We start from the raw sequence: 129,518 nt of genomic DNA on the forward strand, positions 1-129,518 counted from the left end.
CTCTCTCAAAACTAAATAAACATTTAAAAAAAATTTTTTTTAATAATTTAATATATAAATGGGGAGAAGGGAAACTCTTTTATTTAAAAAAATTTTTTTTAATGTTTATTTTTGACAGAGTGACACAGAGCATAAGCAGGGGCGGGGCAGAGAGAGAGGGAGACACAGAATCTGAAGCAGGCTCCAGGCTCTGAGCTGTCAGCCCAGGGCCTGATGCGGGGCTCGAACTCACAGACCATGAGATCATGACCTGAGCCGAAGTCTGATGCTCAACTGAGTGAGCCACCCAGGTGCCCTGGAACAACTCTTTATTACAAAAAGATTCCAGTTAAATGTAGAAGGAAAAAGGGAAATAAATCACCATAGTAAGAACTACTGTAGACCAGAAACACCAATAGATGCTAAGATTGGTGAACAAAAGTTTAAGCAGAAGTAGGATATTTGCACAGTCTCAAAGTATCTCCCAAAAAGTAATTCATTACAAAAAGGAAACTAGTTGCCTTAACCAATCAAAGTTAATAACATCACGAATGGTAGGCAGACTCTAAGATGGTCCCTAATGATCCTCTTGTCCCAGTATTCACATCTTTGTGTAACCCTTTCCTCTTGAGCATAGACCAGCCCTAGCTTCTGACAAATAGAACATGGCAAAAGTGATGGGATATCACTTCTGAGATTAAGTTGCAAAGAGACTGTGGTTTCTGTTTTGCCTGCTCTCTTGCTTTCTCACTTGCTCATTGATGAAAGCCAGCTGCCTTATGGAGAGGCCCTCAGCCAATAGCTAGTGAGGAACTCTTCTTCAGTCTGTCATCCCCTCAGTAACTAAATCCTCAGGCAACCACATGAAGGAGCTTGGGAGTAGATCCTGCTGCAGTCAAGCCTTCAGATGAGACCACAGCCTTTTCTGCTGACACCAGCTAAACTGTGCCTGGATTCCTGACCCATAGAAACTGAAATAATATTAGTGTGAATCCACTAAATTGTGGGATAATTTGTTTTGCAGCAAAAGATGCCTTAATGCAACTAGTAATACATTGCAACATCATTGATCACCTGGTATGATGCACTGAGAAGGGCACATTGTCTCTGGATATCCTTCCCAATAACACATAGCCTCAATCAGATCATGAGAAAAATATCAGACCAACCCTATTACAACAAAATATCAGAATGGGGGACATTCTGCTTTTTGAAAGTATCAAAGGTCATGAAAGACAAGAAAAGACCTACATGTTATGTACTGGAGGAAACTAAGGAGACATGACAATGTGGATCCTGGGAAAGCTGGGGAAATTCTTTTCTAGAGTTTAGTTTAATTAATGGTATTGTACTAATGTTGATTTCCAATTGTATTTACAAATGTTTGATCATTATTCTAAGGCAGGGTTTCTCAGCTTTGGCACAGTTGACATTGGGGCTGGATAATTCTTTGTTGAGGATGCTGTGCCTTGTAGAATGTTAAACAACATCCTTGGCTTCTACCTACGAAATGCCAGTAGCATCTCCCTCCCTACTATTTGTGACAACCCCAAATGTCTTAAGACCTTGTCAAATGTCCCCTGGGGAACAAAATCACCCCTGGTGATCTCTGTTTCATTATTTACTTTTTTAAAGATTTTATTTTTAAGCAAACTCTACACACAATGTGGGGTTTGAATTCATGACCCCAAGAGCAAGAGTCACATGCTCCATCGACTAAGCCAGTCAGGTGCCCTACCTCTGTTCTATTATTATGTAAGATGTTAATATAAGAGATGGCTGGGTAAAGAGTATATGAAAAATCTACACTATTTTTGCAACTCCGCACTAAGTTGAAAATCATCTCTTTTTTTGAGAGAGACAGATTTTTAGGTAGACTCCATGCTCATTGTAGAGCCAGACGTGGGGTTCAATTCCATGAGCCATGAGATCATGACCTGAGCCAAAATCAAGTTGGATGCTTAACCGACTGAACCGCCCAGGCACCCCTCATAAATATTATTTCTTATCCTCATTTGCATATGGAGAAGCTGAAGCACAGAGGTTAAGTAAATTGTTCAAGGTCATAGCAAACGGAGGGCTGGGCTTTGAACCAAAGTAATCTGGCTCCTTAATGCTCTTAACCTACCACATCCTGTCTCAGATTCCTTGTAGACATATTTCCCTGTATTTCATATCACTGCGCCCCATTCTTTTTAATGGTCACATGGGTCTAGTTCCAGATGAACTATCATCGTACTCTTCCCTGTTGGTGTCTGTGCCTCTCATATCTGTCTCCAGCCCGTCCTCAGGCACCTCCTCAGTGTCCCACAGGTGCACACTCAACTTTAAATGGATTCAAACCGAGCTCACCATCCTCCTATCGGCGGGTCCTCCTGTGTCCCTAGCTAAGTGGTAATGCCAACACCCACCAGTCACCCAGGACAGAGGCAAGAGCCAGACTGAGAGGCAAGGACCTAAGTAAAGTAGGTTCCAAAGGAAGTAGATGTTTGGGTCAGTGGCATCGGACAGGGTTAGCCTTGCCCCCCCCCCCCCCAAAAAAAAAAAAGAGAGAGAGAGAGAGGTGGGAAGATAGCTTTGGACATCTGGAGAAAGCAGGTGGGTAGAGGGAGGATGGAGGAGCCAAATTTAGGCTTCTGGGTTCTTCGCGGCTCATCACCAAGGCGACTACGTCGCTATGGCAACAACTAAGGCAGCACCAACTCTTTCAAATACCTCGTGGGCTGCCGTCACCCCCAAACCACCCAGGCACTTCCGCATGGGGGGTTGCGGGAACGGTTTAGGAAGGCGGGATACTGACGCAGGGACCAATCGGATGGGGCCTGTGGCGAAGGACGCAAAAGATGGGGTCGGGACTTCTTTGTAGCTCGCCAAAGGGCGTTGAGAAGGACGGGCTCCTTTCCCTTCTCTACCAGTTAGGGGCCGAGTGAGGAAGGGGGCGGGACCGGGGTGAGGCCGTACGGGGGCGGGACCCAGGTAAAACGAGGGGAGGATCCGCCCAGTCTTGGTGCTACCCAATAGGAGGCCAGAACACCTCTCCGGACTGTTGGGGTGCCCAATGAACATCGTCGCCAGGCCCCGATGCGAGGAGCTCCGAGCCAATCGGCGGCGGCGGTGGGTGGGCGCGGGCGGCATAGGCGGTGCGGCGGAGGCGGAGCGGGCGCTGCGGCAGGAGGGAAGATGGCGGACGAAGAGAAGCTGCCGCCCGGCTGGGAGAAGCGCATGAGCCGCAGCTCAGGTGCCGCGGGGGTCGGGGCTGGGGCGGGGCCGCGCGGGCCCGCGGAAGCAGGGCTCGAGCTCGCCCCTCGGGCGCAGCGCCGCCGCCCGATTCCCGTGGGGTCTTGGCTTCTCCGCGTCTTCCCAGGGTAACGGCCCGGGCCCGCCCCGTGGGGGCTGCGAACCTCTGGAGCGGGGATGCCGGAGGAAACTGAGGCAAGGGGCGGGCCCGGAGAGACCCTGCGCGCTGCCGGGGCGGGGGTAAAGGGCCCGTGATTCCGCAGCAGTCCCCCGGGTGATGGCCCTAGCCCTGCCCATCCGGCTGACACCTTTTGGCCTAATGCACCTGACGTCCCCGGGGAACGCCTGTGCACCCCGCTGGGCCCGGGGGACACTCCTGGGGAAGGACACCCCAACCCCATGCTCAGGGCGTGGCTCCAGGGTGGTGCTCGGCCTCGGGTGCACAGCCTATTCCTGCCATCCCCACCTAATGCTGAGTCTGCGATAGCCTCTCGGTGGTGTTCTGCCTCAGGATGGTCCCTGTGCTGGGAGCCCGATTTCAGGCTTATCCACAATAATAATATCAATAACAGGGCGCGTTCATCTCACCGTCCAGCATTGTGCCAGGTGTTTTAAGTGTGTTCTCTCTCTCGCTCTCTGAATGACCACAACTGTAGGAGGTAGGTAGTTACTATCCCCATTTTGCAGGTGAGGAAACTGAGGTCGGGAAACTTAAGGAACTCACCCAAGGTCATTCATTCCAGGGGGGCAGGGGCTAGATTAGAACCCAATCCGTCTGACTGCAGAGCCCCCTGCCCTTGTCACCGCAAACTCCTGAGGATCAGGCCCAGCATTTCACTGCACCGCCTCCATAACCCATAAAAATTGCAGTCACAGTTATTTCTGTTAATTGAATGCCAGGCACTCTGGTGACCGCTTCACATGTATCATCACTATTCTCCACATTAACCCCATGAAGTTATGTCCTTATTCTTTCGCTTCACTCCCTCTTTTCAGATGAGAAAACCAAGGTTCGGGGGGATAGAGGCCGTTGCCAAGGTTTTAGAGTCGGTCAGTGGCTCAGCTCTCACCCAGCCTGCTCCAGCCCCGCTCTGTGGCTGCAACCTCGTGATGAATCTGATGCTCGGCCCAGTTCTGGGCCCCCTCTCTTGCCTTTTCTGCCTGCCCCCTCCCTCCCTGATGGTCTTCCTCAGGGGTGACATTCAGCTCTTCCTGGTGCAGGGTGCAAGTTGTCCACGCAGCCCAGGCAAAATGTCAGCCCCCGGAATGGTGCCTGGGCTCTACTGGGTCCTACTTCAGTCTTCTTCTTTGCAGCCTTCACTCCTTCATGCTCCTCAGGCCCTGGGTAATGTCTGGCCCCCAGCCGTGCCGGTCCCTAGTTGTGCAGCACTGTGCACCGAGTACGGATTAAGAAGAGAGCTTTTGTGTTTGACACCCTGGGTGTAATTCCTGCCTCCAACCCGGTGTTCCTGGAGCAGAGTTTATACTCAGGAAGCGTTACCAAAGATGGGGAAAGGGAGGCCTCGTTTTTGTCGTCTCTAAAATGGAGGTTATAGCTATCACACTCTTCAGGTGTACCGGCCACTGTCCTGAGCATGTTACAGATGCGAACTCATTCCCTTCGAACAGCCCGACAGGCGGGTACCGGTGTCTCCATTTTATGCGTTGAGAACGTGGAGGCCCGGGGAGGGGAGTTCATCCACCGAGTGACAGAGCCAGATTTGGACAGGCAGTCTGGCTGCCGAGTACGTGCTCCGATCCGCTCCGTGTCCCCCTGGCTTCCTCTCTTCTGTCACCCTGGGTTATTTTCCCCCTTGAAGTTACCAATAACTAAAGTTGTGATGTTGTCTTATTTGCTTGTCTGGTGCCTCTCTGCCCCCACCTAGAATGTTAGCTCCCTGAGGGGCCAGTGGCACGTGGTGTAGGACACAGTGGATTTGCTGCATGAAGGCATCCCGTCGGCCAGTCCCTCATCTTGGCCTCAGGGTGGCGTCCTGTGAGCAGGTCCCAGCTGAATTCCTCCCCCCCCCCCCCCAACTCCAGGCAGGGTGTACTACTTTAATCACATCACTAACGCCAGCCAGTGGGAGCGGCCGAGTGGCAACAGCAGCAGCGGCGGCAAAAATGGACAGGGCGAGCCCACCAGGGTCCGATGCTCACACCTGCTCGTCAAGCACAGCCAGTCACGGCGGCCCTCGTCCTGGCGGCAGGAGAAGATCACCAGGACCAAGGAGGAGGCCCTGGAGCTGATTAATGGTGAGCAGGGCTGGAAACGGGTTGTGGGGGGGGGGGGTGTGGAGGGGTCTCCGCTCCTTGGGGGCCAGAGCTGGCCTTGTGGAAATCACCCCAGCTAATTCAGCCGTCAGCATTGGCTGACACAGAAGTGCCTGTACCCGACCTGAGCCTCGCCCACCCATCTGTCTCTCCTTTTTCTTTCTCTCTGGCATTGGGAGGGTGAGCCAGGTTAGGAAGGGAGGGCCCAGCCTTGGGGGCTGGCAGACCCGGGTTCAGATGGTAGCCATGCCCCATAAGCTCTGTGACCTTGGGGGACTTGTGCAACCTCCTTTGAGACTCAGTTTTCACCTCTGTAAAATGGGCACCGTCACACACTTGCCTCTGAGGCCCATGGTGAGGATTCAGTGAGGTGAGAGTGTTTGGTGCACGGTGGGCCCTTGGCCAGTGGGAGTTATTGTTGCTGGTAATGTCATCGATCAGGGTTCTGGGGCACATATGTGGGTGGGTCAGGAGAGAGGTTGGAAAGGTAGCAGCTTAGAACTTGCTAGCAGACTTCGGTTAATTAATTCTGCCCTGAGAGAAGAGGCTGTTCCTGTCTCTGTTCCGTGGTTCCTCCGTGGTCTAAGCAGTAGTGAGCAGACAGACTTTCTCTTAAAAGGTCAGGTAATAAATAGTTTAGGTTTTGCAGGCATACGGCTCTGCTTTGTAACTGATAGCAGCTTGAGATAATATGTAAACAAACGGCTGTGTATGTGCCAATAAAACTTTATTTACAAAAGCAGAACTTAGCTCATTAGGGGCCATAAGTTGTAAACCCTGGTGTAGAGCTGCTGGGTATGGCCGCCATTCCCCACACAAGGCTGTTTTCACTTAAATTAATTAAAACTAATACTAGAGACTATTCCTCACACTGGCTGCACTTCAGGTGTTCAGTAGCCACATGTGGCCAGCGGCTGCCATCTTAGCGCAGATAGAAAACATTTCTATCCTTACGGCAAGTTCTTTTGGGTGGTGCCGGTCTGGATCTCGCGTGTGGTTTTATCATCCGTTCAGGCTCTGCCACCGCAGACCCCAGACCCCTCCTGGGCTGCTCTTACCCCATATAACCAGTGCCTTACCCAGACCCAGACAGCCCCGGGTTCCCATCTGGCTCTGCCCCAGCCCTGTCTGTGTGACTTTGAGAAAGTTACTTAACATCTCTGAACCTGTCTTTTGACTTGTAAAATGAGTATTTTGACCATTGAACCTATCTCCTAGGGTAGTTGTGAGCACTCTGACCTAATGCAGTAAAGCCTAAATAACCGTTCCTGGTGTCCAGGAAATGTTCTCTAGTTGCTGGCGGTCATTAGGGTGGTTGTTATTAGCCCAGGCCTGGCCAAGTGCACACTTCGTCAGTATTGGCTGTTTTACTATCCCATCCCAGTATTTGGCCTATAGGATATTACTTACCCAAACCCACGCACCCCCCCCCCCCACCCACGGTGTCTAGCATGATCCATGCATGGCCCCTGTGAGCCTCCTACCTCAGCATTATAGAGAGGAGCAGAGTTCATGCACAGAATCTGGACTGAGCTCCGTGAAGGCAGGGGCTGGCTTTCTTCCCACCATATTCCCAGCGTTCAACACACAGCCTGGCCTACAGTCCCTGCTCACAGCATTGTTTCAGGAAGCAGCGGGAAGCGAGAAGGATTCCTAGCAGAGGAAATGGCAGAAGTAAAGGCCTAGGGCAAGGCTGTAGCCAGGACTCTGGGGAAAGACCCTTCAAGGGCATGTCCCAGCCAGGTTGAGGAAGGCTCTGAATGAGTTGAAGAGTTTGGGTCCTTTCTGGAGACGGCAGGAAACACACAGCTCCATGTGCCTGGGGGCTGGGCCTGTGATGCTTTGCTTTCAGGAGAGAGCTGTGTGGCTGGAGGGTGAAGGGCCGGGGAGGCCGGGGGTGCCCGGAGCCCAGCTGGTTGGGTCTAGCAGTGAGCGATGAGGGGGGGTCTGCCCGCCTCAGGGGAAGCAGAGGAAGTAGGTGGGGAAAGCCCAGAGAATCACGAGGGGACTTCTCGAGTCCTCCTAGCTCAAATGGTCCCCGTCCTGAGGCTTTTGGAGCCACGAGAGTGGGCAAGAGGTAATAGGCATTTGGAGATCGAGTGACAGGAGGTGCCACCACTGGCGGAGGGGACTCGGGAAGGGGCGCAGTCCGGGGAGGGACTCCTGAAATCTGAGGAGCCCGAGGAAGAGCTGTTGGGGGCCACTGCGAGAGGGTCCAGGTTCAGCAGAGCACCCAGGCCAGAGAGGGAGACCCTTGGAACGATCCTGGCGAGAGATGGCAGGAGGCTGAGGCAGGTGGGCACGGGGAGATCTGAGCGCAGCTTGGAAGGAAGGCTGTCACACCCTGGGGACTGCCTGGGAGGGGCAGGTGAGGGTGCCTCCCCGTCTCCAGGAGGGACGAGTGTGTGCCTGGTGGGCTGATACTGTGGTGGGGGGGGGGGGGGAGTGCTGAGGTCAGCTTAGGCCTTGGCGAAGGGGTAACTGGGCGGCGCTCCCAGGAAGCAGCCGGGCTCTGGGGCCTAACCTTAAGTTGGTGCAGACTCGGGCGTGTTAGCAGGCGCTGGCTGCACGTACCTGCGCGGGTGGCCTGGGGGCCCTGCAGCTCCAAGCAGTGTGACCTGCTGGGCCAGGGAGCGGTGAGGGGAGCAGATTCTGGAGAGTTGAGAAGGCAGAATCAGGAGGACTGGGTAACGGATTAGTTGGGTGGGAGTAGGGTAAGGTCAGAAGCAGTGTGGCCCGTCCCGGAGTCGCACGGAGATGGAGCCTGGGTCCAGCTGTGAGGCCTTGAGCAAGTGTCTTTATTCTCTGAGCCTCAGCTGCGTCATCTGTAGAATGGAGACAGGATGGCCTGAGATCAGGGGCCGGCAGCTGACTGCCCAGCAGAGCACTGGGCTCAGTGCCCGGCGCTTGCTGTCCCCACACGACCCCCGTCGCTCGGGCACGCGTGGCCGGGCGCGGAGGTCTAGGCAGGGGCTCGGGAGCCTGGTGCGCTCAGCGTGCAGACCCTCCGGTGACCCTGGCCTGCTGACTCGGCGTCTTGGAGCGGGGCTGGGACAGGCTCCCGGGGGGTCGTTAGGAGAGCGCGGTGAGATGGCCCAGGCCGCGGTGCGCTTCGTAACCAGACGCTCGGGTGTGCCGTGCCAGCAAGCTTGGGGTGTCGGGGCCCGGTTTCCTCTTCGTGAAGGTGGATGTTCCCTGCGTCCTGGGCTCGGTCCGGGTGATCAGGAGATCAGGATTTGGGGTTGACTCTCACCAGTACCCGTTTAGATCCGGCGCTCCCCCACTGCCCCGAGGGGACGGGCTGCCCGCAGTAAAACCAGTGTCCGCATTTTCTGCTGAGGCACCTTTTCCCAGTGTCGGCTCCACTGAAGCTGCTGGGCTACGGCCAGGCCCTGTCAGGGATCTGAGGGCCAGCTGCCTGTCATTGCCAGTGTCCTTGTGTAAGGAGGCCGGGCTGTGGAGATGCCCTCTCCACCTGCTCCCCGTCCTTGAGGGTCCCAGGGAGGCCCCGGTGTGAGCAGCAGTCCCCCCAAACATACTCACACCTGGGGTCCGAGGGTCAGTGAGCACCTTTGACCTAGTGTCCCCACACAAGGTCAGTGACTCAGGAGTATTGCAGGGGCTGGCTGCATGTACCTGCATGGATGGCCTGGGGGCCCTGCAGCTCTGAGCGGTGTGACCTCACGGGCCAGGGAGGGGTGAGGGGAGCAGATTCCGGAGAGTTGAGAAGGCAGAATCAGGAGGACTGGGTAATGGATTAGTTAGGTGTGGGGTGGGGGCTGGCTTCAGGCTGGGTCTCTGGCCTCTCTGGGCTCCTTCTTCTGGATCTTGGGTCTTTTGGGACAGCAGACCTAATCCTGTCACCTTTTTCTCTGTCCAGGCCCCTTCCCTAGTTTGCCCCTGAACCTTTTTAGAGTCAGAGGCCACCCCATTATTCACTCACTTTCACCTAAATGATTATGGTGTATTAGCTCGGGGTGTTCTAACAGAATACCACAGACTAGGTATTTATTTGCCATAGTTCTGGGGCTGGAAGTCTGGGACGAAGGTTCTTTTTTTTTCTCTTTTTTTTTAATGTTTGTTTATTTTTTTTAATTAAAAAATTTTTTTTTAACATTTATTCATTTTTGAGACCGAGAGAGACAGAGCATGAACAGAAGACAGAGGGAGACACAGAATCCAAAACAGGCTCCAGGCTCTGAGCTGTCAGCACAGAGCCCGACGCGGGGCTCAAACTCACGGACTGCGAGATCATGACCTGAGCCGAAGTCGGACGCCCAACCGACTGAGCCACCCAGGCGCCCCAATGTTTGTTTATTTTTGAGAAAGAGCGTTAGCAGAGAGAGAGGGAGACACAGAATTTGAAGCAGGCTCCGGGCTCTAAGCTGTCAGCACAGAGCCCAATGCGGGGCTTGAACCCACAAACTGTGAGATCATGACCTGAGCTGAAATCAGACACTCAACTGACTGAGCCGCCCAGGCACCCCTGAGATGAAGGTTCTGACCAATCCAGTTTCTGGCAAAGACTCTTCCTGGCTTGGAGACAACTGCCTTCTCGCCGCGCGCTCATGTGGCCTTTCCTTGGCGTGTGCACGTGTGGAGAGAGAGCCGGAGCTCTCTGGTGTCTCTTCTTATAAGGACACTAATCCTATGGGATCGGGGCCTCCCCTGTGACTTCATTTAACCTTAATGACTTGCATGAAGGCCCATCTCCAAATACAGTCACGTTGGGGGTTGAAGCTTCAACATATGAATTTGGGGGGACACAATTCAGTCCCTGACATATGGACTGACAAGTAGTAACTGTCAGGTTTGTTTCACCCCAGCCACTGTTCCAGCAGTAACTACCCCTCCTGGTAGCCCTTCTGGTGGGAGCTGCTATAATCAGCCCATTTTACAGGCCAGGCAAGTAAGGCTCCGAGAGGCAGTCACCCCCACAGAGGGTCACAGAGCTCAGGATGGGAAGAGCTGAGGTCTGAATGCAACAGTTGGGGTCCAGAGTTTACCCTCCTTAGCCTCAGAGACGCACTGAGCCGGCCAGCCCGTGATCTGTCAGCAGCGACAGGTGCCCTGCTGTCGTGCACACAGTTTCCGGGGCTCCTGATCTGCCCTTCCTGAAGCAGGTGGAAGTTCCCCACTCCAGACTGGGAGGTCCTTGAGAGGCTGCCCCTGGGTCTGCCTCGCTCTCAACTGGAGCCCCTTTGGATGGGTGCCGTCTTGGTGAGGGGTGTTGATGTGGGCAGGTTAGGCCAGGGCATTGCCAGGCGGGCAGGGGAGGGTTTCCTTTTCACCCTCTCTTGAGCATTTGGATCTGAGATGCACAAAAAAAGACACGAGGTTCCAGCATTTCTGCCTGAAATGCTGAGGGGGATCCCTCTCCCTCCTTCCCCGTGGCCTGTTTCTGTCTCATTTATTCATGAATTTCTTCAGCATTAGCACCTGTTCTGTGCACAGAGCTGGGAACTGGGAACCCAGCAGTGAGCAAGGCCAACCCAGCCCTGCCCTCTCAGTATGAGGTGACTGACAGACCACAGACAGGACATTGGTAAATGCACGGAGGCTTCCTCATGCAGTGGGGGTCTTAGGAAAGGCTCCTCAGTGAGGCCAGAGGACAGCAGACAGGAGGAGACCATTAAGCAAAGGCCTTGAGGTGCTGGGGGCAGGGCAGGACTGGGAGGGGCGTCATGGGGGATGGGGTAATACTGAGCTGAGGGGATGCACAGGGTTCTGAGGGTTCCCTCGCATCTTGGCTTGTGGGCCAGACTCCTGAAGGTCAGCTTCTAGAAAGGGGAGATTGGAAAGGAGTGTTTTGTTTTTAACTTTTTTGTTTAACATTTACTTATTGTTGAAAGACAGAGCACGAGCAGGGGAGGAGCAGAGACAGAGAGGGAGACACAGAATCCGAAGCAGGCTCCAGGCTCCGAGCTGTCAGCACAGAGCCCGACGCGGGGCTCGAACTCACGGACCGTGAGATCATGACCTGAGCTGAAGTCGGACACTTAACCGACAGAGCCACCCAGGCTCCCCTGTTTTGTTTTGTTTTGTTTTGTTTTGTTTTGTTTTGTTTTGTTTTGTTTTGTTTTTAAGTCACTTAAGGCTCCTGTCCAAGCAGAATGTTTTCTGAGAGTTGGCTGGCCAGGGAAAGATTTGGGTGCTGTGAATGGTGGCGGGTAAAAGCTTGGCTTTTATTAGATTTTTAGGCTGCTTTCAGTGTGTGTGTACCTTGGCCAGGCCGTCTAGTCTCAGGGATCCCTGCTGACTCACGGCCCCAGCTGCTGGAGGATGTGGCAAGGAGGGGCTCGCCCTGGGCTGGGGGGCTGGGCCTGGCTCTGCAGGTGCGGGGCCCGTGCGGACATTTATGCTTCCCGGAGGCAGGCAGGTACAGCGGGGAGCACCGCGCTCAGGATTCTCCAGCCAGCATATTGGGGTCCACACAGAAAGGAAAGGAGGCAGAATCTTGAGGCTGCCCAGGTGAGGACAAGGAACGATAAGCAGAAGTCCAGGGAATGGAGAAGGAGGCCTGTGTTCGTGATGTCCGGTTCAGCTTGGATCACGGATGGACGCAGCTGGCACAGGGGGGCCCCTAGCCACCCCAGGGACGTGTTCGACCACACCAGGGCGGTACAGGCAGAGGCCACCACGGCCTACAGGGGGTGGGGCTTGTGTGACATCGGCGAGCCTTTCTGACCAGGCAGCGTACCGCACTGACAGCCGGACCAGACTGAGACGTGCGGGCGAGGGAGACCAGGGATGGGCAGATCAGACAGAAATAGGGGTAGCGTCCTCACTGGGATGCACAGCCCTCACAGAAGGGAGAATTGTGACAGCAAGTGACATTTGTCAAGGTCCCCGTGCCGGGCACCATGCTGTGTGTCGCTGTGGCCTGCTGGAAAGTGGCTAATGGTTCAGAGGCAAAGGGATGGTCAGGACATGACAAGAGTGACAGGAACACGGGACAGGCAGGGTGGTGGGGACAGCCGTGGAAGCAGCCAGGCAGATCAGGTTCCAGGACATCGGTTGCTGCCTTGACGTGCAGCAAGATGGAATGATAGGCGTGTGGTCATGGTTGTGTATTTTGGTCGTGGTCCTCGCAAAGTCTGCGCTAGCTCAGCGTCAGGCAGATGGCCCTGCCTGGGTCTCTGGGCTTCAGTGCACGAGAGAGAGATTAATCAGCAGTGTCTCTGGCGCTCAGACAGGATCAGTGGAGGGAGTGTCACGGTGGTGTTCAGAAACGCACTGGCAGGTAGGACAGGTGATCCTCACCTGCGGTGTGGGCTGGGTGGGTGTGTGGAATGTCCCCAGGAGAGTAGCTGTCAGGGAAGCCACGTGGGAGCAGCTCAAGGTGAAGGGCCATTCTGGTGGTCTGGGGCTGGATGTCCTGGGGGCCCCGCCCAGTGGCTGCACCCGCGGTGGGGTGGGGGGTGGTGGTGATGCAGGGACCAGACTAGCAGGAACACTCACTCATGTGCCGGCCAGCTGGTTGGAGCAGGAGGGAGGCATTTAGGGGAGGAAGGGATGGCTTCTGGCTGCAGGAGCTCCTGCCTGGACTCCAGAGCGACTGGGGGCTCCTCCCCACGGTGCACACACAGTCCTCCCGCGCGCTCTGCGCCCCACACGTGAGTCACCCAGGTGCGCTGTGCTGCCCCCGGCCTCCCTCTCCCCGCAGGGAGAATCGGCGCCCAGTGGGGACAGTTCGCACCCCACAGAGGGTAAATCCAATGCCTGGTACCAACACATCCTTTAGGGGCAGCTGGGGGAACTGTGTCAGCCACCTCTGGGGCCACAGTCGACGTGAACAACACGTGTCCCACCTAAGCTGCCTTGTGGTCTCTTCACAATGCCCCAGTGAGCAGCCCGGACCTTCATCCCGCTTTCTATACATTGGACAACTGAGGCCCAGGGGCTGAGGATTTAGCCGGCTCCTGTGGCAGAGCCGGCCTGGTCCCCCGGCCTCCTCCCTTTCTCCTAAAAGTCTCTAGAAAGTTTCCGCATCCCTGCCTCCGGGGGATCTTGGACTGGGTGGGAGGGGGAGCCTGGGTCCCAGCATCTCTCTTCGATGTCAGCCCCGCCTTCTGCTGTCCTCCCCGATGTATGTGTGCAGGGTAGGAAGAGGTCATGGCTGTGTTCATGTCCCGCTTGTGGGGGGAGGCGGTGGAAGTGACAGCGGGGGTGGAAGAATGGGGGGCGAGCCCAGCATGACTGTCGAGGCCACTGCGGGGCCAGGGTGTGCACACATGTGGAAGGCACCGTTTCTTAGTGTGACTGCACACACGTCGGGGGTGGGGAGGCGTTCGTGGATGTGTGTGAGGCCAGTGTTCACATGTGCATGTGTGCAAGGTAGGGCAGGGGTTGCATGCCGCCCTCCATCTGGAGCCCTCCGTCTCGTCCCGGCCTGCCTTTGACGCGCCGTCTCCCTGTGTGTCCCCGTTTCGTGTATGTCTACAGGCTACATCCAGAAGATCAAGTCAGGAGAGGAAGACTTTGAATCTCTGGCCTCACAGTTCAGCGACTGCAGCTCGGCCAAGGCCAGGGGAGACCTGGGTGCCTTCAGCAGAGGTGCGCAAGGAATGGGCACTGCCGAGCTCTGGGGGGCTTCTGTCCCATCAGTGGGGGTCCCCTAGCCAGGTAGAGGTTGGGAGGGGCGGTCCCTGCTGCAGAAGCCTTGAGGCTCCACCAGGTGGCAGCACAATCCCTCAAGCTTCAGTGGTTGCCCTGCTTGGGGGTGGCTGGGCCACAGAGCCTCCTGCCTGATGTCCTTCAGTCCTGGGGTGGGGGGGGGGGTCGGTCTGCGTGTCTCTGTGCAGTTGTCCCCATCAGGGACCCAGTAAGGTAGGTACTCTCCTCCTGTTGGGGGTATAAGGCTGAGTCCCCTGAGCGCCCCAGGGCCTGTCCCCTAGAATGCCCCTCCCAACACCACCTTCAGGAGTGGGGACAGCAGGAGAGAAGGGAGGAGGGTGAGGGGAGGGTAGCAGCCCTGGCTTTAGGCCTGTCTGGCTCAGGCAGTGCAACGGGAGGAACAGAGGAGATCAGCCACCACCCCCTCCTGTTCCTCCTCTCCCCCTCCGTACTGGGGTCTGCAGAGCATCAGGGCCGGGCCAGAGATGGGGTGAGGCGGGAGGGGGGCGGTGTCGGCAAGGGGCTGTGAGCCGAGGCAGGTAGGACAGATGATGTGGCGGGGGCTGGGATCGGGGGGCCCAGGGAGGTGAGTTCATCACTGAAATGTGTCTCTAAGTGCACAGCAACACCTCTGCCTGCCATCCTTCATGCTGTCCTCAGGCTTCCCGGGGCTTCTTAATGGCCCTGCCGCCCCACAGTGACAGGGCCGTAAACCGCGTGATGGATGAGCAGGAGGCTCGGCGCAGGTGGGAGCCCCATCTGCCCGCCCTGCCCGGTCGTGGCCCGCGGCCATGTCTTGACCCCCACGCCCCATCCCTCACGCTTCCCCAGGTCAGATGCAGAAGCCGTTTGAAGACGCCTCCTTTGCACTGCGGACGGGGGAGATGAGCGGGCCCGTGTTCACGGATTCCGGCATCCACATCATCCTGCGCACGGAGTGAGGGGTGTGGGTGGCCCAGGCCCGGCCTGCAGGGTAGGGCGGGGCTAGACGGGTGGCTGGGCCCACGGACCCTGCTGCTCCCTGCTGGCCACCGGGTGCCCCTCCCTGCTAATGTCACAGTATTTATTGTTCCCAAAATGGCCGGGGGTGGGGGAGCTCTTCACCACTGGGGGCTCCCTCTCTGCCCCCAGTTGGGGCTGTCCCTGCCAGACTCCTCTCCCCTTTAGGAATTGACTTCAGAAGGGCGGCTGCGTGGGGAGGCTCCCAGACAGAAGGGGTGGGGGTGACCCGTCCCAAAGAGAAGGCCTAGTCAGCTGAGCTGCCCCCTGCGTCCCCCGACCCAAGTCCAGGATGGGGGCAGGAGGCCCCCGGTTGTTTCTGGTTATGCTATGTTCCTCTGTTCAGTTGCAAAAAGCACATGCTCCACTTGGGGCCCGGGCCGCCCAGCCGCCTTGGGGCCTCGCTGAGCATCAGTGCAGCACCCCCTTGCCCTCCATTAAACTTGGAACCACTGCTCTGCTGTCCTGTGTCTCGTTCCCTCCCCGCTGAGGCGAGGGGGCAGCTGTCGGAGTGGCAGTCCTGTTCCGCCGTCCCTAGTGTCCAAGCTGCATTTCCTCCCTGAGAAGCTCCTCTTCATCCTGGGCCCCGGGGGCTCCTAGCGGGGAAGACCCCAGTCAGCGCCAGTGGTCCTCGAACTCGGGTGTTCAAGAATGTTCTAGAAGGCAAGAGCAGTGCACTGGCCCCACATCTCTGCATGCGGCAGACCCAGGTGGAGCTGGGGATCTGCAGGGGATCCTTGGAGAGCCAGACTGAAGCCTCCCGCCCCCGCTGCGCCGGGTGCCCTCCACACACACACACACACACACACACCCATACCCTCCACAGGCCGCTCCTAAATAGAACAGATTACATCCAGCACCCTGATGCCTGCTTCCCTGTTACCACAAATGCTTCTAGCAGGTTGTTCCTGGGTCCTGCCTCCTCCTCAGATGTTGTTACCTTAGCAACACGGAACCGGCGGGAAGGGAGAAGGGCCACTGCCAGGCACCTCTGAGAGCGGGCGTCCCGCCCGGCCCTCTGGAGGAGGGCGTCCCTGGACTGGACCGTGGGTAAAAGGCTGTCTTGGGAGCAGAGGGGATCCCTGTGGCACATCAGGTGGACGCACCTGCCCGGTGGCCTGCGGGTGTGGCCCCCTGGTTTCCATCACCTCACAGCTGCCCCTGTGCCAGGGCCTAGGCTGGGGGCCCAGTTCATTCAGGGGGTTTGTGGGTTTCACCCACTCTGCCCCCTCAGTTAATGGGAACCAGTCCGGATCGGGGGGGTGGGGGATGGCAGGCTAGCAGGGCTCGGGGACCTGAGCAAAATAAAGGCCTGCCCAGCCCTACTGACCCCAAGGGAGGCCCCCGAGACTGTGTCTCATAAACAGTCACCTGGGCCAACTCCCATCTGGCTGGTTTCTGGAGCGATCGCTCTCTGCTCACTGCCTGCCAGGGTGTCATTAGGAAGGTTTAATGGGTTTCCTCTCAGCTCTGGCAGGCTGTGGGGGGAGCCGGCGGGCCGGCTGCACCTCCAAGCAGAATCTTAACATCGCCTGCGGGGGCCACGAGGCAGGCAGCAGCCCGTCCCTCGTTTGCACCAACAATTCTCTGGGGTCCCGGAGGGCTCACCCCCCCCACCCCCACCCCACTGAGACAGCAGAGCCTCTGGGAAGGGGCAGGAAAGAGGGCGGGGCGGGGGGGAGGGTGTGGAGAGGGGGTTGAGACACCGCTGGGGAGTGTGATGTGTTTTCCCGGGTGGGGTTGGCAGGGAAATGGTCTTTGTGGCATTCTCTGTCACTTTGGGCGCGCGCGTGTGTGTGTGTGTGTGTGTGTGTGTGTGTGGCCATGTGACTCTAGTTATCCCTAGGTGTGTGTCCTGGGTGACACTGGGAGTCCCCCCGACTGGATGTGACCACTCCCCTCCGTGGACCTCCTCCTCCCTTTGTCCAAACAAAAGAATATGGCTGTTAAGTAAACGTGCCCAGAGTCGGCTCAGTGTCAGGCTGTGGCTCCCCTCACCTGCTGCACATTCCCACCCGCTGCCTCCTGCCTGGAGGTGGGGCTGTAAATCCCAGGCCTTCTGGGGACGACGAAGGTGCCTTCGTCCCTCCTGGCCCTTTAGTCGGGCATTTCCCCGCCCCAAATGCCCTGGGGACCGGGGTGGTTTCCACTCTCCTGCCGCAGGCACCAGCTCGGGCTTCTGTGGCCACGCGGCAGGGCCGGAGTAGGTCACCTCAACTCGGGGTGACGCGGGCTCTGCCGCGAGATGGGCTGCGAAGCTTCTCCAGGGTGGCCAGGCACACGTCCGGAGAGGGAAAGCCAGAGTTGGCAGCAGCAGCCTAAGGCACGCAGATCCTGGCCTGGTCTGGGGAGGAGGGGTATTCCTCTCCTGCCCTACCTTGGTCGGCACAAAAGCTACAAACAAGCGTCAGGAGTGCTGGGGCCTGCCTCTGTGTGTGACGGGGGGAGAGGGCGCTTAGGGCGCCAGGCGCTCTGGGCATCACTCGGAGGACAGGCGTAGGACGGGACAGACACCCACGGCCCGCCCGGTACTCTGTGCCCGGTTCCAGGTTTGTGTGTGTGTGGGACAGAGACTCAGCAGCCCTCAATCCCAACCTTACTTTGGGAGTTGGAGAGACCAGTTAACTTCTGCCTGCCCCCACTGTGAGCTATCTGGGGGATCTGCCTCCAAATCAATGTATGCGGGCGGGGGCTCAGGGGACCTAAGTGTCCCAGCCCTGTGGTTTTTTTTTTTTTTTTTTTTTTAAGCAGGTACAAAGTGCCTCTCCGTGGGCTTATCTGGGAATCAGTTCTTTTTCAATGTCAAACTTGTCAATTTAAATGGAAATTAATTGCTTTTCTTGAAGATTTCTTTAAAAATTGGTTTTAAATGAGTGCATTAGGCAGTCCCATTTATTATTCATTGGTTTCATTCGCAGCATGGCCCTGTGTCCCGAGTTCCCGGAGATGGCAGCATGGAGCGGAGATGATTTAATCAGAGGTCATTAATTAGAGATGGGGGTGGGGGGTAGCTCCCAGAAGAGCGGTTTCACCTCCTCCGTGGTCCCGGTGGGCTGGGATCTAGGCCTGTGGGGGCTCTTTGCGTAATATTCCTCCCTGGCTTCAGTGGGGGCCGTGTGGTGGGGGCGAACGTGGGGTGGTGGTCAGCACGACCTTTGTTCCCCGATCACCCGCCCCAGAGGTGACTCTACCCTCTCCTGCAGTCTGTCTCACCTCGGCCACCAGGGATCTGGCTAAAATAAAGCCCTCATCTGTTCTTTCCCTTCTGTGCACGCCACCCCCCCCAACACCCCCCCCAGCACCCCCTCCCCCTTAGTCACATTACCAAGGCTCCTAAGGAATGGGCCTCTGCTTCTCCGACCTCTTCAACTCCCTCTCATGCCCCTTCCTGCCTCCCATACTTCCTAGCTTTTCCCATCCTTCCCTCCAGGAGCTCTAGGCCCATCGCTACCCCAGCCCCCTCCAGGTAAATGGGCTCCAGGTGTAGGGTGTGGGTGTGTCGGCTGAAGGTACCCAGTGCGCCTTCAGGCTGTTTCTTTTTTTCAGTGAACTAGGAACAGGTGCAACTCATGTAAAATGATTTTGAAATCACAAAGCAAAAAGAGAAAAGGAAAAATACTATTGTGTTGCGCTCTCTCATACCCAAATTCTTAAAAGCAGCCAAATTGTTAAAAAAAAAAAGTATCTCTCTCTCTCTCTCTCTCACACACACACACACACACACACACACACATTTAAAAAGTTGCCAGATGGCTCAGTGATGCAAAACCAGTGATGGAGAATATTCATCTGAGGCCTGTTTTCATCTTTGTGATAGAAGTCTCGGTTGTTTGAATCAAATTGCTTTGAAACAAATTGTTTTTGAACAAAGCAACTTTGGATGGGGGTCTCTTCGCCCGTCTTCCCAAAGGGCTCGCCCAGCCGTGCCCCCCTCCTGCCGCACCCCGAGGCTGGGCTTGGGACAGCTTGTGGCATGGGACACAGGGGGGCCCAGCTGGGATGGGTCTCCAGGCTCGGGCTGAGCCTCCCTCCACCTGGCCTCCTCTGCCCCGTCTGGACACACAGAGCAACGAAAGCATCAAATGTCAAAGGTCCCGTTTATTCCAGCAACCCGGAAAGAACGAGTGTAAATAAAAAAAGAAACCGATCCATGCACTCAACTCTTAGTGGGGGGCAGGGAGGCGGGGCATGGAGTGAGGGAGTGGGGAAGGAGTGGGAAACAAGGAGGGAGGGGAAGAAGGAAGAGAGAGACAGAGAGGCAGACAGGGAAAGAACTGGAGAGTCAGATCAATGAAAAGAGACGGACACTAATAAAGAGGCAGAAAGAGTGAAGGATCAAAATTCGAGACCAACAAAGGAGAAAAGACACAGACAGAATGCACTAAGAGAAACGGGGAGGCAGAGAACGAAAGCCCGGCCAAATGGGAGGGAGAGGAAAAAAACGTACGGGACAGGGGAGAGCGAGGGCAGGACGGAGACAAAGAGTAAGGGACACGGGTGGGGTAGAAGGGCCCCGGCCCTCGTGTGGCAGCCTGAGCCGCCGCGGCCCCTAGGGGTCCCCGGCGGTGCTGATGACGTGGAAGAGGGTGACGTTGTAGAGCACCTGGTGGCCGTTGTTCCAGGTGTAGAGGGCCCGCTCCCGGGGGTTGTAATCCAGCATGGAGATGTGGGAGTACTGGTTGTGGAAGGGCACGTCCGTGTACTCGTAACTGGACGTGTTGGTGAAGTAGGCGAAGTAGACCTTGGCCCCGGCCAGGTGGGAGTTGGTCACGTAGAGCACGCCACAGATCATGAAGGCCTCGCCAGCGCTGCGCTTGGGGTAGCCGGTGTCCCAGGACCGCACGACCTCGAGGGTGTGCGGGTCCAGCCGGCTGACCACGATGTTGCCCGCGTTCTGGTTGGTGGTGTAGACGGCCCAGAGCCCGCTCTCGTCCACCATGAAGTCCATGTCCGAGAAGCCGCCCCAGGAGTAGGGGAAGGTGTTGTTGTAGCCGGCCCCCGGGAGGCTCCTCTGCACCAGCACGGAGCGCGAGCGGAAGTGGTACTTGACCACCACGTTGCTCTGGTACTTGTTGTAGAACAGGGAGCCGTTGTATACCACGTGGCCCGTGCCCGCCCACGGCTGGGGCAGCAGGTGCTGGATAAAGTTCTGGCCTTTGATGAAGTCTCCCAGAGTGCGGAACTCCAGGACCCGCCGGCCCTTGTAGTAGCCATCCATGTACCAGACCTACGAGAGAGCCGCTGGTCGCTGCGGGACCACCGCCAGGGACCCGAAGGCCCCAGCAACCACACGGGAACCACCCACGGTCATTAGGGATCAGCAGTCGCTGAGTGGCCATCAGTCAGCCGTGGGATGTCCGGTGACCCTTCATGACCCCTCAGAGCCCCAGTAGCGGGATCGTTCGGTCGGGACCCGCCACCGGTCTTAAGACAGACACCGAGTGGATGGTGTTTGCTACCTAAGGATCAGGGGAAGTTGCAGCCCCTGGTGACTCTCGGGGCCCAGGAATTCACCGGTCATCGGAGACGGGACGGTGAGCGGTTACCAGACAGCCCTCGGGTGATGAGGTCAGTTGCGCTCACTGGCGGTGGGCAACCCCTGTAGCCACGAGATGGCCCTCCCTGGGGCAGACTGCTGGGCTAATAAGCACTTTAAAACCCTTAATGCCAACGGCATCACGACCATTTTGAAGATAAGGAAATCGAGGCTCAGAGACCTTAAGGAACCTGCCCAAGGCTCTCTAAGAATTGGTGGCAGCGGGATGCACATCCAAGTGTGATTCCCCATCCCAACCTCCTAACCCCTCGGTTGGACCTCCATAATCCCTGGGAGGCCAGTGATCATCGTGAGGCACTGGCTGTTCACCACCTCTCATCCGGGACACTCAGTGGCCACCTCGTGACCAGTATCAGTCACTAGGGCAGTTAATGGATGGTTCCGGTTAATGGGTCAGAGGTGATGGGCAGTCGTGACCACGGGGGCCACCAGAAGTCCAAAGGTCAACAGACTTGGCGATTTTCAGGGCTGGAAGGCCCTTGGTCACCTGGTGGTTACGAGACAGTCAACGGGAGGGTCAAGGGCCCCGGAGAGCTTACGACACTTGAGGCTACAAGAGAAGAATTGGTGTGGAATTGCTGGGCACCTGTTGGTGGTCACAGGCTGTCTCCCCAGGCTCTGACCCCTGGGGCGGGCACAGTCACTCACCCGGCTGTCCGCACTGGGGGCCATCGTGTCGGTCATCCAGGAGCCGAAGCGGGATCCCATGGCCCGGACGGTGATAGGGTTACTGACCCCAGTCAGCTTCCCACAGCCTGGGAGGCAGGAACAGGGCCGATGAGGGTGGAGAATGGGAAGAGGCAGGGCAAGGACGGTGCGGTTCGATCAAACCGGGAAGAGCTGGGACCAGGGCTGAGGGAGGATCCAGAAATCTGGTCCCAAGATGGAGTCAGGTTGAAGGTTAGAGACTGGAGGTCAAGAGTCAGGGCCATTTCCAGTTTCTGGGTCTATTTTGGGCCTTGGGTAGGGAAGTCAAAGGTCAAAGTTCAGAAGTTGGAGGTCAAAACCGTGTCCAGCTTCTGGGCGCACGGGTGGCATTAGGGTTGGGCGTGCAAGTCAGGGGTCAAAGTCAAGGGTCAAGGCATACCCAGCTTCTGGGCGCAGGCATGGAGCCTGGCCTCCAGGGCCATCACCCGCCGCTGCAAGTCCTCGTAGCCGTAGGCGCCCATCTCCTCCTGGATGGCAGCAAGGCTGCTGGAGAGATTCCGCACTTCCTCCCGCAGGCGCACGATGGTCCGCGTGTCCGCCTTGTACTGCTCCAGGACTGAGCTCAGGGGCAGCAGCTCCGACATCCTGTCCTTCAGTTCCTGCCCGCCAACATGGAACCCTCACTGATCCTAGCCCCTGACCTTTGACCCAGGCCCGACCCCAACCTTTGACCCATAGCTTCACGCCTTATTTTATTTATTTATTTATTTTTTTGAGAGAGAGAGAGAGAGAGAGAGAGAGAGAGAGCTCACATGCATGAGCAGGGGAGCGACAGAGAGGAAAAGAGAGAGAATCCCAAGAAGGCTCCACGCCATCAGCACAGAGCCCGATGCGGGGCTCGAACTCACAAAACGAGATCACGTCCTGAGCCGAGAGTCGGACACTTAACCGACTGAGCCACCCAGGCGCCCCCTCACCCCTTATCTTTGATGCACCCCTGGCTCTTGACATTTGGTCCCTACTAGACCCTAGATCCCAGCCTACCCTTGGTCCTCCTCAGACATGACTACTCTCAGAAGTAATGGGCGCTGATCCCAATTCTTTCCTCGGCTCCTGAGCTGACCCAGAAGGACCCACCTGGAAGCTCTTGGCCGAGAGGGACCCATCGGCCGCCCGGAGTCGTGCGTCCAGGCTTCGCATGAGGGTCTCCATGCTGCGCACGTACTGGAGGTCACGGTACGTCCGCAGCTCAAGGACCTCCATGGACTGGGAGACGTTCTGGACCTAGGAGCTTGGGAGGGTTAGGGAGAGCCAGACTCCTGCCCTCCCCGCCCCCCTGAGATGCCACAGACCGGGCCTGACGGAGCCAGAGGCCAAACACCCAGCCAACCGCCTCCCCTGCTCTTACCGGCAACCTCCCAATGACACGCCCAGGCGATCCGTCAGCTCCCACCTCTCTCCCCTGCCTCCCTGCCTCCCCAGCTCCCTGCTTGCGCTGTGGCCCCCAGCAGTCAGTTCTTCACACGGCAGCCAGAGGGAGCTTTGCGAAAGGAACACGGGATCACCCTCCCCCGCAGGCCCTGCGGGCCGGTCCCCCCTCCTCACCTGCCTCCTCGTCATGTCCTCCCACTGCGGCCACCAGCCCCCTTTCCTCTCACAGACTCGAAGCTCCAGCCCTCTGCCTCCTTCAGGTGGGGTCCTCACAGGCAGGCCCCGCGTCTAGCTTGTCCACAGCTAAATCAGCGGGGCCCGGCGCTGGCCTAAGCTAGACGCTCAGCAAGTACTTTCCAGCTTCCCCTGCCCCAGCCTCTCCTAACCCAGAGTGAGGACCCCCAGCTCCCACTTCTCCCTGCCTAAGGTGAACTCAGAGACGATCCTGGCTGCTTGTCACAACACACAGACTGTCCTGAACCCCTTGTTCACATGACACTCGGAAGGTCTCAGAAACCTAACGGCCTGACGCCCACCCCGACGCCACAGAACGTTTTTAGAGCCATTGTCAACAATCAGGGGATACCACACGGATGTCCCAAACTGGCGGGGAGGGCAGTTCCGGTGTCGCGGGCAGGGCCAGGATCCTGCAGGGTTAGTGGCCGGGAGACTCCAGTGCTGACCGGGGTCTCTTCCGTTCTCTACGAAACCCTCAGCTTCCTCGTCTATAGGGTGATGACGAGAGGTAGCTGGTCCCTTTCAACACTGACATCGGAGCTGACTAGTGAGCAGTTCAGCTGGACACTATCAAGGGACAGCAGTCAGTCCCTGAAGGGCATCAGAGCATCCTGGGGGTGGGGAGGTTGAATGGGGACTGTTTTACATCAGCCCCAATCACAAGGGGATGGAATCTTACATAAACCTCTTGGGGTTGGAGGGTGAGACCCCTCCCCAAGGGACACACAAGACACTTCTTTAGCAGGCGAGTCTGGTGACTCGGATGCTGCCTCCCCACACAACGCTCAGCTTCGCCTCCAAAGAAGAGAATATCCACCTGGAGGGCAGCCGGGTTATCCACCAGCTCTGAACAATCTCGATGGCTGGATCTGGCCCCGGCTGACCCGGACGGGGGCCGAGGGCAGGGTGGGACCCGAGCGCTTTTCACGGTCTGCTCTTACCTTCCCCATCAGCTGCCGCAGCTCCCGGCTCCGGCCATCGCGGGAGCAGGTGCTCTGCGCGGGGATCACAGCCGTGCAGATGCATTTCCCGTCGGGCGCCTGGGCCGAGGTGTAGAGCTGCCAGCCCTCCTCGGGGCTCTGGAAGAGGGTCTGCAGGGAAGTCGGGGGGTCAGAGAGCAGGAGCCCGATAGGGGACTCCCCCGGCCCATGCTGGGGGAGAAAGGGGACCCAGGGAAACGACAGATGCCCTGGAATGTGCTGGACCACGTGCTGAGCGCCTGGTGCATGTGATCTCAATCCCTCCTCAAGGAAACCCATTTGCCAGATGATGAGACAGGTATGGGGGGGGGCGGTTCAGGAACGCGGCAAGGAGTTGTGGGATTCGAGCCCTTCCACAAGACAGGAATTCATCCTCGCACACGTGTTCGCACACACACAGCACTGCCTCCATAACCGTCAGTGGGACGCAGACCCACTTGTACTGATCCCCAAACCTGGAGCTCCCTCTCTGCTTTCCCAGCCCACTGTGACACACGGACTCTGGATATACTGTTGTCATCCCCACCCTCCACCCCTGCTCCTGAGAAGCCCAGATAAGGTAATGGCGAGAGGGCGACAGAATCCTCACAGAGACTTCCAAGCCCTTGAATAGAAGGCATCACTTCAGACTCCTAAATTAAACTTCAGGTCGGGGCGCCTGGGTGGCTCAGTCGGCTAAGCGTCTGACTTCAAGCTCAGGTCGTGATCTCGCAGTTTCTGAGTTCAAGCCCCACGTCGGGTTCTGTGCTGACAGCTCAGAGCCTGGAGCCTGCTTCGGATTTGGTGTTCCCTCTCTCTCTTGCCCCTCCCCCGCTCCTGCTCTGTCTCTCTCTCTCTCTCTCTCTCTCTGTGTCTCAAAAACAAAATAAAAAAACGTTCAAAAAAATTTTTTTTTAAAACGGAAAAAAAAAATAAATTTCAGGTCAATTTATGATGCTCATATAATTCAGGGATCAGGCACGGCTGTGTTTCCTGAGCCATGCTCCTTCAGAACACTAGCAATCTTTCCAGGCGTGCTCAGTGATCAAATAAATTTGTGCGTTGCTCCGTGAAAGGTGTTCCTTTGGTGCAGGACTTATCAGAGCCTTTGAAATGCTAATGTGCTTCAGGGAACTACAAAATGTTCTACACTTATTAGAAAATACCTAGTGAGTGCCTATTTTATGCCTGGCATAGGGTCTGGGATAGGGCTAGGAAAAGAGGGGTAAAGAAAACATATCTGGCCCATTGTCCATGGATGGAGGAAACAGACATCAAACGTGAAAATCCACGGATACTTCTGGAACCATTCACTGCAGTCAATGCTCCAAAGAAAGTGCAGGGAGTAACGGGGGTCTTTGTCAGGCTGGGATTTCAGAGGAGGTACCTCAGAGAAGGGACATTCAGAGTGAGCCAGGGGAAAACGAAAGGACAGGGGACACTTTTGACACCACAAATTCAAATCAATATCCGGACGTGTTTGAGCAACAGCGTTCGAAAAGAAGTGAGTGATCACAGGATGGAACATGGTGGCCCCCAGATCAGGCCCCCTGGAGTTTCACCAGAACATACCAGACTTAGTCACAAGCCCCAATCTTTTTGTTTTCATCAGGGAAGTACGGTCTCCTTTGTTCGACCAAACACTTGTTAAGCTCCTACTGTGTGTCAGGCTCCATTCTAGATACTGAAAACACAGCAGTAAACAAAATGCCCAAACACAAAAGCTCTTCTAGGAGCTTACATTAGACAAAGACAGAAATAGGCAAGTAAATGCCAAATATTTAAAGGGTGATGAGTGCCATACAGGGAATCTGCAACGTCAGGGTGGCTCCAACAACGTGTCATTTGAGTCAAGACCTGAAGCCGGTGGGGGATGAGCTATGCAGATATCTCAGGAAGGAGGTTCCAGGCAGAAATAAGAACAAGTGCAAAGGCCCTGAGGCACGGCCACGCCTGGTATGTTCGGGGCACACGGAAAAGGCTGGCGTGGCTGAAGCAGAGTGCGAAAGGTGGTGAGTAGGGGGGTGAGAGCAGGGAGGGGGCAGGACCGCATCTTCAGGACCTGTGGGTTGGCGGGGAAGACTTTGGTTTTTCCTCTGAGTGAGGTGGGAGCCACAGAGGGTTCTGAACGAGGAGGGATGTCACCTGACTCAGGTGTTCACAGACACAGGTGGTTGGGGGGGGGCGGTTGCTGGGGACAGACGGGGGGCCAGGGCAGCAGACCAGGGCAAATGACACTGCATCGGTCCCGGCGAACAAGGATGGGTGGTAGCCGGAGAGGTGGGAAATGAAAGACTGTGGTCCTATCCAGGATGCGTTCCTACATACCCGGAAAAAGTCCTCATAAAACCCCAGTGTTTTACAGAGAAACAAAGCCTCACAATATTGTTCATTTGGACAGCGGTTAACTGATCGCCCCACAGAAGCTGTTCCCACGAGCCGTAGCAGAGATAAGACAGACCGGGAGTTACGAGCAATCTTGGAGACACCAGCTAATAGCCCACCTTTTTCTCTCCCACTCAGTGAAGTCTTTTTTTTTCTTTAAAGCTTATTGTAAAGTGAGCGACTGATGTAATTGTACAGATGAGCCTGACTCCCCCACTAATTTATAAGAAAAGTAAGCCATTCATAAACGCCATCTGAAATGATTGTAATTAGATATTCTTTGTGCCTTATTTATGTACACGCTTTTTGAAGTTGGGGGGGGGTCCCCCTTTTTGAATGTTTATTTAGTTTTAAATTTTTTAAATGTTAATTTATTTTTTAAGAGAGAGACAGAGAGCAGGCAGGGGAGGGGCAGAGAGAGAGGGAGACACAGAATCCGAAGCGGGCTCCGGGCTCCGAGCTGTCAGCACAGAGCCCGACGCGGGGCTCGAACCCATGAACTTTGAGATCATGACCTGAGCCAAAGTCAGATGCTTAAGCGACTGAGCCACCCAGGCGCCCCTGGGGGGAGTCCCCCTTTTTAACAGTCCACGCCTCCCCCATGGAGCAGTGAAGTCACCCAGCCTTCCTTGCATGCAGGTATGATTGCGGGGGGTGGGGGCGGGAAGCCAACCCTCAAGCCTCCCAGGCCTTAACTACAGAAACACCAGAATCCCCCACTGCAAAGGCTTCCTCTGTATGTAAGTCCCAGCCTGCTCTGCCTTTGCACTGGGCAAGCCCCTCCCACCCAGCAGTCCCCAACGAGGCCACACATAGGAGCCAGTGGTAGAGACCAGTAGCCCTCTGGCCTGTCCCGTAGGAGAGCTCTGAGATGCATGCCGCAGGCAACTTTCCAGGGCTGTGTCCCAGGTGCCCACGGGGACACCCTGTTCCTTAGCTCACCCTGCACGGGAGTCCTTCACTTCCCGGCTCACTTCTCCTACTGGTTCCTCCCGGTATCACCCCCCAGGTGGCTACTTAACGCTCAACTCCTCCCCACCAGCTCTGCTTCTGCAGGGAGCCTGACCTAGGACCGGAAGGGCGGTCCAAGAACACCTTGTCCCTTGGTTCCAGGAGAATGTGAAACTAGCCTTGTCTCCTTTCATGACAAGTCTAGTTCTTTGCAATGAAACAAGAAAAGGAAGGAAGGAAGGAAGGAAGGAAGGAAGGAAGGAAGGAAGGACTTGAGACTAAGCACCCCCATCCATGTTCCCCTGGCTCTGATCCCCAAGCCATTTGGACAACACCCCCCTCCTAAGATTCTCATTTGTGCAGAGACAAAGCAGCCGGTTCAACATAATTAACATCTCCTTTCTGCAATTCCTAGTGTGTCCTTTGAAGCAAACAAGCCATTTTCTCTCAACATATGAAATATTGAATTCTAAAAGAGAAGCAAGATTTAAGTGGCAAGGAGGGAAGGCCTCCACGGCTTTCCTAAAATAATTGTCTGCGCTGGACGCACCTCGCTGAAATGTTCTCTGCAGCAATGTAATTAAATGCCTGAGGCTCGGCTGCCAAATCTCCGCACAGCAGAGACCCGGACTTTTGCCTGGCGGGTTCAAGTTCAAATACGCAGTCAAGTTCATGTCCCCGGGACCCACTGGAGTCCTGGAAGGCTCCTTGTTTGAGAGTCCGCATGCCAGCTCTCTCAGACTGGGTTTAGCTCAGAACCTCGGTCATGAACTTGTGGAGGGCACAGTCGTAGGGGTAGAGAAGGGCCTGCCCTAAGAAAAATGCTTATAACAGCAGGTGTGCGAGCCCAGGAACCGTCCAGGTACAGAAACCCCCAGTCAGGCGGCCTGTCTCACCACTGCGGGGGCAAATGTACTGGAGAAGCCAGCTGCTCTCTTGGCCGAGCTGCTGGTGCTGAGTTTAATATTCCTGCTAATGGGCTCTAAGCGGGTAAGCTATGCGCTCAAGTAGCTGCTTCTCAAATCGTCTTTTCTGGCTGCGATTTTTTCAAATACTTTCACCAAGGATGCTGCGCCCCAATTAAAGCAGCAGTCCCCCGTGACAGGTCCAGGATTGACACGCAGGAAAAAATTCCTCTCACTGTCACACCCTGGCTCATCATCGCGGCCTACGGCTCTGCCACTTACGTCCTGGTTCAAAAACAATTCCTGGCTCTTCCAGGGGCAGAAGGATCGCTTGCAGGATCCCGGGCCAGCCATCCGTGGAGCACTGGCTACCGGGGTTTACCCAACAGGAACAGAGCTAGCGGCTGCCTCTTAATAAGACAAGGATATTATTGCATTTGAGGCCGGGTAATTTAATCAGGAGGCAGAAGTGGCTTGGGGCACATATATTTATTTGTACCCTGCCTTGTTCCAGAGAGGGACTGCAAGTGGTTTACGACGGTACGTAAACCACCACACGATAGCTCCAATTAGATAGGAGAGTAGGAATTAGATGTTTCTGGAGGGCCGTCTGCCAACCCAGAGCGACAGCCTCCAGGTTTCTCCTTGTGTATTTAACCCAGCCAATCCGAGTCTAAGAATTGGGCCCAGGGAAACCGTGTGGACAAGCACATGACTGCTGCAACGATGCTCATTAAAGCGCTGTTTAAAACTGGACACCTAGAATTTTCTCCCTGCAGTTCTTTGACGGCAGGGGGCTTGATTTCAAAACGTAAGGTGTATGCGCAGGAGGGAATACTATGCAGCCATGAAAAGAGGAGATCAGCGGGGATTTTTATCGTCATCTTCAGATTGACTTTATCTTCTAAGTTTCCTACAGTGAGCACATATTGGTTTTGGAAAGATTTTTCAACCTCCTCCCCCCCCCACCCCCCCTTTTTTTTTTTTGCAACGGAGACGAGGAAGAAAGAGAAAAGTGGGGAGGTAGACAGAGCCAAAAATTAGGCTAAGAAAAACTCATCCCTTTAAAACCCGAACAGCCAGCATATGGTCAAGCCATAAATTTGGCTCTAGGTTCCTTAGCAGCCAGCTCAAAAAGGAAAAGCTGGTCATTTATGCGGTTCCCAGTGTCCTGAAACAAAAGCACACCAGCTGCTTAGCAGCGAGCTTAACTATTTTCGGTCCCAAGAACAGGCAAGGATCTCTCCCACGATCCTCCCAAAAAGGAGTCCCTGTGATGGCACCAGGATCTTTCCAGACAACATTCTTACACTGGGGAGGAGCGGGGGGGGGGGGGGGGGGAAGGGGGGGTGGGCAAAATAGGTGAAGGGATTAAGAGGCACAAACTTGCAGTTTTAAAATAAATAAGTCACAGGGATGAAAAGTACAGCACAGGGAATGTAGTCAATATATTGTAACAACGTTGGACGGGGACAGATGGGGACTACACTTCTCGGGGTGAGCATTGCATAATGTATAGAATCATCAGATCGCTTTGTTGCGCACCTGAAACTAATATCACACTGCATATTTTTCCAGTTAAAAAACCTCACAACAGGGGCGCCCGGCTGGCTCAGTCCATGGAGCATGCAACTTTTGATCTCGGGGTTGTGAGTTCGAGCCCCGTGTTGGGTGTAGAGATTAAAAAAATACAAAATCTTAAAAAAACAAAACAAAACAAAACTTATCCAGAAACAACTCATTTCCTTTGGCTGTTTCTGATTCCCACTCGGATGGTAGAGAAGAGCCCGGTGGTTGACCGCAGAGTCCGGGGGTCAGGCTGCCTGGGTCTACGTCCTGACTTGGCCACTCGCTTGTTGTCTGGCCTGGGCAAGTCATTTAACCTCTGTTAAAGGCACAGCCCCTGCTTCCTCATCTGGAAAATGGACACGGTAATTGTACCTACCTCATAGGGCTCGTGGGAAGCGTGAATGGATTAATGCTTTTTGTGCGAGCAACTGGTAACAGTCATCGGCACGTAGTAAGTGCTATGTGTTTGCCCTTATTATTATTACCCTCATGACTCTAAAGCCAATTTGCTAGCTTCCTGAAGTCAAAATGGTCTGACCTTGATGCAGGCACTGAACCGAGATGATCCGGAAGAACCCGGGAGAGTCCCGTGGAGCTGGGGCGGAGGCTGCAGGATGGTGAAGAGTTGAAAGGCCGATGTTGGAGAGGAGTGAGCCCCATGGAAGATGGGCAGAGACACTTGCCCCGTCCTCGTCCCCATGTGGCTCAGTCGGCCCCCTGTCCTGGAGCATCTCCTACGCCAGCAAGCAACAAGGTGACACGGCCGTTGTCTCTGGCCCGTCCTCTGGTCTTGCCCGAACACCCTGCTTTTCCCGCCTCCAGGCCTTCGCCCTGGCGGGACCCTCTGCCATCAACACTCTTGCCCCATCTCACAGCCGGGCTAACTCTTCCCGTTCCTGGGGCTGTCGCATAAATGTCTCTTCCAAAAGCAGTCTCGCTGTCCCTGCCCCATGTCACCCACCTCTCAAGGCATCCTGGGCTGGCTTTCCCTAACATTTCTGCTTCTTGCTCTATGTCAAGCATCGTTCTAAGGACTTTGTAAGTAGGTGACCAGCAGGCACTGCCGTTCTCTGCCTTTGGTAAGGGGAAGAAACTGGGGCAGAGGGTTCAAATCTCTTCCCCAGAGCGTCACAGTCTCTTGTACCGTCCTGGGCTTCAAACGCAGGCCATCTGACTCCACGGTCTATACCTCCACGTCGCACCTTCTCAGTCCTCCTTCAGGGCCGGAGCCCGATGGCCATTAGGACCTCACGGGCGTGACCACTAGCCCAAAGCCTGCCTCTGCCCCTGCACGGGAACCAGCATGGGGGTGGGGAATTCTGTCTGCTTTGTCATCAACTGCATCCCCCGGGCCTGCCACACTGAATGTTCATTGGATAATCGGACAGTGGTTGGCCAGCGGGACAGAGAGCAAACTTCTTGATAGGTCCACCATCCATTCCCCCTTCTGCCACCAAACTAGCTTCCGTCTGTCCTAGGGAGGGATCAGGGATCTTGTGATGTCAGGCTGGAGAGAGACACCGGGCAGGCTCAGAAGCAGGCATGGCTTCTCCCTGACGGCCGCGATGGCAGAAGGGCCGTGATGAATAACCAGGGACATGCCTGTCTGCCACGTCTGAGCCATGACAGGGGCCACGTCCCTTTGGAGGGCTTGAGATAATAGCAGACTGCTCCTGTCAGACCCCGAGGTATTGGGCAAATGCCCCCCCTGAGTGATAAGCGTGACAGGTGTTAAGGACATTATCAGCTCACCTATGCCAACTGGGTCTCCGCAGCCTAAGCAGCTGGGGCTTTGCCGGTGACAGCCTGTGGCTGGTGGTGACTATGAGCTCATTCATTCATTCACTCACTCTCAATGCAGTTAACCCACCTTGTCCTGAGAGGCTATCCAAGCCGGCAGCACAGCACAACCTCTTACCCTCGGAAGGCCCCCAAGCCTTGGCAGGAGGCCCTCAGCACCCCTGGAGCCCCTGTCAAGCCAGGACTTATGTTCCAGGACGTCTTGGGCTCTGCCATCACAGTGCCAGTGTGGACCAATAATCAATGGCATAGACTTTCTTGGGAAATACAGGAAGAGACACAGGTCTCTCCGTTCGACTGACCTCCCCCACTCAAGTCCAAGGAAGGCTTGCGTTGTGCAAGTATTTACAAACTCAGCCCCTTCCCTCCGAGTGTGGCCCAGACTGTGCTGGAACCACCATGAATCCCTGCAGACAGTCCTAAAAGTAGGGCTTATGGACAGAGGTTTGCATCAAGGCTACAAGTTCTCATACAAGGGTCATGCCGGTCATCAGAGAAGCTTGCTTTGAGAAACTGTAAGTCCCTTCCACCCCACCCCAACACTCAAGAACACCCTAGTTGAAGAGAGCTTTCTGGGAGGGAACCAACTCCCTCCTAAGCCTGCTGAGTTTCACAGGCCTCCTTTCAGATCCTCAATGACTCCTGAGTCTTTATCACCCCAGGGCCTTTGAACTTGCTGCCCACTGCACAGTCGTTCAGGTGAGCCATGATGAGAGCTTTCCCCAGGGTAGATGTCATGGGGACAGACAAGTCAGAGCTCACAGGATTTGCTGAGGGTGGAAGGAAAATGGGGGAGCCGAACAACAGGGTGGGTGGTGGGGGTGTCATTTACTGAGATGGAGAAGGCTGGAGAAGGGGGTCTGTGGCAGGGGGACGGGCGGATGGGGGGGTGGCAATCAAGAGTCTGGTCTGAGATGTGCATTTGGATGCTGGCTGTAGAGAGAGGGGATTTAAATCGTGGAATGGATGAAGGAGAGGAGCAGCCACTGAGGTTTCATAGTTTATGTAACTCTTGTAGAGCGTGCCCTTTGCTATGGGCTGAACGTCTCTCTGTCTCCCCAAAATTCATATGTTGAAACCCAACCCCCAGTGTGAAGGTATTTGAAGGTGAGCCCTATGGGAGGGAGATCGGTGCCCTGATAAGAGACCCCAGAGAGTTCCCTTATCCCTCCCACCACGTGAAGATGCTGTCTATGAGCCAGGAATCTGGCTCTCATCAGACACCGAATCCGCCGGCACCTTGATGGACTTCCCAGCCTCCAGAGCTGGGACAAGTAACTGTTGGTTGCTTAAGCCCCGCATCTATACTACCTGTGTTGTACAGCCCGGACAGACTAAGACATTCGTCTAAGCTGCTTTACAAAAATGAAGTCCTTATAGCCTCCCCTCATGCAATGAGGTAGGCACCAACACCAGATCCATTTTACAGATGGAACAACTGAGGCACAGAGAGGAAAGTCAGATGTCCAAACTCACAGGGCTGGTAAGTATCCAAGGTCGCATCTGGATGCTGGCCTCTCAGACTCTCAAATACTTGCTTAGTCGCTATGCTCAGGGAAGAAAAGTCTCTCCCTCCATAGAAGCTTGGCCTCAAGACTTATACCTCTGATCCATTCTCCCCAGAGAAGCCAGAGCTGGCTTTCAACAGGTCACCTCCACATTGAACCCTGCATAGCTCCAGGTGCCCTCCATATAAAGCTAGTCACTAGTCCTGCCCCGTCAAGCCTGGATGAATTCTCAGCCTCCCCTGAGTTTTTGTGAGTTCTTAAGCAGATCACTTGGCCTCTGTCATTTGTAAAATGGAGATTAAAAATGTCCTCTGACCCTTGAGTGCACGCACGTGCGCGCACACACACACACGCACACACACAAACACACTTAAGCGTAAGCTGCTTGATGACTGCCCCCGCTCTGTATGGTTGGGAACTACATTTCCCACACTGCCTTGCCCTCTGGCTTCCAGGAAGATGCAGCCAATGGAAGGAATTCACGGATGATCTGAGGGCGGGACAAAGGGATAAGCAGGGGTATTTTCCCCCTTGCTGCCTCCTGTGTTATAGCCATAGCTACATCTCCTCTGTGGCTTAAGCTTCCGCCAACAGTTCCACTCCCAAGCTCTGTTTGTATCACCTTTTCTACTTGACGTCAAGTCCTAGGGGATAGAGGCTGTCTGCTGTTGTTAATCTCTGGGTTTCATCTCCATCCCTTGTTTAGTTTCGTATCTCTTGCACCATGTTTGTAAACAATTCCCCACATTAAAATCCATAAAATCCCTCAAAGATTTGTTTCTTTAGTCAGACACTGAAGAGAATAATAGCTGCTCAGTTAATACATGTAATACAGTTAGTACATGTTAATACAGGCAGCCATAGAGTTTTACAACACAGGCTGCTTCAGTCCAAATTCTGATCTGTTCCTTTTTGTGTGGCTTGGGGCAAGTAGCCCAATCCTTCTGTGCCTTCCTTAACCTCTCTGCTTTCTCATCTAAACACTGTGATCATAAAAGCCAGGCCTCACACAGTTGTCATCAGGACAAGGAGTTAGTACATGTCAAGAGTCAACCACAGTGCCTGGCATATAGTGTGTGCCCAGTCGGTAGGACCTTTTATATCAACCCACAGAACCAGCAATGTTCTAGAATAGTTCCATGTCCCCTGCTGACTTATTTTTAATTTTTTTTTTATTTTGGAATAATGTTAGATTGACAGCAAAGTTGTGAAGATAGGACAGACAGCTTCCATATGCCCGCCACCCACCCAATTCCCTCCGATGCTAACCTTTTACATACCCACGGTACACCTATCACAACGAAGGAAACAACCCTGGTGCGTCACTACAACTAAACTCCAGGCTTTATCGGATTTCCCTAGTTTTTCCACTCATGTCCTTTTTCTGGCCCAGAGTCTCACGTTGTATTTAGTTATCACAGCTCCTTCATCTCCTCCGTTCTGTGATAGTTTCTCGGTCTTTCCCTGTTTCTCAGGACCTTGCCAGTTTTGAGGACTAGTGGTCAAGGACTTTGCACATGCCCCTGTGCTTTGAAGGGCAGAAACCGGGTCCTGATTTCTCCCTGTGGTTTCCTGGCACACAGCCCGATGCCTGGCACACAGTAGCTGCTTCACAGACACTTCCTAAATGAATGAATACATGAATGGCAATCATTTCTTTATTCTCCCACACCCCGTGTTCTGTAGGCATCCCTGCCAGAGGCTAGATGTAGAAAAGTTCAGAGCGAAATAAAAGCTCTTCTCTCTTCAGAAGGGTTCCTTTTTGATCCTTTCTTTGTAGACATCAAGGATCTATTTCTTTAATATTTAGGGGGTTTTGTACCAAATAGAAGCGGCTACATTTGCATCAGATGTCTCGTTTTTCAAGGCAAGTGAGAGAGATCTTTATAGCAGGATGGGTTTCTTCCTTCCCAGATCTGTCACTCGATTTCTCTGCTTCTCCCTCCCTGGCTTTTGGGTCTCTGGCAGGGGCACGGTGGGGGGTTGGGGCGAATCATCCACACTTTGATGTCCTCTCGGTCCCAGGCCCAGGAAGCTTAATTAGAATCTCACAGGTGGCTAGGTGGCTCAGTCAGTTAAGCGGCTGACTTCAGCTCAGATCATGATCTCACGGTTCCGTGAGTTCGAGCTTTACGTCGGGCTCTGTGCTGACAGTTCGGAGCCTGGAGCCTGCTTTAGGTTCTGTGTCTTCCTTTCTCTCTGTATCCCTCCCCCTCTCACGCCCTGTCTCTCTCTCTCTCAAAAGTAAATGGAGAAACATTAAAAAAAAAAAAAAAAAAACAGCTCACAAAGTTGCCGAGACTGAGCCAGCCTCAGGAGCTGGTGCAGGAGGCTGGCTGGTGATGGAGACGAATTAGAAGCTTTCTTTCCCATCCCTCTGAACGGTTCAATATTTGCCATGGGGACCCAGGGGCCTGCCTTCGGGTACACAGAGCATGCCCCTCTTCTAACATTAGCAGGGCAGAGATGGGAATTCCCTTTAACCGCCCAGGCCTGGGGGTCTGACTGCTTTTTATTCCTCAGCCCTGGCAGGCCAAGCTGAAAGCAGGGATGGGAGAAAAATGCCCCCATCGAGGTCATTTCCCCGCCACCACAGCCCCTGCTGCTGGAAGACACTGGCTGGGGTTTAATCTCTCGCCTGAAGTTTGTCAGAAGTAAAAATGAGCCTGGGTGAGCTTTTCCGACACTTCCCTCGACTTACAGGAATTCAATTTCTGGACTGGGCATAAATTTGCAGCCACCAGCGCCCGCGGCGGGGGCTGGGGCTCGGCATATTGGCCGGGGATGGATTTCTGAAATCAATCCGTCGGCGCGTGGAAAAGGTCGTCGTGGGGGAAATTTATCTTCCGTGGCTGGCTGAGACATTTCATGCCACCGCCAGGGACGCCCCTGCACAAAATGGAGGTGTTTGCTGCGAGGCTCCCAGGTGGGGGCTGGAGGGAGGAAACCTTGAAGGCTGGAGAGCGTGGCCGGGAGGTGACAAGGGACCAACCTGCCAGCTAATAACTCACAGGGGCAGCCAAGTGCCGGGACCGCCTGAAAACCCAGTTCCACGGGCTCCGTGTATGTCCCTGCAGGCGGCAAGTTAATGCGGGGTTCAGACCCTTTGTCATTTGGTTGCATCTCTGACACACATTCCGGGGTTTCAAAGAAGTGAGTCGCAAAGGCATTCGATTCCTCCAGCCAAAGTGAGGCCACAGAACACAGTCGTTGAAGGCTCTGACTCTGGAGCCGGTCACTTGAGTAGAAGTTCCAGCTTTGTTGCGTGACCTTGGGCACGTGACTCAACCACCCCGAGCTTCCATTTCCCCATCTGTAACATGGGGTTAAGAACAGCAGTGATGTGGGCGCCTGGGCGTCTCAGTCGGTTAAGCATCTGACTCTTGGTTTGGGCTCAGGTCATGATCTCACGGCTCGTGAGTTCAAGCCCCTCATCAGGCTCTGTGCTGGCAGTGTGGAGCCTGCTTGGGATTCTCTCCCTCTCTCTCTGCCCCTCCCCTGCCTGCTCTCTCTCTCTCTCTCTCTCTCTCTCCAAATAAACTTAAAAGAAAAGAATGGTAGTGATGTTATTGAGATTGTTGTTAATATATTCGAATGGCTTAACACAGGCAATGTAATACACGAGTGCAATAAAATTGATCATAGAATAAAAATAAGCGAATAGGTGCTGACAGGGAACACAAAAAGGCAGCTCAGCATCTGGGGACCAGAGAGTCTGCATTTAAATCCTGGCCCTGTGTTACCTTGGGCAAGTTACTTACCCCCTCTGAGCCTCAGTCTGTCTATCTCTCAAAGGGGAGGGAGGTGATGACAATGTTGGTGTTTTGAGGGGTAAGTGAGCTAAAATATGTGAGAGACAAGTGAAGGGGCGATTATAAAACAGTTTGGCGAGTGCCATGCTGGGGGCAGTACAGGGTGCTGTAGGCAGAGGCTGGTTGGCTATGGAGCCCGGTTTGAGGGTTCAGGGACAGCCTTCCGGAAGAAGCCAAAGCTAAATAGTATGAATGGGCAGGATTCCGCAGGGTGAGTGAGGGGGTTCCAGGCAGAGGGAACAGTGTGGGCAAAGACCCGGAGGGGAGAGAGCAACTGTGCATCCCACCAGTATTTACTGAGCACCTGCTATGTGCTGAGCACGCTGTAGGCACTGGAGACACAGCAGCAAATGGGACAAAGATCCCCACCCTCGTGTCAGTTCCACTCTGGTAGGAAGACGCGCGGCACACTTGAAGCTTGTTCAGTGAGGTGCCGAAGCTCAAGTTGGGAGGCGGGAGGTGAGCTGGGTGTTCTGCTGGTCTCTCCGGATCCGCTCGCCCCACTCCTCCTTCCTCTCTGTGCTCTGGGAGGCTAACCTCTCCAGCCCTCACCTCCCAGAATCCCCTGCCCTCCAGCATTCAATGGAGCCTGGCCAATGACGGCAGCCACAGGAGACAGGGGGGCAGAGGAGAGAGAGTCTGGGGGGAGGAACACGGTTCAGCCCATAACCATGTGTGAGTAGGGAAAGGATCTGGTCAGGAACATCATGGAGGATGGACTGGCCAGAGCAACACAGAGAGGCAGAGAAATCCACCAGATGAGCACCTCGGAAGGCTGATGTGGCCCATCGTTGTGAGTTTTCCAGGGCTTTCAAAGAAATGAATCTCAAAGACAGAAAACAGCTCTAGCCGGGAGACACGTCCCCCTCTCAGAGGGGAGGGGGCAGCGACAGCCACCGGGGTCACCGGAGCCCTTTGTTAGCGAGAATGGGCCACTTGAAGGGAAATCGATCCCAGCTAAGCGTCGAGCAGCTGCTCCCAGCCAAAGCTGCCGGAGAGAGGCCCTTTGCCCCTTCTCTTCCAGGTCTGGGACGAGAGCCAGCAGGATCCTGAAGACTGTTCTGCCAGGTGGCCAGTCCCAGAAGAGCCTTCAATCAGCACGCATTGTGGTGTCCATCCCAGGTGGCATTCCAGCATCACCTCCAGCCTCGGTACTAACCAGAGACCAGCTCCACATGTAATGATTATTATTGTCATCAGCCTTGCCAGGCACTGCCTGTGTGCCAAGCACTCTACATGCATAATGCTTGCATGAGGGACCCCCCTCGTGCCACTTCCTAGCCATGTGACCCTGAGCAAGTGACTTGAACCTCACTGTGCCTCAGTTTCCCCATCTGTAAAACAGGGCTAACAGTAGCACCCACCTCATCGGATTGTTGACGTAAATGAGTGCCCGTGTGCACAGCTTCAAACCCTACACAGTGGGGACCGTGTAGGCTCAGCTACTGAGAGTATTGTCCCCATTCATCTCACAACCGCTGTGTGGTGTCAGGCTGTTATAAACTGAAGGTTGGGGAGGAAGAGTCAAGTGGCAGAGACTGCTGTGGAACAGAGGGGGAACAGAGGCCACGCTAGATGGTTCCACGGAAGGAATACGATAGGGCAAGTGTGATACAGAGGAGCCAGAAAGGCCGAAAGAGGAAGTGGGGAAAGCGAAATGATATAAAAAAGAGTAAATGCAAGAAACTTCAGGGTTAGCAAGGGCAAAAGGAGGAGGGGTGTTACCAGAGCCCAGGAGCAGGGACCACCAAGCAGGAATTGTGGTTGCCTGAGTGGATGGCAGCCGGGAGCTGGACCCAGGGACGAGACAAAGCCACCACCTGAAGCAAAGAAACAGGGGGAGAAATCCTCTGGCTTCTCTCTTCCTCCCACCTCCAACTGCCACCACAACCTCCCATTGGCTGAACCCAACAGGAAGCCAGTGAGCAAGGGAACTTGGGAGATGTAGTTTTCAGGGGTCAACTGTCCCGCAATACAGAGAACAAAGGAAGGGCAAGGAGCAGATCCAAGGGACACCAGGTAAATAACAAGCCCACAGGACTATGGCCCCATGCTGCCTCTCCCTAAAGTTGTCTTAACTACCAAGCTACAAACTTACAGAGCACTTGCCTAAGTCAACTGTCCCATTTCATGCCCCACAGTAAGTCTGAAGGAACAGTGATAATGCTGAATCCTCCCTGTCCATAGTTAAGAGCCAAGTTTAAAAGTCACCACCTCAGGGAAGCACTCCCTGATTACCTCCTTAAAGAAGCCCTTTTCGGTCCTCATCTCCCTGTCTGGCACTTCTCATGGCAGACACCATGCTATATATAATTTGTTGGCTGGTATGGCTCCTTTCCACAAGGAAGCAAACATACAAGTACAAACGCCTCGTATCTTGGTCACTACCATGTCCCCGGTGCCTAGAACAGCACTTGGCACAGAGTAAGTGCTCAATAAATATTTCTACAATTTCTTTTGTTTTGGACAATGCTGCGTCTTTATGTATTAGGTGGTGGAGCTAGAACCGCAAACCCAGGTCTGTGGGGTTATACAGATGCTGGTGTTTCTACTCTGTTACTCTCCAACAGGTGACCCTACGACTCTCCAAACTCTGTGCATCTTTCAAGGCTGAGAGCAAACATCACCACCTCCGGGAAGCTTCTCTGTCCCTGAAGACAGATCAGGGACCCCTCCTGTGTGTGCCTCCATCGTTCCCTACCCCTTCCCTCTCAAAAGGTTCCTATACTTTATACCTTTCCTTGCCCGGGTGGGTGTGTCTGTGTCCTATTAGGCGGTGCGCTCCGTAAGGGCAGGGCTGGTCTACTTTCCTGCTGTGGCCCCAATACCAGCACAAGCTGAACAGAGTAGGCAGGCCTCATCAGGAGGTGAATGAATGAATGAATGAACGAACGAACGGACGAACAAATGCCTCCTGCATACTCCGAGTCTCCCATGGGACCTCTTTCTCCTCCACTCCGCTCACACCTTCCATTCCATTCTCTCGGGCTCACCTCCCTTCTCCTCCTTCCTTCCCAGGATGGATACGAGGGCTCTGGGTTTTGAAGGAGTCACGGGGCCTAAGGCAGTTGAGTGTAGCTTGGAAGCACACAAACCTCAGAGCCTAAAAGCCTGAGTTCAAATCCTGGCTCCTCCCCTGCTAGCTGTGAGGCCTTGGGCAAGTGACTTAACTTCTCTGCGCATCCGCTTCCACATCTGCAAAGTGGGTACAATAGCAGCGTCTTTCGAGAGGACTGTGGGGGGAATTAAACGAGCTATTCCGACCTGTTTCGGGGCAGCGTCTCTTCTTCTCAGTTCCCTTCTGCAATTCCCAGGCAAGTCCGGGAAGCAGAAGGCTGAGTCTCCAGCAGTTCATGAATCCAGAAAGGATCTCAGCTGTATCAGGGGAGCCCCAGTGCCAAGTTGGCCTGATTTTCATCCTGAGAGAGCTGAGAACAGACATCCGCACTATGATTGGCATAAATGGCTGGTGCTCCTGTGACCCTGTTCGTTGGAGCCTTGGGGGTACAGGAGATGTTCTTGGGCCTCTGCCCAGATCTCCTCACTGGGCACACCCACCCTGCATATGCTGAGTGGGAGCTCCCAGCTAGCACCTGTGACCTTTTCTGGAGACCTGCCCTTGGCTTTTGGGAGTCACCACACCCTGGAGAGGCATGGGAGGGGTTCCCTACCCCCAGGAGCAGCCAAAACGGAACTGATACAGTGGTCCAATTTATATTCCAGAGGGACCTCCGCCCCCATGGAGCAGGCCGAGCCTGGAAGGTACCTGAGACCCCCATCCCCTGCCCGCTCCTGCTTTCCTCACCCTCCACTCACAATTAATCATATGCTCCAAACTCCCGTCTCAGGTTCTGCTTCTCAGGAACCCAACCTAAGACGGGGCAAACAATGAGCATTCAACGTAAGAGGGCATTTACGTGGGTGTCCCTTGCAAGCTCATATTCACACCCAGGCACTAAGTTCTGTCATTGCCACCTACACATGCAATCCGCCTGCCAATCCTGAGAGCGGCTCTCGCTTCGAAATGCATCCCGAATCCTGCCCAGTACAGCCAATCTCCATGTGCAGCCCCCATCGCTCTGCAAGGCTCGCTCTGCTACAATTTGCACATAAAATGTACTACCCCTTGATCCTACATTAAAATGTATCTTGTTTCTTGCGTGTCTCCCCCAAGATACCGTCAGTTCCCCAAGGGCAGGGATGTTTATCGCTGTGTTCTCCAACCAGAACAGTGCCTGAGACATAGTACGTGCCCAATAAACATTTCTGGAATTAAAGAACAAATTATTGAATGCATTCACTTAGAGACAGCTTTAATTACCTCTTTCTCTTACAGCTTTACAGTCAGAATCTACTCCCTTCTCCCTTCTCCCCATCTCATCTCCCCAGGGCAGTCGCCTCTGCCTTGGTCCCCCTGCGGCCACCCTCGCTCCACAGCAGCCAGAGGGTGTCTGTGAGCAGCTGAGTCAGGCCATATGCTTCCTCTGTTCAGAACCCTCCATGGCTCCCACCTCCCCTGAGTAAAAGCCCAAATCCTCACCACTGTCCACAGGGCCCGTCCCCTCCCTGCCCTGTCCCCCTACCCCTCTCTCCCCCTCCCTCCCTCTGCTCCAGTCACAGGAGTCTCCTCCCTGTTCCTGCGACACCTCAAGCCCGCTTCTTCTATCTCAAGTCTCAAGACTGGCTATTCCTTTGGAATGTCCTTCCGCCTCCTCCAAATCTTTACTCAAATGTCATTATTTCCAGAGCCCTTCCCGGACGGCTCCCCCACCAGTCAAAACTCTAAGTGTCTCAGCATTACCCACCCCCTCTCTACCTTACCAACTTCTGACACAGTACCTCATCTGTGTGCTGATTTCGTGTGCCATCGTTCTTCCCTCCAGAATGCCAGGCAGGGATGATTTTGATCTGTTTTTGTTCACTGCTGTGTCGCCCGCACCTACAATAGCACCTTACACACAACAGGTACTTGGTATTTGGCTTGTGAGCTTTTTAAATTCCGCACGGCCACCCTAGGAGGCAGTGACTCTCAGTGTTCCCCTTACGCAGACGAGAAAACCAAGGCCCAGAGGGAAGCCATGGGAAGGCCCAGGAGCTGGGAGCGTGGGCGTTTCTATGGTGTGTGCGACTGTGTGTGCTGGTCTGAGCCCGAGGGGCTGTATCTGCCTGAATGTGAACACAGGAGGCTGCCCCGGACATGTTCAAGCAGATTTTGCATGTGAGTGTCTGTGTGTGGAAGGGGGGCAGTGGGCCAGACCGCAGGCAGGTGCAAACGCGCGTCTGCGTCCTTGCTGTGTATGTGTGTGTGACGGTGTCCTGGAGGACGGAGATTTGTGCACCCATAGCCAGGCGGTGTGCGTGCGTGTGTGGAGGGGTAGCTCTGGGAGGCTTGGCTGGGGTTGGAACTGAACTTAAAGGAAATTGGTGGGTGAGGGAAGAACCCCATCAGCCACAGGCCTGTTATTTATAGACGGATCTTGGTTCATAAATTCCGAATGTTTTTTTTTTTTTTTATCTCTCTCACTGCCAGGCCCCTATAAATATTCATGAGCTTCCTGCCTCGGAATATTTAAGTAGTCGAAAGGAGGAGTGGGTGGACCGTGAGGGGAAGGAGAGGGTCTCCCGTGGCATTGGGAGGACATGCGGGTGGGGAGAACGGGGGTCTCTCTGGATTTGCCTTCTCCCCTCCGGGCTCCCCTTTCAAGCTGCGGCTGGCAAGACGGGGAAGGTTCTCAGCCAATACAGAGATCTCCCAATGCCTATTATTATTCTTTCCCAGTGTCTGTGGAAAAATACCGCCCACTCCGGGGGCAGAGAAGGTGTCTGTGCTGTTTTCTCAGCTCTGGCTTGGAAACTCGTTACCCTGGGACCCCTAGCTCAGGAGGGAGGGGCAGGCCCCTCAGATGTGCCAGGAGGTAAGGGAGCTCTGCAGGCAAACCACGGGGAGGGCATGTGTGGCCCCCTGCCTGGTCCCAAGGAGAGGGGCGGGTCATAAAGACTGGTCCATACGGGAGGAGATCAAGCGTGCGTGTGTGAGTGTGTAACTCTCTAGACGTGTTAGAAACTGGGGCAGTCAATACAACTGTTCACAACTTTCCCGCCTCTTCTCTCTCGGGCCCAGATAGAACTGTGCTTCCCCGGTGTGGCCCCGTGACTCCCTTTAGCCAACGCTGTGTGAGTGTTAGTGACTTCCCGGTGACAGCGTTAAGAGCCAGTGCGTGACCTGGAAGTGCGTGTTGATGAGAAGCCTCTGTCAGCTGGGGTCCCCAGATGACCACACGAGGCAGAGACGCGCCCCCACCCCCCCACCCCCATCAACTGCCTGCAGCACGAGCTCATTTGATGAGTGTGATGGACGTGGGGCACGTCTGTGTCTGTGTGGCCAAGAACGCACAGCCGTGCATAGCCCTTTATAAGCCTGAGTGTGTGAGCACGAGCAAGTGTATGCACTTACACAAATGCGTGTATAAAGCAGGGATGAGTCAGAGTGTGCTCGACTGCACCTGGGGGGGGGGGATGTGAACGTGGAAGGCGAGGCACTGAACGACACACCCTCCAGGGGGCGCTGTTCTCAGAGCACACTACTCCCTCTAGAATCCTGCCGCTTCACGGATGTGAAAATGTCATCATGTGGGAGGCTGCGTTTGAGCGTGCTGCCTAGGTTGGCCGAGAGCGTGTATGTGTGCCCGAGGATCTGTGTGTGGCTGCTGTGTCACTGTCCATGTCCGTGCAAGGCATGTGGCTGTGTGTTTGAGGCACAGGCGTGGGTTTGGTGCTGTGTGTGTGTGTGTGTGTGTGTGTCTACCGCAGTGTGAATGTGTGAGCCCCTGTGTGTTATGTGCCTGTGTGGAATGCAGGTATTGTTCTAGTCTGCATCAGAGTGGCCACCATCAACATGGAGGCAGGGACGGCCACCCTGGGCATTCCCAAGCTGTCGGCTCTACTGAGCGTGTTTCCGGGCTCAGGTGCCTGCACTGGCTCAAACTCGGGTCCTAGGATGACCTTACACTGGAAAATAATTCACTTCCTCTTATTAGTCCTGGGACACACCGTGTCATGTGCAATGGGCATTAATCACAGAGGGACCCAACAGTTTCAGGGAAGTGTCTCAACACCTAGAGAGATCCCCACAGGGCAAACCTGATGTGAGTGTGTAATTCAACTCCCCCAAGATAAGCCTATTTTCCGTTTCTGTTGTCATTAGCTCTGCTCTGCTCTATCCCAGGACCTGGGTTTGGCTTTGTCTAGCTAAACCTTCCACTGTAGCCCTGGTTCACCCAGGACTTGCATTTGTTCCTGGTTTCCTGGGACCAGGTTTATCTTTGGTCTATCCCTGGACCCAAGTTCAGCCTTTGTCTACCCAGGGTTTGGGCCTGACCCTCATCTGTCTCAGAGTCAACCACGGAGTATCTTAAGACCTCAGGGGTGTCTCCCTGTTCTGTCCCAGGACTTGAATTAATCCCCAGTCTTGGAACCCAAGTTGAGCCTGGTCTATCTCAGAACTCAGTTTCCCCCGGATCTATCTCAGTATATGGGTCCACCTTGCCTGAGCTCGACCTTCACAATTGGGTGAGAAATCTACTAGCTGAAGGTTCCTCTTCTCAGCATCTCCCCACTCACGGAGCGCTGCCCCCCCCGGAGCTCAGGCCTCTGGGATGGATGTCCACTGCAACTGATTGTCATGCTCCAGGATCAATGAGGGTAGGGGGACTTGATTTTTCTGAAACCATTATCTAAAATTCATCAAAGTGGATTTTATGGGTATTCTTCAAGGATTATTACAAGGCTTTCTTGATGGGCTATTATAAACAGCATTAATCTTCAAGAATGGGGGACTTTACGACAACCCATCACAAGTCTTACCTCATAAATCCTGGACTTGGACATTCCCCCAGATGAGCTCTCGCTAGGCTCAGAGGTCACACCTCAGGCCAGGAGTTCAAGAGGGGACTTTGAAGAAGGCTTTCCTCATGGTTGTGTACCATGGGGAAGGCCGGCACACCATCACAGGGCAACCTGAGTCAAGCAGAAAGACTACACATTCTCTATTCTCCTCCAACCTTCCCTGATTTCCCAGGGAAAGTAAGAGCCATGACATGGAATCCCTCTTCTCTTGCCATCATTTGCAAACTTCTTCCCCCTCCTGGTCCTTACCTCCTGTAACAGAGGAGGAGCTGTCCTTCATCGTAAGGTTCATGCAGCTAATCTTGTTTTGGCCCTTTTCTTCTGTCTTGGGAGTCTTATACAATCAATATCCTGTCTTTGCCTTGCATATTCAACTTCTCCCTCCCAGGCAGAACTTTCTCATTAGTTTTTAAATAAACTCAAGCCTCCCTTATTAAAAAACTAAAATGCCTCACTTGATTCCTCCTTCCATCTGTCTCCCACTTCTCTCCTCTTCCCAGTTGCCTACACTAACTGCCTCTATTTCCTCCCTCTCTGAACTCCCTCCTCCACCATTCCTATCTCGTTTCTGACCCCATCATACCGCCAACACAACTCTTGCAAAGTCCACCAATGGCCTCCATGTTTCTAAATCCAATGGATGCTTTTCAGCCCGCCATCTTTCTTGACCTCTCCACAGGATTTCACTCTGTTGCCTTCTCTCTCTTTCTTGATACATTTCCTTCCCTTGGATGCCATGACACATGCTTACATGGTTCCTTCCTACCTCAACGCACCTCCTTTTTATCTTCCTCCACCTAGCCGTTGAGTGTTACTCTAGACCAGGGATTCTCAACCTCAGCACTGTTGATATTTTGGCTGGATAACAATTCTGTGCCCTGTAGGATGTTTAACAGCTTCCACCCACTAGACACCATTAGTACCTCCTCCTAGTTGTGACAATGAAACATCTCCAGACATTGCCAAATGTCTCCTGAGTGTGAAATTGCCTCCTAGTTGAGAGCCACTTCCCCTTGCCAAGCTTCCATCACCACCTGCATGCATAAATGTCCTCAGAACTCCAAACCCATTTATACCTCTGACTCTTTGACCTGCCCCACCCCCTCAGAGCTCTCGAAAGCATCTCAATCCCAACACACTCAAATGAAATGCAAGATCTCCTCTCCAGAGCTTAACTCTCATCATCCTCACAGCATCCCCCCTCCCTCTGCTTCCAAGTCAGATGCCCAGGCATTATCCTCTCCCCCATTTTTATTCCTTCACCAAGTCTAGTTGACTTTAACTCCTCAATACTTTGTGTTCATGCATGGTTGTTCATCTTTATGGACTGAATGATTGTCTATCACTCAATAGTCCAACTGAGTCCAAATGGTCCACCCTCACACTTCAGAAAGTCCATCTGGTCTACCTTGATGGACCCTTTCCCTTGAAAGTCCACTCTACACACGAGAACCTCAGGGAACTCTCACAATGCACATCTGATCATAACATCCTCCCAACCCAAACCTCATCGGTATATTCCCTTTATTCTTAGGATACAGACAAAACTCCTTAACATACTAATGAAGCCTTGTGGGTCTACTCTTTACTTACCTCTTCTTTCATCCCACACAGTCTCTCCCCTCCAAGGTCTTCTTTAGTCTGTCATACTTTCTCTCACCCCAGGGCCTTTGCATAAGCAGTTCCCGCTGCCCAGAGCACCCTTGCTCTCAGATTCAGATCCCAGCTCTTGCTTCCTCCAACCTTTCAAATTAGATCAGATCCCCTTATTAGAAGCTCCTATAACACCAGGGATCTTTTCCTCCTAGCTGCTATCACAGCCGCCATTTATATTTATTCGTGAATATTGGATCATTACCTGTCTCCCTATTTTGAAGGAAGCCCCATGTACTCTGTCTGCTTGGCTCACCATCTTCTCTCCTGTGATGTATATATTAGGTCCTCAGAAGTACTTGTTGAATAAATACATGGATAGAAAAATGGCCCCAACTGCTTTCAGGATCAAGCTTGTCTTGCCCTGGCATTTGAGGCTCTCCATCACCTTGAGGACTGAACTCTCAGTCTATGTAAAGGTCAGAGCAGACACCAAAGGGCACAAGATGCCAAATGGAGAATAATAATTCAGCAGAAGCAGGAAGTCAAAGATAAGGGATGACCAAGAGAATACAGGTCCCCCCTGGGATGGAGGGAATCTTGGGAAGACACTGGCTTTCCATAGAGCACAAAACGGGGTGCAGACCATTATCTCTTCCTGGCTATTAAGGGGCAGGGTGACCCAGAGGACATCTGGTCCCTTCTTCTTTTAGAAATTCTCCTTAGGATTCATGTTTCCCTCCAGCTACCATCCCCTTCCTATGTTCCTTTTTCTCATCCCTCACATATCATCCATCAGCAATCCTGGTGGCTCTACTTAAGACATATGCCAAATCTGCCCACTGCTCACCATTCTGGATGCTTCTATTCTGGCCCAGCCACCAGTGGCTTTTGCTTGGACTATTGCAGTAACCTCCTCCCTGATCTCCCCACTCCCACCCTCACTCCCTGAAACCCATTCCCTAACAAGGAAGTTAGAGGGATCTTTAAACAACATGAGTCAGATGATGGCACTCTTTCCCTCTGCCACTGTCCAACAGTTTCACGTTGCATTTAGAATAAAAACTGATAACTCTCTTTGGCCTGTGAGGCCCTGTCTGCAGGGGACCCTGCTGACCTGTACAACCCCATCCCCTCCTTCTCTCAAGCCACCCAGGCCCTGTCTTTCCAGAAAGGCACCAAACCTGTTCCCATGTCAGGGCATTTGCACTTGTTAGCTCATGCTACCAGGACGCTCTTCTCGCACACTTTCCATGACCGACCTCCCTCTCATCTGTCAAGTCTCTGCTCAAAGGTCACCTCCCCCAAATTCCAGTGATAATACGAATAACTTCTGGGGATCTAATGTGCAGCATGGTGAATAGAGTTAACGATGATGTGTTATATACTTAAAAGTTGCTAAGAGAGTAGATCTTGAAGTGTCACCAAACACATAACACACACACACACGCATACACACACACACACACACACACACGTGCGCGAGTGCACACAAAGGTAATTATAACCCTACTGTGGTGATCGTTTCACAATATACACGTGTATAAAATCACATTGTTGTATACCTTAAACTTACACAATGTTATGTGCCAATTATATCTCATTAAAGATGGCAAAAAATGTCACCTCCCCAGAGAGCCTACCGAGACGTCCTGACAAAATGAGGCTCCCTGGTTACTTCCTTTCACGTCTCCTCATCGTTTTCTTTACAGCGCTTGCCTATCCAACACGAACTTGTTTATTTGTTTGCTTATGTGTTTGTTGTGTGTCCAGTAGAAAATACACATGACAAGACTGAAACAGATCTATCCTGTTCACAGCTGCGTCTCGGCACCTACAACAGTGCCCGGGACTCCAGGCACTCACTCAGTTTGCCCAGTGAATGAATGAATGCGTAGGTGATGGTGTCTATCATGGCCTCCCCTCCCAGTACTCTTTCCAAAAGAAGGCTCCTACCTGTAAATTCCTACTGAGAAAGACACCTCCATAGCCACATGTTCCCAGGTGCCCGAGGCGTCCAGTCTCAGCCAACTGGACAAGTGGATTCCTGATACACATTGAAAGAGGCAAGTTCTCCAGTTGAGGGAGATGGAATTGGAACACGGAGGTCAAGGCAATTAAAAGGTGTGGAGCTGGGGCGCCTGGATGGCTCAGTCAGGTGAGTGTTCAACTCTCGATTTTGGCTTAGGTCATGATCTCATGGTTGTGGGATCGAGCTCTAGGATGGGCTCCACACTGAGCGTGGAACTTGCTTGGGATTCTCTCTGGCCCTCTCTCTCTGGCCCTCCCCCACTAGTGCTCTGTGTTTGTCAAAAATAAACATGAAAATAATAAATAGGTAAGTAAGTAAATAAATAAATAAAGGGTGTGGAGCCTGGAGCTGAAGGTGCCCGGGGGATCAGGGGCTACAGAAACCCAGAGCTGGAGCGAGGGGGTCCCAGAGTGGAGGGGGACAGGAGAGTGGGGACTCTCTCCTGAGTCCAAAGTAACCCTGCCTCTGCCACTATCCCTCGTCCTGTTTTAACTCTCTGCACAGTGCGGTTACAGGATAACAATTTCTTGCTTGTTTCTGGTCTCTTGTCACTAAAATGCCAGCTCCATGAGAGCAAGTGTCCCGTCTTATCTACCCGGCACATAGTAGGTGCACAGTAAATATTTGCTGACTGAAGTGATAAGTCAGTGAGGCAGTGATGGCTTTCCAAGGCCCTGGAGCCCCAGGTATTGGGTTGTGTGAGATTCCCTGCATTCCCTACCTAAAGGTCCTCTTAAACTGGGCCATTTTAAGGGGCTTTCTATTCCAAACACACTCTCTGACACCCACCCACCCCAGGCAGACAGATCAAACCATGATGCTTAGAGGCAAATGAGAATAAACAGAGATGTCAGGGAAGAGCCAACCAATGAGAAAGGAAACCATGGATTTCAAGGACTGACTCTCTCAAGCGAGAGCAGGAGAGAAACAGGTGAAGCTGGAAGGCCGGAGGGACACTGCGGTGGGTGCCAGGACAGGACAGGCAGGGGGGGATGACAGAAAAGGCTGGAGAACTGGACACAAAGAACGAGGATCTCTTTGCATTTTAAGGCGAATATTCGTAATGGTAATAACGATTCTATCCAATGATAATGATGGTCCCTAACATTCACTGAGCTCTTCCTTGTCCCAGGCATTCTAAGCCCTTTGTCAGCACTGGCCACCATAATTATCTCTGATGGCAGGGGAGAATCTCAGTTGAGACGTCTGGTGAGTGAGGCTGGGCTCAGGGCACTCTATTCCTGGATGGCATTGCCGGGTCACCCTGGTGCCCATGTGACTGTCTGGATTTCCCCTCCTTGTTCTTCCGAAAAGGGCCTGGGGGCAGTTCCAAGGCCAGTCCTCTTGGCTTTGAGATCTCACTTTGCCAGGAGTCCAGAGAACTGGCAGGGGGAGGAGAGAATTGGTCATTCACTTCCCTAAATAGTAGCATGTGGGTATTAGGATACACAGGAGTTCTCTGACTGTGTGGGCATCTGTGTGTGTCTACAGGCACCTGTGAGCATCCATGTTCTGGGCATACATGGGACATCTGGACACATCTGTGACTAGTCATAACAGAGTGCACGGCAGCGTAAATCCAGGCAAATGCTGGTGCGCGGCAGTGAACAAGTGCAAGTGTATGTGCATCAGCAACTGTCGCCCATGGCCATGAACAGTCCCTTCACTCTGACACGTTCCTAAGTGTTCTACTCCCATATGTTCTGTGAACAAGTCATGAGCCCACAAGTCGATCTGCATAGCTGCTCTTTTTACGTGTACCCCGGGTATACTTGTGTCTATTTGCTTTTTCCTCGAGCATTCATGGCCACGTGTGGCTCTACAGACGTATATGTAAATGTACATCGCTTATACCCACAAACAGCTCTGCCACCGTGTGAAATCACCCAGGTGAACACCTCCCTATAAATACCCATGACCTTCTGTGTGACCCCATGTGCAGGTCGACCCAGAAGCCACACACCTTACACATCTGTGTCTATTCAAGAATACCAGGGGTACCTGGGTGGCTCAGTCAGCTAAGCACCTAATCGTGGGTTTCGGCTCAGGTCATGATCTCATGGTTCGTGAGATCAAGCCCCGCGTAGGGCTCCGCACTGACATCACAGAGCCTGCTTAGGATTCTCTCTTTCCCGGGGTGCCTGGGTGGCTCAGTTGGTTAAGCACTGGACTCTCATTTCTTGGTCATGAGATCATGACCTCATGGTTTGTGGTGAGTTCGAGCCCCATGTCGGGCTCTGTGTTGAGAGCGCAGAGCCTGCTTGGGATTTTCTCTCTCACTCTCTCTCTCTCAAAATAAATAAATAAACTTTAAAAAAAAGGATTCTAGGGGCGCCTGGGTGGCTCAGTGTCCAACTTTGGTTCAGGTCATGATTTCTCAGCCTGTGGGTTCGAGCCTCGCGTTGGGCTCTATGCTGACAGCTCAGAGTTTGGAGCTTCTGTGTCTCCCTCTCTCTCTGTCCCTCCCCGACTCAACGCTCTGTCTCTCTCTCTCTTTAAACTAAATAAACTTTAAAAAGATTTTAAAGGATTCTCTCTCTGCCCCTCTCCCACTCTGTCTCAAAATAAATTAACTTTAAATTTAAAAAAAAATTTTAATGTTTATTTATTTTTGAGAGAGAAAGACAAAGCAGGAGTGGGGGGAGGGGCAGAGAGAGAGGGGAGACACAGAATCCGAAGCAGGCTCCAGGTTCTGAGCTGTCAGCACAGAGCCCGACGCGGGGCTCGAACTCACAAACCACGAGATCATGACCTCAGCCGAAGTCGGACGCTTAACCGACTGAGCCACCCAGGCGTCCCTGAAAAAAATTTTTTAAAAGAATACTCATGCTCTTCCTAATTCCCTATGTCCGTTTGTGTCTACCTGTATCCATCAACATTCTCTCAGTAGGAACTGACATCTGTGTATATTCTGTCAGCCGCACTCTTAGGTCTCCCTGACTAACTCATTAGCATTGCAGTCAGTCCTGAAATATTCCTGCAGAATTTATGCTTTACTAATAAACCTGGTGTCCTGCTGAGGTCACATGCCACTTACAAGGGCTAATGGAGCCAGCCACAGCCAGCAGCTTTGGGGAATCCTGGCCTCCTGGAATAGCCAGAGAATGCACTCACTATAATGAGCAAACTCCTCTTCCTTCTCACTGCACCGAGTGTCCCAGGCAGCGCCTGTCGAGCTATGTTTATGGTCCCTACACTACCCTGGCATCACTCACACAGACGACCGCATCTCCAGATCTGCCGTTGTACTGAAGGCCGCATCACTCATCAGGGTACTACACTGAGGGCTGCATCAACAGACTTGTCATTACACTGAAGGCTGCATTACCCTGTTGGGCATCACACTGAGGGTTGCATCATCCAACCTGTCTTTATGTGAAGATGGAATCATCCTTTTAGTCATAACACTGAGGGCCCCAATCCCAGGCTGAGCATTATACTGAGGGCTTTGTAACTAGAAAGTAAAACTTGAGAAGCGACATTTTCCTTCCGCGTTGATAACTCCTCTGTGTGGGGTGAGAAGGGGCAGGCGGAGGCGAGGCTGAGAAGTAATCCGAAGGGAACTGTAGGACTACAGCAATGGGGGGAACTGGGGACTCTGAAGCTATGCACTGGGGAAGGGTAGCCACAGAGGTGAATATAGTACATCAAAAGTTGGGGAAATTGGGGCACGTGGGTGGCTCGGTCGGTTAAGCATCTGACTTCGGCTCAGGTCATGGTCTCGCAGTTCGTGGGTTTGAGCCCCGTGTCGGGCTCTGTGCTGACAGCTCAGAGCCTGCAGCCTGGTTAGAATTTCGTGTGTGCGTGTGTGTGTGTGTGTGTGTGTGTGTGTGTGTGTCTGCCCCTCCCCCTCTTTCTCTTTCTCTCTCTCTCAAAAATAAACAAACATTAAAATAGTAAGAATAAGAGTTGGAACTCAACCCTTCTGATCCACCAGTGCTGAAGGGGCTGGGGAGATTCAGAGTGTGTAGCTGAAGGGGTCCCTGACTGGCTCCTCCTGGAAGCTATAGATATTGTCATTGCTCCGCTATTCCTGCCAGGGAGGCCTACAAGACGTACCTTGCCATGCCCTTGGGGACAGATGTCTAACCTGTAAGTGCAGACCTTCATAGCACAGGACATGAGCCATGTTATGGCAGGTCCTGTCATGGGCCACATCCTCTGTTGTGCTCCACACGCCCCTGTTGCACCCCGACACGCTCAGAAGCGCCATGCTCGGACAGTCCCATGTGAGAGACACATTCTGACCTGCTCCAGCATGCCCCATGGGCTCAGACAAAACCAGCGGCCATCCGAATCTCCTTATACAAAGGGGCATACCTGCCATGAAGACATGCCCTGTCACGTTCGAACATACTGTGCCACACACGACATGTGGGTCTCCAACCGACAGGCACACGCCCCAGCAGGCTCCAGGGAAGCTGGCAGGTCTCCAGCCTCTGCCCCTGAGTCTACACATTCGTGGCCACCTTGCCCTTCCGGATGGATTGATGGGGCGGCGGGGAGAAGGCTGTTATAAATTAAACATTGAGACACCGCCTGAGCACCAGAAGCTGCCATCTAGTCATTGGCTGGTTCTCTCCCAGGAGGCTTCGGGACCACAGGGTGGGGGAGAGGGCAGGGGAAGTGGCTCATTTAATTAATTAGTCCTAATTGAGATATCTTTGTAAATATCCCTTTATTGAAGGACACGATCCCATCATTTCCTGGGAATTTTCCGTCTCTATTTGTCTCCAGCCCCTGAGTATTGCAGAAACGACAAGAAAAGAAAGAGCAATCCACAGGGCTGCTTGAACCCTAGTCGTGCTTCTGACAATGACAGCTGCACCAAGGGACGGGCGGGGAGGCTCGGAGAGAGACACAGAGATCCAGGCGGAATGGCGGGCGGAGAGACAGGGAGATACGGGCAGAGAGAGATGAGAAAACTGAAACACGGGGCAGGAGGTAGGGCAACAGGCAAAAGGGAGATTGAACAACACCCTCAGGGCCGGGTGGCAGGCTCTGAAATGCAGGAAGACGGAGAAACTTCACGACAGGGAGACCAGAAGTGGGGACAGATGGACCGTGGCTGGGCAGACAGACCTCCCTCTGCCTCTTCCTGCCGTGCCTGGTCTGCCCATCTCTTGGGCAAAGTACCCGCTGCAGCAGCAGCAACAATCAAGCCTGATTCCTCTTTGGCCCTTGCTACCCTCCCCTTCTCTCTCCCTCCCCCAATCACCCCTGCAATCATCTCCCTTGTTCAAAACGAGCTTCCGCAGCTGCAGCCCAGACAGCTGTTCCATCTTGGAGCCAGCGCTGGGGCCTGATGGCTGGGTCCTAGAGGGAGGCCCTCCTAGGTGGCAGCGGGGGAGTACGAATAGGAGGTGGAGGAAAGGGGTTCACCTGGAGCTTGGGCACCCACCCACAGCCCACCCTGGACTCCCATTGAAGCTTGGCTCCAATCCCCACCACCACCCCCAGGGGTCCAGACACCCCGGGCCCCCTCTGGGGCCTTCAAGGGCTCGTGCTGGTCTGGCTCATCCTGTCCCACTCACTGAATCCTGAACGCACCCAACACTCGTTCTGGTTCTGTCCTGTCTCAATAACCCTCTCAGGTCTGAGAATTCTGGTCTCTTCCCCACCCCCTGTCAGAGTCCTGGATTGTGATACAGCAACTATGGTGATATAGAAATGGGATTCCAGAGACAGAGAAACAGAGGCAGACAGAGAGATACAGACCTAGAGATGGGGATGAGAGAGATATAGAGACAGAGACGCCAAGAGACAGAGATGGCAGAATCAGAGACCAAAGAAACACACAGAGGCAAAGACAGAGACACACAGAGAGAACTTAGAGACCGACAGAAACATAGAGAGAAGACAGAGTATGACAAAGAGACACAGGCAGACAGAGGTAATCGCCAACATCCACTCAACAAACATTTCCTGAATGGCAACCATGTGTTGTAAATACACAGTTAAGACAGAGAGAGGGGAATACAGTTAATAAGACAAAGACACAAGAAAGAGAATGCAGAAGCAGAGACTCAAAAGACAGAATTTAACAGCAATGAAGCATCAGAGGTGCCTGGGTGGCTCAGCTGGTCAAGCGTCCGACTCTTGGTTTCGGCTCAGGTCATGATCTCATGCTTCGTGAGATCAAGCCCTGCGTCAGGCTCCATGCTTGACAGCTCAGGATCCTCTCTCGCGCTCTCTCTCTGCCTCTCCCTGGCTCTTGCTCTCTCTCTCAGAATAAATAAATAAACTAAAAATGAGTTTAAAAAAATTAAAAAAAAAAAAAAACAAGATCGGGAACCAGCCTGCCCCCATAGGTGGTAGCATCTTTACTCCCACACACAGACAGACCCAACCCGACATCAAACTCTCTTAAAGCGCCCGGGCCTCCCCCAGATGGCTGCTTTTCTTCCTTGCCCAGCCTTGGGACTGCTCCCCACTGTTGCTTCACAAAGGCGTCAGCTGCCCAGAGTCAGAGGGGAGAATGATGCTGGGGGCACGAAAGACACCAAGAGGCAGAAACCAGAGCATCCCTCTGGAAGAAGACTATTTTAGCCACACTCAAGTGGCCCCAAGGCCTAGACCACCCTCCCTTAGTGGCTGTCCATGGTGCTGACGGGATAGGCAAAGGCTGCACCTCAAACCATTTCTTACGTTGGCGTCAGACCCAGGTAGACAGGGTCTAGGGAGATGGTCAGGAACACCTAGTGGGCTAAGGCTTCTACCTATGTCACCCAGATCCTCAGACACACCACTTACCGTCCCCACCCCGACACCTTCACACACCCTGTTCTCTTGGCCTCTCTCCCTCCACCTTACCAGCTTTGTCTCTGCCCAACTCTTACTCATCCTTCATGTCTCAGGGCAAATGTCACCTCTTCAGAGAAGCCTTCCCTGACCACCCCTTCCCAATTACATGCCTTCATGGCTCCATATCTTCTCCTTCATGACCCGTAACAAACTGTGATTACACAGCCATTTGCACCAATTCCACATTCACGATGTCTCCCTATGAAGTTTTAAGAGGGAAGCGACAGTCTCCCTTGTTCATTGCTCTATTCCCAGCCCCCCCCCCCCCCCGCACAGGACTTGGCATAGAGAGGGACTCAGTGATTGCTGGTTGGGAATGACTGTGCTCTCTGGTGGCAAGACTACCCCATATCTTTATGTGGGAAGTTGGCAAAGTGCACATTCATTGGACATCCATCCAAACAGAGAAGGATTGAGAAACAAGGACACATGAAAAGAAGCTTTAAGAAACAGATGCTTCCGATCCACTGGAAAAGACTCAGGAATCACAGAAATAGTCATCAAAGTTCAGAGGTGTCATCAGGAGGAAGAAGGGGGCAGAAAGGGGGGCTGTCCCACGGGGGCAGAAAGAACGGAGACCATTCAGGAAGTACCTACTGCCCTAAATGAGAAGATCCCAGTGATAAACAAAAGGAACAAAGTGCTTGCATGGCACTTCTATTCTGTTGGTGGCAAACAATTACCAAGATGATTTCAGATAATTATGAGTGCTGGGCAGAAAATAGAACAGGTCCAAATAGCAGTGTGGGGACATTTTAGCTGGGGTGGTCAAAGGAGGTCTCTCTGAGGAGGTGACATTTGAGCCAGGACCTGAGCAGGCTAGAGGAGGTTCCCGGAGGGTGGCACAGCAAATGCAAAGTTCCAGAGGCAGGAACACAAAAGGGATGGAGGAGTGGTCCAAGACCTGACTCAGGAAGGTGTGGTCTTGTAATACTAGCAATAATAATTACAATAACCAACCTTTATAGGCACCTTCCGTATGTCAGGTACCCTCCTGAGCACAACCTTATATGGAACATTCCACCATTATCCCCATTTTATGGATGAAGAAACTGAGGCTTAATAAGTTCGACCAGGGGAAGCGGTTTAGATTTGGTTCCAGTGAGGCGGGCAAAAGTTCAGAGGAGGTAAATTTCACACACACAATCTAGAAGGATTTTCTAATGATTACGGGTCTTTTTAGAAGTGAAACAGGCAACTTCATACGCCTTTTCTGCTCTAACCCCCTCCAGATATCCCTTCCTTTGACACTCAGAAGGAAGTAAAGGCGCCTCAGGCCAAATCCCTTTGTGACATGGACCCTTCTGGCCACACTCCTCCCAACCTGGCACATTCGTCTCCAGGAACTCTGAACTCCTTGGTCTCTCCCTGCTCACCAGGACGCCCATGACCTCTAAGACTTTGTTCATGCTGTTCCTTCTCGCTCTGTCTTCACCTGGCCAATTCCTTCTCAACTGTAAGACTCGATTTGAGTATCACCACCTCCAGAATAGCTCCGTTGCACACCCTGGCTGGTTTCAGTGCCCTCCTCTGCAACCCCCATAACATTCCAGAAATAATCTTCTCACCACACAGACCATGTTGTGTCACAAGTACTGAGGAGGCTGCAAACTGATTGAAGCCAGAGATGTTATTCATCTCTACATCCCATAGTCTGGGACCCTTCCCAGCGCAAAGTAGGAGCTCAATAAATGTTCCCTCACACTCCGAAGTGTTTGAGCAGAAATTGGAAGTCCACGGTTTAGGAGCAGGTAAATATGGTAGGTGGGGGCCAAATCCACAACATGCCTATGTTTCTCCACCCCACTGGCCCCTATCCTGGTCCAGTCCCCATCATCACTCACCTGGACCAGTACAGTGGCCTGCTCCCCAGTCTTCTGGCTCCTGCCTTCATCCCCCGTAGTCTGCCCTCTTCCCAGGGGCCAGAGGGAAACTGAACACCTGAGCCAAGGCCTGTCCCTCTTCTGCTCAGAACTCTCCCTGGGATCCCATTTATTGAATATCTACTGCTGTTAGACTCTGTGCAAGGCACCAGGGCTACGACAGTTAACAAAAATTAAAAATTGTTTTAATGTTTATTTATTTTTAAGAGAGAGAGAGAGAGAGAGAGAGAGAGAGAATCTGAAGCAGCCTCCAGGATCTAAGCTGCCAGCACTGGAGGTGGAGCTCGAACTCACGAACTGTGAGATCATGACCTGAGTCGAAGTCAGATGCTTAGCCAACTGAGCCTCCCAGTCGCCTCAACAGTTAATAAAAATTTTTAAAAAATTAATTAAAAAAATCCCTGCCCTTGGGGAGCTGACATTATGGGGGGGGGCAGTGAGCCAGACAACAAGATAAAAAAGTCAAGTATGTGGAGTATATTAGAAAGTTACAAGCACAACAGAGGAGAGGAAAGCATGAGGAGTTACAAGTGAAATGTAAAATCCCTACAAGGCTCCCCCACTTCCCTGCCCTCCCCACCCTACACCGCCTCCATCTCCCCACCTCCCTGCCCTCATCTCCCCTTTCGCTCACTCTGCTTCAGCCACTGGTTTCCTCAGTTTCTCCAACATTTCAGGCATATGCCCACCCCAGGGCCTTTGCACTTGCTCTTCCCTCTACTTGTAACTCTCTTTCTTTAGATACGAGCCCTCTCACAATTTCTTCAGATCTTTGCTCAACTGCCACCCGCTCAGAAAGGTCACTCCATCTACAATAATCCCCAATCACACTCCACTCCCCCTATACTGCTCTATGCTTCTTCATAGTACATGTATCACCATCTAAAATAAAGATTTATCTATATACTTATTTATTTCTCCCTGTCCCTGCTCTAGAATGCCAGTGCCCTGAGGACAAGGATATCTGTCTGTTTTGTTCACTGTTATATCCCAGGCACCTAGAATAGTGCCTAGCACATTGTACATGCTCAGTAAGTATTTGTTAAATAAATGGGCGAATGAACCAATGGAGATCCCCTAAGAATTCTTGTTACTTAGGATAAGAGGGGGGAAGGCTGAGCAGGCTGGGGTACTATTTATGGCTGTTCACAAATATCTGCCTACTCCTCTCTGTTCTGGTCATGGTAGGACCACACTTCCCACCCTCTTTGAAGTTAGGCATGTCACCTGTGTTGACCAATGAAATGTGAGCAAAAGTAACATTCCAGGGTAGAGCTTTAAGACCTGATGGGGGCTTGCTGCGCCTACCTTTTTCTGTTTCAATGATCATGTGGCCACAGAGCCTCCAACATCCCAGGTCCCTGAATGACTACTATGGACAAAGTTCTCCAGCCAACCATGGATACATAGCGCCAGGGAGAAATACATCTATGTTGTATCAAACCACTGAGAACTGCAGCTGCTTCTTACCACAAGTGTAACTTGACCTGTCCTGACTGATACAAAGTATCTGGGGCCTTCCCCCTACTCCCCACCCCCGCGGGGGAAACTGTCAAGGAAAGACATGGATTCTGAGCTTTGGTTCTTCGCAGGAAGTCCTCAAAGAGCCTCTTGTGGATGGCTGCTTAGACCCTCCCCATTCCTCCCATGGGGAAAAGGGTCTTCCCCACACAGAACAACTCTTCTCGCCCCTTCCTTTCTGCAGCCCTTAAAGAGGGGTGAGTGGATGGGCAAGGACATAGCATAGAAGATCCAGGTAACTGTCTTCGGGTGCTGTAATGACAGCAGCCGCTGGCAAGGGGCTGACGGTTCTTAGTCTGGTTCTGGATTTACAACCCCCAGGTGAGAAGTCATTCCGCTGAAGGCTCCCATCCCACGGGGATGGTTTATGGCTGAGAGATGGCCAAAGGGAGTAGTGGCGGTGGCAGCTTCCTCCCTGCATCCTTCCAGAAATGGCCTGGGACAGCACCCTTAGAATTCTTAAAAAGAATGCCAAGCTGCCTCGCCAGAACGAATCGGGGAGGGAGAGCCCGAGATGAGAACGGCCAGAGGGTCTGGGCTCACCCCCACCTCACCACTGAGGCCCTTTATTAAGTCAAAATCAGCATCCAATCTTCTGCCTTACGACTGGGGATTTCGCTACCTGGGTTCAGTTAAACCATGTTGGTGGTCTACACTTTTCTACAACTCCTTCTTATGGAGCATCTCAAATGTTCCCCTCAATCCTTAGGAGGGTGGATTCTTGATCTGGACACCTGACAAATATTTATTCTGTGCCTCCTACGTGCTTGGCTACAACGACAAGCAACTCCTCCTTACTGAACACCTACTATGCACCCAGCCATTTGTGTCCATTTGAAGGTGGAATCCATGAATCCTAACGAAGATGTGATTGTTGGTTCAGTCACTTGACAAATACTTATCGCAGGCCTACTATGCACCGGGCCTTAGGGTTCACTAATGATGTCGTCTGTGGGTCCTCATGGATCCTAGGGTCTAATGGGGACTCTAAGATTCTCCTTGACTAATGAGGATATTGAAGATTAGAGAGATTAAATAATTTCCCCCAAGGGCATACTGGTAGTAAAGCCCAGGGCCAGAATTCAAACCCAGATGTGTTTGACTTAGAGTCCTATCACTAACTGATTATCTACTATGTTAGCCACTGACCTGGGGCTTTTAGGCATAAACATGCTTGACATAGAGGAGGCAATCAATAGTTTTGCTGAATAAACAAAATGGATGGCAGGATGGATATATAGAGGACAGATGAAGAGATGGTTGGATGACAGATAATGGATGGATAGAGGGATGAGTGGAACACGGATAGAGAGATGGATGGATGGATGGATGGATGGATGAAGAACAAACAGATGGAAGGATGGATGGGTGGAGAGCCGGACTGTAGATCTGTCAACAGTCCTGTCAGGTAGGAATTATCATTCCCATTTTATATCTGGGATACCGCAGCTCTGAGTGGTGAAGTCACGGGCGCCCAGAGTCAAGACCAAGTCATAGAGCAAGAAGGCTGAGAGTGGATTCCAACCTTAGTCTACCAGACTCCCAGGATGCTTTCCAGAGTGCTCTCAGGTGACCGTGCCCTCCCCGGTCCTCCCCTAAGTCCCCTGGCATCTCACTCCACAGAGTGCTTGCGGCAAGGCTTACTGAGACTGAGGGATGATGAGAGGGGATCGTGGAGGGAGGAAATACTACCTTTCAGCAGGTGATTTCATGGAAGCAGTGGATTGTGGTCCCATTAGCTATAGACGGGCCAGAATGGAGACCAGGTCTGTTTGGATACATGTGCGCGCGCACACACACACACACACACACACTTACAGAAAACACACGGTTCACACGGGAATCCACCCATAGGCATACAAGGCAGGCACGAACACCATTCATAGGTACACGCTTCCACATATGTGCACACACTTCTAAAGACACACGTGTCTACACTTGCAGGTGCACAGACACATGCAATACACAAAATCGTAACTTAGAGACACAGTCTTCCACACTTACGCACACATTCCCCACACACCGGATGCTGCCCATGTTTCACGCACACGTTCACACAGACTCACATTCTCTGAGGGTGGAGGAGGGGAATCTGGCTTCTGATTTCAATGAGACACCATCTCTCTTCCCCCTCAGAAGGCAAGAGCAAGAAAGCTGTCACAGACTCACGTGTCCAAACTCGCATGGGCACACGCAACCCAGAGTCTGGGACACAGACTGCAGACACACACTTAGGCACATCCACACCCAGACGCACTCACTCAGGGACACACTCACACGCATTCTGGGACACACCTCCACACACACAGGAAGATCCACGTGGACCTTCACGCTGGCAAAGCGCATAAACTTCCTCCCTCAATTCGCACACAGCACTGTTCACACACCAAAACTCAGGCCTGGATAAGACGCTCCAGGACATACTCACATAATATCCCTTGATGTGAGACACACGCAGAAAGACACTTTCACACGCTGGCTTCAGTTCCGAGGATTTGGACTGAAAGCCCTCACCGGTGCCAAGCCCGGTGCCACTGCACCCTCCCCCCCCCAGGAGCTGGGCACAGCCTGGGCATAGGGCACGGCACCCCCGTCTCCACTTGCCTTCAACCCTTGGGAGCAAAGACTTCTTTTCTTTTCCGCAAGGGGAAAGAAGGACGTGGTGTGGAGGCCACTGGGGGCTGAACGGGGGAGCTGGCGAAGTTAAGGAAACAGTGAGCAGGAGAGGGAGCTCCATGCATCCCAGTCCCACCTACTGGGAGGGGTCCCGCAAACAGACTGAAGAGGGGAAGAGATGGGAGGGGAGGACCAAGTCTGGACGAGACGGAGGGAAGTTTGTAGTGGAGGCTGACCCCTCTCCCCAGGTCACCAGGAACACCCGGAGTGATCACGATGGAGTCCCCCCGCCACCCACCCCTCCCAAAAGCTCTGTGGCCAGGGAAGCTGGAGGATGAAGGGGATAGAGGAGGATAGAATGGGATGAGGGAAGGGGCAGTCCCGTGCTTCTGGGGGCACTGTCAGCCTTCGCTCCGGCCCCCCAAGTCTGAGACCCGTCTGTCTCCTAGAGAGTGCGAGTTCTGGGGATAAATATTCAGCACATGGTGAAGCAGGTAACCAGAAAGGAGATGCGGGGTGGGGGGGGGCGGTGCGGGGGAGAGAAAAAGAAAAAAAAAGAGATAGGTACAAAGTCAGAGACAGCGCAACAGAGATAGACACAGACAGGGAGAGACAGAGGAGGCAAACCGGAGACAAAAGAATGGACGGAGAGAGACAGAAAAAGACAGAGAGGGAGACGGGACGACTCAGAGATGCACAGACAGGCAGAGATCCGGAAGGTGGAGACACCCGGAGAGCCCGCGGCTCCCGCATTCGGAGGCAAGGTCCCTCCCGGGCCCCCGGAACCTCCGCTCCCGCTCCGCCCCACTCAGCCGGACCGGGCTCGGTTCCGCAGCCCTCGCCGCCTCCGCCCCGGGCCGAGCGAGCCCGGTACACCGTTGGCGCTCGGACACTGCTCACTGATAACGGGAAGCGGTCATAATAACCAGACTAAGCGGCGCGGAGGCGGCTGGGGGTCCCGGGGCTTCTCGGCGTCCCGCCCCCAGCCCCCCGGGAGGGCGCCCCCGGCCGGGCGCGCAGGGAAGCTGGGGGTGGGGGGGGGCGGGGGCCCCCGGGGGCTGCGGCGGCGGCGGCGGCGGCGCGGGCACCACGCCCCCCCGGGAGCGCCCCCCGCGCGGCGGCCACTCACGATTTTCTCGGAGGCGCCCGCGCGGGACACGGTGCCGTTGAGCCCCACGAGCGAGGGCAGCGTCTGCGACATCCAGTTGGTGACCATGGCCATGGTGCTCAGCACGGCCCCGATCTTGAGCAGCGGCACCGACATCGCGCCCCCGCCTCATGCCCCGCGGCCGCCCGCCGCGCGTCCCTTCTCCGGCCCGCCGCCTGGCGCTCCGTCCCTCGCCGCCCAGCCGCCCCGGAGGCGCGAGCGCGAGCTGGGGGGCCGGGGCCGGGGCCGGCCGGGGGGCTCGGGGACGCGGGCTGCGGCTCCGCGCGCCTGGCGGGCTCCGCTTATAAAGCGCCGGCTCGGCCACCCCCCCCCCACCCCCACCCCCTCCCGCGCCTCCGCGCCGGGCACTTCCAGCCGCCGTGACGTCACACGGCTCCTGCCCGGAGCCCGGCGGGGGCGGGGGGCGCCCAGACTTTCCCCCCCCACCCCCCGCCCTCCCCAGGCCGCGCCGCCGCCCCGCCGGGACCGCCCCCGCCCCCCCTTCCCGCCCCGCGGCGGGAGGGGGCCCCCCGCGGCGGCGTTCCCCACCTGCCCCACCCCCACCGCCGCGGCATTCCCAGCCCCGCCCCCCAGCCGCCCCCCGAGGCACTCCGGGGCCACCCTCGGCGCACCGCCCCTTTCCGAGCCCTCGGCCCCCACGCACCCCTCCGGGGCTCAGCGCGCGGCCCCCACCAGCGCCCCCCCCCAGAGGCTGGCAGGGGGCCGGAGTCACAAGTCCCCACCCTCCTACGGTGAGGACCCCGACCCCGGCTCGCTGGGACCCGGGAGTGCAGGCGTCGGGGGCCCGTGGGGGCGAGACTAGGGCGCGCCCGTGAACGGGCAGCCCAGGGTCTCCTCGCTCCAGGGGAAGGGGCTCCGCCGGTACCACTCTGGGGACCCCTCGGGGCTTTCGGGACCAGGGAAGCCCAGAGTGGCGGGTCCGGAGCCGGTAGACGCGAATGCCGGGATGGAGGTGCGGCAGTGGTGGCGGGGGTGGGGGTCACCCCGGCAGCGGGAGGATTTCCCCCCGCACCGAGGGGCGGCATCGTAACCCGGGGCGGCTGAGAGCGAGGAGCCGGCCCCGTGCAGGCAAGTCCCCGGCGGGTCTCCGCTCGCAACTTGAACTCGGGTGGGAGCGGGGAACTGAGACTTGGCACCTGCCTCGCGGCCCCGGGGCTCGGGGGTGCGCCCCCTCCGCGGTGGGGGAGTGCAGAGCCGCCCCCACCCGCCCACGCACCAGCCTGCCGCGGGGGTGGCGAGGCGGCCGCGAGGAGCGCCCGGCGGGTTTTAATTTCCTCTGTTTTCCCTGCGCTCACGCCCCCTCCCGGCGTCCCCGCATCACCTCGCGCCGCCGCCCCGGCCGCCGCCACCGCCGCCGCCGCCGTCGCCCGCAGCCCGCGGCCGCCGCCGTCTGGAGGCGGCGATGACTCAGGCCTTTCCCGGCCGTGGCCGCTCGCCGAGGGCTCGCCGAGGGACAAGCGCTGAGCAAGGGGGTAGGGGGCTTGAACTGCCCTTCTTTCTGAGCTTAACACGGAGAGGCCCGTGCTGACCCTCTGTGACCTCCAGCAAAGACCTCTCCGCCTCAGTTTCCTCACCTGCAGTGTGGGTGGTGGTAAAGGGCTAGGGTGTCCTGAGAGTCAAGTGAAAGATTTATTGAACATCTACTATGTGCAAGGCACTGTGAACAACAGATAAAAAATGCCTGTCTTTGTGGAGCTGCTGAACTTTACATGGGGTGAGACTGACAAGAGATAGGAGAGGGGAAAGTAAAATATATAGGCTATGGGGAGGAAGGGGCATCCAGACCAAGTAGGAGAGTAAACTTTAGCCAGGAGGGTTGGGGAGTGACACTTGGGCAGAGACTTGAAGAAGGTGAGGGAGGAAGCCATTGGGACATCCGAGGGAAGAGTGCCAGACAAGAACAGCAAGTGCAAAGGCCCTGGGGCAGGAACACAAGTATTCAAGGAACAGGCCAGTGTGGTTGGAGGAGAGCCAGCTGCAGGAAAGTGGGGTCCGGAGGGGGACGACGGGCTTCTAAAGTACTTTGCAGGGTGTCTGGGACATGGTGTTTCATAAGCAGTCGCTGCCATTGTTATTATTTGTGACTGATGATAAGCTCTAAAAAATGAGATGTGTCCTTGCCTCCTTGTACTACAGCTCACATTTACAAGTGCTGAACGCTTTGCAAATGTGCTGGCTGAGCACCGGCTGCAACCTCCCTATTTGCAGGTGAGGAAACTGGGCTCAGAGAGGAGAGGGGACCAGCTCAAGGTGACCCAGCAGGTAAATAGGGGGCCCAGAGTTTGAGCCCAGGTCTGTCTGATTTCAGACTCCAAAACCACTGGGCTCCAAGGTCTCCCAGCTTAGAGGATTTGGAACCCACTGATACCCTCTCACTCTCTCACCATGGCTACTGTGGGAAACTACCCTAGCTCCTTCCTGTCAAGCTTCTCCAGGGAGTGGTCTACACTCCCATCTGCATCTGCTGCCTCCACTCCCTCACCTCCTACCTCCTGAATGTTTCCAAACTCCTTTCACTGAAGGCAGCGGCGGCCTTCCGATTTGCCAGTCCCACAGCCTCATTTAGTCTCACAGGTTAGTCTTCACGGATCATTCCCTCTTTCTTAAAAGTAATTTCCCTTTTGAATTCGGAGACACTTCACTATTTCCTAGTTCTGCCCCCACCTCTCTGTCTCCTGCCTTCTCCCTAAATGTCTGCAACTCACGGGGTCTTGTCCTGGGTCCCCACTCCTCTCATTCTGTATACTGGGCCTGGATCATCACCCCCACTCGCAAAGTCTTGGTTCTATCTGGCATACTCCCACCTCAGGACCTTTGTACCTGCTGTGCCCTGCTTGCTATCTACTTTACCCAGAACGTTATTACCACAGATACGCATATAGCTGCCTCTTTACTTCATTTATAGCTCTGCTTTATTATTCTGTGGGTCAGAGCCATGCCCTACCTTTCTCCAGAAAACTACATTTCCCAGGTTCCCTTGCACACTGGTTTCCTGTTAGGTTCATCCAAAGGGAGGCACTGGAAGGAGACTGGAGGGGAGGGAGGAGGGGAGAGGCCAAGGTATTTCTCCCCTCTCTTTCTGCTTGGGGTTGTGGTGTGTTCTTCCAGTGGCCACACCCCCTCCATGGTCCCACAACCACACAAGACCTCCTTCCTCACCACAACACCCATTTATCGGGTCCCTTAAGCAGCCTTGTGCTGTGGCTTATTGCTGGATTCCCTGATCATCCCATCTTACATTTAACCAATTCCCCGTATTGAATTTCCTCTTTTGAAAACACCTAGAGTGCTTCGTTTCCCTCACTGAACTCTGAGTGACACGGCCACTCTGAAAAGACCGTCCCTGGCCACCTCATTGATGATGAGTCCACACCACTCTCTGTCCCTTACTCTGCTCTGTTTTCTTGAACAGCATTGATCACCGCGGGACGTTACTTTTATTTGTTATGATCGGTCTCGTCCATAAGACTTTCACTTCACAAGGGCACCTACGTGCCTGTATTTTTCACAACGAAACCCCAGGGCTTAGAATAGTGCTTGGCACGTGTATAGCAGGTGCTCAAAAAAATGCTGTTGATTGACTGACTAAATGAACCGTGGCTGAGGCTCCCAAAGGTATATCTACAGCCCAGCCCTCCAACTGGAGTTCAGACCCCTCTGCCCATCAGCTTCGTGGGCATTTCCATTTGTCTCTCACAGAACTAACCGCACGACACCCACCAGCAAAAACTCAATCAGAAAGACAGGCAGTGCTGGTGATGATGTGGAGAAATGGGAACCTATTGCTAGTGGGAATATAAAATGTTACGACCACTTTGAGAAACGATTTAGCAGTTTCTTAACACATTAAACAGAAGCTTACCATAAGACCCAACAATTCCATCTGCCCGAGAGAAATAAGGGCATACGTCCATGGAAAGACTTGTATGTGAATATTCATGTGAGTATTTTCCATCGTGAACGAAGCTATCCAAATGCCCATCAACTAGCGAATGGATTAAAAAATTGTGGTACGCCCATACAAGGGAATGTTACTCAGCAATAAAAAGGAACAAACTGCAGATATACACTACAGCGTGGATGAGCCTCAAAAATATTTTGCTGGGGCACCTGGGTGGCTCAGCCAGCTAAGCATCCAATCTTGATTCAGTTCAGGTCATGATCTCACGGTTGTGAGAACGAGCTCCCCCCATCGGGCGCCGTGCTGAGCGTGGAGCCTACTTGAGATTCTCTCTCTCCCTCTGTCCCTCCCTGCTCATGAGTGCAAGCACTCTCTCTCTCTCTCTCTCTAAAAAAATTAATTAATTAAAATAAATTAAAAAGAAAATATTGCTAAGTGAAAGAAACCAGATACAAAAAGCCATGTTTTCTATGGTTCCATCTACACACACCGTCCAGAAAAGGCAAATCAACAGAGGCAGAAATTAGATTAGTGACTGTCTGGAACTGGGGGTGGGAGGGGGGGATGGACTGCAAATGGGCATGAGGGATCTTTTTGGGGTGACGGAAATGTCCTAAAACTGGCTTGGGGTGACGTTTGCACAACTCCACACATTTACTAAAAAGTCGCTGAATTGCACACTGAAACAGGTGGATTTCATGGCATGTAAACTGTTAAGAGGGCATTCTTAAATTTCCCCTGCAAGCCCTCTCCCTGAGGTGCCCTACAGTTGTGCTGATGGCAGAATGAGTCCTCAAATTTTGTGCTCCAGGTCCTTGCTTGCCTCACCCTGGTCCTGGCCCAAATACATCCACAGTTAGAAACTATCGAGGCGCCTGAGTGGCTCAGTTGGTGAAGCGTCCGACTTCGGCTCAGGTCATGATCTCACAGTTTGTGGGTTCAAGCCCTGCACCGGACCCCGTGCTGACAGCCTGAAGCCAGCTTCAGATTCTCTGTCTCTGTCTCTCTCTGCCCCTCCCCCACTCACACTCTGTCTCTTTTTCCTTCAAAAACAAACATTAAAAAAATTAACAAATTGGGGCGCCTGGGTGGTGCAGTCGGTTAAGCGTCTGACTTCAGCCAGGTCACGATCTCGCGGTCCGTGAGTTCGAGCCCCGCGTCGGGCTCTGGGCTGATGGCTCAGAGCCTGGAGCCTGTTTCCGATTCTGTGTCTCCTTCTCTCTCTGCCCCTCCCCCGTTCATGCTCTCTCTCTGTCCCAAAAATAAATAAACGTTGAAAAAAAAATTAAAAAAAAATTAACAAATAAATATTAAAACAACCCAAAAGTATAGTCTGTGCCCCCATTACCCTTCCTTCTCCTTCCCTACTCCATCCAAACCAGCACCAATGCCCCCTGATCTGGATGCAGAAATATCTCCAGAAAGTATCCCTTCTTCTCCATCATCATTCTCACTCTAAGCACTGTGTTGGAGAGTGCTACAGGTTGAATATTTATGCCCCCCCGCCCCAAAGTCCTATGTTGAAACCTAACCCCCAATGTGACGGTATTTGGAGAGGGGCCTTTGGGAGCTGATTAGGTCATGAGGTGGGGCCCCCATGAATGGATTGGTGTCCTTATAGAAGAGACTCGGAGAGCTCTCTCTCCCTCCCACCGTGTAAGGACAGAATGAGAAGACATCAAATCTGCCAGCACTTTGATCTTGAACTTCCAGCCTTCAGAACTGTGAGAAATAAATGTCTGTGGTTTATAGGACTCTCAGTCCATGGTATTCCATTAGAGCAAGTTGAATGCACCAGGACCAGAAGCTACAGAAAGAAATGTTTTTTCCCTTCACCTGAAGATTCTCAGGAGGGGAAGAGTTCACAACAGTCAGAAACACTAACAGTGGTTGCTAAGGCTTGTTGAGTACTTATCGTGTACTAGGTATCATTTGCAGGAATTTACATGTAATAACTCACTTAGCCCTCAGACTACCACTGAGTAGAAGTAGACAGGATTACAAGACTAGATAGGATTATAATTCCCATTTTTAAAATGAGGAAACAGAGGCACTGAGATGCTAAGATATTTCCCAAAGGCCCCCAGGATACTATACCAGACAGTCAAGCTCCAGAGTTTACATGGTGCACGGTCAACTGGGTCTATTCACAGGGGAAAGAATAAATGCTGATCCCTACCTCACATCCTGTGTAAAACTCAATTCCGTATAGATTGTACATCTAAATGTGAAAGGTAAACACAAAATCTTTTAGAAGAAAATGTAGAAGAATATCTTCATTACTCTGAGGGTAGGCAAAGATTTCTAAAACAGGACACTAGCAAGCACTAACTTTAAAGGGGGGAAATATTATTTGAACTACATTAGAATTAAGAAGTTCTGGGGCACCTGGGTGGCGTCCAATTCTTGATTTTGGCTTGAGTCATGATCCCAGGGTCATGGGATTGCCCCACATCCGGTTGGCATTGAACGTGGAGCCTGCTTGGGATTCTCTCCCTCTGTCCCTCCCCCACTCGCACATTCTCTCCCTCTCTCTCTCTCTCTCTAAAATAAAATAACATTAAAAATTGAGAAAGCCCATTGATCAAAACTCCATTAAGAGAATGAAAAAACAAGCCACAGAGTAGGAGAAGATATTTCCAATCCTTATATACAACAGAAAACTCAATTTTTTTAAAGATTTTTTTGAATCTTTATTCATTTTTGAAAGAGTGACAAGAGCGTGAGTGGGGGAGGGGCAGAGAGGGGCAGAGAGAGAGGGAGACCAGAATCCAAAGCAGGCTCCAGGCTCTGAGCTGTCAGCACAGAGCCCGACGTGGGGCTCAAACCCATGAACCATGAGATCAGGACCTGAGCTGAAACCAAGAGTCGGATGCTTAACCCACTGAGCCACCCAGGTGCCCCATTCTTCTAAAGAGTTTTTAAAGTAATCTGTACACCCAACATGGGCTCAAACCCACAACCCCAAGATCAAGAGTCACATGCTCTATTGACTGAGCCAGCCAGGCGCCCCACTCATATCTTAATTTTAATTTATATAACATATGGATAGATAGATACAGACACGGATACAAAATCCGGACACACACACACACACACACACACACACACACACACACATACATTCCTACAACTCAGCAATTCTTCTCCTCAGTGTATACAGTTGAGACTCATCGTTTGCAGATTCCATATTGGCAAACTCACCAACTCATGACAACTTATTTGTAACCCCCACATTGATACTCCTGGGGCTTTGGTGGTCATTCATGGACATGCCCACAGGGGCAAAAATGGAGTCAGCAACACACGGGTTCCCAAATGAAGTCCAATACGACCATACTCTGCCTTCCTGTTTTAGCTCTGTTTAAAAAAAAAAAAAGTGTATATATTTATTTTTGAGAGAGAGAATGCACACAAGCAGGGAGGGGCAGAGAGAGAGAGAGGGAGAGAAAATCCCAAGCAGGCTCTGCACTCTCAGCGCAGAGCCTGATGCGGGGCCCGAACTCACGAACTGTGACCGGAGGCTCCCATGACCGGAGCCTAAGTCAGACGTAATGAATCAACAATATATAAGAAACAAGGTGTGGGGCGCCTGGGTGGCTCAGTCGGTTGGGCGTCCGACTTCAGCTCAGGTCACGATCTCGCGGTCCGTGGGTTCGAGCCCCGCATCGGGCTCTGGTCTGACGGCTCAGAGCCTGGAGCCTGCTTCCGAGTCTGTGTCTCCCTCTCTCTCTGCCCCTCCCCCTTCATGCTCTGTCTCTCTCTGTCTTAAAAATAAATAAAAAACGTTAAAAAAAATTAAAAAAAAAAGAAACAAGGTGTTTTTTAAACAGAAACATACATAAAACTAGGCGACATCTTGTTCGGTCAACAAAAGTGTGACCACAGGCTTGGAGACACCCAGCCCTGCGACGACTCAATGCGTCAATCAGTATTTACTAATACCCAATGGAAATGCGAATGAGCGTTCACCAAAGACAGCGTCAGAATATTTATAGCCACACCTTTCGTGTCAGCCAGAAACTTCGCCAGCCCAAATGCCCAGAAACAGTACAATGAATCTATCATGGGAGAGTCACATAATAGAATGTCATCAAGTGATGGAAACAGGCAACGAAAACAAAACAGTAATATGTGGAATCTTACAAACATAATGTTAAGCAAAAGAAGCCGGGCCCCCAAAACTACATATTTCATGCCTTCAAGTTATAAAGCTGGCCGGGGCGCCTGGGTGGCTCAGTAGGTGAAGCGACCGGCTTCAGCTCACATCATGGTCTCACGGTTCGTGAGTTCGAGCCCCGCATCTGGACTCTGTGCTGTCAGCACGGAGCCTGCTTGGGATTCTCTGTCCCCTCTCACACTCATGTGCGCTCTCTCTCTCTCTCAAAAATAAAATAACATTAAAAAAAAAAGGTTATAAAGCTAGCCAAACCCGTGCAATTGTGAGAGATGTTAGCTTAGCGGTAACTCTTGGGGGACAGGTGGCAGCTAGAAGGAGCACGAAGGGACTTCTGGATACTTGAAAAGTTCTAGTTCTTTACCTGGTGCCGGTTAGCACCACGTCGCTTGAAGACAGTTTATCAAGCTGCACCTTTGTGATTTGTGTATTGCTCTGTAGATAGGATTTCCGTCGAGAAGAAAATTTACTCAGGGGCGCCTGGGTGGCTCAGTCGGTTCAGCGTCTGACTCTTGGTTTTGGCTGAGGTCACGATCTTGCGGTTTCCTGAATTCGAGCCCCACATCAGGCTCAGTGCTGGCAGCGTGGAGCCTGCTTGGGATTCTCTCTCTCTCCCGCCCTCTCCCCCTCCCCCACTCACGCTGTCTCTGTCTCTCTCAAAATAAATAAACTTAAAAAAGAAAAGAAAAGAAAACGTACTCAAATATATGAATTCAGGTATCAAGTATGAAAACATAAGTTCCATCCCTGTTTGAGGTGCAGCAGGTAAACATGATAGAACGTTCCGGCAGAAGAGCAAATTACGCAAACCAAGCAAAACTAAGCGTCCTTTGCAGTCAGCCACGTGCCCTCTGTCGAGGCCATCCTGGCCCCCACGGTACTCAGGCACCCTTGAGAAAGGCACGGATTCACGTCCACACATACACGGCTTCGCGTGCCTCAGAACACAAACGGTGTTCATCTTCTAGCCTGTGCCCGCCTTCAGCGTTGGGTCCGGTGACAAGTGTTTGGAAATGGTGTTGAAACACGTCTCCCCTTCTCCTTGGAACACTCAGAGCCCCACACCCTTCCCGTCATCTCTGCTTTCCCGCCTGGCTCAGAATTCTCCAGGAGGTGGCTGGGAAGGAGACGTCTGTCCCTGTCAAGGACCTCAGACCCCAGACAGCGAGAGGCACGACATTCCCCAAGTGTTGGTTCCGCTCGGCCTCTGGCTGCCACCAGCGGGCTTCAGGCCCTGTCGGCTCCTGAGGAGACCCTGTCTTCATGCCTTTACTCTCCCGCTCCAGTGTCTTCCGCGTTATAGCTGGAGGCTCTGGCCCTCACACAAATCCAGCCCCGTCTCATCCCTGGCTTTAAAACCTCTTACTGAACCAAAAGAAAAACAAACAACCTGGTTTCAAAAATGGGCAAGGGAGGGGTCCCTGGGTGACTCAGTCGGTGGAGCAGTTGAGCATCTGACCTCGGCTCGGGTCATGATCTCAAAGTTCCTGAGTTCGAGCCCGGCATCGGGCTCTCTGCTCTCAGCCCAGAGCCTGCTTCAGACCCTCTGTCTCCCTCTCTTTCTCTGCCCCACCCCTGCTCTCTCTCCCAAGTATAAAAAAAAGTTTTTAATAAAAAATGGACAAATGGAAGCTATACAAACAAAAATAAACACATAAGAAAAAGCCCAACATCACTAACTCTTTAAAAAAAATTTTTTTTAATGTTCATTTTATATTTGAAAGGTAGAGACAGATTGTGAGCAGGGGAGGGACAGAGAGAGAGAAAGGGAGACACAGAATCCGAAGCAGGCTCCAGGCTCTCGGCTGTCAGCACACAGCCCGACACGGGGCCCGAACCCACGAACCGTGGGATCGTGACCTGAGCCGAAGATGGACCGTCAACCGACTGAGCCACCCAGGCGCCCCACTAACTCTTCACGAAATGGAAATCAAAGCCAAAATGAGAGGTCACATCACAGCCCATCAGGATGGGCTGAAGTCAAAGAGTCAAGTGGGGACAACAACGTTGGCGAGGATGTGGACAGACCGGAACCCTCGTGCACTGTTGGTGGGTATTTAAAATGGCGCAGCCGCTGTGGGAAACTTTTTGCTCCTCAGAAAAGTAAACATGTTATTATCATATGACCCAGCAATCCCACCTCTGGGTACACACCCGAGAGTTAGAAGCAAGGTCTCGAAGAAATATTTGCACCCGACGTCACAGCGGCACTATGCACAACGGCAATCCAAATGTCTATCGAAGCACAATCGGAAAGACCAAATGTGATAAATCCATGCAGTGGAACAGCATTCAGCCTTAGAAAAGGAGGGAGGTCTGACACGAGGAAAGAAGCCATTCACAAAAAGACAAATATCTCCTGGTTCCACTTACATGAAGTACCTAGAGTCATCAAATTCATAGAGACGGGAAGCAGAAGGGGGTTCACAGGGGCTGGGGGAGAGGGGAATGAGGAGTTGTTTAAGACGGAGAATTTCAGTCTTGCGAGATGAAAAGAGTTCTGGAGACAGATGGTGGGGACGGTCGCACAACCATGTGAACGGACCTAACGCTAGGGGACCGCACATTTAAAAATGGCGGAGGGGCGCCTGGGTGGCTCAGTCGCTCAGGCCTCCATCCGGCTCTTGATTTTTGGCTTGAGTCATGGATCGTGGGTTCATGAAATCGAGGCCCACAGCAGGCCTCGCACTGACGGCGTGGAGCCTGCTTGGGATTCGTTCTCTCCCTCTCTCTCTGGCCCTTCCCCACTCATGCTCTCTCTCTCTCTCTCAAAATAAATAAGCTTAAAAAAAATTTTTTTAAGTAACATAAAAATGGCTCAGACGGTAAATTTTATGTTCTGTGTATTTTGCCATAATTAGAAAAAAACTAAACACACACACACACACACACACACACACACTTCCTTAATCCTGAGAACTACCCCACAGTTGGCTGTGTCACACCCTTCCACATGCCCAGTGGCTCGCCTGGTGTCTTTCACATGGGAATTAATATAGAAATTAGGAAGAGAAAGAATCAGGTTTATCATGTATTTTTCTTGGGAACAACCAGAACTTTTTCAGGGCCCAAAAGGCGAGGGGCTATTTGCCATTTCTCCCAATGGCTTCAACTGTCTTTGCCTTTTGGTTTCTTTCTTCTCACGCTGTGACTCCCTGTCTCCTGGTCTGCTAAGCAGGGCTTCGATGCGAGCTGGGCGGGGTTGCTAGAACTACGTGTAAAGTAGGAGTCAACAGGCACCGAGAGCCTCCGGGGGCTCCCAGAAGCAACACAAATAAGCTTCTGCACACAGACTCCATGGAATCTGTTCTCACTCGTCTCTGTTCTTCCTGGCTTCTCGTTGGTTTGCGGCTGAGCTGCGGATGGATGAAGTTGTGCGATACGCCAGCCTCCCACTCAGCACGAAGGCACATCCGCGTTCTCAGACAAGAGTTCCCGAGACACGGGAACGAGTTCCCCTGCTCCTGTCACAACTCCCTTCTCCCCAGCACAGCTAGACTCAGCTTCAGGGAAGCTAAATCTTCCACATCCCACCCCGTGAGGGCTCAAACCATCATCCAGACCTTGGTGTCCAGTGTGAGGCTCAAGATACAGAAGACTCCAAGTGAATGCTTTCTAAATGAACACGTGAGTGCACGAATACGTGAAAACAGCAAGTGACTGCCTCCAAGGCCCTGACACTGAATTGCAGGGACACAAAGCCACGGCCCACACCTGATGCCAGGCTCATGAGAAATCCATACACGTGCACATGGTCAGCCCATATGAAAAGAGTCACTGTGAACACATATCCACGGATGTGATTATGGCACACGCATGTCCCTATGCCCAGCTTGGTCAATGCCAAGGACGTGGTTCTGAAACAGACGCACACACACCAGATGAACTCCTACAGAGCCAGGGGCAGAGTGAGACAAGTGAGAGCTGAGTCCTTCAAGTGCAGGGTTATTTCCCACGTTTATTTACAACTTTGACATTTTTGTATCACAGATTTTTTTTTTACATCAATTTTGATTTTCTTAAGATATTATTTATCTTGGTTTCTGACTTCTTGGGGGGCATCCCCTACAGTTCTGCACCTGAGACTAGTGCCTCAGTTGCACTGACACCTCAGTTGGCCAGGGCAGTTACACACACGGGGACATCTGCCTGCACATCCTCACCATGGCCACGGGGACACAGAACCTCTGCACAAACCTCATTTCACCACTAGGTGGCAGCCCAGCTCTTTCATCTTGGGCCCAGGCTTGACCCCACTCTTCCCTAGGAAGAAAATGTCCAATTCACTTACTTTCTGAGTGCCCTCAAGACCTCCTTTTGCTGCCTTCTACCTGGGACATTTACATTTTCTAGTATATGTGCAGCCTAAGCGAGCACCGGACATTTCCATTTGCTAAAGGAGCCCAGGAGAACAGCGTGTTAACCCCAAACAGTGGTGCCCTATCATGGTGTAATTTGAGGCACAGATAAAGAAGATGGGTTTTCCTGATGCCTCCGATCCAAGAGCAGTGGTTGACTTGAAATGGGTACAGGATGGCCCGAGGGGATAGTTGTTCCCTCACCCCTCCTTTGGTACAAGAGTCCCACTGTTTCCGAAAGAAAGCGATCCTGTGGGAGGAGGAGGGACATTCATCCATCCAGTCACTCAAGTTTCTATTTTAACAGATATTTGTTGAGCACCTACTGTGTGCCAGGCTCTGTTGTAGGCACTGGAGATGCAACAAAGCCCACTGGCCCCTGATGAGCTGCCGCTCGAGGGGGAGACAGACAATGAGTGGAGAGGTAGTGACAGGCTATGAAGAAAAAGAGGAGTAACAGCTCAGAGAGGGGCCACGGGAAGGTCATTTTAGATGGTTGGTCAGGGTGGGCCTCTCGGAGGAGGTGTCATTTAAACAGAAGGAGAGGGAGGGAACGGTGTCCCAGGCAGAGGAAATGGCAAGTGTGAAGGCCCTGAGGTCTGCAGTACAAACTGAACTACTCCCCACCTCCCATCCTATGGGGACCCCCGGGAAGAAATGACTTCAAACCCAGACAGTGGCCAAGAATATAGCTAGATCTTAGGGAGGACTTCCCAGGTGTTAGGAAGTGGGCCTCTTTCTCACAGAGAAAGCTATCTGGTAGTCTCCAGAGCATTCACAGGCCGGACCCAGAACACGTGAACAGACCCTGGATGGATGGATGGACGGATGGATGGATGGCTCCTCTGACAGGGGCCATTCTCATGTTCTCACAGTCAAATCTTAACTCCTGTCTACCGCCCACAAGTTGCCACTTGGTCTGCCCCCTCCTGGCTTCCCTGGCCTCATCACCACCACCACCACCTCCCCCTACCCCTTCCCCTCCACTCACTCCTCTCCAGACACACCAGCCTCCTTGCTGCTCCTCAAACATCCCAGGGTGTTCTCCCATCAGGGCCTTCATACTTGCTGTCCCGTCTGCCTTGAATGCTGTTCCCCTGGGCACTCAGAAGGCATCCTCTCTCACCTCCCTCAGGGGTCACCTCAAGTACCGCCTCCTTAGAGACACTATCTTGGACCACACCTGCTCAGACAGCCACCCACGCCATCACTCTTTCATCCCCTTCATCCGATGCATTATTCTTCATGCCAGTTGCATTTTACATATTCATTTCATTGTTGACCCTGTATTATATATTTGTTCAGTTCTTGCCTGTCTCTCGTGACAAGATCAGCTCCAGAAGGGCAGGGATTTGATCACTTGGTCCATGGCTACATCCCCAGTGCTTACTCCTATCTGTTGATCGGATGGACACATGAAGGATTTCTAGCCTGGATTCATGGAGCCCAGGGCCCATCAGGGACTGAGAAGGGGGCTATGGGGAGAAATGGTGGGGGAGGTGGAGAGGGGACAGAGCATTCATTCTTCAGGGCCCTTCCTTCTCTGGGGCGCCAGGCTGGGTGGGCAGAGAGGGGCAGAGACCAGTATATGACGCTGTAGTGCCCATGGTGGCCGCCTGGAGGCACTGCAACCAGCTGCAGGACCCCCCACCGGCCCCAACAGATAACCTCAGTCTAGCTCCGCTCCACCCACCGTTTAGCCCCGCCTTCCTAACCCAGTCTGGCCCCGCCCCCACGCAGCCCCCTTTGGCCCCGCCTCCAAGAAGCCCCATATTAGTCCCTCCCCTTCTGGGGTCTGTAAACTTAACCCCCCCGCCCCCCCCCCAGCACCTTTTACTGCACTCTCCTGCGCCCCTAGCCGACCTTGGCGACAGGTCAAGAAATCTAAAGTTCCCCAGGGGCTAGCAGGGGTGCGGGAGAATCCCGAGGTGGTGGTTCCCCAGGATCCTTCTTGGAAGCCAAATTCACCTTCACTCCTGGTGTATTTTTAACCAGCATTCTCTCACCCTTATGCCTCTTTTGGTCTCTCTCTACTGCTCTCTGGCTGACGTATCAATTGAGTATCTACCGTGTGCGGACTGAAGCCAGGCACTGAGCACGCTTCCGTACCCAGCCAGGATGTGGGTCCCTGGGACCCCACAACCTCTCCTAGTTGTCTGAAGATCCTATTTAGAGTCTGGCCTCCACCCCTCACAACGCCCCCTGGGGTGGGGATAAGGGTCTGAGTCCTTTCTTCTCTTGACCAGGAAAGAGAAGGTACAGCACTATTTTTCCTCGGAGATTCTACCTAAAAAAAAAAACTCTTCTAGTTTCGACATAGCCGCTGTCTACACCCATGGAGTGAATTATTTAACAAGAAGGTAAATGTGTGGGCTCAGGAACCGGACTGCCTTGGTTCAGTCCTGGCTCTGCCACTCCTAGCTATCTGAGCTCCACATAATGACTTCACTCTTCTGTGCCTCGGTTTCCCCATCTGTAAAACGAAGGCAGTACTAACGTGCTCTAGGAGGTGCCAGGAGGGTTCAACGCCTTCGCTCCGGTTGTGTGCTTGAAACAGCGCCCGGCACATAATAAACACTTAATAAACGTTAGCTGTATTATCATTGTTATTTCAGACTCCGGCTTCCCTCTGAGCTCCTACAGATCTGAGAACCTGAGGGGGCTCCCACCTCCAAGATGGAGGAGGAACGAGGTTTCCCGATAGCCGAAGAAAACCGGGACCCCCCCCCCACATTTTGCAAGGCCCCTCAAGCCTGCCGGAGAGATGGGGGTGCTATGGAGAGGAAGGCTTGCTTCTTTCTGTGAAAGCATGAATGGAGTGCACGAGGCACCAGCGCACGCGCACACGCACACACGCATGGATGCACACGTTTGCACACACAGCCCCTGGTCTTCACTCGCCTTTAAAAAATTTAATGTGTATTTATTTTTGAGAGACAGAGCACGAGCGGGGGAGGGGCAGAGAGAGAGGGAGACACAGAATCCGAAGCAGGCTCCAGGCTCTGAGCCGTCAGCCCAGAGCCCGACGCGGGGCTCGAACTCACGGACCGCGAGATCATCGCCTGAGCCGAGGCCGGACGCTCAACCGACTGAACCCCCCAGGCGCCCCTTCGCTCCCCTTTTACAGTGATTCACTCAAAGGCGCAGAATAGCACACGGTCACCCCAGACTCTTCCACGGCCACACACCTGCTCACGCACATTTTGTACGACCCCCAGGCAGATGGACGGAATCGTGGGGACACACACAGACCTTCACACACAGCTCAGTTGCCCAAATACCGCCGGGAGGAACACAGTCCTCGCTCGCTCCCATACACCAGTCACACGGACACACAACTCCGGGTGGCAGGCTCCCAAGCCTCCCACGGTCACACACAGACCCCCCGTCACGTACAAACACCCTCTCCCATCACACCCCCAACTCGCGCACAGCCCAACCCACAAACTCTCAGTCACACCCAGCCGTGACACAGACACACACGTTTACCCAGCAGCCCCCCAACACCTCACACACGTTCCCGTCAGTCACTCACACGTGAGTCCCGCCCCCTTCCCCACACTGGGGGTTCAGGTGAGGAGTGGGGGGGGCGGCTGCAGAATTCGGGCACCTCCTGCCGTAACGGGGGAAGTGTGGGGTAAGCACCACCCCAAGGCCCCCTGAAGTTGCCCTTGCAACCCCACTCAGCCCCAGTGAGATGGCGGGTGTGGGCTCCGGGGCAATGAGAGGTTGAGAGCCCTGAAGCTGGGGTCACACTGTCCCCCAAGGCATCTCAGCCTGAGGCTGGATGTGAAGCCCCTCTTCCCCCCCCCAAGCCGGGGTGCACGTCCAGCCCCTCCCCCGCTGCGACCCCCGCCCCTCTCAGCCCCGGGGGGGCTTATGGAGCCCCCAAATCGCGTTTCTGCCGGGACCCGCTCGGACCCTCTCCCCTCCTGGAGCCCCTCGCGCCTGCACCTGCCCGCCAGGCCCCTACCTGTCCGGCGAGGCCTGAGCACAGCAGCAGCAGCAGCAGCAGCGGCGGCGGCGGCGGCGGCGGGACCGTGAGCGGCCACATGACGCGCCCCCGGCCCGGCGTCCCGTCCCCCCGCCCGCGCTAGCGGCGCCTGGGCGCGGGGACCGCCACCTCGCGCGACCCCGCCCGCCCGGCCGGGGCGACCCTCGCCGCCGCCTCCCCCGCCTCGCCGGCGGCCGGGATTCCGCCCCACCCCCGCCCCCCCCTCGCGCGCTCCTAGTCTTTGTTGCGGGCTCCGCCCCCCGCCCCGCCCCCAGCTCGTCTGCGGGCGCGGACCCAGCGTGGGTCTGGGGGCGGGGAAGGGGGAGGAGCTGGCACTGGGGAGGAGAGCTGGGGACCAGGCCCCGCAGTCCCCTAGGCCCGATGGGGGAGGGTCACGGGGATGGGGGCGGGGGTTCCGTCACGTGTTTGTAAATTTCACCCTCCCAGGACGTTTCCCACGTTGAAAATAGGGGTGGGATGGGGGTCAAGGGGCGGGGGGAGTAAGAGGAAGGCCTGGCAACCAAGAAGAGAACGTGAGAGGTCCCCTCCTTAAAGAACTCAAGAATCAACAGAGAAACTGAGGCAGAGCCTGTGAAATGGGACGTTGAGGGAAGGGGGCCACTGCCGGGACAAGGGAGGTGGAACGGAGATGGAAGGAGGAGTGAGAGACAAAAACAGGGAGACCGTTAGACCGGCGGCCGCTGGGGATGGCCAAGGGGGGAGGGCTGGCCCCCAAAGCGGGGTACCTTGTTTTCACTCTCCCCCTCCCACCCATTTTCCAGGCCCCTCTTCCTCAAAGTCCCCTTCCCCCGCCACACCTGAGAGTTTCTCACCCCCCTTTCAATGGCCCAAGATGGGAGACCAGATCCCCAGATCCCGAGAGGATCAAAATATTCACGCGCCTCCAACGAGAAGCCATTTGCATATGAAGGGCGTCCTGGTCCAGGCTCCAGCCTTTCTCTGCCTCTCCCCACTCTTCTCCGCAGTCACAGTCGCAGTCGTCTTCCTTCCCTTCCTTGTCAGAAGCTTTTTTGGTGGTGGGGGGGGGGGGAGCAAGCCCGTCAGGTTACAGAGGAATCAGCTATAACAGAGGGGTGGGGAGGCCTGGCACTTCTCTGACCCTACCGTATGCCAGGCAGATAACATGCTATGGGTGCTTTTGTCAAAGCAAGAAAGAGGATGGTGTCCAATGGACAGGGGTTTGACCCTGGTCCTGTCACGTCTTGGCCATGTGACCTTAGGCAAAGAGCTTTCCTTCTCTCAGGAGACCTGTTTCCTCATGGAGTTGTAGGGAGACATCTGTGACCCTTAAGATAGAGCCCCCAACCAGTCCTCAATCCCCTGAGAACGTTACCACAGTGATGCATGGAGTTGAGGAAATTGGCCATGGGGTGTGGGACACAGAACAGAATCTGAGTCAGGGAAGGCATCCCATATCCCATCCATCCCTCTACCTCCTTTCCCAAATGGGAGACTGCTGGGGTGCCTAGGTGGCTCAGTTGTTTGAGTGCCGGAATCTTGATTTAGGCTCAGGTCAGGATTTCACAGTTCATGAGTTCCAACCTTGTGTCCTGCTTCAAGCTTTTAGTGTGGAGACTGCTTGGGATTCTCTCTCTCCCTCTCTCTCTGCCCCTCCCCTGCTTGCGTGCTCCTCTCTCTCTCTCTCTCTCTCTCAATATAAATAAATAGACTTAAAAAAAAATAACAATGGGAAATTGCCCTTTGCTGACAACTCAGGCCAAGCCCGCAGTAGGTGTAGAGAAGAAAAGGGATGTTGTTGGTTAGTGGAACCTATAAGCTTTTGACTGAGTGCGGGCTGTGGTTAACAGTGGGGGGAGGGGAGGCCCTGCACAGTCCCCTTACTACAGAGTGGTGCCCTTGTTAGAGCTGTTTCAGGACCATGAACAACATCCTCTGGGCTCATGTCATTGTCATGGTCAAGCATGGCCTGTGCTATGCAGTTGACATTGGTCAGTATGTCCTTAGGTCCATTCCCCCTCCTTCCCCAGCTCTGCTGTTTCAGGGGTGTGGCCTCTGCAAACTACATTTCCCAGGCTCCCTTGCATCCGGCGAGGCTCAGCCAATGGGGTGGGGAGTGGGGGTGGGAAGAAGCCAGAGTATTTCTCCCCCTCTCTCTCCTTTCAGTGTTTCTGGCAGTGGCTGTTGTGGCTCCTCTGTGGTCTCAGCCCCACTGGGACCGAGTCCCCTTGGTGGTTCAGCTCCTATCAGGTGGTGGCAGGTTCTGGACTCTGCTAAGTACTTCGTCCCTTCAGTTACTTCAGCTCTTGGGAAGATGGTGGCTTGCTACTCACTCTAGAATCAATTCACTTCTCCCATTTACTCTTTAAAAAAAGCTTAACTAACGTCTCTGTGGCTAAATCCCCATGTGAAAAGTTTGTTGCTGAACCACCTGGTGTGAGCTTTGTTTTTCTCACTGGACCCTGGCCAATACATTCAATGCTGTGGTCACGGCCACAGCTGTGGTCACTAGCAATCTGTCCTGATCACACTGTGGTCAATGTCCTATTGAACTGGGATCTGTGCTGCTATCAGCAGCCTGGTTCTACTGGGGTCAGCATTGTGGTCAGTTCTGTGGTCTCTACGGGTCATTCCTGGTTGTGTTGTTGTCAGCGTGATGGTCAGTTTCCTGGCTGAATGTCCTCAGGGTCACAATCACTGTCCTGGCCATGCTGTAGTCATTGTTCTGACCTTGCTTTGGACAGTGACCTGGCCGTGCCGAGGTCAAAATTATGATCAGGTCACGTCCTGATCAGGCTCAGACTCAGCGTCCTGGTTGCACTGTTGTCAACTTCAAGGTCAGCACCACGGTCAATGCGATGATGAGCATGGTGTCTACCTTCCTGTGTGGTCAGGGTAGTGATCAGGACTGTGGACCATCAGTGAAGACAGATCAGCTTCTTGAGAGACCTCATGCGGCAAAACCACAGGACCAGGTGACTCAGGGTCTGGCTCGGGGCAAAGTCTGCCCTCCACGATGTATGGAGGCAGGACGAAGGAGCATTGGGTCCCTGCCAGCTCTCACCAGCTCACCATTGGCTTTTCCCAATTGGTGCCTGGGCAGCCATTGTCTTTATTGCGACCCCTTCCTGAGTCTAGCCAGAGGAAGAAACATCCAGAGCTTTGTTTTCCCCCTGCACAGGGCCTGACGCGGAGATGATCAAGAAGTTAATGAGTGAAAGAATCTATGCCACGCGTGTCTACACATGCCTTTGCTCTTGCAGGTCCCTCTGTATATGTATTACTCAGAGGTCCTTTGGTAGCAAGTGGCAGACAGGCAGCTAGAACTGTCTTAACAACAAAAAAAGAATATCAGCTCACACGGCTGAAAAAAAAAATCCAGGGGTAGTTGGATTCAGGCATGGCTGGATCCAGGGGTCCTGGGACATCATCAAGATTCTGTCTTTCTCCATCTCGCATCTCCAAAACTGGGTTATTTGTTGTGCGTCTTTCCTTTCTTGTCAAATCCACGCAGGCAACCGGGGGTCAGTCCTGCTGGGGACCCTTGGGAGAGAGTGTGGAATCTGTTCCTCGCAGTTGTCCTGCTTGAGGGCCATGGAGGTGGCCGTTTGTTCTCCAGGTCCTGCATGTCATTGGGGGAGGGCTGTCCCCAGGGGTGCCCACTCTTCGGCATTTCTGGCCTGGCCAGTATGTGGACTGAGCCCTGAGGCTGGCAGAAGTGTGCAGTGGAACGTGTCACGGCCAAGGAGATATGGGCAAGGCACTGACATCATCTGCCTCTGTCCCACTTTTCAGATGGAGAGATTGAGGTTCAGAGAGCTTAAGACACTGTATGAAGGCCACAGAGAGGACGTACAGCAGAGATAAGACCACAATTTGGTTCATGTCTGACTCCAGACATGAAGTTCTTTTTTAACTTATTTTTTAATGTTTATTTTGTTTTTGAGAGAGAGAGAGAGAGCAAGGGAGGGGCAGAGAGAGAGAGAGGGAGACACAGAATCTGAAGCAGGCTCCAGGCTCCAAGCTGTCAGCGCAGAGCCTGATGTAGGGCTTGAACTCAAGAACCGTGAGATCATGACCTGAGCCGAAGTCGGATGCTCAACCAACTGACCCTCCAGGCGCCTGTTGACATGAGGTTCTTTATGCTGCGGTTGCAAGGGGATACCTGGGCCGGACCCTGTGGTCTTCACATGGCGTCGAGAAGGCCTGGCCCCTCCCAGGGGAGTCAAGCATTGCATCTTGGCCTTCCAAACCCATGCATCTTCACGGGGGTCGTTCCAATGCCCTCCAGGTCCAGGGCTCCCAATCCCACACCTCCAAGCGCTCGCGCAGAATGGAGCACAGCCCTCCATGTCCCAGGAGAGGCTCCTGAGGTCAGCCCTCATCCACGGGGGCTCCCAGCAGGCTGCCTCCATGGTTCAGCCCCGTTCTTTCCTTTTGTTGGGCATTTCTCACTGGGGAGCTTCTGCCAGCACTGGGACTCCCTCCCTTCCGGGCTTCACGCAGACACACACATGGGCAGGCACACCCACACATGCACACTCATGCACACACCCACACGCACACACATTCATAAAACACACCCACACATGCACACGCATGAACACATACCCACAAATAAGCACACACACACACATAAGCACCCGCACATGCATGCAAACATACCCACACATAAGCACACACACATACACACGCACACCCATGCACACCCATGCAAACACACCCACACATGCACACACCCCACACATACACACAAGCACACACATACAAACATACCCACACATAAGCACACACACACACATAAGCACCCATACATGCACACATACCCACACATGCACACACATGCAAACATACCCACATAAGCACACACACATACACACACACCCATGCACACACATGCACACACACCCACACATGCACACACATGCATATAAACATACCCACACATAAGCACACACACATATACACACACACCCATGCACACACATGCAAACACACCCACACATGCACACACCCCACACATGCACACACATACACACAAACACACACACATGCACACGCATGCAAACATACCCACACATAAGCACACACACACACATAAGCATCCACACATGCACACACATACACACACACTGAACGACCTAGCTGTGGGAACAGGAACTTGTCCCCAGTTGCCCAAAGTGGCACACAAACACACGACAGGGGCACACAGTCACCCAGGGACACTGTACTGGGATATAAGGTCCAGGCACATCACACCGAGACACAACGGTGTCACCCAGAACGAGCACACACAACCACATGCAACACACAGCCAGATACACACATCCCAAGCTCAAGGGCCCACAGAAACACACATCTGCTGTCAGAAGGGGGAAGAACATCGGAGAGGAACCAGCCACAATTACCCAAGAAGCCACAATTATCTCATGAACACACCTGACCCAACACACACACAGACCCCCAACATAAGAAATACACAAACCCCACCATTCAGGCACACAGCTCACACACATAGTTCCCCAGTATGGACATGCAGTTCACCCACAAATCCACAACTCATCGCCCACAAATCCACAATTTAGCCACATGAAGACAGACGCACCACAACCACGCAGCCCCGTGTGGAGGTTCGTAAAACGGGCACAACAGTTCATACGGGAACACGTGTGCAAACCTACCAGATGACTCACAAAGTAGGCAGGTAGTTCACACACAAGCACACGCGCACGACAGAGGCAGACAGCTTGTACAAGACACGCCCACAGACCTACGCCTCAGACCCCGTCACACACACACAGGGACCCGCGGGGACCTACAACACTGCACAGACACCCTCTGACACGCAAACCCCAGGCCAGGGCAGCGTGGGAATGAGGTTGTGGGAAGAGGGAGGTGGACAGAATGACTAAGGAGGCCTCTCTAGGGGAGGAGGGGGGGGGGACAGAGGACGGGTGGGCCTGTGTCCAGCGCATGTGGTTCCCATTACCGGCCTGGGAATTGAGGCATGAGTTGGCGGGACAAGGAGACCCAGCATCGCTTCCCAGCCCTGCCAAGCCAGGAAGAAGCAAGGCCCTAATCTGAGGTTACAGGCCCGGAACTTGGCTCAGAATCACAGCAGCTCCTACCAAGAGGGGTCTACCCTGAGCCAGACCTGGCTGGGGCTCACTTCAACCCCCGCACCAGCCCTGGGAAGGGTTTCAGAGGAGAGGCAAGTGAGGGGCTCAGAGAGGTTAAGCTTCTTGCCTGAGGTCACACAGCCAGGAAGTGGTCGAGCTGGGATTAGAATTCAGGTCTCTGCGCAGCCCTGGCTTCTCCATTCATCCACCAGTAGAGACACGCCACTGGCCCCGGGCTTCACCTGCACTGGATTTGTGGCTACAAACAAGAAAGTTCCTGCCCTAAAATAATTGAGAGTTTGGTGCACGAACAGATGGGCAGAGTTCTCTGAGCATGTTTGGAGAGCCCTGATCTGGCCTGGGGGCAGGGTGTTTCAGAGCCAAAAGCTGAGCAAGAACCGGCAGGGCTCAGTGGGCAGAGAAAAGAGCAGATGCAAAGGCCCTGAGGCAGCAAAGCACAGGAGGCTAGCTCTCCTGGTGAGGGACGGTGACAAATGAGGCCAGAGCTGCTAGGTACAAAGACCTGGACTTAGGGCCAACAGGGAGCCTTGGAAGCTTGGAAGACTGGTGGGTGGAAAGGGGTAGAGTGTGGTTGGGGCAGCCAGTGTGAAGATCGTACCCAGGACAGCTGAAGACGTACCTTCCCCATAACCCAGAATTTCCATTCATGTATATTCATACACCCCAGACCCGTTTATCCTTGTGCCCAAAGACACGTGCTGGGATGTTTGAACAGGAACAAAATGGAAAGCACCTAAAAGTTTGTGAGTCCCACGGATAACCCATAACCGTGCTGAGGGAAGCACTTACAAAGACACGACTAGAAATACTTGTAGAAATACTTGTGTCTAGATGGAGAAGATACAAAGCCTGAGGCTGAGCTAACAAAGCAAGTTGCCAAAGCGTCTTCAACATTGTAACAGTCAGAGATAGTTTCAAAACCTGCCAAACTATGCATCACCCATGGATACAGCCCCCCCTGCGTGCAGTAAACACGGGGAAATACTCTTGAGGACAGAAATCCCTGCACTCAAGGGAAGACAGAAACGGGGCATCGCGTTTAATGGGGACGGAGCTTCAGTGTGGGAAAAGGACAAAGTTCTGGAGACGGATGGCAGTGATGTGTGCCCAACAGCGTGAACGTGCTTAATGCCACCAGACGAGACGCTTAAAAATGGCTAAAGGGTAAAGGGTATGTGAGGTATATTTGGTCACATTTTTTAAACACCTTAATTCTCCACACTCATTTACCCATAATCGGGGGAAAGAAAGGCAGATGATGGCAGAAATGGGCACAACAGCTTCAAATGTGCGTGCAGCGTTTTATTTTTTAGGGTGGGAGGTGGGCACGTGTTTATCATAAAGCTCCCCCCATATGTATTTTTTATAACGGCAACATTTTTACAGCACTTGCCGCATGACTTAGAGCATTGCTCTAAGTGACCTATTTTAAGTAATTTAACCCTCACACAGCCTGACGTTTAGATGCTCTCAGGCACCCCGTCGTCACAGCTGTGGAGACTGTGGGGCACAGTGAAGGTCACGTTTGCCCCAGTGAAGAAGTTGAACCCGGACCAGAGGGCTTGGCTCTAGCCAAGACACCACACTGCCTCCATACACCTTCCATGTATCATTCATTGGCTTTGTAACACTAGAAACGTACCCAAGAAGAGGTGGTGTCTTGGAGGGGTCATGGGAAGGGATATGAGGAACTTCCTGGGGGCATTGGAAACAGTCTATATCTTCTTTAGGGCACGTAGACCGTCGTCAAAATTCATCACACAGAACACTTAAGACCCGTGCGTCTTATCATATGGTGCATGCCTCTGTGCAAACAATTTTTTTTAAGCTCATTAATTTTTTTTTTTTTTTAGTAATCTCTACATCCAACATGGGGCTCAAACTCATGGCCCCGCGATCTAGAGTCACACGCTCTTCTGACGGAGCCAGCCACGCACCCCCATGCAAACACATTTCGAGTATAGGTCCAAAAGAAGTGAAAGCAGGGTCTTGAAGAGATATTTGCAAACCCATGTTCACAATAGCAGCATTATTCACAGCAGCCAAGAGTTGGAAGCAACCCAAGTGTCTATTGATGGATAAAAAGATGTGGTATGTCCATCCAAAGGAATAGTATTCAGCCTTAAAAGAGAGGGAAATTCTGACATACTACAAGGACCCTTGAGGACATTATGCTCAGGGAAATAAGCCAATCGCAAAAGACAAGTACTGTATAATTCTACCTGTAGGAGGTCCTTAGAATAGCGGAAATCATAGGCACTAAACGTAGATGGTGGGTGCCAGGGGCTGGGGGACGGGCGCGGGGAGTTGTTTAATGGGGACCGAGGTACAGTTTTACAAGATTAAAAACTTCTAGAGGTCCGTCTGTCGCACAGCGATGTGAATGTACTTAACAGTAATGAAGTGTACACTTAAAAATGATTAAGATGGTAAATTTTACGTTTTTTAACACAGAAGTAACGAAATCAAGTAAGAAATATACCAAGGGTGGAGGAGAAGCATGTATAAAAGTGAGACCAGCTTGGAACGGACAGGACAGCCTCTCAAGATCAATCTGGTCCTCTGTTTGCTCAGCTTCTGCTGTCTCCCTAGGATCTCCCCTGTCCCTTTAAGGTACAGGCCCACACTCTCCAAAGCAAACTCTGCTGTCTGGGGCACCCTGGACACAAGGGCACACATCCGCTCTTGTGGGGACAGGCCCTTGTAAGTTTGCATGGCACATGCCTGTTTGTAAATCTGTACCTTGTTGTCAGTGTCGGTGAGAAGTCGCAAAGCACCCTCCCTCTCTCTGTGTGAGCCTCTGCTTCAAGGATGCCTCCTCCAGGCAGCCTTCCCTGACCACCCTGTCTCAAAGAACACCTTTTTCTTGTCCTCCTCTCTGCCTTCTTTTTCTTTTTTTTTTTTTAATGTTTATTTTTGAGAGAGAGAGAGAGAGAGAGCAAGCAAGGGAGGGGCAGAGAGAGAGGGAGACACAGAATCCGAAGCAGGTTCTAGGCTCTGAGCTGTCAACACAGAGCCTGACACGGGGCTCGAACCCACAAACCGTGAGATCGTGACCCGAGCCAAAGTCTGATGCTTCACCGACTAAGCCACCCAGGCGCCCCTGCCTTCTTTTTCTTCATAGCACCACTTGACGTGTCACCTGTGTATTTGCTTACTGCCTGTTGGCCCCACTCGAGTGTAAACTCCACGAGGGCAAACGGACCCTTGTTTTATTCCCTGCTGGGTCACCAGACCCTACAGTAGTACCTGGCACAGAGCAGGTGCTTCAACGAATGGATGAATGTGTGGTGTGGGGGAGGGGACCTCGAAACGTGAATGACGTCAGTTTAGCTGGGCCCGTGCCTGCAGTTCGTGCTGGCGGCAGGTCTCCATGTGTGGGCCTGTGTGTCCCTCTGCCTGCCTGGCAGACCCCGGGATGTCACACCCCGGGATGCAGCAGCTCGCATTCTGACAACGGGGGTCTCAGGTGTGGCTGCACATCTAAGTGTGGGTTTATGAACATGACTGCGTGCGTCTGTGTGTGTGTGTGTGTGTGTGTGTGTGAGATGTGGGCTTTGGCTGTGTGTCCAGGCACAACCGGGTGTGTGCAACTGTGTGTGTGGCCTGCTATGCGTGTCAGCACGTCTGGAACCGGCTGGAGGTGTAGGGCTGGGTATAACGTGGGGCTGCCTCTCTGAGTCTGCCTGGGGATCTGGGGCGGGACAAGACGAGGGTCTGATTCTGTGGGCCCTTGGTCGGCGTATGTCACCGAGCATGACTATTTCCAACGCCGTGTGCGTCTGGGTTGAATCCGCTACTCCACCCGCCCCCTACAACCATGTGTGAAGCCACAGGCGGCTCTCACACTGGCCGCCCTGCCCCGCCCCCAGTTCAGAACCCTCGCGCTCAGGAAGCACAAGTGCTGTGATTAATTATGGCCACTGAATATGCAAATCAGCTGGGGGTTTTCCCAGCAGCCGCCTGGGTGCTGGCCACGATGCTGGGTAAATACACGTGCGATCCAGAATTCCCTCCTTACACCTTTGTCAATTACCTTCATTGAGCAGGGCCGAGATTCTAATTCTTCAACCAGCTTTTAGCTAATCAACGAGTATTCATTACATTATGAATTGTTCCTCCCTTCCAAAACACCTGCCCCAGGGGTGGGACTGGAGTCGCAAAACCAGAAGCGGGCCGACTTGCGTTTGTAAACCCTGGGCTGTGTATTAGAAGCAATTTTTTCAACGTTTATTTATTTTTGGGACAGAGAGAGACAGAGCGTGAACGGGGGAGGGGCAGAGAGAGAGGGAGACACAGAATCGGAAACAGGCTCCAGGCTCTGAGCCATCAGCCCAGAGCCCGACGCGGGCCTCGAACTCACGGACCGCGAGATCGTGACCTGGCTGAAGTCGGACACTTAACCGACTGCGCCACCCAGGCGCCCCTAGAAGCAACTTTTTAAAGCAATGGGAGAAAGTTCCCCTGAAGGAGAAGACGGCTTTTTGTTTAGCAAAATCTCTAGCTCCAGACTCCAGTCAAGTTACTCTCTCTGTTCCTCAGTTCCATTACCTAAAAAAAAATGAGGATGATAACAGAGCCTTCCTCAAAGGTTGTGATGAAAATATATAAATTCATCCAGGGGAAACATTTGATGAACGCTGCCTGGCATGTAGATACTCGATCAGTGGTCATTTATTATTAACAGTGTTGGTTGAGCTAATCACGGATTGCGTGGGTGTGAAGATGTGGTCTGCAAGAAATGTTGGGAATGGTTCTTTGTAAGAAAGTGAGATTTAAAAAAAATTTTTTTTGAGAGAGAGAAAGAGTGCAGAGGGAGAGGGGCAGAGGAAGAGAGAGAATCTCAAGCAGGTTCCATGCCCAGCATGGACCGGACGTGGGGCTCAATCCCACGACCCTGGGATCACGACCTGAGCCAAAATCAAGAGTTGGATGCTTAACCGACTGAGCCACCCAGGTGCCCCAGAAGGTGAGATAAATTTGATCTAAGTGTAGACAGCCTTAGAGGAAGGGAGTGAAGAGGGTAGACAAGCGAGGTGTCAGGGAGGGAAAGATGGCAGAGGGCAGCAGAATTGTGGGAAATCCAGGCTGGGGTGGGGGTGGGGGGAACATACCAGCTGTGACAAATTTACAGTGGGGGGACTTTCAAGAACAAAGATATTGCATATTAAATTCTAAGTTGTTGACCTTGTTGCAATGGGACCTCCCAGTGTGCACGCACACTTCCATGCTGACCTTTAGTAAAAGTTGGATTCCTTTGCTGGGTTCGTCAGGATAATTAATAATAGCTGCTGTAATAAGCAACCCTTCAACATCTCCAGGGCCTAACGCAATCAAGTTATTGATGGACCTCTCCTCGTAGTATTCCTACAAGCAGTATCTCAGGGAGGGTGGCTCCTTTCTTTCTGGTTCCATAGGAGACCCTCCTCTTACTTACAGATGTGATCTCCGAGGCCATCACGGACTGAAAGGGCTCAGGGGATCAAGCAGGAGGTTGTATGGTTACCCACATCCTACTGGCCAAGACCCAGGCACGTGCCCCAACCTAACTGCAAGGCAAGCTGGGAAATGTGTTCTCAATTAGGGATTCTCAGGAAGAGGAAAACACATAGCATTGGTGTTACCATATGCATTCTTGAGTTAAGGAGGTTTGGAAGAGGAAATAAATGGGAAGCAGGCCTGGGTGCACAGTGGGGTTGATAGAACAGTGTGGAAAAATCAGCAAAAGCAACAATTCGGGAGAAGAGGGGACCAAGGGAAACACCACCTCCTCAAGAGTCTTCATTCGTTTTTGAGGGTTTCTGCGTTCTTCTCTGTGTGGGGGGATACTTCCCCAAATTTCGCATGGCTTTTCCCCTCATCCTTCAGGTCTCTGTGCTCAAATATTACCTCTTCAGTGAGGTCTCTCCTGTGACCACCTCATCTCAAACTTACACCACTCCATCACGCTGTAACTTGTTTGACTTTCCTGAAATCACATTACATAGCCGTATGTCTGTCTAGTCCGTCTCCCTCAGGAGTAAGATCCCCACATCTCTCTTCTACCCCAGCATTTGGAACAGTGCCTGGCACTGAGTAAATAGTCAAGAGAATAAAACAAGCAACTAAGTAAATGAATGAATGAGTGAACTCATCAATCAACCTCTGAGCCCCAACATTCTTCATAGAGTTACAATCCAGTAATGTTTATTGAATGCATGAGGGAATCCAGGGCAAGCATTCAGGGGGCCTTGTGGGGCCTGGTGGCAGAGGTGGTAGGGTAAGCCCTGACTTTGAGGGAGACCGTTCACCCCAACCTGAAACCTATACCTACCCAATCCCACCTGACCCAACTCAACTACACCAGCCCCCCATCACTCCAATTTGGCACTCAACTGGGCAATGTCCAGCAACCGATGAATGGATAAACAATGGAATTGTTTCAGACAGTGGAAAAATTCCAGACAATGGAATATTATTCAGCAATAAACAGGAATGAAGTACTCAGAACCAAAGGGCCACATATTATATGATTCCATTTATGAAATGCCCAGAATGGGCAAATCCATAGGGACAGAAAGATTAGTGGTTGCCTACCACTGAAAGGTTTTGGGGAAATGGAAAGTGACTGCTAATGGATATGGGATTTCTTTTTGAGGTGATGAAAGCTTCTAAAATTGATTGTGGTGATGGTTGCACAAGTCTGTGAATGTACTAAAAACCATTTAATTGTATACCTTAAATGGGTGAATTATATGGTAAATGAATTACATCTCAATAAATCTACTTTAAAAAAACCTCAGCCCAACATCTAACCTCCAATTCAAGCTGCCTCAAACCCAACTCAGATCTTAACTGATGCCGTCTTGACTTGCCAAACTGCCAATCCTGACTCCCCATTCATAGCAACCCCTACTTAGTTCTACTCAGTTCATCCTACCTCCCACATCAACCCTAATTCACGTCAGTCCAACCTCCAATTCCAGACCTTTACCTCAATCCACTGATTTCCCAACCTCCAGTTCAGCAGATCCCATCATTACTCCACCGCAAACGCACTCAACTGACTCCAAAGCAGCCTCCAATGACTCATCTTCAAGCCATTTTCAACATAACTCGACCAACCTCTACCCTCTAACACCCAACTCACCCCGAGGCTCAACTTGTAACTCAATTCTCTCGTCCCCCAACTCATCTCCTGACTCGCCACCCAGATCTTTGACTTCTAGTCATTTCATCTCAAACCCAAACCACATCCCATGTCACCTCTTGATCCATTCCCTCACCCTCAGCTCAGCCAATGACTCCAGGACTAACCAAGATCAACAGAAAGATCTAGCTATTCTCTCTCTCTCTCTCTCTCTCTCTCTCTCACACACACACGTTTGGTGTATTCCTAATAGGTTCACATTTTTTTCCAGCTTTATTGACATAGAATTGACATATGACATTGTCTAAGTCTAAGCATACAACCTGTTGACTTGATACACTTGTATGCTGATCACAACCGTAGCATTAGCTAACACTGGCATCACAACACATAATTAAAATTTCTTTTTTGTGTGCTGAAAACATTTAAGATCTCTCTTAGAGATCCGGAGATTTTTTACTCTTCTTCTAGGGTTCTGAAATGGTAAACAGACCCATCGTCTCCGGTGAGTACCGTTATAATTGGTTTCCCCCACCTCCCAAAGCCACCTCTACTAAAAGACACTATTAAGACAGGTGGTGGCAGATAACCTCAGGTGAGACAAGAGCCTGACCTTAAGAAAGATATAGGCAGCACTCGATGAAAGACACAGGGACACAGTTCACTGGTTTATTCTCAGACTTGAGATGCCAAATATGCCCTATGGCCCCGGAGGGGTGGGGATCATGCTAGAATCTCTCTCATCATATCCCAGCCTTCCCTATAGGAGGAAGCAGATTAAATATACAACAGAGGGGATTTTCCCTTTTAATACAGACCCAGGTATAAATAGGGCAGCACCATTAGGATCCTGACTCACCCCCACCATCTTGGCTCCCCTACCACCTGGCATGGCAAGGTGAGTTCGGGGAGATATGGGCGGGGGCAGTACTCAGAGCTGGGCTGAGGCAGTGGAAGGAGCACCCAGCTCAGTCCAGGGAAGCCCCACTCTTCCCTCTGTAGCCTGACTTCAGCTCCTTCACTGTGAACCCACCTGAAAATAGGAATGAGCGAAGCGGTCCCAGCCTGGGATCAGGAGACATCCAGTGCTTAACTATTGGAAAGGGGAGCACCACCAGGTGTTGGGGGCACTGACCGAGGAGTGGGGAGGCAGGCATGGGGGGGCATTCATCAGCTCTGACTTAGAAGTTCATTGCATGGGGCCTCGGGGGTGGGGAGCTGAGGGCTGGGCGGGCAGGCAGAGCCAGGCTACAGTATGTCAGCTGTGGTGCAGTGAAGGGAGGCTAGACTTGAGCCCCCGGCCCCCTGGAACGGAGAAGGAAGACTGCTTGACCGTGACGAGTAGCCTCTCCCCTGGCTCCACAGTCACAGGACACGATAAATACGGTGGCTTCAAAGCCTCAGCACCAAAAGTGCCCCGTCTGGGGCTCCCTCATTATCCCTCCCACCCCAAGACTCTCAGCTGCTAAAGCAGACAGGGCCCAGTTCAAACCCAAACTTCTGGTTCGTCTGGCCGAAGTCAGTAGCCGCCACGTCCCACAGAGGCAGAAACCCCACTTGGGAAGAGCTGAACTCCAAGAGGGTCTTCGTCTGTCCCTTGCGGAGCTGGGAAGACAGAACGGTGAGTTAGCAGGAGGGCAGCCAAAGCCTCTCCCCACTCTGGCCGGCCCCTGCCCTTCCCCTTACCCGGCAGCCATCGTAGGGGACAGCGATGGTGGCTGCTGTCGTCTGGTTGAAGGACACCTCTTCCCCGTTGGCCCCGAGGAAGCGGAGGGAGCGGCCGTAGTCGCCTGCAGCTTCGTCCAGCCAGGCGGCAGAGTTCTGGCAGGAGTAGGTGAAGCTCTGGCGGGCTGTGGCACTCAGCAACTTCAGGAAGGTCATCTGCACCACGTTCACCGGAGACCCGTCAGCGTCCACGTAGGAGAACTGGGGGTGGGACAAAGCAGGAGGTGAGGGTGCCCCCAGTCACCCCTACTCCTTCTGCGGAACCTCCCTCCCAGGCTCTCCATCCCCTGGCAGACCCACGACCTCTGCCACGTCCCCTTCTTTGGGGGTGGCCTTACCCGCCATCCAGCCCCCCACGGTTCCCCTGTGAGCCCCCCGGGCGCACGTGGCTACCGAGCACTTGAAATGTGGCCAATCAGATGGAAACTTTCAACCATGTTACTTAACTGTTTAATTAAAAATTTGTACTTATGCTTTTACTTTAATTCATAACTAATAACTGAGCCTCCATCCAGGTATCAGAGAACTTAGGTGGGGAACAACTCAAGTATGCGAATCTGCTTTTTCAAAGGCAGATTTTATGAAATCTAAGTATGGATCAAGAACCTCCAATGAAATTTAGTGCCCAGATTACGATGTGCTATAAACGTAAAATATGGGTCAGGCTCTGCAGAACTCGTAGGGGAGAAATTTTAAATGCCTCAGTAACCTTTATATTGATATGACACTACTTTAGATGCACTGGGTCAAATAAAATATATTATTAACATATCACGGGCCTGAGATAGCCTGCTGGGTAATACGTCCCTTCTGGCCTCCTTCTCATCTCTGTATCATTTCCACGTGCCCCTACCGATGTTTTCTGGAATCACCTCCCAGATAAAGTACTTGCAACTGAGTCTGTGTGGAAGGGTCTGTTTTGGGGGGAAACCCAAACCAAGATACCCCCACGTTATATTATAGCTTTGTTTCTTGGGTTCCTGTCTGCCTGCTTCCTTGGTTATGCTCCCGGTAGAGTATCAACTTCATGAAGTCAGGAACTGTGTTTATTATTTGCTGCTACATTCCCAGTGCTTGGCAGATACACGTATGGCATGTAAACAGTTCCCAAGCTGAACCCCAAATCCCCCCACCCATCAAACCTGTGCTTCTCATCTACATATCTCAGAATGTCACCAGACACCAGCCCACCAACCTTCTCCTCCCTCCCATTTCATCAGTGACTAGGTCCTATTGGCCTCTCTCTTAGATTTTCCAAGCCATGCCCTCCTCCCCACCCCCACAGCACCAGCTCCAGCCTGGGCCACCTCTTCACTCCCTTGGGACAACATGCCAGTCACCGCCCCCTCCCCACCTGCCCCGCAAGCATTTTTCTAACTGAGAGGTTAGATTTGGGTCCTTCCCTCACTGAAACACATTCCATGGCTCCCTGCTGCTCACAGGTCTTTCTGGGGAGGTGGGCCTAGCCCTCACCTACCTCCCCAGCCTCCTTTCTTACCACATTCCCCTTCACACTTTCTAGAGCAGGGCGAGTGGCTTTTTCTTTCAATTCCCCAGACCCTCTTTTAACTCTGGACCTTTGTGTATGCTGTTCCCTCTGCCTGGAACACTTTTCCTTGTCCTCCCTAACTTGCTAACCCAGCTCATTCTTTAGGCCTCAGTTGATCTGGGACTGCTACCAGGACGCCTCTGGGACTTGCAGCACTGCCTCTGGATTTCCACCATACCCTGGGCTTCCCCCATTCACATCTGACGCTCCACACACCCCTCCCCCGCCCCCAGTCTGCTACCCCTACCAAGCCTGCAATCACCATGAAGGCAGAGGTGAGTCTGCCCTGTTCCTCTCATCCCTCAGAGCCCCTCCTCCAACTCCGCATGCCAGTTCCCACCAGTGTTCATACCATCCCCCATCTTGGTCTCCAGCCACTCACCTTTTTCCCTCGACGGAATGTGCTGTACCAGTTTCCCGGCTTTTCCTTGGACCAGGAGGCCATTTTCACCTGGGGATGGGAGGGGGTAGTCAGTGTAGATGGCCTGGGTGCCGGCCATGTCTTCCTGTATTTACCTCCCAGCACTGAAAGTTGCAGACTGTATACCCCGGACCCTTGAGCTGTTGTTCTCTGGCCATGGGAGTTGGCTTGGCCGGTGCACAGGGCAGACCATGGGGTTGGGAGTCCCTGCCCTCTGAGGCAGCTCTCCACCAATGACAAGAATGGATGGATAAATGCTCAGCTCCCTCTCCCTCCCCCACGTGCCTGTTCCACACCATCTCCCAGAAGTCTCCCAGTGGAACTGAGCCATCAGTGCCCAATGGTGACATTTTAACCCTCATCGGCTGCCTCCCCCAGTCCCCTCTCACTTTCCCCCTCCTCTCCTGGTGCCTCCTGCGATCTCCTCCCAAATAAATGACTCGCCCTCAAGTCTTTGTCTCACGGTCTGTGTCTGAGGAACCCAAACCTGGATCAGTCTTCACACCCCTCCCCAACACCTCTGGGCCGGAGGAAGCTGAGCTGGCGGGAGAGGCTCAGACACCAGCAACTGTTTAGAGATCAAATCCTACGCGACCTCGGGGTCTGAGCTTGTCTGTATTCCCATCCACGAGTGTGTAAGTGTGCGGGGGAGGCGGAGGGTTGAGCTCCCACTAAACCAGGGCTCTGGCCAGTCAAAAATAATCATAAATAAGAGGGACATCACCATGCATTTTTTGCAGGTTCTGTGCTGGCTACATACTTTACCAGCAGCAGAGGCATTAGCACAGCACCGCCCACCGTCAGTGTCTAATCAGTGTTCCTGATACATTGCATCAGCACTCAACTGTACAGCCAGTCCATACCTTCCTGAGCTCCGTTTTGCAGACGAAAAAAAAACCCTATTCCCCCCAGTTTATATCCCAACCCGGGGTTCTAGAGTTGCTGCTGCCTGCCCACTGCCCTCTGCTGCTGAGCCTGATGGAGAAGCCCAGTATTCCTGGGACTCTGGAGCCAGCCTGCCTTCGGTAATCCTCGGGTAACTTCTCTGTGCCTTAGTTTCCCTCTCTGGGGGATGATGGCAGAACTGGGCCTCAGTGTTGATGCAGCTAAGTGCTCAGAACAGCCTGGCACACATAAAGCACTATTTAAAGATTTGCCACCATTATTGTTTCCTTCACTAGATTTTCTCGTAGAAGGTGAGCTCCATAAAAGCAGAGTTTTGTTTTGTTTGATTCTCGGCTGTGGTCCCAGACCTTCAGACCTTCACAGGCCTTGGCATACAGCAGGTGCTCAACAAATGTCGGATGAAGTTAGGATAAGGTCCCAGACAAAGCCTGCGTGTGTGTTGGGCAGGGAGGGGAAGCAGGGGACAGCCTTTGGTGGAGGCGGGAGGACGGGCCCGGGTGATACGGCTTCCGGTGCCCTCTTTCTCCCTGCGCCCCCTGCCCCCACCCCGCCCAGGCACTCACGGTCTCAAACTTCTTGTCGGGATAGAGGCAGGTCTCTCCTCCAGCCGTGAAGTTGCAGAAAACCCTGAGCGCGTCCCGCGCACAGCCCTGGTTGGGGTCAATCCAGTATTCCCCTGCCGCAGAGCCAGGTGGGGTCAGTGAGTCGGGGGCGGGACCCGACGGCTTCCTGCCCACGGGGCCCAGGCAGGGGCGGGACCTCACCATCCGGCAGGTGCGGGTGGTTGCGGTGCAGCTCACTGCATACGAGGCCCGGGCGCTCAGCTGTGCCGGGAGGGCGCCGCATCTGCTCCAGTTCGAAGCTCAGCGACGTGAGCGACGCCAGCACCTCCTCCAGGCCGCCCTCCGGGCCCTCCAGGGGCACTGAGCGCCGCCGTCGCCGCCGCCGGCGCAGCCCGTGCAGCTCGGCCGGGGGACCCTGAGCGGGGGCGGGGACGGCAGAGGGGAGAGCAGAGACGCGGGAGGAAGAGACAGGAAGAGAGACAAGCAAAGATGAGAGAGACAAGGGAGGCAGAGAGACACAGGGGTGGGGATAGATAGGAAAAGGGAGAGAGAGATCAAAAAGGGACGGGGCCAACGAGAGGCAGAGACGGACAGGGACACATAGGAGGGAGAGAAAGAAAGACCCAGTGATGGGGAAAGGCCGAAGCAGTAACACCGGGGACGGATCCGCAAGGTGAGGTAAAGAAAGCAGAGGGAGAGAAAGAAACAGAGACAAAATTGTGCAACAAGTATTTGAAATAGAGACAGAGGCCAGGAGAGATGGAAGGGACGGAGGGAGAGATGGTGGGGGAGACAGAGTCAAGCAAGACAAGACCCAGTCAGAGCCCCCATGGGTGTTCCCCTAAACCCTCCAACAGAGCCGGCATCCTCCCTCAGCTTTCAAGACACCTCCCTCCCCACCTGGGTGCCCTGAGCACCTGCTGTGTGCCCCACCCAGTTCTGGGCACTTGGGGACCCAGTGGGACAGACACTCCCAACATACTCCCTGGGGAACCTACCGGAGGGCCAGGGGGGCCAGGGGGGCCAGTGTCGCCACGGGGACCAAAGGATCCCTGTAGAGAGAAGTCACTTGGGAGTGAACTCTGTCTATGGAGACCCCTGCCTGCCAACGCACACACACACACACACACCACACACTCACTCACTCACTCACTCACTCACTCACACAGCACTGGGGGAGGGAACTGCAATTTTTTAGCCCCAACTATAAAACACTCATTTCCTTTCCATATTTTAACATCTCCGAAATCAAAATCTAACAAATCTTTGGCAAGTCATAGTTTCCTTGTCAGAACTGTTTTTTCTTCACAGTAGTTTCTAAAATAATGGTGCATGTCACAATCGGTGGCACTTTAGATTTGATAAAAATACAACGGTAGGTGTTGAGTAAATAGTCGAATGCATGATTGAATGAGTAAATGAATGAATGCAAAGGGATTGAGGGTGTGGTGACGTTGAAAGGGGTGGGAAGCCGGGATGTGGGAGCCTGAGGGAGCAGTGCATACTCACCGGGGAACCTTTTGAGCCCTTCTGTCCCAGAGGACCCTGTGAGGTAGAGACAGGGAGGGCTGGAGTCCCAGCTGCCCCACCACGGTGACCCCACCCCACAAACCCCTCTTACTCACCGCCACACCTGGGGGCCCAGGGGGGCCCAGAGAGCCGATGGGACCGGGGGGACCCTGAAGAAAGGACACCAAGGTCATCACTGATGGGGTTCACCCCTGTGATCCAGGCACATCCCCCAGACAAGCTTCCGGTCCCCTCAAAAAACAGGCCACAGACACAGCCTCCAACCCGCAAATCCCTAGATGGAGACACCCCCCACCCCGCCATTTTCCCCAGACACAACTCTTATCATTCTAGACGAGGCTTCCCAAGCCCCCCACAGTCTCCAACCCCCACAGTCTCCAAATAAGCCCCAATTCTGCCCCCCCCACCCCTTCCTCTGAACACATTCTTTCCACTTGGGGTAGAACACACACTCACAGGTTCTCCCTTGGGGCCGGGGGGGCCCTGCACGCCTGGCAACCCCTGATCCCCTTTCTCACCAGCTTCCCCAGGGGGGCCGATGAGGCCAATTAATCCAATGTGGCCCTGGAGGACGAGAGAGGCACACACGGGGAAAGAAATATGGTGGGGGGATTGCTGGAGGATTTTTCTTCTAGAGCCTCGGGGTAATGAGGTTGGGAGCAGAGGAGACCCCAAATTCTCAGCCCTCTGGCCAGGGAGGGTAAATGTGGAGGAGACAGAGGTAACTCGGGCAGAATAATGGAAGGAGGTATCCTTACTTTTTCCCCTTTGGGGCCAGCATCTCCCTTCAATCCTGGAAGGCCAGAGGGCCCCTGGAAGGAGAGTGAGGCTCAATTAGTCAGGCTCAAACACAAAATCTCAAGGTTCATGTGGGTGATTGGAGGGTAGTCAAATGGGAAATTACTCATGTTTCAAATGGGAATTATCAGGGATATGGTCATGGGGATGGTCAGGAGAGAGGGGTGATGACAAGGGATAATGAAGGGCTGGCTGGAGGAGGTCCAGTATGAATGGTCCGTGGTCAGGATCGCCGTGGGTGGTCAGTGTTGACTATCAACATAGATGGTCAGTTTGGCTTGTCATGATGGTCACTGTGGTCGGTATAAACCACCAAGATGGAGGGTCGGTATAGACCATCAGGATAAGACCATCAAGATAGATGGTTAGTACAGGTGGTCAGATGGACTGTCAGTGAGGGGTGAGCCCACGGCACCAGGTGGCCACTGGATGCCCAGTGTGGTTCTCAATGCCAAGACACCAGGGACAAAGAAGTCTCTTACCAGGGGTCCAGGAGGGCCCATCAGTCCGGGAGGTCCCAGGAGGCCTGGTTCACCCTAGGATGAAGCAGAACGTAGGGGTGCTGCACTCGGCCAGACCCCGTGTAGATGTCCCCACCGCCCTCCAGGGTCAGCCACCTCAGGCTGTGATTAGAAAGCATAAGGTGGGTCAACACAGAGGGTCTGATCCCACCCTACTCACCACAGGGCCGGGGATCCCCCGAAGACCCTCAGGCCCCACACGTCCAGGGGGCCCTCGAGCCCCCACTGGGCCCGTCATCCCTGGGGGCCCATCGGGACCTGGCTCCCCCTGAAACAGACCAGGGCAAGGGAAGGGCAGGAAGTGTCAGACAGTTCCTTCCTCCCGGCCTCCCAGCCAAGAACCATCAGGGAGGGGGAAGGAATTGGGGCACCCATTCTGATGGCCCATCTGTTGGCCGAGGATCAACACGGGGACCCTCCCTGGGCAGGGGGGGTACTCACCTTGGCCCCTTTCTCCCCTTCTTTGCCTTCTGGACCCATGCGGCCTGAAGGACCCTGAGGAGGGAAAGAGTGTAGGAGGGATGGTTTGGGGGTGAGGGGGCCTGTGGAGGTGGGCGGGGGCCTGTGGGGGCCTGTGGGGGTGAGTGGATCAAAGCTGGAGCCAGGTCATCCAGGAGGCAGGTCTCACTTACCCTCTTGCCGGGGGGCCCAGGGGGGCCAGGCTCCCCAGAAGCTCCAGGCGGACCCTATGGATATGTAACAGTACCAGGGTAGTATTAGCTCACGTCGGTTGAGCAGGGCTATGTGTCATATGCCTGTGATCCCAGGACGGCCTTCCCCAGACATCCCCACAGCACCAGCTGTCTCCCACCTCCTCCACTAAGCTGCTCACCGTCCGTGGTGACGGCCCAGAGCGGCAAAGCAGGTGGTGTATGGGGGCCCTGGGTACCTCATCAGCCTACCCACTCACCAGCCCCAACCCCCCTCTGCCAGCATGACATGCTCTGCTCCCCCACTCACCGGTCCCCCAACATCACCAGGGTCTCCCTTCTCTCCTGGGGAGCCGTCTATACCCTGTGGGGGATGGGAGGGGTCATGGAGGCAATACGAGTTTGGGGTGAAGCTTGGGGACACATAAAGCTTATGTGCTCCCCTGACCTTGCCCAAGTCTGTGGAGGGAGGCGAGATGGGGGCAGAATTAGGAATATATTGTGGGAGTGGGGGGCTCACACACACCGAAACTCCTGGGTCTCCGGGGGGGCCTAGATCTCCTGGGAGCCCAGTGGGGCCCTGGAAGACAGAATGACGAATAATCACATTTCTGAATTACCGAGCACTTGTCTGACAGGTGAACAGCGCCCAGGCACAGCTTGGGCTGCTGAGGACACATAGTGAACAAAACACAAAATCCCTGCTCTGGGAGAGAGAGCTTTCTACAGTCTCACGCGTGTAGGCGGTGACCTAGGGGCATCACATGCATCACCTCACTTCATCCATCAGGTGTCTCCCAGCCCACGACTCAACAGAACTGACCCTCAGAAAAGGGGTGAGATGCAAACTGAGGTCCCACAGACTCCGGAGCTCCTCACTGCCCTGCCAGCCACCCCAAGCCCCTCTGCCGTGGCCGGGGGAGGGGGGGCGGTCTCAGCCTCCACCCTGGTGCTAAATCCCACATCAGCCCCAGCTCTGTTGCCAACATTTCCAGATCGGTTCTGTGCGGGAGCAACTTCCACCCCGTCCCGTGACATACAAGCGTGCCTTTGGTCATTGTCAGCCACGTTCTGGATGGCTCGGGGGCCAGCAGGTTGGAGGAGGGAAGCCCTGCTCTAGAAGTCGGGGAGCAGGGTCAGGGCCCCTCCCCATCTCTGCCTCCTCTTCTCCGAGGACTCACCACGTTCCCTTTGACTCCATCCTCTCCAGGGGGGCCTTTCTTGCCTGGGGGTCCAGCAGCCCCAGATGGACCCGAGTCCCCCTTTTCACCAATTTCTCCCTTGGGCCCCTTTGTAGAAATAGAGGTCGGAGGTCAGAATAGCCTAGACAAGAGTCCAGGGTCAGGGGTCAAGGGTCAGCATCCCTGGACTCAAGAATCTGGGTAGTCGGGGACTTCCTGGGGCCAGGGGTCAGAGTAGCCTAGACTGTCCAAGAGTCAGAGGTCACAGGATCTAGGACTTATAGGAGTCAGGGGCAAGGATGGCCCAGGTGCTCAGAGATCATGACCAAGTTTGGTCTAGCCCACATGCCACACTGGAGTGAATTAGAAAAGGGGATCCCTCTGGGAAGTTCATCCCCAACTCAGGGTGTATGGCTTGGATCCGAGCCCCCACCCCCTCTCTCAGCCCCACACCCTTGTGCAGTGTACAACCTGAAGAACTCTGTGTAGCAGCCCTATCTGAGACCTTCCAGGGCTCTGTCATCAAGACAACTGGGGCTACCCATAGGTCCTGGGTCAATGGGTGACTCTGGTCTGCCCAGGGGTCAAGGTGCCCCAAGATGCCCAGGGGTCAGAGGTTCCCTGAGATGGGTGCAGGGGCACAGGACACAGTCACTCACAGGGATGCCTGGGGTTCCTGGGGGTCCTGGGTCTCCAGCCTCCCCTGGCTCACCCTGTAGGAGGCGAAGTTGAGGGTAAGGAGAGGTCTGATTATGACAGACAGGAAGGAGCTCCCCAGAACAGCCACCCCCAAGCAAGACTGGCTGTGCCTTCCCAACCCTAGACAGTCCCCTGCCCCCTTTCTCTCACCTTCTCGCCCACAGCGCCCGGCTGACCGACTCCCCCGGGCAGCCCTGGAGGGCCCTGGAGAGACAGCAAGGGGGAAGTGGGACTGCAGGATCCCAACAGCCCCTTCGTGGGAAATGGATGTCCCCACCTCTCAGGCATCCTGCCCACCCCCCACAGAGGGTCCTCACCTCCGATCCACTGGGGCCATGGGGGCCCCTAGGGCCTGGAGCTCCATGGGGACCCTGTGAGACAGTCAGAATAGCATCCAGTGACCTCATGACCCCTCAAAGGCACCACTAACCACAAACACCGTCCTTAATGCTGGTTCCCAGCATCATCTTAAAATGACAATGTGCCCTGTGACACCACCACCTCCAAATCAGTCTAACGGTCACCACCACCCTGCTATCCTCGTGCCCTCCCACCTTCCCCAGGTTGTCCATACCATGGACCCTACATCTCCGACCTCCCCTTTCTCTCCAGGAGGGCCCGGCAGTCCCTGTGGAACAAAGAAGCAAGATTGGAGCACAGAGTGTGGGGAAAGAGGACACGCCCCCAAACTCAGACACACACCTGCAGGCCAGGGGGGCCAATCACCCCAACGAAGCCTCTCACTCCATCATCTCCTTTCTGCCCAAAGAGGCCTGGTGGTCCCCTGCGTCCCTGAGCCCCATCTGCTCCCTGGGAGAAGGACAGAAACAGGGCACAGTGAGGGTGTGGGTCAAGGGTTGGAGACAGGGTCAAAGTCAGGTTAACGGTTGCAGTCAGGTTTGGGATTAAGTTTGGAAAGGGTCAGGGTTGGGCTTGGAGGTGGGGGTACAGGTTAAGGGTCAGAGTTTGGGAATTAAGTCAAGAGTTGAGTCAAAGTTTTCAGATGGGCAGCGAGTGGTGAGATGGGCATTGGGTGGTGGGTTGAGGTCAAGGTCATGAGCAGTGTTCAGACGAGGTGGAGGTGAAATTTAGGGTCGGGCTTGACATTGGGGCCAAAGTCAGATTCAAAGTTTGGGTCCAGGTTTGGGGTCAGCACTGGAGGGTGGGTCAAAGTTGGGCTTCAGGGTAGGACTGGGTCAAGGCTCAGATTTGAAGATAAAGTTTAAGCTGGGATTGAGGTTCAGGTCATAAGTGGGGTTGAGACTGGAACTGCGATGCCCTTCAGGGTTCAGGTTGAGGTTGGGATTGAGCCAGACTCTGGGATGAGTTCCTGTTGGGTGTCATCACAGAGGGGTAGGGGTGGGGTTGAGTTTGGGTCTGGGTCATGGTGGAGGACGCTGTCCCTTCCCATCTGGGATCCAGGCAATGGCCACAAAGCCAAGAGCACTCACCGGGGAGCCTGGGTGTCCCACGGGACCCCGTACCCCGGTTGGTCCAGGCGGGCCCTGGGGGAGGGAACACAGCCAAAAACACCTCAAATTCAAGATTGGGAGCGCGCTCAAGATGACATTCACTGCCTCCCACTGCCCCCACCAGGAAGCAAGAGCTGCTTCCCCCACAATCCTGTCGTCCTAGCCACCAACAAGTGGGATCAGATACAGACATCGTCCAATGCTTGGGTCACTAGGACTTTTCCCCAGAAGTCCCTCCAGGGACTGAGCTGGCTCACAGATGCAACGCTTTGGCTGAAGGTCCTAGAGGGAAGCTGGGGAGGTGATGCCCCAGGGCCATGCAGAGTCACAGACAGAGAGATGGCCACCAAGGAAAGGGAGAGGAGAGGGTAGCCATCTCAGCACCCTTCCCATTCTCCTGGGGTCCCAGCTATCCCCCTCACCCTTCACATCCCTCTGCCTTCCCCCAGGCCCACCTCCCTCACTGGCCCCCACACTCACCGCATCCCCTTTATCGCCTTTGCTCCCTTTGTTGCCAGGGGCACCCACTTCCCCCTGCAGAGGAAACAGGTGAGGGAGGACCAACATGGCCTCTCCCTACCCTGAGCCCCCCAGCCCCTCCTCCACGAGCTCTTGTGTCCGTGAACTCACCTTGTCCCCATCCTCGCCAGAAGGCCCAACAGCTCCCGGCGGTCCAGGAAGCCCCAGGGGCCCTGGGATCCCATCTTTGCCGGTGGGGCCAGGGGAGCCACGTTCGCCCTGATGGGGGAGTGGAAGAGGGGATGGTCAGGGGCCAGGGCAGAGGTGAAGGTCCGGGGATGTGGGGGGTGCTGGGTCCTGAGGATGCTTGAGGACTGTAGCAGGCAGGCACTTACCGGGGACCCCTTCTCGCCCGCAGGGCCAACAGGGCCTTGGCCTCCACTTTGGCCAGGAAGCCCCATGCCTCCTGCCGGGCCCACGGGACCCCGCTCCCCAGGAGGGCCCTGGAAACAGGGGTGAGAAGTGTGGGAAAAATAGCAAAAGTTCTCATGGATAGAGGGGGTTTCAAGCCACCAGGCACTGAGGCAGGTAGTTAACCAGCATCATATCCATCTGTTCCCTTCCGCACAGTGGCCAGAGGGACACCTGAGTCAGGGTACACGTGTCCCTCTGCCCACAGCCCTCCACGGCTCCCACCTTACTCAGGGAAAATGCGAAGTCCTCCTGGTAGCCCACAAGGCTCTGCACGAGTTGCCTCATCACCTCCTGCCCTCTCCGCCTCCCACTCACCCCTCCTCACTTCTTTCCAGTCACACAGGCCTCTTGAGCATTTCCTCCAACATGCTAGCACACCCCAACCACAGGGCCTTTGCACATGCTATTCCCTCTGCCTGGAACACCCGTCCCCTGTATATCCGCATGGCTCCTCCTTCACCTCCTTCAGGTCTCAGCTCAAATGTCACCTTCTCAGGGGGCCTTCCTTGACCAACCCATTTCAACTGCTCTCTCCCTACTCCCCCTTCTCCGTGTCATTCATCACCAACTAGAACAGAAGCTCCAGGAGAAGGGAGGTTTTTATATGTTGATGTCTGGCATGCAGGTAAGTATGTGTCAGACGGATCATCTCACTGAGATTTACAGTCTGTGGGGCGAGGCTGTGTTACAGATGAGAAAACTGAGGTCACGAGGGTGACCCAGGCCTGTCTGACACCCAAAATAGTGGACTTAATCATAGCGATGCCCAGCTTCCCAGATGCCCCAAGCCCCCCACACACACACACTGCCCCCCACCCAGCAGATGGGGTTACACTTACATTGGCTCCAACAGGGCCCAGGGGGCCTTTGTCACCCTTTAAACCAATAGGTCCCTGAGGGAGGAGATGATTCAGTCAAGAGACCCCCCCCAAGGGTGTGGCCCAGGTCCTGTCTTCACTCTGGGGGCTCACAGTTCCCACCTTCCTCCTGGGCACTGAAGGTCAGGGGTCTCTCTCCTTTAGGTCCCTCCGGCTAGGATTCCTTTACTGCACCCGGGATGCCATCACCATGTCCCTCCCCCCGAGCCCCCCTTTCCTTCTCTGCTTCACAGGCCAGGCAGGCACATTTAGGAGGGGCTCCAAAGAATACTCACGGGGTCTCCAGGGGCTCCTTGGGGGCCGGGGAAGCCCCTGGGTCCAGGCGGCCCTTCCTTCCCAAGGGGCCCGGGTGGCCCCAGGTCTCCCTACGGGAGTGCAGGGGGAAGGTCAGCCTCCAGAGAGGTGCGGAGGTGCTTCCCCCTCTGTGAATCTGGGCCCCTCCCCCACGGAGCTGATTCTGAGCCTTGGGGTGGCATGGGGCCAATCTCTGGGGCCACTCAGCCAGATTTCTTAGGGGGTAGGGTCTCACCTTGACACCCTCTCTGCCTTCCAGGCCCGGAAGACCTTGTTCACCCGGAGGTCCAGGCGGGCCTGGGGGGCCCCTCTCGCCCAGAGGTCCCGCTTCTCCTGTCTTTCCCTGGAGAGGAAGGAAGCTTCTCTTGAATGGAGGCCGCCCGGGGTCGGAGGCGGGTGGGGGGGGGGAGGTCTGTCTGAGATGCACCTCCCCCCGAAATATCTGCAAAACTGGAAAGACCTGTGGGCTCCCTTCTGACCTGAGGACCCACGACACCAGCTGGTCCAGGTGGGCCTGTCTGACCTTGGAAGCCCTGGGGAGAAAAATTTAAAGGGGTGTCACATGGGAGAGAGAACCAGAGAGCCTCAGGGGGCGAGGGGTCAGAAGTCAAGGGGCCACTCACCAGTTCTCCTCTCTGTCCAGGGTGCCCGGGACGCCCGTCCTTCCCCTGGGGACCCTGGGGAACAGGGTGGGAGGGAGATGAGACGGCACTAAGGAGTCTCCCCACTCCCTGGCTTCCCTCCGGGCCGCCCCCACCCAGGGTGCACGCACTTACAGGGGGACCCTTTGGCCCGGGGAATCCAGGAGGGCCCTGCAGACCTGGGAGGCCCTGAAATGGAACCAGAAGCCACGGTCTCATCCCTCCTGCCCCCCGAGCCCCACATACCGAGCACGTGGAGTGCTTTCTGCACGCCGGGCAGGGGGCCAAACAGACACCCGCAGTCATTCATTCCAATTGTCACTGCAGCCCTTTGTGGTTATTCCCATTTTATAGAGGGGGAAACTGAGGCCCAGAGAGGTGGAGTGACTCGCCCAAGGTCACGCAGCAGCTGAGTGGCAGAGCTAGGGCTTGAACTCACAGCTCCGGACTTCGGAGGCTGCGTTCCTTCCACTGCACCCTAACTACCTCCTGGGTTCGTCTCCCATCCCGAAACACACACACACACACACACACACACACACACACACACACTCACCTTTTCCCCAGGGATCCCAGAGGCCCCGTCCTGGCCCACATCACCCTAGGACAGAGTGGATGGGATTCAGGCTGCAGGACAAACTCACAGGGAGGGCCGGGGGAGCCCAGGCCGGGGGGGCCCGCACGAGGGCCCGATCACCCACCCAGCCCATACCTTGGGGCCCGGTTGCCCGGTGGGACCTGGTTGGCCCCTCTCTCCACGGGAGCCCTGAGTAGCAAAGAAGCAAAGATGAGAAGTGAGAGGGTGCGGGAATCTAGGAGACAAGCCGGACTCGCCTGGGCCGCCTCCCGTCGTGACCCCTCCTTGCCCCACCAGGGACACGGACATAACCCAGACCCCAGACGCTCTGCCCTGCCCGCTCACGATTCCCCCCCACCAACCCCCCGCCTCTCCTCTTGCAGCCCCTCCTCGCAGCCCTGCCCCCCAAGGCCCAGCAGGATGGGGGAGCATTCACTCTTCTTACTGGTGGCCCCCGCTCTCCTTCCAGGCCCGGCTGCCCCGCTTTGCCCTGGAGAACAAATCAGGTGACGGGGAAGCAGAAGACAGTTATGGCACAAAGACGGGAAACACACACAACCGGGCACAGACCCAGAAAGGCACCTGCTGTACATTTCTTCACAAGCCTTTCAAACACACACACACACACACACACACACACCCCTACGCACATTTATGTCCACGGCCACGCACGTGCATGCAGGCTTATGTCCTTGTTTACCGCAGGCCCGCGGGTTGTAACACCCAGACCCCATCTGATCTACACCGAGAGGCACCCGTACGTGCAGACTCACGCGCAGTAACGCGAGGTGGGGTCACCTACCTGTGCCCCGCACCGCAGATGGGAATATGCGTGCAGACAAGTGCTTCCAGGCTTAGCTACAGGGGCCTACCCGCTGCCGTGCAGAGCTGCACGTGTTCCCACGAATAAGCCCTACCCTTCCCCCGGCCCCCGGACTCACCCGCTTCCCTTTTTCTCCTAATGGTCCCAGCGGCCCAGGAAAGCCAGTAGATCCCTGAGTTGAGAGAAACAGAGAGAAAAGATGGGGGGGGGGTGGTTGTGGAGTGGGTGGTCAGCAAAGTTGACCCCTCACCCTTCAGCCACTCCGTCCTTTCCAGAAGTTTCTTTGGTCCTTCCAGGCCCATCCTCCTCCCAGGCAGCCCTCTGCCCTCCTCTTTCCCCTCGCTCACCCCTTGCTCCCTCCACTTCAGCCACACTGGCCTCCTCCATGCTACTCAGGCACACCAGTACACTCCTGCCTCAGGGCCTTTGCACTGGCTGCTTCCTTCGTCTAAAATGCTCGTCTCTCGGGTCCCCACACAGGCAGGTATCCCTATCGTCTGGATCTCATTTACATGTCAGTTCCTTAGAGAAGCCTTCTGCCACCATCCTGACCACTACGTCTTCCAAGTCACCCTCTGTCACCTTGTCCTATTTTGTTTTCCCATAATATTTATATTGAAATGACCTGTTCACTTGCTTACTCATCCGTTGTCTGTTTTCTCTGCTCTGACATGGTGCTCTGATCTCCTGATCTTAATCCCCTCAACCTGGTACACAGTCAGTGCTTACTCGATATTGGTTAACTGACTGACCCCAGTCCATGCTGTCCTGCCTGTTTGGAGGCATCCTCCCCCGTCCCCACAGAGGAACACATCACAGGTTCTGCTATCCCCTCCCGCTCCTCACCATGTTTTGAATCCCAGACCCCCCACTGGATTAGCTGTGTGGCCCTGGACAAATGGCCTACCCTCTCTGAGCATCAGTTTCCTCATTTGTAGCCTGGGGACACCAATGATACCTCCCTCACAAGTTTTTGGTGAGGATTAAAAAAAAAATTTTTTTTTAACGTTTATTCATTTTTTGAGACACAGAGAGAGACAGAGCATGAGCGGGGGAGGGGCAGAGAGAGAGGGAGACACAGAATCCGAAGCAGGCTCCAGGCTCCGATCTGACAGCACAGAGCCCGACGTGGGACGTGAACTCACGGACCATGAGATCATGACCTGAGCCAAAATTGGGCGCTTAACTGACTAAGCCACCCAGGTGTCCCTGGTGAGGATTAAACAGAATAATGAATAGGAAGCATTTTACACTGTGTGTGGCACATAGTAAGTGCTTATGAAATATCAGCTGTCATCATTCATGCTGATTATCACTGACTGCTATGGACTGAATGTTTGTGTCCCCTCAAAATTCATATGCTGAAGCCCTATGTTGAAGAATGGTCATTTGGAGGGGCGCCTGGGTGGTTCAGTCGGTTAAGCATCTGACTGGCTCAGGTCATGATCTCACGGTTCGTGAGGCCGAGCCCCGTTTCGGGCTCTGCGCTGACAGTGTGGAGCCTGCTTGGGATTCTCTCTCTCTCTCCCTCTGCTCCTCTGCCCCACCTTCTCTCTTTAAAATAAATAAAATGAGAAAAACTTTAAAAAGAAAAGGAGTCAAAAAAAAAAAAAAAAAAAAAAAAAAAAAAAAAAAAGAAAAGGAGTCTAGGTCTCTCTGTCTCTCTCTCCCTCCCTTCTTCCCTCTCCTTGTCTCTCTTTCTCTCCCACTGCCTTTGGTCTCAGACTCCTAGCATCCAAAACTGAGAAATAAATTTCTGTTGTTTCAGCCCCCCCCCCCGATCTAAAGTATTTTTGTTACAGCGCTAAGACCCTGACACTGGCTAAGGCACCTCAACTCAACCAACACACCATGCCTTCTGCCGTGTAGCACGCGATGCCCAAAACACACAGACTGGTCGTGGCTAGGAGGCTTTGCTCTAACTCCCATGAACTTCTGCTCCAGCAGACTGAGTTCTGTTCTAAGTTACGGTGCCTTGAGTTTCCTCCCAAATCGGCTTATGTCAGTTGCCCTTGCTCTCGGAGTCATGTGACTCAGTGAAGGTTTTTACAACAACGGATGGAATGAAGAATGGAAAAAAAAAAAAAAGACATCTATTGAACCTAAGTCAAATGGAAAAGACTCGCTATAGAGAGGGAAGTCACTGAAAAAAAAAGTCACTGTCAAATTAGGCACGCATAAGATGACTGCCAGATGGAAATGACAAACTGTGGCACTCTGGAAGGATTCTGCACTCAGCTCTCTTCCCAAGTGTCCAAGTTTCTGCTTCATTTTATATAAACCCACACTATAAATCATCAGTGATGTAATGAGGGTGTGGTTTAGGCAGAAATACATGTCTAATCAGCAGCCTCATCCATCAAAACATTGGCAAAACAAATGTACATTTTATATAAGTGCATTTTAATATGTTATAATTCAAGATATGTCAAATATGTATTTTTTAAAGTTTATTTATTTTGAAAGAGAGAGAGCAGGAGCAGGGGAGGGGAAGGAGGAAAGAGAGAGAGAGAGAGAGGGAAAGAAAGAATCCCAAGCAGGCTCCACACTGTCAGCACAGAGCCCGATGTGGGGCTCGATCTCACAAACTATGAGGTCATGACCTGAGCCAATATCAAGAGTCAGACGCTTCACTGACTGAGCCATTTAGGAGGCCATTTCTGTTTGGTGTGTGTGTGTGTTGTTTTTTTAGTTTATTTATCTTGAGAGAGAGAGTGTGTGTGCGTGAACATGAGTGGGGGAGGGGCAGAGAGGGAGGAGAGAGAGGTCAGATGTGTATTTTTTGTGATTCTCCTCCTTACTGACTTTGAACCGACCTCAATCACACCAAATAAGAAGGATCCTATAGTTTGATTACCAAAATTATCAATGTTACTATAATCAAGTTGATGAGACAAATACAGGATCTCCATTTTGCAACAAGCAAGTGGGTTCAAGAGACTTGACCAAGGTCACTTAGCAGGTAAGGGGTCGGTATCTGAACGCAAGTCTGATGCGAAAGCTCATGTCTTCGCCGTCTCTCAGTGACCCGTGGGGTGGATGGCTCAGTCCCCCAGACCACAGCCTGGCCCTCCAGATGCTGATTAGTCTCTGAGTCCTGCCCTGGCCCACCCCCAACCCCTTAGCTTCTTACCTTAGGGCCTGGACGTCCTGGGTAACCTGGGAGACCTGGCAACCCCAGCTTGCCCTGCAGAAAAATTATGGGACAAAGGTCAGGAGTTGAACCCTGAGGGTCAGGAAAGAAAGGGCAGGATGGCTGGGACAGGGGGGCGGGGACAACAGCGTAGAATTCAGGGAAACGTGAGTTCAAGTCTTGGCTCCTGCCTGCTACAGGCATGTCTTTGGGCAACTCATTCCATTCAATTCTGTTGCGAACCTCAGTTTCTTTGTCTGCAAAATGGGGGTAAAAATGCCCGTCGCCTGCGGTGGGGATAAAAATCAGATAATGTAGTATGTGCAATTTCTCTATCATGCTGAGTGAAGGAATCAGAGACGGTAAGCGAGGTAGCAGTCTCCTGAGGCTGGAGACAAAACAGCCAAGGGCAGAAGGCAAAGGGCCAGGGAACACCTTCGCTGCAGGATGGGAAGCTGGAGGGTAGACTGGAGAGGGTGACCACGGTCCATTCACCTTCTCCCCAGCTGAGCCTGGGGGCCCCTCCTCGCCGGCCAGCCCCTCCTGCCCCTTCAGCCCTTCGGGACCATCTTCTCCCCGAGGACCGGGGGGCCCGGGGGGTCCCTGCAATAGAAAGGTGGTATCAGGCCCCGTGTCACTCCGGCCGCCTCCAGCTCCCTGTCTTAGCCCGAGCACCCCCACCCCCACCAATGTCTTCCCCAAGCTCCCCAGAACCACTAGATCCCTCATCTGGAAATCATCTTACCCGATCTCCTTTAGGCCCCCCATCGCCCTTGAAGCCTGGGAAGCCATCCTCTCCCTGGGGGAGAGAGAGTGTTAGAGGTCAGAGGTCAGAGGTCAGGGTTTCAGAGAAGGGACACAACCAGAAGCCCGTTATTAGGGCTCCCCTCAACCAGGAATCCCCTTCCTTCTCACCTTCTCTCCTTTGTCCCCCTGGAGGCCACGGTTGCCAGAGGTACCCTGAAAAACAAAAGAGACCTCCAGTCCCGCTCCTGCTTCAGAAGGGCCTTCCAACTCAGTTCCCTGTCCCAAAACAGTCAGGACAGTCCCAAAAGGATATTGGACACGAGTGGAAGGGGGCAGCCTCGGAGGAAATGACCCTTCTCCAAAGCCTTGCTAGTGTGGTGTGCAAGAGGCTGCCTCTCCGCCCCTCTTCCCACTGGCAGCCTCCCAAGGTCATCTGTGTGGGGGTGTGCAGGGAAGGCCAAATTTCCGAGTAATTGATTCCAATCTCCCGGGGACACAGTGTCCACAGTTCCTTCTGGCAGGAGAATGAGGATGAACATTCCAGGCCCCAGTCTCATTCTAAAGGCAAAGGAATGTTCCCCATTGTGCTGGCTACAATGCGACTCTGTGCCTGGCAACAAAGCCAGTCTGTGCTTAGCTACACCAAGGCTGCTCAGTTCAAGCCCAGGTGCCCAAAGCCCGGGCTTGGGTTGCAGTGAAAACTGCACTTGGCTACAACGCGACTGAGCTCAGAGACTATAAAGAAATTGCACTTGGATACAGCCTAACTGTGTTTTGACAATAGCATGACTGTCTCCAGCCACAGAAAGACACATGTAACTGAGCTCAGAGACTGTAATGAAATTGCACTTGGATACAACATAACTGTGTTTTGACGATAGCATGACCGTCTCCAGCCGCAGAGACACAAGGTTTAACTGAGCTCAAAGACGACAACGAAGTTGTACTTAAATACACTAGAAGTATTTTGACCCTCGCCTGCCTCCAGGCAATTCCTTTGACTGCAGTGTAACCAAGCTTGGCTACCGTGATTCTCTGACCCTGGCTACAACGAAACTAGACTCAGCTACAACATGGCCTTCAACTCGCTCTCTATAATTATGGCTGGTTACAACATAACTCTGACTTTGGCCACCCATAGGACTCTGTGGCCAGCTGCAATAGAACCACCTCCTTGGCTCGGAGATAACTGAGCTTACCTCCAGTGCAAAAATGTGGCAAGTTGCCTCTCGGCTACCACCAAACTCTGTTCTCAGACCACAGGTACCGTACTTGGCTACAACGTGACTGGACTCATACAAATGTGAAGTCCAACGTCCCTGCCCTCGGTCAACAGTACGGCTCTTGGCTTATCCCAGCATTTCTGTGCTTGAAGATCATATGGCCCTGGGCTTGAGGTAAGACATAAACTGTCTGCCTCACTACAGAGTGCTGACCTGGCCTGAGCTTAGGCCCTTCATGGGCCTAACTATTCTCAGTTACAAGGTGACAACTACAGGACGGTACCTCCCTTTGGCTGTTCAGCTCCAGGTAACACACACATTTCTACCTATTGTCACTCAGATTGAAACCCCACTCCCACCACGCCTTTCCTGCAGATCGATACCTCTCAGCACATGTGCACAGGTTTACCATGAAGCTGGTTCCCTGGAGCTCATGCCAATGAATCACCCCTACTTATGCGCCCCAAGCATCACCTACCTTCACACCCCGAGGTCCAGGATAGCCCGGGGGTCCTGCTGACCCTGGTGGACCCTGGGATGGAGATAAGATCAGTGCCGTCCTGTCCTTCCCCCTCCATGTTACCAGTGCCCTCGTTCCTCTCCTCATGAGCCCCTGACTCCTGGCCCTGCCCTACCAACCCTCATCCCCAACCCGGCCTCTCTCCAGGCCACTCACCTGGGCCCCTTTCTCTCCTGTGGGGCCCTCATGGCCTGGGTGACCCTGGGGAAAGAAGTTGTCAGGGACCTGGATTTGCCATCCAAATTCCCAAGCCTCCCCCTCCTCCTTCCTCCTTCTGCCAGCACCCACTTCTCACCGGAGGGCCATCAGATCCTTGAATGCCTGGAATACCTGGGTTTCCAGGGGGACCCTGAAAGAAGATGAACAGTAGGGAGAGACACAGAGTCTCAGTCTGGCATCCCACCAAGAACAGCCCTACTCAGACACGCAGCGACATCAAGGTCACAGAACAAGCACACCCCACAGGCTACGAAACCTCTCCCTAGCTCTGCCCAGTCTTACTGAGTGACCCTGGGCCAGCCCCTTTCCCTCTCTGAGCCTCAGAAATCCTTCACTCCTGGGAGAGTGGAGACAAAGGAGGTAAAAACAGGGTGAGGAACACGTTGGGCTGGGGGACTCCCCAGCTATATCCCTTTCTTTAGAAGTGCCTCCACCTTCATCTGAGAGAGGTGGGCCTAGGCAGGCATGAGGTGACCCCCCTGTGTTCTGCGAATAGTTGATAGGTCCAGAGGCGGGCACTGGGTCCAACTAAACCAATCATTTTCTTCTGAAAATTTGAGGTAAGCGACGTCTCACTTCATAGAAACTATGATCAGGTGGGTTTAGGTAAAGAAACTATAAGGCCATGCGGAGCTGGGGGCTGAAATGGTGATAAATCGTGCAGAAACGGGACTGGCGGGGGGTGGACAAAGACTCGTGCAGGAAAAAGCCTGTCTGCTTGAGGGAGAGGGAACACATGTGCCGGGGAATAAAGATGACACCACAGATCCCAGAGAAAGGCCTTCCTGGCCCATGGATCTCGCTAATATTTTTGATGACGGTGGCTTCTGTGGGTTCCCCTAAATCCTGACAATGTGCCCTTATTTCCGTTTCCCCCAATCAACCCTTTCCCGTCAGTGATTTTTTTTTTTTTAAACTCTCAGCTTGCTGAAGGATTGTTGCGATTCTCCATTATCCAGGGCTAACCACAGGGCCCTGGTGGGAAGCTTTTCCTGCAGCAGAATTGAAGGACGAAGACAGGAGAAGGTGGTGGTAGGTGGGGTTGTCACTCACCTTCTCCCCAGGAGTGCCAATGGGCCCCTGGGGGCCAGGGAGTCCCTGGGGACATAAAGAAAGAAAAAAAAAAGGAAGGTGAAGGAAGACATGAGAAATGAGCAATGAGCTGGGGAGTGGGGAGGCTGGTAGGGGTCTATGACCATGGCCGACTACTGTCAAACCCCGGTTATTGAAATCGATAGCTCAAACCTGGGATCCAGGATTTCCCTGCTGTCCTGGAGGGCCTGGTTCTCCCGGAGGACCCTGGGGAGAAAGTGGGGGTGCTGTGACTCTGGAAGGGACCCCAGCATGGAGGTGCCAGTGAAGTTGACAAGGGGGCCAGGGGAGTGCACAGGGATATGGACAGATGGCCACGGGGTCAGCGCATCAGAAAGCGCTAGGGGTCAGAAGGCGGGACACGTACCACATTTCCCTTGGCTCCCGGAGCACCATCAATCCCAAGTACACCCTGGGGGAGGAGAGGGTGTGAGACCCGGGCAGATACCACACAGGAGCCTGAGTCTGAGACACCGAGAGGTACAGGTGGGAAGATGAGCAGGCAGCGAAATCAGGTAACAGAAATGGGCACGCAGAGGAGACAGAGGTGAGAGGAAGACAAGCAGAGAGATGGACAGATAGCGACAGTCTCACCGGGCGTCCCAGGGGACCAGGGGAGCCTCTAGGGCCGATCAGTCCTCGGGGGCCCTGCAAGGAGGTAGGAGCATTATTCCAGCACCCCTGCTCTGAGGCCCCGTGAGTCCTGGCTCCCTCCCCTGGGCCAGGCAAAGGGGCCTGAGGGCCCTGGTACTCACCGGTTCCCCAGCCTGGCCTGTGGGCCCCGGAGGTCCCTCTGCTCCCTGTGGGAAAGCATTCATCACTCGGTGAGGGGGGGGGGTGAGGAGTATAACCCTCAGAAAACCACCTTCCCTCATCTGAGCACCTCTTCCAGGGGATCCCAGAGCCAGAGCGTAAGGCAGTAACCAACAGACTGAGCACACGTGATTCAGTTCGGGCCCCTGACCCCAAACCTGAGTCCCACCTACCAACTCTGGTACTAGCTCCCAGCCCTCAGTCTACCTTTTTGAGCCCCACTGAGGATCCTGGCCCTCCAGCACAGACCCTCACCTCTCATCCCGGCCCCTGCAGACTCCATTCCTCTCTGACTCTCACTCTAAACCATTCCCTCTCTTCCCCAAACTTACCTTCTCACCATCCTCTCCTGGGGGGCCAGGTTGCCCCACATGGCCAAAGTCACCCTGGAGTTAGGAGGGGGGGGGCGTTCAGAGTGGAGATGTGAGGGTAGAGACCAGCCTCCCAGGGAAGGACATGCGGCACAGGAATGAGAGCTCGGACATGGGGATGGGGATTCTGACCCTGGGGGTGGGGAGGGCATCCTGAACACTGGGAGGCTTGACATGCAGGAGGGGCCTCACACACTCACCCTTTGGCCCTTCTCACCAGGCAGCCCTGGCAGGCCGTCAAAGCCCCGATCACCCTGCACAGAGAGACACCGCCTGAACCCCGAATCCTCGACCCAACCGTCCCTCCAAGTCCCGAACCTGACCTTATCACCTACCTTAGGTCCTGTGTCCCCTGGGAGGCCCCGGGCCCCATCTGCTCCAGAGCGGCCCTGTCAGGGAGGTGACAACATCAAGACACCCATCGCTGTCTGTTGAGCTCCTCCCTCATGAAGAATCCTGGGGGATTCTCTGCGTATCAGTTTAACCTCCCAAACACATCTCAAACCCGTCCACTGTTCTTTATCTCCAGGCCCTTTCCCCGAGTGCACATCACCAGGATCACAAAAATTAAAATCTCCAGTCTCCATTAATTGTCCCAGTTCTTCATTTCCCGCTGCATTTAAAAATTGTCTGGAGGGGTGCCTGGGTGGCGCAGTCGGTTAAGCGTCCGACTTCAGCCAGGTCACGATCTCGCGGTCCGTGAGTTCGAGCCCCGCGTTGGGCTCTGGGCTGATGGCTCGGAGCCTGGAGCCTGTTTCCGATTCTGTGTCTCCCTCTCTCTCTGCCCCTCCCCCGTTCATGCTCTGTCTCTCTCTGTCCCAAAAATAAATAAAAAACGTTGAAAAAAAAATTAAAAAAAAAAATAAATAAAAATAAAAATTGTCTGGAATTATCTTGCTCATCATCTCCCTCAGTATACCAGTCTTTTCTTTTGCGCACGCTGTTCCTTCTACTGGAATGCCCTTCCTCTCCTGTTTACTTGGTTATACCTCAGACCTCAGTTCAAGCATCATTCTCTCTAGAAAGTCCTCCTTGGCTCTGTGACCTGACCAGATCCCTTTGTGACAAACTCAGTGGAGCTGCCATTCTCCGTCCTCAGTGCCCTTATCCCACCAATGACACCAGCAGACCCTGCGGGCACGGAGCCAAGACTCCTGTTGGGTGTGGAGGGATAGATGAGGGATGGCCTAAAGACTTACGAGTTACTCACCATCTTTCCCTCCCGGCCAGGGGGCCCAAGAGGTCCCTGAAGGCCTCGGGGACCCTAGGAGAGAAAAGGAGGAAGAAAAAGGAGAACAAGAAGGAGAAAGGACTTATTTTTAATCATTCTCTGGGAAAGGCAGCAATTGCAAAGGTATCCTCAGCCCCTTTGTCATTGTCCTCAAACAGCACTTTATCCTGTGGCTCCGGGAGAAGACCCTTCCCCTCCAATCCTGGCCCCATCCCCACCAGTCTCACCTGTGGCCCCATTTCTCCCATCTCTCCTTTCTGACCGGGATACCCAGGGAGACCCTTGGAGGAAAGAGATGGGGAAATGGAATTAGAGGGAGGTTGCCCTTCTCCACTGATGTGTCCCCCTCCTCTGTACAGTCTCCTTACTCACCACAGGGCCTGGGCGCCCAGTGAGCCCCACCGGGCCAGGAGGACCTTTCATAGACAGCTGGAAAGATGGGGGAAACAGATCCTCAGGTCTCCCACAAAACCCCAACACCCTCCAAAAGAGCATCTTCATGAGACAAATATCCACCTGCCCCCGACTAGCCTCCATTATCCCCATCTCTGTCACTCCCTCAATGTCCTCCCATTACCCCCCGTTGGTCCCCTGATTATCTTCCACTCACCTGAGTCTGTTGCAGGACTGCCTGCGCCTGGGCTTGCTGGAAGGAGACTGGGGGTCCTTTGAGGGAGCTGCTTGCAAACTGGAACTAGGGGGCAGCTAGTCATGATGGGGGCCCAAGGAGAGGCCCCTCCTGGGTCAGGACTACACCCCCCAAGGATGTGCTACCCTATCCCCCTCTTACCGGCATCATGATCACAGTGCCTGGTAGACCCCGGATGCCATCGATGCCAGGGATTCCGGGGAGGCCAGCAGGACCCTGAGAGAGGGAGAGACACAGAGGGGGATGGAGGCAGAGAGATAGACAGAGATGAGAGATAGAGATAGAGGGGGAGAGGGGAGAGACAGAGACATAGGGAGAAAGACAAAGATGAAGGACACTCAGGGATAGAGACAGATGGAAGGAGAAAAGCAGGGGATACACCCCCAGAGACAGGACATGGGCCAGAGTGACAATTCACAGATGGAAAGAGAGATGAGCAAGTGGGGCCAGCGCCAGCTTCAGTGTGGTGTCCTCAGTCCCTGCCTCCCAGATCCATGTTCAGACATACACGTGCCCACCTTCGGCCACATGGCCCAAAACCTCACCCCCCCCAAAAGGATACAACCCAGAGGGAGTCTCTTACCGGTAGACCAGGGTCTCCAGGGAATCCTGGGGGGCCGGGAGGGCCTGAGGGGCCGACCACCCCCTGTTGGGGACAGAGAACAGAGGTTCATAAGGAGTGCAAAGCTCGAGCCAGGCCAACTTCTGACCCACCACTGACTCTGACCCCATGCAGACCTCCTTACCCATCACTGAGCCATTCCTGGCCCCTCAGTACTATATTGACCCATACCACCCCCCAACTTTACATCCCAACCCCTATTTTGATTCACCCTTTGAGCCTCAAATATGCAATAATCTTTTAACGATATGGCAATGTTACACCTCAACCCTCCACCCCCGGGTCTCAAATACCCCAACTAGAATAGAAAGGAAGAGGGGGGTGCAGCCATCACTCACTCGGGGTCCTGGGGCTCCTGGAGGTCCCTCAAACTGCTGTCCCTGAGGGAGAAATGAGTGTGACCCCCGTTCTAGCCCAGACCTCTCCACCTCCTCCTAGCCCCAGGCCCCTCACCTGTTCAATCACTGCTGGTTCCCCTTTTGCTCCCTTCTCTCCAGCACCCTGGGGCAGGGGAATGAACAGAAAAGACATGTGAGCCCTGACCATGGTCAAGGAGAAGAGCATGAACTTCAGGGTGTGTTGTGGGGTCCTAATCCTGGAGCTGCCTCTCACTATCTGGTGACGGGGAACAACTTATTCGACTCCTATGGCCTCACCTGCAGAGTCAGTAGGCAAATGATAACAGTGTATGTCCCCCAGGAAGAAGAATAAATTAAAACAATGGTCGACACATAACAAGCCCTCAGGGTAGGTTGGCTATGAGCATTCCCCTCCTCCCTTGCCCAATACCAAGGCTAGAACCTGGGACCCTTCCCAGTCTGCACTATTTTCCGAAGCAATCTTGTCCAATCCCTTGGCTAAAGGTAGCATCCCTCCGGTTGATGGTTCCCAAGTCTTTATCTTCAGCCTAGACCATGTCCCTTGAACTCCAGAATCTTCTAAACAATCACCCACTTGGCATCTCCATTTGGATGCCAAGCAGGGGTTGCCAGTTTAGCACATCCAAAATGGGACCCTTGATGCTTTCCACCCGCTCTTCCTTTAGGCGTCCCCATCTCGTTCAAAGGTGCCACCATGCATCGGCTAAGTCATCCTCGCATCTTTCTCCATCTCCAGTAGCAAGACCGGCCCAGATCTGTCCACTTCTTTCTGTCCCCACTGTCACCACCTTGCTCCAGGTCACCAGGCTCTTGTTGCACAGACCACTGGTTTCCCTGCTGCCCCTCTGGCTCCCCCTACAGTCCATATGCTGTTCAGCAGCCAGAAAGAGCTTTTAAAGCTCCAAGTCCGATCAGGCTCCATGAGCTTGATCAAGAGCTTTCTCATCACGCTTGGACTAAAGGCCAAATGCATAATCCTATAGACAGAGCCATCCATTCACGAAGTTCCTGTCACATCAGCATAGTGATAATATTTAGCAACTACAGTGGGGTGGTGGGAAGGCATTCTACGCAAGATTAAAAGAAGGCAAAAGAGGGGAGCCTGGGTGGCGCAGTCGGTTAAGCGTCCGACTTCAGCCAGGTCACGATCTCGCGGTCCGTGAGTTCGAGCCCCGCGTCAGGCTCTGGGCTGATGGCTCGGAGCCTGGAGTCTGTTTCCGATTCTGTGTCTCCCTCTCTCTCTGCCCCTCCCCTGTTCATGCTCTGTCTCTCTCTGTCCCAAAAATAAATAAACGTTGAAAAAAAAATTTAAAAAAAAAAAAAGAAGGCAAAAGAGAAAATGTGGTCCTATGTGGTTCCAGGCAGGACTTCCTCCCCGCCCCCCCCCCACCCAAATACTCAGACTCACAGAAAAAATCTGGAACTGAGTCTGCGACGGCTGCTCTGCTGCCCGGAAGACAGGGACAATGGTAGGGTCACCTCCTTCATTGTCTTCTTTGGCTAACTGGGTCCTCAGTTCTGTTCCACTGTCAGGGTCCAGGGGCCCCTGAGAACATTGTGACAGACCCAAGTTTGTCCCTGATGTCCTCATTGTCTGCCACCACCAGTTCCCAGGACTTTCCCTTCCCCCTTCCCTTCCAGCCCTGTCCACTTCCCACTGACCTCTAGCATGGTGACATTGTGGCCAATAGTCACAGTGGTGGTCATGACCAAAGGCGTGGGAATCGGAGGTAAAGTTGAAGCTGGTGTCTCTGTTTGGGGGATGTCAGTGGAGGTCTGCAGCAGGGACAGAAGAAGTATCAGTCCCCCAGGGGAAGCTAGACCCTGCCCCCGCCCCCAGCAATGCCCAGTCCGAGGAAGGAAACAAAGGAGGACTCCCCCAAAAAACCATCAGCGGGGTGTAAGGTAGGGGACTGGGACTGGTCAATGGAGGCAAATGTGTTCTGACTGGATCAGGACAGGCGCCAGCAGGGGGAGGCCTCTTGTGTGGAAGAAGAGCAAGGCTGGGTCAGGTCTGGGAGACCTAGAAGGCAGAGTGGGGCTGGCTCGATAACCACAGTCAAGGTCCAGTACTCGGGGCCAGACTCCAAGAAGCCCACCCCACATGTCTTCTCCCAAGGCAGAGCTCAGTGGTCAGCCAGCCAGGCCACAATTAGAGAGGCCTGGACAGCTGTAGAGAAATTTGGTCAAGGGCACAAAGAGGGTAGTAGAGGCCCAGGCCCTTCCTGAGGAAGGGGTTGGGGAGGGGTTCTTTTTCTGGGCCTGAAGTGATCATTTCTTTCTCTCCACTGAGTTAGTACATCAGTGAGAACAGATGGAATGTAACCAGTGACTCTCCCCCAACCAATGGCCTGCACCAAGGATGCCTACCCAGTGACTCACCAGCTAATGATCTCCCATTAATGACCTCTAATGATTCCTACAACCAGGGGCCCATTAGTGACTCCCTAATTAATGACCCCCATCAATATCCCCTGACTAATGATCCCACTAAGGGACTTAACCAATGACCCCTCCAACTAATAACTCACATCACTGGCCTTTATTCCTATAACTAGTTATTCCTGTAACTAGTGATCCATCAGCGGCCCCTGCAGTCAATGACTACAACCATTTACTCTCCCATCCAGTGACCTCCCCAACCAATGACCCCCTCCACAACAAGTACTAGCTAGTAGACCCTCAACTACTAAGCCTTACCAGTGACCCCCTAATCAATTATTCCCCTAACCAGTGATCCTCCAACAACAAGCAACCATGAGCGAGCCCATCTATTGCTACCCCACCAATGACCCAGACAGTAATTTCACTAATCAGTGACCCATCAATGCCTTCCCAACTAATAATCCATCAGGGACTCCCAAACCAATTATCTCATCCATGACCCCTGAAAGTCATTTCTCCAACTGGTGACTATAACTGGTGACCCCACTAGTGCCTTCTAATCAGTGGTCCCCTACTGATGACCTACCTTCCTTCCCAACTAATAATCCCCATCAGTGGCCCCTTCCCATTAACCCTGAACCAGTGACAACAATAACACCAACAGTGGTCTCTATCAATGACTTCCAACAATGACCCCCACTTAGGAACCTCTCAAACATCGACCTCAATCAATATCTCCCTTTAGTGACCTCCCAACCCGCAATCTCTATCAGGAAAGCCAAATAGTGCCCCCCAATTAGACTTCTCCAATGAATAACCCTCACCAACTACCTAGACCAATCAATCCCAAACAATGACACTCTAACTAATGAACCCATTATTCACTCCAGCTAATTGCTGCCCTTAAGCAGTAGCCTCCATCAAGAACCTCCTAATATAAGGTAATCATCTGGGTTTGCCCCTTTCCTCCAGCCCCAAAAACTGAACATTGAGGAGCAGAGATGAGAAAGCTCATAAGACAGTTCCAGCCCCCCTGCCACACAGACATAGTTATCAGTCCGCTGAGACAAGTCAAAGGTCAGGGATTGGAGACCAAAGGCATAGAACTTGGATGAGGTACCAGCAGTCAGTAGGAATCAGAGACCAGAGGTCAGGCAGTCAAAGAGCAGAGGTGAGTGGCTGCAGATCCCTTACCTGGTTCTCCAGGGAGCCAGGAGGTAGGCTTGGGGTCGAAGTCTCCTTGTTCTTCTTCTTCTTCCTGCCCTTCCCCTTACGACCTCGCCCTTTTTTCTTCCCTTTTCCCTTCCCCTTACGTCGAGGGGCTGGAGTTTCTGGCTCACCCTGGGGGGCCTGGGAAGAGGACCTCCATCAGGTCCAGGGCCCCGCAGTGGAGCCCCCATGGCTCAGTCATCTGGGACCATGCTGGCACATGGCTCATTGGTCCCATGTTTTGAACCCAGGGCTCACTCAGTCCTGTGACCTAGGGTCAAGCATACGATCTGGATCCAAGAATCACTCAGTTATGTGACTTAGATCAAGGTCACTCATGCCTAGGATCTTCTTGAGGGCAGGAGTCACTCAGTCCCAGGTAGGGGTCAGAATTCACTCATTCCTGAGATCTGGATTCAGGGATGATTCAGCCTGACCTCAGGACGGACGCCTCACTTACCCCTGTGGCTACAGGGTCCAGGTTGTCACAGCCAGGAAGGTACCGCTCACAGGCCTGGAAGGCAGCCCGAGGATCTGGACTGATCAGCAACTCCTGAATATCTCCCTGGGGAGAGGATGGGGGCCCGGGAAAGAAAGCCACAGGCTGACTCTGACACCCTGTTCCAGGCACCAAGGCTTGGTATTTCTCTACCCAGGGCCCCATAAGTATAAAGAGGCGGTGGCCCCACCACGGCCCCCACAATCCCTCTGAGAGGGAGGAAGATTCTGTCACGGTCGCACCAAATCACAGCCATAAATCATACCCTGCAACGCCTGTCCCATCAGAGGCACATTTGTTCCTTTGCCCCCAGGCACCTGACACCTAATATGTGCCAGGTGCCTTTTAAGGTATTGGGGATAAGGAGGGGAACAAGATGAATGTGGTCCCTGGCCCCCTGGAGGGGACACACATCACAACCACACACAGTCACACACCATCGTAGCAACCAGTGCCGTCCCACGTCTCCACCGTATTCTACCACGAGTCAAGTATGCACTATCGCGTACTGTTGTTTTGTGGCTCTACAATCTCACGCACCACAAGATGCACAACGATGCATTCCACTCCCTCGCCTCAGCTTCCTGGACAAAACGCCTTCCCGTCCCCTGCCTCAGTTTCCCCGACCACTGAACCCCCCTACCTCAAAGGTCTCCTCCCCGAGGTCCTGGGTTCCCAACACAGTGAGTCCAGCCGTGCTAATGAATCGAGGCCCCTGGCCCAACGTGGGGGGCTGAGGTTCACAGTCGGCCACCAGAGTCACCATCCTGCCATCCACACTGATTGCCACACGGTGCCACCTGCAAGAGGACAGTCTCAGTGGGGGGTGCTTCTCCACCCCACTTCTCTCTGGACCCCAACCTTCCCTATACTCACCTGCCATCCATGAGGTTGACCTGCTGGGGGAGGGGGCTGAAGGAGTCACCTAGGAGACCCAGAGCCGGCCCCAGAGCCAGGCCCAGCTGCCGAGCACCACCCTCATCATAAATGGACAGAAGGACAGATTGGTTGGCTGGCTGGCCCCGCAGAGTGATCAGCACGGAAAAGTTCTCGGGAAAGTGCCCATCTGAAGGGGCAGAGGGAAAGGGGCAGCTTAGAGGGCCTGGCAGGGACCCATGCTCCCAGGATGACCCCCCCAACCCCTCCTGCACTGACTCACCTGGAAAAAGCTCCCACGTAGGGATGCCAAGTGTGGTGGCCTTGCCAACCCTGAATGCCCGGTCACCCTCCGGGGCCCTCTGGGGGCAGAAGCCAGGCCCTTCAGAGACCCCAGCCTGGCCCCCTCGCACACCCAGGGCCTTCAGCACATCCACAGGGTCTGCTGTAGAGAGAAGCCGGGGTGCAGGGCAGTTAAAACAAATCTAGGACTCCATGTGAGCAGCTCAGGTTTGGGGGCTTCAGCCCCCCACGGTGTTTGTGGGTCAGAGAGAAGGAGCAGGAGCGGGACCTGACCCATCTCACCACCCCACAGCTGTTCCAGCCTCGTCAGCCTGTTGACTCCTGTTCCCCACCACCCCCCCCCGCTTGGTTTTTGGTAGGGGAAAAAAAAAAAAAGCTGACCTACTTCTGGGATGAATCAAGGCTTCCTGGCCTGAGCCCCAGAGCCAGACTGTCCCCCTCTCTGCTCTCCCCCGCACCAACTCCCTGGGGCTGCTTCCCAGCCTGAAGCCCCCTGCCAGGGGAAACCCGCTTGGAGAGGGGGGGCTCCTAGTGTGTGTGTTTCCCCCACCTCCTCCCTCTGACCTCCTCCTTTGACTGCCACTTCCTCTGAATTCCTCCTCCCTGATCATCACCCATGATCTACTCCCTTTCACCACTACCTCTCCTGACTTCTTCCTTCTGACCCCCTCCTTGATCACCATCACCCATGACCTCCTCTTTCTGCCTAACCCAGTCTCCTCCATCTGACCTGTGACCTCCCCGTTTTATCACCTTCTCTGACCTCCTCCTGATGACTGCCTCTATCTAATAACCTCCTGACCTCCTCCCTCTGGCCCTATCCCTCCTGACCTCCTCCCTCTGACCCTATCCCTCTTATCCTAGCAAAGGAGGGAACTGGTCTGGCCCAACCAGATCCTAATCCAGGCCATCCTACCAGCCCCACCCCACACAGCAGGCCAGTGCTAAGTGGAACCACATGGCTTGGGCAGGGGAGGGCGGGGGCTTCCTCTGGGCCCAAAGCCCCTGCCTGCTCTCCCCTCCCCCCAGCAGACTGTCCCACTGACCCCCTGACCCAGCCTCTTGGCAGGAGTCAGATTCTGTCAAATCTGTCCATGACCTCACCCTGGGGGCGGTTCTACTGACCTCACCATTGGGAGTGAGGGTGGGGGGCCAGACTTGGGGGAGATAGGGGCTTGGATGAGGGACCCCCATCCCAGCTCCTCCTGGGTCAGACCCTTCATTCTCCAGATTTACAGACCCTTATTCCAGCCTCCGCTCACTCTTGCCTCCAACCTCCTGTTCTGTCTTTCTCCTCTCCCCCTCCCTGCCCTCTCTCTGTCCCACTTTCTGTGTTGGTCTTTCCAGGTCTTTCTCTGCATCCAACTCTGAATCAGTCTGTCTCTCTCACTCTCTTGTTTCCTAGCTCTTTCTGCGTGTCTCCTGGTACTTCATTGGTTCTCCTTCCTCTCTGTCTCTCTGTCCCTCTGTCCCTCCTCTCTCTCCCTCTCCCTCTCTCTATAGATAGATAGATAGATAGATAGATAGATAGATAGATATACATATACATATATATACATATATACCACATATCTGGCAGGGGTTACTCTCCTCATCCCCCTCTCTCTCCACACACACACACACACACACACACACACACACCCCTGTTCTGCTGCTGCCACCACCAGCCCCGTCTCTAATTGCCTGTTCTCTGGCTAGGCTGTCATTAAGAGGTATTTGGGTTACAGTCCCCTGAGACTAAGATCTGGGCTCCCAGGCTCTGTCAACCACAAGGGTCACTCCCCCATGGAATGATCATCCCAGCTGCCCCCTCTCCAGGCTGGAGCCCCAGGGAGGGCTGAGAGTCACGACCCCATACAGTGTGGCTCTCCCAGGCTTTCCCCTCACCCAGACCCCTGTCTCGATGCAGCAGGAATGGGTGTCCCCTCAACCAGCTGCTCACTCACATTTAAAAAGTCCTTCTCAGCACCTAACCCAAATGTCTCTTGCTTCAATCTTGCATATCTTCTGTAGTGACCTTTCAGAAACTGACTGCCCTTTCTTTTCATGGCTGGCTCTGTGACAAGGGGACACACAAGAGGCATTGAGTCCTGCCTGCAGGGTCAGAGGGTGGGGGTCTGTCAGGGACCCAGCCTGACCTTCCCCCACTCTCTCTCCTGTGCTGGTCAGGGCCCCAGGAAGATGTTGGATGGGGTCTAGGATATGAAGGGAGGCAGGCAGGGCCTAACTAGGCTGGGGCATGGTTGGGATCTCCTCAGATGTTCAGGAGAGCACAGGTGTGGGTGTGGGTGCTACTGTGTACATGAGATTGTGTAACCACGTGCATGACTCTGTATGGACCAGGGAATGGCTGAGCACGTTGTCAGCATAGGCCAAGGATTTGGCCTACAATGGAGAGCCGAGGTGCAGCTATTTGATGTGTGGGTGGGTATCTCCTGGCAGTGAGTTCACAGTCCGGCTGGTCACGCAGGTGAGTCCGTGATTATAATAGGCGACACTTGAGATGGGGAACTGTGGTCACATGGGAGAGTACGGACAAGTCGGCGAGCAGGTGACTGGTTGTGAATGCTGACTGTATTGTGTGGATACCAGTGCACATATGTGCAAGAGTTGGAACGTGTAGGAGGGTGACAAAGGCTGTGACCCTGTGGCGGGTGGCTGCTGGGGTTGCCTGGGGCGTGGGCCCCGGTGTTTCACTTTGGGGTGTCCCAGAGGGCTTATATTTTGAATGGATGCCTATGATGGCACTAATGTATGGATGTGTCAGCATGGGAATGGGACATAGGCCAATTTAGGATAATCCACGTGAACAGGCACCTCCCTGAACTCCAGAGAAAGTGAGAAAGTGCAGGATGGGGTGTGTGTGTTTGTGTGTGTGTGTTGGGGGACTGAGCTCACCCTAGGGAGCGATTTCCAGGAGGCTCTAGCCCAGTCTCTCTCAGACCAGGGATGCCACTTGAGGGACCACAACCTTCCCAAACCCCTGGGCGCCCCCAACCGCGAACCCTGTGGGGCGGAGCTCGGCGTCCAGCCAAAAGCGCGCAGCTGGGCGTGCGTCAGCGCTGACTCACCCGTCCGCCGGCCCCCGGGACCCTTGGGGCCCCTGAGAAATTCCTCGGGAAAAACACCCGCAGCTCGCTCGGCTGGGGGGAGCAACTTCCACTTCCGCCCCCGCCCGCGCTCCGCCCCGCCCCGCCCCGCGCCCCGCCCCGCCTCGCCCCTCACCGCGGCCCTCCCGAGGCCCTGTCCATGGTGCTGATCGCGGCTCTGGGGAGCGCGGGGTGGGGGGAGGGGGGAGAAGTAGGGACAGAGGAGGTGGGCGCGCGCCAATTGGAGGCAGAGGAGGGAGAGGAAGAATAGGATGCAGCCATTAGGGGAGATGGAAAGGAAACTCTGAGTCCCCGATTAGCCCCCTCCCTTACTCGTCCCCACTCACCTTCACCCCCAGAATCACCCACTCACGTCCTCATGGGCGATTGTTTACGCCCCAGAATCACAACCGACCCTCATCGGGTCACCCAAAGACAAACAATCATACACGTAACACTCACACGATTATTCTCTTAGGTCAGCCCCACACAGACACACCCACAACTCACAATCACCATACCCTTGGCCAGGAATCACCCATCACCCACATTCATACAATAGTCGTCAACTCCCACACCCACTTTCCCACACACGATTTCACTTCAAATGGCCTCACACACACATTGCCGCACACACAACTCTACGTCGCATTCATGCCGACGCATCCACCAGTAAAACACGGCCACACGTTTCCCCCCTCCCGCCAGCTGTCACACCCACAAATCGCCCAGAGTCTGACACGCGAGCCCGAACACAACACCCTATCCACGCGCAACGCGCACGCCCCCCCCTGCACGCCCTCCCCCATTCCTGACTCCACCCCATCTTTAGGACCTCGTTAGATCCTGCACCGGGGTCCTTTTCCTATCTCCTCCCTCCGGACTCACCGGCCTGCGTCCGGAGCAGAAGCTGCAGCGAGGCCAGGAGCAGGCAGAGGCCGGCCCGCGGCTGGCTCAGGCCTCGGCGACTCCCCATCCCGGCGGGCCCCACACGCAAGGCGGGGACCGGCCGGGGCGTCTACGGGGCGCGGCGTCTCCTCGGGCTCCGTGCGCTCACTTGCCGCGGCCGGCTCCACTCGGGATCGGCAGGAGACTGCGGGAGACCCCGCCCTGGCCTCGCCCTGCGCTCCAGAGCCCGGCCGGGCGGGGCTCGCTGGAGGGAGGGGGGGGGGTGGCTGACAGCTGGTGGGGGAGTTGGGAAAGTTTGTGCTGAGTGCCGATTGGCCGGCCAAGGCCGGAGCCCTGGGCAAGGAGCTGGGTCCTCTATGCCCCACCCCACAGTGGAGGAAAAGGGTCACTCCCACCCAGCCTTAGAATTCGGGGTCCCAGACTTACCCCAAACTCTTTCCCCCTAACAGGCTCCCTCAAGGGAAGTCTGAGCCTCATTCAAACCTTCAGCCTCCATCCAAACCCTGGAATTAAGGGGTATAGCTTTGTACCAAATCTATTCTGTCTCACCCAGGCCCCCAAATGGGGTTCCAGCCTGATGCCCAATTCTCACTCATTTCCTTTACCCCAGTGCTTAGTCACACTATGAAAGGCACCAGCTTCATCCCAAGGCCTTCCCTTCAGGTGTCTAAATAGACAATCCTGATCCCACCTCCAACCTCACCCCGGATTACAAAGTGCGGTTCCCAGCTTTACCCCAAACTCTCCTTTCCCCACCTAAATTCCAGAATTGGATGTCCTGGCCTCACCCCCAAACCCTCGACATGCGTTCCAAAACATAGCTCTCTACTTCCCCCCAAACTCTTAACCTTGAAACAAAGGGTCCCATCTCCATCTCTAGCCTTCCTCTCCCCTCTCCCTGACTCAGGTCCCCAAATGGATGCCCTAGCCCCAATTCCAAATCTTCACATATGCCCCTATTAAATGGGGGAGGCTTGCCCTATCTGAAAACAGGGCACTGCCGCAGGGGGAGGTGGCGGG

General features: G+C 53.9%; 3 protein-coding genes across 5 annotated transcripts; 1 reads left to right on the forward strand and 2 right to left on the reverse strand.

Annotated features, from left to right (window-relative positions):
• Positions 1-3,131: 3,131 nt before the first annotated feature.
• On the forward strand, positions 3,132-15,559 carry PIN1 (peptidylprolyl cis/trans isomerase, NIMA-interacting 1). Its single transcript, XM_047096690.1, has 4 exons — positions 3,132-3,217; positions 5,260-5,472; positions 13,936-14,046; positions 14,938-15,559. The coding sequence occupies exons 1-4, from the start codon at positions 3,160-3,162 to the stop codon at positions 15,045-15,047; spliced, it is 492 nt and encodes a 163-aa protein (XP_046952646.1). The 5' UTR covers positions 3,132-3,159; the 3' UTR covers positions 15,048-15,559.
• A 4,095-nt stretch (positions 15,560-19,654) lies between these two features.
• OLFM2 (olfactomedin 2) lies at positions 19,655-62,485 on the reverse strand. Of its 3 annotated transcripts, none has more exons than XM_047097579.1 (7): positions 62,381-62,485; positions 38,685-38,717; positions 23,920-24,057; positions 22,448-22,594; positions 21,750-21,969; positions 21,311-21,417; positions 19,655-20,332 (listed from the first exon to the last, which is right to left on the reverse strand). In XM_047097579.1, exons 1-7 carry the CDS (start codon positions 62,483-62,485, stop codon positions 19,655-19,657), a joined length of 1,428 nt encoding a protein of 475 aa, XP_046953535.1. The 3 variants fall into 3 exon arrangements, with proteins under 3 accessions (XP_046953535.1, XP_046953533.1, XP_046953534.1); XM_047097577.1 differs by lacking the exon at positions 38,685-38,717 and adding an exon at positions 48,149-48,175 and having other exon boundaries at positions 62,351-62,485; XM_047097578.1 differs by lacking the exon at positions 38,685-38,717 and having other exon boundaries at positions 23,920-24,069; positions 62,351-62,485.
• A 31,040-nt stretch (positions 62,486-93,525) lies between these two features.
• On the reverse strand, positions 93,526-128,565 carry COL5A3 (collagen type V alpha 3 chain). Its single transcript, XM_047096045.1, has 67 exons — positions 128,478-128,565; positions 124,481-124,639; positions 124,198-124,387; positions 123,965-124,121; positions 123,283-123,387; positions 122,808-122,963; positions 120,891-121,004; positions 120,637-120,774; positions 119,302-119,349; positions 119,187-119,228; positions 118,810-118,872; positions 118,368-118,442; positions 118,188-118,271; positions 117,950-118,006; positions 117,805-117,858; positions 117,557-117,610; positions 116,682-116,735; positions 116,547-116,600; positions 116,308-116,361; positions 115,918-115,962; positions 115,757-115,810; positions 115,530-115,574; positions 115,316-115,369; positions 115,124-115,168; positions 114,147-114,200; positions 114,008-114,052; positions 113,810-113,863; positions 112,277-112,321; positions 112,107-112,160; positions 111,857-111,964; positions 111,362-111,415; positions 108,347-108,400; positions 107,851-107,895; positions 107,541-107,594; positions 107,385-107,429; positions 106,964-107,017; positions 106,811-106,864; positions 106,667-106,720; positions 106,423-106,530; positions 106,169-106,258; positions 105,855-105,908; positions 104,937-105,044; positions 104,713-104,820; positions 104,563-104,616; positions 104,062-104,115; positions 103,313-103,420; positions 103,185-103,238; positions 102,928-102,981; positions 102,761-102,814; positions 102,571-102,624; positions 101,912-102,019; positions 101,257-101,310; positions 101,041-101,094; positions 100,713-100,766; positions 100,522-100,575; positions 100,241-100,348; positions 100,042-100,095; positions 99,520-99,573; positions 99,218-99,325; positions 98,857-98,910; positions 98,741-98,776; positions 98,230-98,283; positions 97,433-97,646; positions 97,232-97,344; positions 95,724-95,792; positions 93,754-93,993; positions 93,526-93,672 (listed from the first exon to the last, which is right to left on the reverse strand). Exons 1-67 carry the CDS (start codon positions 128,563-128,565, stop codon positions 93,526-93,528), a joined length of 5,238 nt encoding a protein of 1,745 aa, XP_046952001.1.
• Positions 128,566-129,518: the final 953 nt, after the last annotated feature.

The sequence above is a fragment of the Lynx rufus genome, unplaced genomic scaffold, assembly GCF_022079265.1.
Source record: "Lynx rufus isolate CCGP_SWC_20201006 ecotype Redwood Valley unplaced genomic scaffold, mLynRuf1.p SCAF_4, whole genome shotgun sequence".
In the NCBI taxonomy this organism is placed as follows: domain Eukaryota; kingdom Metazoa; phylum Chordata; class Mammalia; order Carnivora; family Felidae; genus Lynx; species Lynx rufus.

Bases quoted from the DNA above. Each gene is read 5' to 3' on its own strand.
- PIN1 (XM_047096690.1), top strand. From the start codon at position 3,160: ATGGCGGACGAAGAGAAGCTGCCGCCCGGCTGGGAGAAGCGCATGAGC. The intron at 3,218-5,259 runs GTGCCGCGGGGG...CCCCAACTCCAG, and splicing joins GCGCATGAGCCGCAGCTCAG to GCAGGGTGTACTACTTTAAT. The intron at 14,047-14,937 runs GTGCGCAAGGAA...ACGCTTCCCCAG, and splicing joins CCTGGGTGCCTTCAGCAGAG to GTCAGATGCAGAAGCCGTTT.
- OLFM2 (XM_047097577.1), bottom strand. From the start codon at position 62,485: ATGTCGGTGCCGCTGCTCAAGATCGGGGCCGTGCTGAGCACCATGGCC. The intron at 48,176-62,350 runs GTGAGTGGCCGC...AGCTGTGAACAG, and splicing joins CGGGCGCCTCCGAGAAAATC to GATAGATCTGTTTCAGTCTT. The intron at 21,418-21,749 runs GTATGCCTTGAC...CCTGCCTCCCAG, and splicing joins TGCCTGCGCCCAGAAGCTGG to GCTGTGGGAAGCTGACTGGG.
- COL5A3 (XM_047096045.1), bottom strand. From the start codon at position 128,565: ATGGGGAGTCGCCGAGGCCTGAGCCAGCCGCGGGCCGGCCTCTGCCTG. The intron at 116,736-117,556 runs GTGAGTAACTCG...CCTCCCTGACAG, and splicing joins CTGGCCGGGAGGGAAAGATG to GGCCGCTCTGGAGCAGATGG. The intron at 103,239-103,312 runs GTGTGTGTCTGA...TTTGTTCCACAG, and splicing joins TTGGCCCCCCTGGCCTGCAG to GGACTGCCGGGCCCTCCTGG.